General features: G+C 35.6%; 1 protein-coding gene across 8 annotated transcripts; it reads right to left on the bottom strand.

The window, feature by feature from the left end:
- Positions 1-24,369: 24,369 nt before the first annotated feature.
- ZNF644 (zinc finger protein 644) lies at positions 24,370-138,480 on the bottom strand. 8 transcript variants are annotated; one of them, XM_089919845.1, is made up of 8 exons: positions 138,174-138,309; positions 102,888-102,948; positions 62,371-62,456; positions 44,377-47,417; positions 43,592-44,197; positions 41,568-41,690; positions 26,670-26,772; positions 24,370-25,918 (listed from the first exon to the last, which is right to left on the bottom strand). In XM_089919845.1, the coding sequence occupies exons 3-8, from the start codon at positions 62,385-62,387 to the stop codon at positions 25,726-25,728; spliced, it is 4,083 nt and encodes a 1,360-aa protein (XP_089775971.1). In that variant the 5' UTR covers positions 62,388-62,456; positions 102,888-102,948; positions 138,174-138,309; the 3' UTR covers positions 24,370-25,725. The 8 variants fall into 8 exon arrangements, with proteins under 8 accessions (XP_089775971.1, XP_022409111.2, XP_022409110.2 ...); XM_022553403.2 differs by lacking the exons at positions 62,371-62,456; positions 138,174-138,309 and adding an exon at positions 138,343-138,480; XM_022553402.2 differs by lacking the exon at positions 62,371-62,456.
- Between the last annotated feature and the right edge of the window lie 5,699 nt (positions 138,481-144,179).

Raw genomic sequence — 144,179 nt, 5'->3', positions numbered from 1 at the left:
TGGGGCAATGACTTCTGTGTCTCCTGTTTTCACTTTTTGAATGGGAGGGTCTATAGCAGTTATCCTGCCCCAACAACTGTATGTTGACGGAAGTGGGAAAGATCACTTTTCAGTTCACAGGTCTTCAGATTAAGAACAGTACTTAAGGAGCTGTACTAAGGGAACCACATCCAAGGAGCCTCATCTGCCTCTGGCTCTGACGTAGGTCATGAAATCCTAACCCTGAACCTGATCCTGACATCGTAACAAGATGAAAGTCTTTGGGGGAGTCTGGGGAATGATGAAGGTGTTTTACAAGTCGTAGGAATGTAAATAATTTGTGATACACTGTGGTGACTTTAAACATGTTTGCAAATTCTTTGACACTTCTTTTCTCCCCTTGAATATGGACCATCTTTAGTGACTCACTTCTAATGCATAGAATAAGACAGAATGCTGATGTATGGCTTCAACTTCTGAGGCTAGGTTAGAAAAGATGATACAGTTTCTATTCTACTTGGTTCTCTCTTTTGGGATGCTTGCTCTTGGAATCTAGCCATATTGTAAGGAATCCCAGAGTATATGGAGAGGCCTTGTGCAAGCTTTTGGCCAGCAGACTTACCAATGATTCCAGCTGACACCGATTATCAACTTCCAGACAAGTTAGTGATAGACAGCTTATGGATATTTAATGGCTCCTGCCATTAATGAAGACACTGTAGCAAATATAAAAAGTAAATTGGTGGTGGTTGGGGGTAAGAGTAGACAGGAATATTGAACTGATCATATTAAGAAGGCCTCAATTTCTTTACCCGGAATGAAGGGCTTACACTCTATATTTGGGTTTTGTTAGTGTAACTGAAGAACAGACTCTTAAACTTTAATTTAAACTTCATTTGTCATATGTGGCTGGTGGCTATTACATTGGACTGCAGCATTACACAATCTTTCTTTTTCTGTGTCCAAAATACTATGGTTTCAAAATAGTTTGATTCTGTTATTAGCAGGTTTGTGATGTTAAGTTAGATTTCCTTCATTCACTTTATTAGTTTTGAAGCTTTACCAAGGAGAGAGAGTTGGCAGAATTTTGTACTCATATTAGTGGAATACCAAGAAAAGTAGTTGCCATTTTTGGAGTATCTACAATTATCTGTGCACTTTCCTATATATTGGGTTGGCCAAAAAGTTCGTTTGGGTTTTTATAACATTGTATGGAAAAACCCGAACGAACTTTTTGGCCAACCCAATATTATCTTTAATCTTCACAATGACTATCTAAAGGAGGGGTTACCATTAATTACCATTTTGCAGGTGATGAAATTGAAGGAGTTAATCTGAAAACAAGTTAAGAATTGAGGTAACAGTAAGAAACAGTACCCAGGTGTGTTTGATACCAAAGCACAGATCTTTTCCTTCCATCACGTACTAAACTTCAGCAAAACCTGGCTCTGAAACGTGCCTGTTTGGCACACTAATTATGACATTGGAGGAGTTATTAAACCTCTAGGAATATGCCTCTATTTCTTACTCTATAAAATTAGGAAAATGACTCCCATGTTGTAGGAGTACTATGAGAGTGGTTATGTATGAACGGGCATTGTAAACTGTCAAGTACCTTAAAAATACGTATCTTTAACAAAACTATTCTAAGGAATTGGTGTGTTTTCATAGTACTTTCTCATACTTTTGGAAAATTTGGGTGTTTTTTTTTTGCTTTTTACCGCATAAAAATGCCATCAAGATACCATCCTGCCTCTCCCTTCATCGTCAGATTATTCTTAAATTTAATATATGGAGAAAACTGTGTATTTGTATTCAGTATTCCTTTCAAGTACTAAGTGTACTTTCCTCCTATGTTTACAACCAAAAAGATCCTCTTCATTATTTTCTATGGCCTTTTAAGATGTTAGCAAACACAGAAAGCTGGTCTAAATGACCCAGAAGCCATGGATGAGAAATGACAGGACCCCACTCAAGAGTCCACATCCCACTTGTGCCCAGGGATGGGCCAGGGCAAGGCAGGCACAGCCAAGCCCAACATTTGGTTGCTTGCAGACGCCCATGGACTCTCCTGCTGTCAAGTGGCAGAGGACCTTGTGGATGGCATCAAAGGTTAAGGTTACATCGAGGGTGGACGACTCCACAGCTGAGGAGTTTCTGCACCATCAGTGTAGAAGGACTAATACTCACCATTGTAGAAGGACTAATGGTCACCACTCACCAGCATGTGACCATTCTTGATCTTTTCCATAGCTAGCTTCCTCTACATTCTCAAAAATGAAAAACACTGCTTGGTCTTATAGTTCTTTGGGGCTAATAGAAAATACTTGCTTAACTAGGCTTGCTTTCTCCCAAAAAAAAAAAAAAAAATCCTTGCAAACTTGCAGGTTTCTCAAATCATCTCTGGGCATATGGAGAGTACTTCGGATTAAAAATATTTGAAGTTAAGGAATTGACTACAGTGTTTTTAAAAAATTTATTTTGGATTGTTTTTCTAGCGCCCTACTATTTATTAGTAAGCCATGAGATAATTTAGTGTGCTTTTACATAGTTTCCAAGTTTACCCTGTTTCCAACAGTGTTTAGTTTTATTAAGTTGAACCACATGCCATGATCATTTTGTAGGTCAAAGATGCTGAATATCAGCAATTTTGTATGGCTCCACCCAATTACACTGTGAATAAGAAGTGCTGTTCTCTCCTTAGGTAAATGGGTTAGGTTAGTATTTGGTTGAAACACTCAATTTACTTATGTATTTCTACTTACCTTCTGATGCTTTTCCCCGGGTCCACCCTAATTTAATATTTAATTTTTATTAGGATCTCCCTGCCTCTTCACCTTCTTCACCCCATGTAATTGAACAATTATTTCAATCTCTCCTGGAAGTACAGTTTACAAATAAATGGGTTTCTGGTAGTTTCAGAAATGTCACCAAATCACAGCGCTACAAGTTTAAAAAGGCTATATCCACCACTGGAAGTAAGCAGTTGTTTTTCCTTTTCCTTCTTGATCACTGAGCTTAGATGTTTCAGAATGTCCTTTAAAAAACTAGGACGACTTAAACTAGCATCCATTTTCCAGAGGATATAAATGCTCTTTCATTCTCCACACAGTGCCATCTGGTGGTTTTACACACAAACCACGCCACTTGCTCTGGGTACAGAACAGCGGCTTCCGATTTGGCTCTCCTAGTGTTTGAAAGTCATGTATCTACATCTACACATCCTGGTAGAGACCCAGGCCTGACCACGCATTCCAGAATTTGGGCGAAAGGGTTTCTCTTGGAAAAACTCCAGTGAGGAGTTTTTGGGCTGTGAGGCCGTGACAACTGAGCAGATTTCTGTGTATATTTGATTCCTTTAAAGAGCTTTTCACTTTCTAACAACATCCTCTAAAGATCTGGAGGAGACAGATATCCCAGAGGAACACCTAAGCTGTCAATATATCCCTTGCCACCAAGGAGAGCCACTGCTTCATCGTGTATCAAATTCAAAGTTCGTTGGTAACACAGTGATTTGAATCAGGGAGCTCCATCATTGGCCCCAATAAGATTAAGAAGCAATAAGATTTCCACAATAACTTTTCATCCATATGTGGAGCTTACAACTCTAGATGTCAAAGGTACCTAAGCTATTTTCTACTACCACAGAATGGATTGAGCTGGAGGTCTGACTAAAAGATTTACAGAAAGCTTTACTGTGAAGCTTCAGAATAACATCATTCATGACTTCCTTTCTAATCAGAGGAGAAAAAAATACAACGTTATGGCAAATGACCAGGAGGAGCTCTGTATGTTTTTTCATTTGGTCCATCTTCCTTGGGCACAGACTGGGATGTTGCACTAGGGTGTCTTAGTGTGTTGACTGAAGTTTGCTTTCCTCCTCCTTCCTGTCCTCTTCTACACTGTCACCTTGTCAGTGACATGTGATGTCAGCTAGTCAGAACCAGACAATGAATCTAATTCATTAGCCAACAGCAACTCACAGCAATTAAGATGATTGGGTCACATTGTCATTAACTGTTACTGTCAGGGAAAAATTCAGTGAAGAAATAAATCTTGAGTATGACCTTAGACATGTGGTATATAAAATTTATTGACTTAGAGATGTGTTCATCAACTGGGATTGAGTTATTATATACACTAAAACAACCAGCCAAAAAGGAAAAAACAAGCAAACAAACCTAACAAGAAAAAATTTTATTAGGACCATGGTAATGACTTATTTGAGCTTAAATTGTCTCCCAGTGATAAAATGAGAGGAATTAAGAATTTAATAGAGTCTAAATATGTGTGAGCATTTCTAACTCCTGTCCATCTTGAGTCAAATAATAATGGATTAATCTTAATTCATCTTGACAGACTCCATAATGCCTCACTACAGAAAGCACCAATCACCTACTTATTGAATAAATACATATTAATTACTGGCAGAGGCTCTGAAACTGGACAATGACATTTTATATTACCAATGTTATTCAGTATTACGTAGTGGGAAGTACATACATGTGAAGAGTTCCCTGTAAATGGCAATGTGTTATTATGAGCATTATCACTAATTTAGAACGGATATTAACCATATCATGATTGGAACGACTATGTCCTAAGAATCCATCTGCTTTCCCCCCTAAGATTCAGGGGATGCTTCTGGCAGGTTGCCAAATGGTTTCCTCTTTTATATACAGAGAACAGGAATTCATAAGTAAATGTGAAAGCAACTAGATTTTTCAGTCCTCACCCGAGATATGTTTTATGGGCAGGAACCCAAGCCATTTGGGCATTTTGGCATTGGGGAAGTTAATGCCCTTTTGTTTGACAGAAAATCTTTTACAGAGAGACTGAAGATGTGAGATGCATGTATCCTGGAGTTACAAAGATATGCACAGGTCTGGGCATAAAGACAGGAGGTGGGCCATGAACTGATATGTCAACGTAATATAGTTCTACTGTTTCAAAAAATAAGCAAATGGAGACATTCTGGAACTGTTGTGAAATGTTCGTTTCCTGCCAGGCTTTTACTGAATGAGTGGTAAGCAGTGTTTCTTGTGTGTTATCAGTCTTTTTAATAACAAAAATACTAAAATCCAAAATAAAACATGCCTCCAAACTATTTTTCTATTCTGAAGGTTGTGCTTATTGCTCTAAGAATCAGTTCTGTTGACCTGTAAACATTTCATTTTCTGCTTATAGCAACCAGAACATATAAGGAACTGGGTAATATTACTACAAAGAGCAGTATCACGGGGGAAATCTTCTGTTAAATAGTAAAGTCTTTAGGATTTAAGTCACAGCTCTCAGATGGAGGAGAAGCCATGTGTTAGGTCTGCTTTTAGAGCATTTGTCACAAGGTGGAAGGGAGAAGTTCTGGTTGAATGACAATGGTGGCTGTTATTAAATGACACAGTCAGACTGATGCTCTGAACTTTGGCACTTTACGTGCACCTGATATAGGACCACGGGTGTGATGGAGCAATTGTGTACATCTCTTCCCAACTCTGCCTACAGTGGTATCAATTTGGCAGCTGGCAATCGGCCACGTGGGGGCATTTACACCAGAGAAACTGGCAAATGCTACAAATCAGACACCTGTGTACTCCCGCCGCCCCTGGCAACACACACACTCCTTGCGTGGAAAACCAGATGGTAAACATTTACTAGCACACCACTGCCTAGGACTAAAACTGCCTAAACACGTTATTCTTGCTTATGTTGAATCTGTGATTCTATAGGTACAAGAGGGTACATGGTTTTTAACGAGCTGTCTGAATGGAGTCTAAAAATTCTAATCTAAAATGCCACAAATATCTTCCTGTTATCTATATCAGCAGAAACAGTTCAATCTCAGTCAGGGACAGATTTTATGATCATACGTACTATTTTTATATCAATTGATTCCATTTATCATCAGCCAGTTTTCTCACAGTGTTTCTATGAGCTTCTGTTAAAATCCCCATTGTAAAACTTATTTCAACTATAAGGTATACTAACTCCGTTTAATGCATCTTGGTTGAAAGCAAATACACACAACTTCATATCTGTTACGTTTTTTCCTTGTCTCTTATTAGGGAGACGTTTTCTCTTATGCTCAGAAAGTAAACTTTGTTAACAATGGTACTCATCTTAAATTCACATGTTTTTTAATAAGATGTATAGGTTTCTGAAATCTATATGAATATAATACACATAGATTTCCCACACGTGTATTTGGAGTAAACCAGGACAATGTGAATGGGGGAGGGAGGCCCAAGAAACTGTTAGATAAGTTGTTTAATAAAATTGAATGATCCTTTTATTAAAAAAAAAAAAAAATCTCAGTCAGGGCATCCTAGTTCTCAGGATTCTATTTCCCCAGGATCCAAGCCCTCAGTGTCATTCACCTGGCATTGGTCTAATGCCCTAGGATTCTCAGAGTCTCTAAGACAGCCTGGATCTTCTAGAAGTCAAAGGCTGTACTACGAAAAACACTGACAGTTTGATGAAAAAATATTCCATTGATGCCAAATGTTTGTTTGAAAACTTTCTCCAGAAGAAGGCTGTTCCAGAAACTGTATACAGATCATAGATGCCAATGAGAATTTGACTCAATTCAAAATTGTGTTAACTGACAAAGCTAAAAACATGAACTCCTTTGCTATCCAAAAGCAGTTAGAATGTTCCCAGAGAGTGTAATTAGCTAAATGCTGTCCTTATGTTGGTCTATGTATGTCTCTATCTCTCATTTGTGTGGCTATGTATTTTCATGCTTCTATCTTACGTTATTTGGCGTTTGTGCTGATTATTCCCCAGCTCAGAGACTTTCTAATTCTTGTGTAATTCATCACACCTCTCACTTCAGGGCTACCTATGTCACAGACAGTAAATGTTCTGGGTGATAGTAGTAACATTTTAAAAGACTTCCACAGAATAAGATTCCCTCAGTAACCCACTTCAATTAATAATATTCTTTCTCATTCTTTCCCTAATACCTTCACACTGAAGCTGATGCCCATTTCTTATTGTTTGGAACTCAGGGGAGAAAGAGAACAGCTGGTCACCATCTTCCATATAATGGCCCTTAATATTCAGGTGTGGTTTACGTTCAAGACAGAAGCTTAGGGCCTACTATTAGACTGTCTGAATAGGTTTTATTCTTTAAAATTGTTAAAACTGCTATTACCCAGCCTACTGCTCTTTTAAATGAGCTTATGAATTACGGTGTTTTTTTTTGTTTTTTTTTTCCCCCTAGACTAATTTCAGTGTTTACAGGCTAGGGAGTCCAAGTGACTAGATATTTGAAATGTCAGCATTATGATGCTCTTCTGTAGTCTTCATTCACCTCCCTGCCTTTCAGGATAGTGGCTAAACAATAATTCAGGTCAATTTGTGAAACATGAAACATACTATCAATGCTGTAGCCCTGAAGAAGTCTAGCTTAAGTAGGCTTTCCCCAGGATTTTATATTATTTCTTATTAGTCACATGCTCGATTTCCACTGTAGTTTCTAATTAACAGTTTACATGAACTTGGCACTAATATTTCTTCTTTCTCATATCATTTTGAACTTTCTGCTTCTCATTTATAAGGAGATGCTTTTCCTTCTTCTTTGAATTTGCTGTGTTTAAAGAATGCTGTTTCTATTTCCTTTTACTTCTATTAATTGAAGCTCAGTTCTTACAAAAGGTTTTCTCATAGTTTTATATAACTTTGTGAAGAAAAATGGTTACTTTTAGTTTCAGTTATTCTAGTTTCAGTTCCAATTTCCCTGTAATTCTCTTGCTCTAGCATTTATCTTTATCAGACAGGGCACTGCAGACCATCAAAAAGTCTTGAGTATTAACTAGGGATCTGTAGATTTGGGATGCTTTTTAAATAGTAGAAGAGACTACCTTATAGCCTCCTCCCCTCCAACAGTCAACAAAATATTTAGCAGTCTGAGGAATGCCAAAGATGTACTTAAAGGAAAAGTACGTTCTGTAGGCAAATCATACTGTTCCTCTTGAAATGTAAAATATTTCCAAAGTAATATAGAATAAAAGAAGTCCAGTAAACTATCTCAGAGACTGAAGAAACAATGTGGTTGCCTTTATTCTGGAACATTCCTGAAATTATGGTTGAAGATATAAAAGTCCAAATCTTAGAGCAATTTTTCTTGAGTGGTGCTCATTTGGCGCAATTCCCGGGAGCTTATGACAGAGAATAGAAACTCTAACTTTTGGAACTTTCTGCTCAAACTCTTGTATTTGGAGGATCAGATTACCTAGTCACAAACAGTTTGGTTCTTTTTTACTTGTTATTTTACCACATAGAGAATGAATTTTAAAAGCACATCTGATTGGCTTCTCAATTTAAGCTGAAATTTATAATATTTTTTGAAATTGTGGCTTTGACAAAGGAAACAAAATCAGTAAATGTTTACAGGCCTATCTAGAAGACTTGTTTTAATAATTTCCACAACATAGTTTACAGAATACGAAATTAGGGTCATATTCAGCCTTTGTTATGAGAAGAGGATGTGCTCATGTTTAAGCAAATTTGGTGTATCCCACTGGGTTATGTGTCATTTAGTGAGATGTGCTCACTGAGTCAGGGGCCAGATGGTGGATGCAGAAGTCTTTTGCTAGAATACATCTCTATAGAGGATGATGTTGCATTGGACTTGGTGACCAGGCTGACACTGAATGCAACTCAGTCACGGTATTTAAATCACATTAAGACTCTCTTTTATTTATGGCTCTCCTTGTGATTTCTGTCTGGCTTTATGTTTAATTGCTAGCCTCCATGTGGCGATATGATATGTTATCAGTTCTGCCTTTTATCTTTGCCAGAATGAACTCTGCCAACCCTTTCTGATGTACAGAGGTTCCAGGAAAAAAACAGTGTTACATAAACCAATTATAGGTAAGCATAAAATTAATTAAACGGACACCTTACTCTATATGCTATTTTTCATACTCTCGATACCGTTCAGGCTATTTTATTAGTGTTACATGGGTACTATCTGTTATAATTACAGAATTTTAGAGGTAGAAGGACAAGAGATCACACAGTCCACTCTAGTGACTAAAAACAATAGGAATTCAGGGTCTTGTGTTTGGCTAAAGTAGGGAACAACCCAGGTCTAAAAATCAAGTTATAATACTTGCTTTAGTATTTTTTCCACCACTTCCAACTTCCTTCCCCTAACAAACACTTAGATTCAAATATGCCTTTCATCATTGTCATTGTCATCGTCATCATCACTTCACCATCATCAACTGACCACAGTGGGAAAAAATACCATCCATTTTCTTTTATTCAAACTATGGAAAAAGGTCCTCTGTCTGAACAGTACTGTTCTTCCTTATGGCAGGGGAAAATTGTATTTATTCAGTAAAAGAAAAAGTCAGCTGAAGTTGTATTTGTCATTTGGGTGTTTCTGATAGTGCTATAGTATCAGAGAATTGTGTGAAAATCAGTGGCAATACGGAGAAACAGAATCCTCTTCCTTCTTGCATCAGTTTTAACCATTTTTTCCCCCAGAATACCTCCCGTTCGCTTAGCTCTAGTCAATAAGGAAGCAAAGTTTGTGTTTGTTTTTTTTCTGGTTGGCTCTTCAAGCATATCCACTGGGTTGGGTCTGAAACTGCTCTAAACAAAGTCTCCTTCCTTATACTAACCTAGTGCTCGCTGATCTTCGCTTTCAGAAATTAGGCTCTTTGACCTGTTCAGCCTTGTCAAACCTCTTATCATTTTCTCTATGAATTCTACGCAATACATAATCCCTCTAGAGTATTTCTTAGTATAAATATGATTCTGCCCTCTTTCACAGTATTGGCATCAACCTGAAGGACCTGCTATAAGGATTACTATTTACATTTAACACACATAAAAAGCATTTTTTTTTTTTTTTTTTTGCGGTACTCAGGCCTCTCACTGTTGTGGCCTCTCCCGTTGCAGAGCACAAGCTCCGGACGCGCAGGCTCAGCGGCCATGGCTCACGGGCCTAGCCGCTCTTCAGCATGTGGGATCTTCCCAGACCGGGGCACGAACCCACGTCCCCTGCATCGGCAGACGGACTCTCAACCACTGCGCCACCAGGGAAGCCCAAAAGCCCTTTCTTGTACTAGGAAGTGTCAACATCCAGCACAGATACAACTGGAGTCATCACAGTCAAAGCTTGGGCCAAAATACTTTATTTACTAAAAGTGATTAGGCCAAAGCCCTAAGACAGATGTCTAGTAAAATAGATCACCCCAAAGCATATAGGATTTAAAACTGCTAAGTCAAATCTCTATCAAGTTATATATTTTCTTTAGAACTAAAGAGATAAATGTTTCATATATTATTCCTAAAGGACCAATGGAGTTCATTCATCAAGTTTAGGCCTGTTCGGCAAAATTATTCAGCTTTATGTTTTCTAAGAAATAAAGCTTCGACAGTGAAAAGTCATCACTTGGGAAATGGTTGGATTTTCCTCCCTGGGGATTGTGGTTGACTCCACAACCTCTTTCACCCAGGAAAGGGAAAAGCCAATCATAAGAATCCCTTCCCCTTGCCAGTAACTGTTTAGGAAGGGGCACATGACCTCTGCCATGTCTGCCAATGAGAACGAGGTTAGTCAGCCAGAGTGTTTCTCATGTTTCCTTGCTCCTAAAAACTTAACTGATCCTGAGGATTTACTATTTAAAATTTTCTAAATCAGTAGTTATTTACAATATTCATATTAAATGTTTAACTAAATTCCTCCCTCCCCAAAGATGACATAAGAAGTGACAAATAAATAACAGATTACAGGCAATTATCTGAGTACAAAGTCCTGCAGAGAGGGCAATTCAGACGAAGAAATCAGGATCAGAAAGTCTTTTCTACAACTCCTTTTCCCTGGACCCAGCTCTGGTTCCTGTTTGGCATACTATGAACTTTTACCAGAGAGAGGCAGCTTTGAGCCCCTTACCAATGAATTTAGGTGCAAGGTAAGAGAAATGCAAAGCAAAAAGAAACCAAAAATAGGGTTAAAGAGAGAAAGAGTCTTCAGCCTAGAAACAATTAATTTTTTTTTTTTTTGCGGCACGCGGGCCTCTCACTGTTGTGGCCTCTCCCATTGTGGAGCACGGACTGGGGCACGAACCCGTGTCCCCTGCATCGGCAGGCCGACTCTCAACCACTGCGCCACCAGGGAAGCCCCGAAACAATTAATTTTAAACTTCAGGTTACATGAAAAACTCCACCTTGTAATACCATGGCCCAGCAGCCAGAACCTGCTACCACCACCACTCGAGAGCAATGAGGGTTGGGGTAGGTTGAAGTCACTCTTGGAAACTGGAGTGTGCTGCTAATGTGAAATTTAGAATACACTTTGGTTTGGTCTCAATAGTTAGGAGCACAGGCTCTGATGCCAGACTGCCTGGAAATGAATTCCAGCTTCAGTATTTGCCAGTTGTTGGGAAAGTTAGCTCTTCATGCTTTTTTCTCATTGTAAAAGATTATATTTTCTACTTTGCTATGGCAATAAAATAAGATTATTATATATAAAATATTTGGAACAGTGCCTGGCACATAGCAAGTGCATGATAAATGTTACCTATTATTATAAATGTATGATTATTATATCTGGCTCTGACAGGGAGTTTTGCTTTAAAAGGAGGAGTAGAAATGGGCAGTAGCTGGAGAGGACAGTGGGGGACAAAAGAGGTTTTTTTTTTTAAAGATTGGAGAAAAAAACATAAGTGTGGAAAGTTGGTTTAACTAGGGTTGGGATTTCGCCAACAGTGCATACAAAGGGAGAGAGGAACAGGGATGAGTGATTACAATTGAGTGATCTTGATAAAGGACTGATGAATAAAATTTGGGTAAGCAGTAAGAGGTAACAAGGGGGACAGTAGATGGAGAGACTGAGAGTCAAATAAAAAGGTGGTAAAATCAATAGATTTTAGGCCCTGGTGGGGCTGAAGAATTACAGAGTCAGAGTATAAGATAATAGAATTGGAAGGAAAAGAAGTGGTAATTCAGAAAGTAGGAATATTACAACTGAGAAGAAAATAGGGCTGCAGTTATGGATACAAAGTTTAGGGTACGATCATGCAAGTGAGAGACTGAAATAGGAAAGGATAAGTTTGTTATAGAGGTCTTATGATCTTACATGCCTAACCATGGCATAGAGGGGCCCTATATGACCCAGATCTCCATTATTTCTCTAACATCGCCTCCTGCTCCCCACTTGCTTTTCTCCAGCCATAGGGGCCTTCCTGTGTACCTTCAGCACACCAAGCATGCTCTCATTTAGTCTTTGCACTTGTTCTTCCCACAGCCCAGTACACTTTCCCTACCTCCCTCACCATCTTCAGCAATTTGCTCTAATGTCACTTTCTCATGGACACTCGAGTTTTAGGACATGAGAGTGCAAAGACTGACCTGCAGCTAAACATCTTGCAGGCTGTGGCATACTGGGGGATTGGTAACTGCAACAAGGAGAAGGAGTGAGTAGTACAATTTGATAGCATGAGCTTCACAGCTGGGGATTTTTAGAGGAGAGGGGGAGAAAAGTCTGGAAGTAGCAATGAAGAACAAAGCGGATCAGACCTTTCTCTCCTCTGAAGAGTGAGATAAAATATGAAATTTACTGGAAGATCTTACGTACAGCGAGCCCTGACTGAATCTGTTCACTTCTATAGTAAGGGGTTGGCCAAAAAGTTCGTTCGGGTTTTTCCATAAGTTCGTACAGAAAACCCGAACAAACTTTCTGGCCAACCCAATACATACTGCATTTTGTTTGTGTTTTTAATCCAGTAGACCACCCAGAAAATGGGTCATGAGAACAAAACAAAACTTAACTGTTGTGCCAGTATTACCGTTTAGAACCATTTGACTGGTCTTCTGGGTAAGAAGTGGTCTCATGATCTATGGACCTCTAAAAGAGCTTGTAATATACTATATGAAACAATAGCAGAGGTCTTGAAAAAACCATGTCCACCTAATATTTTTCACCTTTGGTAAATGTTTTGGTTCTGAAATGGCCCCAACAGACATTTTAAATTAGCAGCTTGGTCACTTTGAGCAAAGAGAAAGGAGTAACAATAAATGTCACCTTCTAATAGTAACCAAATAAAAAATTAAAAAGCAGAATACAAAATGTAAATCAGAGGATAAAAAATTTACTCATTTTAATCATCTATGTTTTAAATTAACTTCCAAAAAAATAAAATACTTTCATTCCTTATCTATTTCTAAGCATCTTCATGAAATATATATCTGGTGACTGCCGTGAGTAGAAAGCACTGTTGTGCTATTCTAAAAGAACTGACTTATAAGTTATATGCAGAAGAGAAAGGTTTGAGGTAGCTGAAAAGAACACTTTTCTGAAGCAGAAGTACCATGTCTTATAATGTGATATCATAATGGTTTAGGGAAGTAACATTCCATTCCAATTTGCATGAACTAGTCTATCAATCAAAAAAAGCCTTTCATGTAAAACTCTCTCTTACAGACTGTGTGTTATACTGAAAAGTTTACCAGTGACTAAGAAATTACTGGGGGAGAGATCTAGGGGAATTAGGAAAGTTATATACTGACAATAACTTATAGATTAACTTCTGAAGTTTGGATTGAATATGCATTGCAGCATCCTCTATTCCCTAAAAACTGTCATAATGAAAAAATTTAAGTCTATAACAGTGTTGGGAAAGAAGAAAGTATATTTGATTAATCATAAATTATGCGTAATTCCTGAAAAAAAAAAAAGAGGGTAAATGGAATCTGACTGAAGGAGGAAAACTGAGGCCAAACTATGCATGGGAAGGTAGTTACAAAAGGTGGGAAGGATTCCAGATGTTGGGCTACTTTTATAATAGTTCAGCCATGGCAGAGGCATGATATTGCTCTACAATACCAAAAAAGAAACAAAGTCTACACTTCTAAAACACTTGATACTGGTTGCACTTTCCTTATAATCACCAGAAACAGGCCAAACTTAGAGAACATTTGCAGAAAGGCTAACAAGAAATCTGAAATGTAAGTGAGCAAACAAGCAAGAATTGCCAAATATTTGAGGGAACCAACACCATGAAAGGGCATCAAACTCAGCACACAGAACTAATTTCTGAGAAAACAGTTAATAGGACAAAAGGAGTCTTAAAAACATATACAATTAATATCCTCAGAAGGCCAAGAGAATATCACATCCATGAGACAAATAGGACCTTAAGAAGAACAATTAATTATTTTTATGCCTTTTTAAAATTAATTAGAAAGAAAAAATGAGTATAAAAATAAACACACCAAAATACCAAACCTCCAACCAACTCAACAGATAGGCTGATTAGCAGAATGAACACAGCTTTAGAGTCAATTAGTGTGTTGGAAGAAGGAACTAAGGAATTCTCCCAGGGCACAGTGCAAAAGACAAGGGAATGAAAAATGTCAAAAAAAAAAAAAAAGTAAGAGACATGGAAGACAGATGTAGGAGTTGTAATATCCACCCTAAAGAAGGTAAATCATGATAAAGATATATATATAAAAAATTCTGTACCCCAAAACCCAGAGATTACACACTATTTTTTTTTTTTTTTTGCAGTATGCAGGCCTCTCACTGTTGTGGCCTCTCCCGTTGCAGAGCACAGGCTCCAGATGCGCAGGCTCAGCGGCCATGGTTCATGGGCCCAGCTGATCCGCGGCATGTGGGATCTTCCTGGACTGGGGCACGAACCCGTGTCCCCTGCATCGGCAGGCGGACTCTCAACCACTGCGCCACCAGGGAAGCCCTACACACTATTTTTAAACACATGAGAAACTGGTTAAAAAGAAAATCAAAGTTTAAATGTAAGGTAATAAATAAACAACAATGATAATAGCTCTCTCTCTCTCTCTTTCTCTCTCTCTCTCTCTATACACACACATATATAGATAAAACCTTCAGTAAGTTTAATTAAGTAAAAAAGATAAAGTAGAAGTAAACATTGGGAATTCCCTGGTGGTCCAGTGGTTAGGACTCGATCCTTTCACTGCCATAAGTTCAATCCCTAGTCGGGGAACTAAGATCCCGCAAGCCTCACAGCAGGGCCAAAAAATAAATAAATAAACATTAGTTATGTAAGTAAACAATGACAGATATGGAGATTAAATAACTTGTAAGAAATATACTATGTACAAATTATCCCAAATTTTTAGAATATTTATAAGAAATGTATACTCCTCTAAGAAAATGTAACTAAAATTAGCTCAAAGGGAGGGAAAAAACCTAACAACCTATGATTATAAACAAAATAGTAAAAGTAGTCAACAAGATCTTTCTCTCCAAAGTTAACAGCTCATATGAGTTTATGAATCAGTACTATCAAATCCTTAAGAAAGCAATACTGTCTATGAAAACTCTTTCAAAGTATAGGCAAATTTAAACTTCTGAACTCATTTTATGAGGTTAATATAACTTGGATACCAAATCCAGACAAATATAGCAGAAAGTATACTAATAGTACACTAATAGATATACATGAAAAAATTCTTCAGTGACATAGAAGCAAATCAAGTTCCTAGTATTAAGCAACATATCATGACTAAGGAGAAATGTAAGGGTGGTCCAATGTTTAAAAGCCTATTAATAGGGCTTCCCTGGTGGCGCAGTGGTTGGGGGTCCACCTGCCGATGCAGGGGACGTGGGTTCGTGCCCCGGTCTGGGAAGATCCCACATGCTGCAGAGCGGCTGGGCCCGTAAGCCATGGCCGCTGAGCCTGCGCGTCCGGAGCCTGTGCTCTGCAATGGGAGAGGCCACAACAGTGAGAGGCCTGCGTACCGCCAAAAAAAAAAAAAAAAAAAAAAAAAGCCTATTAATAAATTTTATTAACATCAATATATTAAAGAAGAAGAAATCACATGACAATCTCAACAGAGGCAGAAGAAACATTTTGCTAAGATCGAGAGTCCACTTTCTATTAAAAATTAAAAAAAGACAAACGCATAGAATTCCCTGGCGGTCCAGTGGCTAGGACTCAGCACGTTCACTGCTGTGGCCTGGGTTCAATCCCTGGTTGGGGAAGTAAGATCCTGCAAACCGTGTGGCGTGACCAAAAAACAAAACAAAAACAGACGCAAACACATAAAAACTCTTAACCAATAAGAAACAAACTATTTTTAACTCAATAAATTGTGTCTACAAGAAACTTCCAGCAAAATTATATTTAATGATGAAATGAAGTATCCCAATTACAATCAGGAGCAAGAGAGGAATGCCAGCTATCACCACCGATGTTCAACATTGTACTGGAGATCCTTGACAATGTAAAAACACAAGAAAAGACTATGCATAAATAATTGAAAGTAAGAAATAAATGTCACAATGCACAGATGTTATAACTGGCTACTTAGAAATTTCAAAGAGAACTGATTGAAAAGATATTAGATATATATAACAGAGTTGAGCAATGTGAAAAGAGATGAATAAGAGTACCATACAGAGAACAGTTTCCCTTTACATCAGCAATTTCAATAAGAAATTTTGGGGAAAATTCATTTACAAAAGCAACAAAAACAAATATATAGAAATAAAAAATATAGATAAAAATATATAGAAGTATAGAAAAAAATAGAAATAAAAATTTTAATGTCCAATTCTTTATAAAGAAATGCTATAAGACATAAAAAATGATAAATGGAAAAACATACCATGTTCCTAAAAAGAAAGACTCATATTTTCCCATTCTCCACAAATTGCTTTCCTCCCCAAAGGGGGAGGGGTAAATTGGGAGATTGAGATTAACATACACACACTACTATATTTAAAATAGATAACTAATAAGTACCTACTGTATAGCACAGGGAACTCTACTCAATACTCTGTAATGACCTACATGAGAATAGAATCTAAAAGAGTAGATATATGTATATATGTAACTGATTCACTTTGCTGTATAGCAGAAACACAACTTTGTAAATCAACTATATTCCAATAAAAATTAATTAAAAAAATAAATTCAGTGCAGTTCTAGGTAAAATCTCAGGGTTCAAATGGAATTTGATGAACTAGTTCTAAAATACACCTGGAAGGGCTTCCCTGGTGGCTCAGTGGTTGAGAGTCCACCTGCCGATGCAGGGGGCATGGGTTTGTGCCCCGGTCTGGGAAGATCCCACATGCTGCAGAGCGGCTGGGCCCGTAAGCCGTGGCCGCTGAGCCTGTGCGTCCGGAGCCTGTGCTCCGCAACGGGAGAGGCCGCAACAGTGAGAGGCCCGCGTACCGCAAAAAAAAAAATAAATAAAATAAAATAAAATACACCTGGAAGAGAAAAATGCTTAAGAATAGCCAAATTTTAGTTTTAAGAAGAAAAAAAGGGGAATGTACCCCATAAGAGATTTAGATTTCCTTTAAAATAATAGCTTATTCACTTAAATCATTCAGTGAATATTGACTTGATGCATAATATATACCAGAACTCTTCTAAGAAAACAGAAGTGAACAAAACATACAAAATCCCTGCTCTCAGAAATTTATTTATATTCTGATTCTGATAACAGTAGACCAAATTAAATAATCTGGATAAATTCTCTCCCACCGGGGTCAACTAAAAAAGTTGGATTAATAAAAACAAAAACATCATATAAGCATTAAAGTAGTAACGAGATGGTAAGAGAATTACCAAGTCAAACTAAGAGAAGACTAGAAACTCAGGAGGGCCACCCAATAATGAAACCTTTTATTTTTGCCCTGAGGACACATCCTGTATGGAGGAAATAGTTCTGAGACTAAGTCACACATTCGATGGCCTTGGGCTAGGAAAAGAAAACTACATTCACAGGGTAGAAGGTGAAACCAGAGGTGTGCAAACCTTTCCATGACACAGTTCTTACAATCTGACTTTGGGTCATCGGGATAGTCCAGGAAAACGCAAACCTTGAACTTGGATTAAGGTGTTCAAAACTGGTAGTACCCCTAGGCACCTGACAGAAGTAAACAAAAATCCTACAGGGGACAATACTATCCTAAACTTCAACACAGTTTCCAAATACAATGTTCAGCATATTGTTAAACATATAGGCACATAGGAAAACAAGACACCATGAACAAGAAACAGAAAAAGCAACTATCAATAAACTCAGATCCACAATTACTTTAGATTCTGGAATTATCAGAGGCAGAATATAAAAGTAACTATGTAGACGATATTCAAAGAAATAATAGCCAAGTAAGATACTAGAAACAATAAAAAACGTATCTGGAAAGAACCAACAGAAATTCTAGATCTGAAAAATATCATAACCAGAATTAAGATCTCAGTGGAAGAGATTTAACAGTAAGTGAGAAAATTAGTAAACTAGAAGATAGGGCAAAATAAACTATCTAGAATGTAACACCAAAAGACAAAGATAGAAAACAGGGAAGAAAAAGTAAAAAACCCAGAGGATGCAGTGAGAAGGATTTAACACACATTAATTGGAGTCCCAAAAGAACCAGGGAGAGAGAAAATGAGGCAGAAAAAATAGTTTACAGACAAGGTCTAGAAAATTTCCAGATGCCCAGCAGAGTTCCCAAACTTGACAATAACAAAAGACATTCCCATCAAGCCATTTTATAGCAAAGCTTTAGAAAACTAAAGATAAAGACAAATATCTTGAAAGCAGCCAGAAAATATAGGACAGCTTATTTTAAAATGAGCAACAGCTGAACTTGCAAGAATGAGGCAGAAAACACTGGATAAAAATTTCAATATGCAGTGGGAAAATAACTGCCAATTTAGATAGCATTCCATACCTGATGAAAATATCCTTCAAGAATTCAGCGAATATAGGCATCTTTGGACAAACAAGAACATTTGAGAAATTCAAAAGGATGTACCTGATTACATTAAGAACTGTTCATCGACAGTCACTATAACTGCAAGTGGAAAAATAGAGTGCAAAGTAGAAGATATCTACAACACATATAACCTAAGAATTAGAGGAATTCCTAAGTGTCAATAAGAAACAAGACAGATACTCCAATATAAAAAAATGGGCAATTTGTCAAGGCATTTCTCAAAAGAGGAAATCTAAGTGGCCAATAAGCAAACATAAAAAAGGATAATCAATCTGATAGAAATCAGGGGAATGTAAATTAAATTCACAATGAAATATCATTAACACTCACCAACTGGCAAAAATTTAAGTCTGACAACAGTATTAGTGAAGGTAGGAACAAAAACTCTTATGAACTCCATGTGGGAGTACAAATGTGTACAATCATCTTGGAAAATAGTCTGTCCTTGTCTAAGAGGCATATATTCTATGACAAAAAATTCTACTCCTTGGCATGTACCCTAGAGAAACTTTCAGATGCTTAAAAGACAGACAAGAATGTTCATAGCTTCACAGCTCTTAAAAGCCAAAAAACAACCAAATGATGACAACCCAAATGTTTATCAACAATAAACATGAATAATTAAATGGTGTCATATATAGATATGCAATAATATACAACAATGAAAATGAATAAACTACAGCTATGGGAAGAATAGAGATGAAATGCAAAGATAACGTTAACCAAAGGGGGCAAGTCACGAAAGAATACTTGTGGTATAATTCCATTTCTGTAAAATACAAAAACAGGCAAAACTGAACTATATGCATTCCTAGGAAGTCAAACTTAAAAACAGCCAACAAACGATTATTAGAAAAGTCAGAATAATGGTAATGGGAGGGAGAGAATTTAACTGGGGTGGAGAACATGGAGGTTTCTGGGGGTGCTGGCAATGTTCTACATTCTGTTCTTGTAGTAATTACAATATTTCTTTAAATGGTAACATGTTTATGAACTTCACCTCAAAAAATAATCTGGCAAGAAGCAATCTGTGCAGGCTTTAAAAATTGGGGGTATTTATAATATTTAAGAAAATTTGGCCTATTAGACTAACAGTTCAGCTTTCCAAATTCAACTTAAAATGTGTAGTTGAGTAATCAACTTTGACTTGTGATTTTTAAGTAAAAATGTTACTAAGTTATACAAGGCATTGAAATATTCATGAGACTTTAAGGTTCTACACGTTTATTAAGAGTTTAATCTATTGTATTTATAAGAGATATTTATATACTTCAGAAGGTCTTAAATCAGGGTACTGAGATTCTCAAAATAGAAACAATATGTTGACTTTATAAATGAAGTTTAAATTTTTTCTGAAGTTTTCAGTTGTAAATGGGACTAAACATTATCGAAAAGCTCCTTAAAGTATTTGCTGAAATTTGCCAAACTCGTCAATAGAAAAATAAAATTCCAGAGGCTGACCTTAATAGCTTAAGAAAAAACCAACTCTCTAGGTTTATATCTTTAAAAAAACAAATAATAATCTTTTTTACCAATTTGTTCAGAAGAAGCAAAATAATTCACACTATCTCTTCTTCCAACCATATAAAAACAAGAAACCTGTGCCAGAAGATTTTTGGGAATTTGCCTAGAATTATAATAAAAAATATAAACCATCTGAGAGTTGATATGGCAACACATAATACTTTTAAAGTAGCTATTCTTTACTTTTTGGGGAGGAAGAGGTGTCACGGCCCATTCTGAGTATCTGAGAAGTGCTATGGAACTCACAGAAGAATGCATATTGATATACAAACAAACTTTTGGAATAAATAACAGTCAAAGATCTCTTGAAAGACTACAAAGTATAAAGGCACTTATACTCTCTATTATACCACTGGCGAATGACAAAATCAAAGTTGAAGTTATTTTAGACACATTATCTAGTAAAACATGTTCATATGTATTTTTATTATTTTAAATCAGAAAGTTAATGCCTTTGTGATAAAAAATTAACTTACTTTGTTTTCATTTGTCACTTAAAGATGAACAAGACACTACTTTTTACCTACTAAACAAGCAAAATTTTAAAAATACACTGGCAAGGACGAAAGGAATTGTAAGCCATTCTCATAAGCTGCAGGTAGGAGCATAAAGTTATAATGGCCTCCCTGTATAACAATTTGGAAATTCATATATAAAGCCTCAAATGTGTGAGCGATATCCAACTCTTTAATCTACCAATTCTACTACTAGAAGTTCATCCTAACAAAATAATTTTGGATGTGTACAATGTACTGCAAGAAATGTTCGTCAAAAGCATTCTTTATAATTCCAAAATCCTAGAGACAACATAAAATGATCAACAATGTAGGTGTAAATACTATGTGGTACAATGGAACATTATGCAAAAATTGAAAGTATATTTAAGAATAATATGTAGTGGTATGAAAATGCTTGTGGATCTACATCTAAGAGAATAAAGGGTTAATTTCTACACAGCATGATCTTGTGTTTTTTTAAAAAGGAAAAGTCTATAAAATAGAAGAACAAGACTAGAATAGAAATATGACAAATTTTTACTGTGGAGGAAGTCCATATATTTTTTCTTGTCTAAAACTTTAATAAAAAGGAAAAACCCTAGTGATTATTTATTAGATTATATCCCACTCTTTGTTCACCTTGACCTCTGACTTAATGTAAGAATGAGGTATCAATTCTGTAAGTTTTACTTGTTACTGTTGTTTACACCTAAGCAATTAAAAGTATTATTCAATTATTTGTAATCAAAGTAATCAAGAAAAATGAAGGTTGTACCTATGTCTATAATGTAGGCTAAAGAATCGAGAAATTAAAGTTACGAGCTATTGACTAAAGATCAATAACTGAACTTGACTGGCCCTCAGAATAAGAAAACAAGTTCCCATTTTTGCAATAAATTGGATAGCTACCTTCCATACCAGGGGTAAATGCTTAATTATAGTCCATGGTTTGAAATATCATTGATGCTGACTAGTTTTTGTCACACAGAGGCTTTACATCTAGCGTGATATAATAGAAAATAAATATTTGGTCTTTGTCCCTGGCTCCTGGCATACATCTCCTAAAACGCTTGCAATCTCCAGAGTGATGAGAGTGTCTTTCATAAGCTAATGACATGACTGGTGGCTGGGGGCCCCCAGATAGCTTCAGAATGGGAGTGGGTCACCAGAAAGACCAAGGCATGATTAGAGGGTTGGAGTTTTTTGTCCCGCTACCCTGCCGAAACCTCCAGGGAAAGGAAAGGAGCTAGGGATTGAGTTAATCACCAATGGCCAATTATTTAATTAATTATGCCTACATAATGAAACCTCCATAATAACCCCCTAAGGGATGGGCTTCTGGGTTGGCGAACACATCAAGGTGCTGGGAGGGTGGCGCACCAGAGAAAGCATGGAAGCTCCATGCCACCTCCTTCCCAGCATACCTTGCCCTATGCATCTCTTCCATTTCACTGTTCCTGAGTTATGTTCTTTATAATAAACTGTTAAAGTCAAGTATTTTTCTGAGTTCTCTGAGCCACTCTCGCAAATTATTGAACCTGAAGAGTGGGTTGTGGCAACCTTTGATTTATAGCCAGCTGATCACAAGTATGGGTGACCTGATACTTGTGAGTGGCATCTCAAGTGTGGGCAGTCTTGTGGGACTGAGCCCTTTAACCCATGGAGTCTGACACTAACTCCAGGTAGTTAATGTCAGAATTGACTTGAACTGTTGGACACCGAACTGGTGTCTGGAGAATCAGAGAACTGGTTGTTGTTGGTGGAAAATGCTCAAGATTGAGTATTCAAAGGTTAGTCTATACAATGCAGTACTTAAATTTCAAATAAACTTGGGAAAATGGGATACTGGGATAAATTACAATATTATTACATTCATAACTATATTGAAACAATATGAGAACCATAACAAGCTGTTAAAAGTAAATGTGTTTCAGAATGAAGGTCACAGACAGTCATATGTAATGATGCAGATAAACTGTATTCAGTACTCCATTGTGACAAATGTACCCGAAATAGGAATTGACAAAAACTACCAGAATGTAATAAAGATCATATACAGAAAGAAAGAAAAAAAAAAAAAGTAAATGTGTTTGAGTCATAATACCACAGGTGATTTTCCCCATTTTTTACTTTTTCATTTTCTTAGTATTTCTAAAATGAGCATATATTACAATCATTTAGTGAAGGAAAAAAAAAAATCAAAGCTATATTTTGGACCAGTATGTTTTAACTGTATAGCCCCTGAGAGGTTATGTGTATGTCCTTAAAAGAAACTTTGTCTAATTAAATTACTACTGAAAAACTATCATTCCCTCTAACCCGTAACTAAGCATGTGAAATTTAAAATAGAGATATTATAGCTATGCCATGGTTCTAATATATTCTAAAGAAGCATAGTGGAAAATACTACTTTTGAAGAAGTTAACTTTTTTTGTCTTGATGCTATTAAATAAATCAATGCTTTTAACAAGAAAAAGAAGCTCAAATACAAAAGAGGCTCAAACATCTTAGGCAATAATAAAGGAATTATAAAAGAAAATTCAGCAATACTGAATACTGAAATAGTGCATGTTTTAACATGAAACTCTATCATGTAACTTAAGACAATATTTTATAACTTTCTTTCAGTGGAAGCCAAATTAAAATATATCATTAACTTTCTAGTTGCCAAATAAAAGACAAACTTTGCTCCCTAAGAAGTTTTTAAAATTTTGAAACCCAAATATCTTTATTATGAAAAATGTTCTTTGTTTAATTAACTTTTCAGGAATCCCTCTAGCTTACTGTTTCCAATTTGAATTATTGTATTTTGATGATTTAATTCTTTTTATAGCCAGAAGGAGAAATATTGTTTTAGAAATAGTTTAACATAAAAAATGTAATCTAGGTTTGCTTATGAAATCTGTGGTCAAACTACCTACTTATATTCCTACATCTTGATAGTTGGCTTAATTAAATCAAAGAACTATAAACATTAGAGTTGAAAGGGCCTCTAGTGATTGCTAGTCTTCCCACCAGGAATCTTTTTTTTTCCCTTAATTTCTGAACTGTACTTGCTATGTAGTAGTATGGCTTCCAATGAAAAATATATATTCTATTTAAATATAGAATATATTCATACCAATGAAACTTATTCAGTAAGAGAATACTGGTATACACAGACTTGGTACATTTTCAGTCAAAAGTTAAGAAATTTGATGTTTTAGTTAGACTCACCATTATAGAGAAGCAAACAGTTTCTATGAGGCCTTTGGAAAAATGAGAATAACTTACAAGTACTTTTCCCCTTATCTAGTAACCCAGGGATCAGGAGACCATTGGTTGGGAATGATCCATTTTGTTCAATTTCCTAATTTTACATATAAAGTATGTGAATAAAGTAACCTGCTAAGTATAAACAACATAAATCAAATGAAACACAACTTCAAGTGGACCATTTCCACCAGTGATAAAAATAAGAAATGTTTCACACTATAGACATTATAATTTTCTTTAAGTCTTTTTTTATTTAGAGATTTTTCTGGTAAGGAGATATACCATAGGAAAGCAATTTCACTGGCAGTGAGGTATGTATATACTCTACCAAAATACTCCTTATTTTAACTGCTCTTAACTTTATTTACATACGAAGAAAAGTATCAATGCATATCCTTGTTTCAACTATAGTATTAGCCATACTACATGAAATAAAATGAAATGGTGCTTGCATACAAAAACTGTCATTTGTAAAGGAATTTAATTTCAGATTAAAATAATTAATTTGCTTTTGGGAAGAGTTTAAAAGGAGAATCACAATTTATCATGACCAAGACATCTGCACCATATTTTCCATTCCTCACAGCACATTTATTTCAGTAATTCCATTATGTCGGTTCTTAGCATGAGCATAGTGTTACACGATTTTCGTACATATAGTCACATCCAAAACAAGTTCTAAAATTTAAATTGTAAACATTCTCATCATATGTAGAAATATTTCAATTGGTGTATTAAGTTTTGCTAACTGATCAAATTTGGAGGAGAATATAAATGAGAAAGCCTATTCTAAACTGTGTAGTGAGCATTGTTTATTAATTACATTTCTACAATGTTAAATAAAGTAAGAGGCAAACCTGTCCTGTAAGCATGTCAAATTTTAGGTAAAACATTAAAAAGAAACAAATCTGTTAACAAAAGGATGTCTTGCAATAAAGAACATTAGATTTTTTAAATCTATTATGATACAAAAATGTAAAGGGTAAATAGCATCTTTGTTGACAAAGTAGGAGGTAGCATGGATGCACCACTTTATTGTCTGAGAAATGCAACTGGAGTAAAGAATATTTCCTTACCATGAATAATTTCCAGGACTATGTACATATTTCTTTTAGAAATACTTGTTTAAACAAATCTCCCTCCACTTTTTAGTATAAAAAAAACCGTTCCATGTGATTTTAAAAAAACACTTACACATCTAGATAGAATAGTACTCTGCCCTATTTGAGTGAACAGTCTCAAACTATGAAGTACATGATATTTAATGCCCTAAGTTGAGTAAATTTAGTTAGCGGTTCCTGGTATTATACAAAACACTAAATATATACAAACAAAATATAATATCTTAATTTTCAATGCAAGTCTTGTGGGGAATAAACAGAACCTTGATTCTGGTAACACTGCAGAAAACATAATTTTCCAATAAGTCTGTCTTTAAGTATCCATGTGCAACAGTTTATTAGTGACTGCTTACGTGTACTGATCTATCATTGAGTGAACACAGTTAACTGACAAAACGTAGTAAACCTCAGAAACACATCTCCCATCCTATACAAAATATAGAGACTACTTACTGTTTGAAGCACTCACTTTGCTCTGATGTCACTGTCATTCACTTTTCCCCATTTTCCTGCTTTAGTATTTATAAACGGATAATTTAATGTGGCTTTAAAAAAAAGACAAAGAATTTCAAATTTACATCCAATTCAAATTTGCTATTTAAAAGGTTTTCTTGTTCTATGAAGCTGCTTCTGCCATTAGTAGAGAAAATGAAGTTTCTGTAATGGAGGCAGGCTTTTTGAGTAGTGACGTGACTTCCACCATGCCAGCTCCAGTCCGTGGAAGATTAGCGTTTACAATGTGTCGTTGTAAGTGCTTAATCCAGTCTTCCTGAACAGACAATGGTCCACGAAAGACTAGGCCACAAAACCTAGAGAAGAAGTTGATAAGTTCTCTTAACATGACCAATTCCCTTTATTTAAAACCAATTCCCATAAAATCCATAAACACAGGAGCAACCTTTACTCTGTACTGGAGATAGTACTTGACAATAGTTTCTAAACACCTATAAAGTCAAAATGCTTTAATACAATATCAAAACTGCCAATTCATAATAACTCCACTAATATTTGTAGAGATGGGAACATTACTATTAGGTCAAAATTAATTAAAAGGTCTTAACATCTACACATCTTAATATATTTAAAACAACTCTTAATCCCAAAATGCACTATTCTTTTCAAAAGACCACTTTTGAAATTCAATTCAGAATTTCTTAAACTGCATGAAGATGAGTACGGAAGGTGTGAATGAGTTTGTATAGCTACACTTAGAAGTATGAGTGGAGAGAAAATATATTCCCAATAAGCAGGAACTCAAGACAACTAAAAAAATATCAAATTAAACCAAACAAAGCACACAAATAAAACACAACAAAAACAAAAGACACTTTTACAAATCACAGTATCCTAGCTAATGTAAAAACCTTGATTCATTAGTTGTTGAAGTATAGCATATTATGAGCCATATAAGATTTTAAGTCTGTCTCCAAAAGTTCATTTGTAACTTGATTTTTGAGAATGCACCTTCTGCCACAAACTAAAAATCCCGAATAAAATAGCTAATATGTCTCAAAGCAAAATCTGAAGAAACTGAGCCGATTTGGCAATATAGGCATGTACCTGCATCGGAGAATGTAAACCTCGTCAGCACCATGAGGTAATGTTAGCATTTTCTTCTTGCTTCCGGATCTTGACCTTGATTTCTTTTGCTTACAATCTAAAGCTAAAAAAGGGAAGAAAAAGACTTAACATTTCTCATATATTCCAAGTATATATACATACTATACTTCTAGGGAGGTCAGACCATCTAAATCAAGTTAGAAAAAGTCTGTACTCATTTGTATTCCCTAAAGCATGCACTAAGTTGCAGCTGGTTCTCTAACAGCAGTAATATTATCAGCATACACTCCTCCTGCACTCCTTTTTCAAATAATGCTTTACCATATCAAACTAGAACTGAGAAAATGTAACTAAAATAACTTGAAATGACTAAATTGGTCAATTATTACAGCAATGTAATCTTTTCTCTTATGATCATATATATACATTAACATCTGGTTAAATCTTATTTCCAGGAAAACTATAACCTTTTATGTGAGATCATTGAGTTTGCATTTGATTACTTCTCCATTAATCAGATCTCACATGCTTTGAAAATAGTAAAAAGTTCAATGAAAAATCAATTTTATATACCAATTCACTTTGAATTTTATAATAATAAATAGCTCTTAAAATTATATGCTAGCCCTACATCTGAAAGGGCAAACAATGCTCAACTTTCATTTTTAAACTCAATCTGTATTGCATAAACAAGCACATGTTTTATTTTCCTAGAAAACAAATACAGATCCAGATTACCTCACATAAGTTCATAAATGGACCAGAAGTTAACTGCTATTTGTTAGTTTTTTTCCTTTTATATTTTCTCCTATAGCTTATTTTAAAATTGTGATTAAAAAGGGGAAAACAAGATTTTTACATTAAAGTGGACCAAAATTCTAGTGCTAACTGTTCTTGAAATTTTTCTGTTACTTGACTTTTCCTTCAATCATTTATTACAAAAAAAACCTAATTTAATAAAGAAAAAAGGTATTTTTTATAGGTAGGAATAGACAGGACATAACATTTTATTCTTTGAATAAAACTACGCCATTCCTTTAGACAAAGGGATGATAGTATTCCAGGGTGCTGCTGGTCAATTAGCAGGAAGAGATGGTAAGAATTTATCTCTAGGGATCCAAGGGGGAGGGAAACAAATGTAACAGAAGAGTTGTCCAAATGGCTTTTCTTCTGTTAACCTGTCACATGAAATCCCCTGGAAAAATTCTAGGTAAGAGAGAATAGGAACTAGCTATTCAATGATTGCGTGAAATGAACTGTTCGAAGTCTGGGTTCCAAAAGAATAGATGCTACTATTATAAAACCAATAAACATAGTTTCTTACAGTAGTCAAGTGGCAATGCTAACAGAAATGTCATACAGAAAATTAAAAACCATGAGAAGCCTAAATCTCATTCAAGCCACTGTTTTTCGCTTCCTGTCACCTGCCTCTTTAAAAGTAAAATCTAGGTCTTACAGTCTTTCTCTGTTTATCCTCAGAAGAAGAATCTAATAAGTAAAGAACTATATAGGAAGTCAAGTTAAGTATTAAAGAATGGCTACTTCAAAGTTAAACAACCAAAATCTGGAACAGAAAAATCTTAAAAGGTTCTCATTAGTTAGCTCATTCAAGAGTCTGGCACATAGTAGGAACTCAACAAATACTTCTGGAGTGAAAAATAAAGAAAAACCCAGCAATTTAACCTTTGACATTTAGACAGCATATGAACAGAAATCTGTTCTACCACTATGTAATATACACTATAGTTCCTGTAGAACACTTCTGTATCATTTGTTTAAATGAATGTTGCTAGCAGTCACACTTAAATTCTTCACTGGCCAGTCTAGCTTCTATGTAGAAACTAGGTTCCTTCATAACCAGTAAGAAGAATGAGGTAACACATACTCTGTAGTCAGCACTTTCTTTTTCCTAGTTGCTTTGGTGAGCAATTTGAATTTAGGTGAATTTTAAAGAAATCCATACACTAGAAGTAAAGAGTTTAAGGAACTCAAAGGGCTAAGTGCTACTAGATGTCAGCTACTCTTTCCCTATCTATAAGGTAAACTACACACAATCCCTGTCACTGTTACGTGGAACAGAGCAAGCATTTGGTAGATCATGAGATTACAGATAGAATCTTACTTTGATGAGCTTGCTGGTTGTCAAAATTGCCACACTGTATTCAAATTTCCTTTTAAAATGTAAATAAATTACTGTAGGATACAAATAAAATACATTTTAACAATCCGTTAAATATTTGTTCACAGAATGCTAATGTTAGGTGTGTAAAGCAAATTGAGGGAGAAGGACAGAGGGTGATGGGGAAGTACGCAAAAGAATGTTTTATCAGTTACAAAGCATTTAAGTTACATTTAGATGCTGTGATACTTTAAAAAATGGAACTGGAGGGCTTCCCTGGTGGCGCAGTGGTTGAGAGTCCGCCTGCCGATGCAGGGAACACGGGTTCGTGCCCCGGTCCGGGAAGATCCCACATGCCGCGGAGCGGCTGGGCCCGTGAGCCATGGCCGCTGAGCCGGCGTGTCCGGAGCCTGTGCTCTGCAGCGGGAGAGGCCACAGCAGTGAGAGGCCAGCGTACAGCAGAAAAAAAAAAAAAAAAAAGGAACTGGAAATGTTTACTCGGGTATAGAAATGTTTTTGACTTTAATAGAGGGAAAACATTTTTTTTTCTGACTTTTGATGCTATATGAACTCTAGAAACTCTGAAGTTTATGGCTGTTTTTATGAATGATCAGATCTAAATTTTAAGTGAGAATACCATAGTTTTTGTAGTAATTAGTATTTGAAGGTATTATGACTTTGGAAAGTAGGACAACTCTGTCAGAATATGATTGAGAATCTCCAGTATCCTGAGTTCCACATAAGTTTAGGGAATCACATGAACTGGGAATCCTTGGAAACTTGTCCATAAAGTTAAGATATTAAAAACCAGGGGACTCTGGTAATTACACATAAGTATCTCCATATCTTAATATCTCCATCATCACTTTAAAATTTCTTACCCCTTGAAATGTCATTTATTTTAGGAAGTAAAATATGAATACATTTGACAGGAATAATTTTTTCTAATATCAACATCCAACCATCACCCCTACAATACTGCCCAAAATTTTAGAAAAATCTGTATTAAAAAAAAAGAATATTCCAAAATGTTCCACTAAATGAAAAAGATGATGTACAAACATGTCTATTATACAAATGTTCTCATTTAACAGATTTTATTGTCTCTAGAGGGAAAAGCAGTTTTATTCTGGACTGTACCAGGAATTGTTAGAACATTAAAAACAACATCACTAACACAGTCAGTTTTAGTATAATGCGGCTCATCAATATTTCTGACAAATAGCCTAAGGTTTATTGAAGTTGTTTATATGAATAATCTGTCAAATAGATAACTTTATACAAAGCCTTTCTTTACAATAGAATTTTATTTGCACTTACTTGGTACTGTCAAAAATCAAAACACACACATACCGTTTTTCTGTTCCAAAGTATTTTAAATCTAACATTGTTTCTATACTTGAAATTTACAAAAAATACTAGATTAGTTTTAGAAATTCTTAATTTTCTTTTTCTTGAGTATAAATACTTCTTTAGAAATGAATAAACCCAGTTACTCAGATCTTCCTATTTAGGGTGGCAGGAAATGTTTAAAGTGATCAGTTTTAACCGGAAGACTATAAAAAAAAAACCTTTGAAGTTATCTGATTTATAAAAGATCTACATTGCTACTGGTAGTAATATTTTACTTGTAAGAAGAATGAATTGAGCTGAGCTGTAGGGTCATATAAAAATTTTTTCAGAATATACCTTTCAGTAAAACAGCTGTTTTGATCAAATAGGAATGAGACAGAAATACAGCAGACTTATGAGCCCTCAAAAAGAACATCATACTGCTATGCTACAAAATACAACAACAAAACAACAATTGTGCCTGAAGAACTCAACTGGATCAGCAAAAAGCAAATCAATAAATAATACGACAGATACAAATTCAAATCTGCTTTCTGAGACATTAGTTTTATACATAGAAGAAAAGTAATTTACTTTGGGCTCTAACATAAGTCCTTTTGCCACTTCCACCTTTCTGCCCATTATATACAATAACTGCTTCAATGAATTTCATTTTCTTTTTAATTCACTACACAAATGACCTCAAAGAATGGAGATTTATTTCTTAAAAACATCTGAAGCCTCTATGGTAAAGAACTAACATCATAACTAAATTAACATTCACCACCAAAATACTGTTATTTGGAATCACCCTTCCCTGCCCGTTTAATCAAAAGCCCTATTTCTTCTGTTTTGTTCCTAACTGGTTGTTGGCATATTTAGGGTAAAGTCAAACTTAGTATAATGGCCAGATTATACACATCCAAAATAAGAGGCATGCTATAGCCCTACTAGAGGGAAGAAAATTTCTTCTCCATCTAGTTGGCCTGTATAAGGTGGGCATGCAATTGTAGCTATGAGCTCATTCAGGAAAGCAGTAGCGATAAAAATGACATAAACAGATAAGCCCAACATTCCTACCACCATTATTAACAAGCTGGTGATGGAGACGGTGGTCCCAGTGGCGAGGTAGGAAGAGGATGCATATGGCCCAAGGGGTGCAGAAGTATGAGATGGATAAACAAACTCAATTCTAGTTGCTGCCATTATCCTTCAAGGTTCATAAGCCAAAAGCATATAAAAGACCGTGCCAACAGCATTTTCTTTCCCTCAGCCCCAACTAAGGGGGTGAGGAGAAACGTGTTAGCCTGTATAAAGTAGGGATGTGGGTTTGGGAAAGTCATTTGTTGGGAAGCTAAATTCTTTGTTCTTCAGTGTATACTTTCCTCTTTGCAAAAAGCACCTGCAAGACAGACTTCGTGAGTGTTCAATCTGTGCGGTCTTATAGTGTCCCATACTTGGTCTAATGCTCTGCTGCTGCAGTCTTGATATTCCTAATAATTTTTGAACATGAGGCACTGTATTTTCATTTTGCACTGGATCCTGCAAATTATGTAGCCAGTTCTGGGTCCTGAGTAACAACTACCCTAAATGAGAAAGGCTGCCCTCAGTTCTACCTCTTAATCTCTTGGCCCATAAAAAAAAAAAACCTATTAAGAGAAAAATTGTTAAATCCCACTCTCTATATAGCCCATTAAAAATGGAAAGGACGTCCCTACTCCCAACACCAGCTCTTCATTCCTACCTACACTGCCATAATGAAACCAGTCATTTTTCCCAAGATGGACACATAAAGCAGTTTAAGTAGTTTATTGTTATGAAAGCAATGTTCCCCTTCCAATCAGAATTAAACATACAGATACACAATTAGCAACCTCAGAAGCATATTTTCATCATCATTTTCCCTTGATATTTTCACTCTAAAATTGGATTTTTTTTTAGTACCCTAAGTTACTTTCATTATTTTTGGAGTTTCCATTCTCAATAACTAAAAACAGTAACTAACCTAGAATCACAGGGCAATTATGGCAAAGTTAATTAGGTATAGCATGATTTAACATTCTACCTGGAAGAGAATGAAGTGAAAAATATTTGAAAAGCAGATTTCCTTTGCTGTAAATATTAAGTTGATGGCTTAATACTAGTCTAGAGGAGTCAGGTAGCTTGAGTTTGCCCTACAAAGTAGGAGGTTGTATTAAGGGTAGCAACAGCTTTATATGCTTGGTTCAAAGAAAGTTACCTACTTGGGACAAGAAAAAGTACATATCGATACATTCAATGTCTAGAAGCCTCTGCTATTTCAAAGTAGAGGGAATGATTAGTAAAATGATACTTTGAGCATTATCAATGTGAAGGGAAAAGCTAAACATAAATATGAAACTTTATCACACATCTTTATAAACAGAAATTGGAGGCAGACTAGTTTTTTTCAGGTTGCAAAAAGCTAAAAACTAACAATCCCCCAGGTATAAGCTGTTTATTGTTCAATTAAGAGTTAACAGGTACCTGTGGTAACAGGTAAGAAAAAAAACCTTAAAATTTCTCCCTAAGGTAGGTTGGATTTGCATGCTGTTTTACTAAACCCAATAGGCATTGAATATCAACCACTTTTCTAAGACAAAGACATATCTAAAATTGGAATAAACATTAAAATACACAATGGCAAATCTGTTCTAAATCACATTTGTTTAGAATCACCTGAATATAATCACACTCCCTGCCCTCTAAAAGTGTATTTCCAAATTACCACTTCATATTTAGTAGAAGTAACTAAATGATTGTTCCTGTTCAAAATTAGTTAAGTAAGGAAATGACCTTACCTAAAAATTTGTTAACTTATCTTTAATATAATCATGTTCAACTTAAATTAGATAGAGTTCATAATAATCCTGAGTAAATCTAAACATTACAAATCTATAATCCCAATAGATCTGATTTGGCTTTTTATAATTCTGAAGTATTTTTTTACATTCCAGCCAAAATCTGAACTATTAACAAACACAGTGTTGACTAGGTAATTTCTGGTTTAGCTAACTTCCAGCTAAGGCCACAATTTAATATATACTTTAAACACTGGACAGCAAGAATTAACCTTATTCCTCAAACTCCAGACACAACAAAAAAACAGTAAATCCTACTTTTCCACTTCTTACTTAAGTGAGGGACCACCAGTCTCCAGCAAGCCATCCTCTTGCCCTAACCTCCAAAAGAGAAAATCTGTGTATTATTTTATTATTTCCATAAAGTCACTTGAAGTAGATCTGCCTACAGTTTAGGTCTGGCCAGAACATACTTTTTTATTGTAAAATCTACTAAATTTTAATCCAGATTATAAACAGCATTCAAGAGATTCATGTCAGAACATAAATCATAACAAACACAACACTACAACTAAGGATGTAAAGATATTAGACAAGTTAAAAAAATTCAAACATAAATATCCAGATTAAGTCAATTGTTAAAAAAACAAAACAAAACTTGAAAATTGGTAAGTAACAGAACCAATAGGAACGCTAGGGGACTAGTTAACACTTTTATGAAAAACAAAATATTGGTCAAAAAAGATTATCAAATAGAATTCCTAAGTTGTATAACCGATGACCAGCAAAAGCAGGCATAATAAAATGTAAATATTTTATGCTACAATAGTACAAAACTCTTAGGCTCCATTCTCCCAAAAACAAACTTACTAATTGAGTAAGTGTGATTGTTTGCTTTGTTAACAGTACATACCTAGATGATGTTGTGTTGCTAGATAAATGACAGCCAGAGAAGTAATGAAGCCCACCGTTCTCTTACCAAACACCCTGGTAGCAGGCTCATTAACTCTATTGGTATAACCATCTTCCCAATAACAAGGTTTAAAACTTTGATCCATCTCCATCTCTTTCCTCTTATTCTTGTACCTCTAACTAATCTGCCAAGTTCTGCTTACTTAACTTCCATAATATTATCCAGACATTTCTATCCCTCCTTTACATTCCTATTGCCACTATCCTGGTTCAGGACTCCTAAAATGACCTCATCTACATTTCTCCACTTCCCCACCAACTCCTTTAACTTTTATTTAAAAAACAGTTTTAAAAGCTTCACACAAATTCTTAAAAAAAAAAAACCTTTACTGGCCCCTCCCTACAAAATTAATTCCAGCATCATGGGTTAGCATTCTAGCATTCTATGTCCTTTACCTGTCCAACTCTATTCCCTTATCTCCTACTTCCTAGTGTTTTCAATAAACTTTCCACACAGTCCCAAGTTGCTCCTTCCCAGGCATGCTCCTTCCCCACCCTTGACCCCCATTTCCATTTCAATTAACTATCTTTCAAGGTCCAAATCAGATTCTACTTCCAAAAACCTTGCTGGACCCTGGTCTAGCTGAAAATACCTTCCTCTTCATCCTAACTTCCACAGTATTTCATGCACACTTATAATTTGGCACTTAAAATTTGTTTTGTATTAGTTATGCATATATGCGCTTCTACCATATTGTAAGTTCCAATTTATCTCTGTAATACTTAGCATAATACATAAACCACCAAGAAGCTGAAAAAAATGCTTGTTGAATTAGTGAATGAATCAGCCAATCGCTTTTCAGTATTGTGGGCAAATAGCCCGATTTTTGCTGGCATAATACAACAATTAGCATCCGTAAGCGTGACTCTAAATACTCAAATAATTAAATTATATTCAGTCTACTGTTTCGCAAGGCAAAAACAAGAATAACGTTTTAGAAACACTACCATAAAAATGGTTAGGATGAAATCAACTTTGACACTAGTCTTCCATCAATTTACTCAACTTGAACCATTCACTACCTTGCTAATCCTGAATAAATCACACATTACTGGGCAGACAAATACATACAGACATACACTCTTAATGAAGAATAGTACCACATCAGTAAAAAAAAAAAAAAAAAAAAAGAAGAATAGTACCACAGAATAAGTTATAGCCAAGAAACTACAGAAACCCATCTTTCAGTGTTATGAGAAATAGCTTTTTCAAATACAAATCTGAACACGTCATTTCCTTATTTTAAAAAATTCTTCGATGACTTCTTAAATTTTTTAGCAAGGACTCAAAGCATCAACCCCACCTTTCTGGTGTTATCATCTTCCCAAACACCTACAACTGATTCTCCCAACACCTTTTGAACTCCAAATTCCATCCCTTTATCCCACGCTATGTTGTTCTCTCTACCTGGAATGTCCTACTTCCTCTCTTCTGTTTAAAACTACTCAACCTTCACGTTCAGGGTTTAGCTGAAACCTTACAAAGCTTTCTGCAACAGTACATTTGTCCTTGTCCTAACAGATCACCATCATTAAGTTTATGCAGCTGGAGTGCAGGGTCTTTATAGCCTCAGAGCTAGCACAGTCCTGGTACAACAATAAACAACTAAAACTTTTGTTGAATGAATGGAAATTTTATTTGACTACTGTTTTTATTTTTCCCTCCCACTTTAAACATTGTACGAAACATATCAGCATGAGCTATCTTTTCTTCCTTTTTCTTTCTTTTTGAGGCTCTACTTAACAAGGCGACAAACAGTAAAAAAACAGCAGGAAAAAACAAACTCAACTCAATTCCCAGCTCCCCTCGAAAGGAGGCCTAGACTAAACAAACAACTTGAACTCCTAGAGCACATACAGTCAATATACTATTAATGTGTATAGTATCTTGCATAGTTCTCTAACTTTGATAGTTTTGTGTGTATTGCCAATAATGCTTTCCTAAGTTCTTTAATACAGGGTCATTGTGTATCCCTCATACAGCCTACTCTGGAGGAATTATCCAGGTATTTGGTTTAATTAGAAGCTGGTTTGCTCCTTTAGAGTTTAATCATAATAAGATTGAAATTTTCTTATACTCTTTCAGGTTGAATGAATCACTATAAAAGGATGTGGTTTCTTGAAGATGCAATATTATAATATTTTAAAAGATACCACAGAAGACACTCATGAAAGGACAAGTAATACACCTTGAAAAGCTTTTACAATACTATTTTTTTCTTTCCCTCACAGCAGAATGAATTCTTACAGCACTTTCTACAATAAAAGAATTATTTTTCTAGTGCCTTTTATATACCCACTCAGCACCTGGCACTGTGTTATATGTTCATTAGCACTTGTTGTTGCAGGCCTCTATGGCCAATTATACCATTAAAGCTGAAAACAGGCAAAAGATCCCATTAAGTAACACATAATCTACTATTCTGCTTAAAAGTGGATGGTATGAAAAATAAAACAATGACTTCACTAAAAAAGAATGTAGGTATATTGCATTAGTGTTACCGACTGAAAAGGATCTAGTATCAATTTCTTTGAGTTATTTTTTTCTCACTGGAAAAGTCATTCTTTAATTATAATGACGAGTCTGTTGCTGTAGAACAGCAACCATCATGTTTTACTTCCAAAATATTATCATGGAAGTATTCTGAAGATAATTAAATGAAGCCCCCCCCCACATATTTGCATATGTAAAAATATATTTCCTACATTAATTTTAAGTAGCTAGAAATTTCCAATTTACTTTAAATACCAAAGGTGAGCAGTTGATTGAAAAATATGATCTATAGTTAAACATCTGAATACAATGTGTAAAGAAAATTCACTTGCTGCCACAGGAGTGTTATGATTTCTAAACTATTACTGTTGTTGATTCTAGTCAGTATCAGTTTCTAAAAGAGACACTTAAGGGGAGTGTTTTCAATCTGTGGGTAGTGACTTCTTAGTGGGTAGTAAATCAATTTACTGGGTCATGACCACTATTATTTTTAATTAAAAATAATAAAATAGAAAATGTCAGAGTGCATCATGCTCAATTCAGGTGAGTGAATGAGTGAACAAGTGAGTGTGTATATGTATGAATGTGAGTTTGTATACAAGGTCAAGATGTAAAATGGAATTCCAGTAAAAACGTTGAATACCACTGTTATTTTTTTTTCTTTTTAGGAGACGACAGATTGCTATGTTACCACAGAAAAGCACTGTGCAAACATGCATTCAACTTACTGATATAGTTACTTTCACAGCATTCTCTCTACTTGGACTTCAATTACTTCCCTTTCTTTACCTGTTAAAAATTCACTGCTAAAAAAAAAAAAAAAAAAAAAAAAAAAAAAAATTCACTGCTACTCTGACCGCAAAATATTTTTTGTTGTTCCTGATTGCAGATTAAGTTGATAGAATACACTTTGCCTTGAATAATTTTAAATATTAAAAAATTTTAATAACCAGGGTGACCCTATAATTTATTGTGCAATCCAGGACACTCGTGAGAGTGAAAGAGGCACTAGACTCCATCACTCTATTAATAACTTAGTAAATATACTGTGTTCTTAATACTGCCAGTATGAAAAATATATCATTTAATTAAAATATTATTAAACACAAAAAAGCCAGCAGTTAAAATAAAAAGTCTAAAAGCATTTAATATAAATTGTATGAAATTTCTAATTTTTAATGAAAATTAATAATGTTCTTATTAGACTGTATAAAGAATCAACCAGGAAAAAGAAATCTGTGTGGTCATGTAAAACAATCTAAAGAGAACAAAACCTGAAAAAGAAGTCTTCCAATAGTGCAGTCTATATTAACTAGAATAAATTCTTGAATAAGAAGTATGTCTTGAATTTGCAATGTAGGATATAAAGTAAACCCTTTGGAACTAGTCTCTTTAGATAAAAATCCACTAAAGAAAAAACCTCAGTAAAACAGCTTCATAAATGATTATCCACAACTGAAGGCACATGGAAATTATTAAACAATTCATTTGAACCTCCCTAAAGGATGATAAATAAACTAGGTCAGCGTTGGGCAAAATTTAAATACGTGAAGTTTATTCTTTCTTGACAACTGAACTCTGCTCCAAGTATGGCTACCTCTTCCATGTCTTTAATTCCAAAACTTTCCTACTTTCTTCATTATTTCCTTTTAGTTAAGTTAGGATTTATATCTGTGACCATATAAATTAGTTTGATGTTACACAGTTCTGGCATTTTAAGCATCTTCTAATTCTTAAAAAAAGAGAAAGATTTCTTAGGGCTCCAGAACCCAGTTTTGTGTTCTTTACACTTCATTTTTATTTGGCATCTCCTCTTTCTTAGTTTTCCACCAGAGGAAGGCCCCATGGATGATAAACTTAAAGGGATATGTAACGCCTACATATAATAAAAACTTTTTATCTGTGGATGATAAGTGCATGTTTCTGGGATGGGGCCCATAGCTTTCAAAATCTCAAAAGGGTCAATAACCGCCCCCCCCCAAAGATTGAGAACCATCACATTAGAAGTATTAGAGTTATCAGTAAATAAATATTAGAGAAACAGAGGGACATCCTTTTCCTTCTGTTCAGGCTGGCTGGAATATTTCTCTTTCTCAAAAAGCCACCAGTTCCCAGAGACGAGGCCAGGAGCTGGTGGTTTCTAAGAAGGCTTGGGAGTTTATTGAATCACAGGTAACCAAGCAGGCCTTTACCATTTCATCCAGGGATATCTAAGCTTTTTCTTCCGAAGTAGGCCACATAATTAACAATTCACATGAATCGAGTCTGCTTGAACCAGGAGCACAGAGGCTTTAGTTCTACTTATTTTCCCTTTATATTGTCTCAGTTTTGTGATATACTTAGATTAAGGTAAGTTTTTTAAAAAATGATTTTGTATTTTACTCATCAAAACAGTATCTACATATTCTTGAAAACTAATGCCTTTTACTCATATGAATTGATGAATCCCTTATAATAACCCAGTGGAAACCTCCTGGCTAACAGGTTGGGGCCATTGCTTTATACCAGTGAAACTGATATGGAAGAAGAGAACAGGCATCTGGAGTTTATAAACATAATACAGAATTCTACACTTGGGGGCTTCTCTGGCGGCGCAGTGGTTGGGAGTCCACCTGCCGATGCAGGGGACGCGGGTTCGTGCCCCGGTCCGGGAAGATCCCACATGCCGCGGAGCGGCTGGGCCCGTGAGCCATGGCCGCTGAGCCTGCGTGTCCAGAGCCTGTGCTCCGCAACGGGAGAGGCCACAACAGTGAGAGGCCCGCATACAGAAAAAAAAAAAAAAAAAAAGAATTCTACACTTGGAAAACAATAAAGTCCATAAAAACTTCTTACTGCCATGAATAACCAGCAAAACTATCCTTTATGTAGCTCTACTGGTCAAGAAGATTTTGAAAACAAGGGGAAAAGTTTCAGAATTTCCAAGAGAGCATGTGATTTTTATGTTTCTTAAAAGTGAGTAGGGGCTGTGGAAAATACCACCCTAGACTTTCTTCAGCTTTTCATTTCCCTTCTTTTTGCCCTAGGACTGCCTAACACACATTTCATATTTCCTAACACTTCTGATATTTTGTTAGTATTTAATAACATTTTAAACATAGCATCTCCTTTTCTGATGCCCATAAAAATGTATCCCCATTCATCTTATATTACTTTTTCCCCAACTAATGAAACTTTTTAGATGATAAAGAGTTCATGAGAATGCACCCCTGGTCAATGGAGGGTCATTATCTGTAGTTATAAGCAATTAATACTATGTTTTGAAGGATTTTCATATGAGATAAAGGCATTTTTTTTAATGGACTACAAAAACTGGACTGGAGAGATCTACCTTATTGAATATTTATGTAATGTGCCCAAATGGTCAGAATGGAACATTTTCTAAAGTCCTCTGAAATCTAATACAGCCCTAACCATTTCTTGGGTCCCTGCCCTTCCTTTTTTTTTCCTTTCTTTCTTATTTTTTTTGGCCGTGCCATACAGCTTGCGGGATCTCAGTTCCCCGACCAGGGATTGAACCTGGGCCACAGGAGTGAAAGCCTGGAATCCTAACCACCAGGCCACCAGAGAACTCTCCCCTCCTTGCTCTTTGAAATTAGACTCTGCACCACAATGATCCTCACCTTGAACCCGACTTCATCTTAGGATTTTCAATTGCTTTCATCCTGTATGTGGTAGGTAATAGTGACTAAAAACAAAGATCTAGGGGTAAGACAGCCCTGATTTGAATTTCAAGTTTGCTACTATTAACTGCATAAGTTTGGACAACTTGCTTAAGTTCTCTAAAGCTCTAGTTTCCTATAAAATGCAAAGAATTATAGTACTTACAACTGAAACGGTGGTCGTGAAGATTAAGTGTTATGCATATCAGCTGCACAGCATAGTGCCTGACGCATACAAGTGTTCAATACAAGTTAGTGGTTATGGTAACAATAATGATGATTTCCGGCTTCTACAGTCTTATTTTCACTGCCTCCCTGCCTCTAATGTCTGCAATTACCTTCCAAGACTGATGAAGGCAGGAGTAACTGAAATGTCACAGTAGGAGGACTAATCCAGTAAAGTAAAACTCACTCTATTCCCCTCCTTTTAATATAAATGGTCAGCAGTCATCCCTGGTTACTGATATATAAAGTCAAAGGATACAGCAAAGAAGCAGAAGAAAGAAAGACACTAGTGTGAATACAAGTGTTTCTTTGGTGGCAAGAACATATTGGATGTAAGCCATAGGAAGACATGAGGAAGAACAAAAAAGCTGGGTAAACAACAACTAGAAGAAAGCAGAAGGAAGTGATCTAAAAGAGCAAGAGAAATAAAAAGACTGGAAGGAGAATTTTAGGCAAAAGAATTTTATGTAGATCTATTTAGAAAAGAGAGAATATTTTAAGATGTGAGACATGGGATTTGCTAAAGCAGGGTAGCTTGAAAGGCTACAAACGAAAAGAGCAAGGCGTTCTGTAGGGTTTAAGAAGCAGTGTTACATATGAGTAAGCTAATAAAATTTTCACAAGCTAGCAGTATGAAGAGGTATCTGCAAGGTTGGGCTAACCAACCAAAAATAACACAGAAATGTGCATGCTAACATTTATGTGCACAGCTATATTTATTAATCCTAAATATTGCTTAGGGGCATTAAAAGAAAAATCTATTCAGTTGTCAACATGGGCCATTATTAAGGCCTGCCCCTTCAAAAAGTTGATCTATAGACTAATGAAGACTCATTAGTTTGCTTAGTTTTCTAATTTAGTTACATATTTGAAATTGCACTATAATTTCTTTGCCTAACAAAGCATTTCCCGAAGCTAGAACTACAATCTTTTTTACCAAAGAGAGGTGTCTTACTAGAATCTACTAACAAAAATAAATTTAAAAATCAAAAATGGTATAATATAAAAATCAATAAGAATAATGTAGACTCAAAAGTTCCACACCTCTATTAGGTTACCTTTTTCCTCAAATCAAGCCATAAGAGCTAAATGAAAAAGAATAACTTGCTTAAAATTATATCCAACAGTTTACAAGTTGCTGAAATTTAATGTTTATTCAGACTCAACTGCTGCTTACAAAAGAAAGCTATAAATATCATCTGAACTAGCACCAGTCTGGTGAGAAAAAAAAAGTGTATTGTATCAAACAGACTTGCTGTGTTATCTGTTCAAACATACCTGTACCAGTCAAAAGTCCAGCACTCTTCTTTCGTGCATAAGCGCGTAAGTGGTTGGACAGGCTAACAGCACTTGTAAACGTCGTATTGCAATGCACACATGTTCTAAGCTTCACAGGCATACCTATCATTCAAAAGAAAACTATAATCCAGTTCTCACTTCAAAAAGTGAAATTTTCTTAGGTAAAAGCGTGAAAAAAAGTACCACAATAAAGATGGTTTTAAAAAACGTTCATTGAATTAGCTTAAGATAAGGAGGGGAAATTAAGTTACCTATTATTAGTCTGTAGTTAGTATTTAGAGCCAACCCATGCTCTTTGGAAAGGTAGAAGGAGGAGTGTCTTGAACCCCTGAGCTCCTCTGGAGTTAATACCTATTATCACTTTCTTGCAGATTTCTGTGTTACGCAGATCATTTCCTAAACCTAAAATACAATCCTATGATTTGAATAGCACAGTTCTGTTGAGAAGTTTCAAAGTTTACAACATTACCAATAAAAAAAAAAAACTAAAAAGTCTAGTTGACAAAGTGGTAATTAAAGTGTTTTACCCACAAAACCTTAAAAGGCTCAATACTAAAAAAAGCCTTTCTGATGAAGGCTGGGAGAAAAGGTGGTAAAACACACCACTGAACAGCTGTTAGACACAACATTTTATTCAGGGCATTTTATGTTCATTACTCTGAATGCACAATCAATAATGAAAGTTAATGATCTGAAGTATTTTGCTAAAATCTTTGTGCTAAATAAATGATCAACAAGCTAACATCTTAGTCATCACAGTAAACATGCTGAAACAATAAGAAACTCCTAACTTCTCAGACAACCCTCACGCCCCCAACATGTTTCAATTGGTTTCTTCAACATTACTGTTATAGCCACAAATATGCTTTCCCTCTCTGAAGTGTACTATATCCTGGCCAACACAGCTGACACATCTTCCTGTCTCTCTGAAAAATGCTGAAAAGTTATCTTTGAAAGACTCTCTTCGTACAAAAGAAAGAGCCCTATTAACCAGAAGCCCATACAAGATAAATTGTTTTTCAGACCACTTAAAATACAAGGCAGTCTTTCCTCAAATCAACACTGCATTACAAATATTTGGAATATCCCAGTGTCTGCCCAAAGTAAACAAACCAGCATTACAGTAATTTTATTCATTATTAATCCATTGACCAGTTATTTTTACCTTAGATACATTCAACCCACTGCTAAAATTATGAGATCATCTAAATTTATCTTCAACATTCTTAACCTCCAAAAGAAACCTATACAGACACAACCTTTCTCTAGTCTAAAAGTATAAACCAGACTTAGCAATACCAAATAAAGTATGGCAACTTTTTATCTGCCACATCACTTGCCAATACATACAAAATATTCCTTTGAAAAGGAAAAACTATGAGTGCATAACCACTAAGCTAAACCATCTGTTTTGTTCTACTAGAACACTATAGTAAAATCTAAAACCCCAAACAAATGTTTTCTACTCACAACAGTCCTCCAAAACCAAACTATCCCACAATACAATGAGGAATTGGAGAGGGAGAAGTTTCTTTGGGTTAATCACAACACACAACAGACACCAATCCATTCAGTTTAAAGAGTCTGTTTCGTTTTACCCAAGCAGTAGGAAAACCGACAACTAAAATCTTGAAAATAGTATCACTTTGGAGCACTGGCAAAAATATGACAGGCTTTTTAGTAACACTATGCTTCTAAACAACATCAACCTCCCATCCAAAGAACCATCCCCCGTCCGTGACAAATTTTATTTTTACAGATCAGCTTTTTGTTTTTGCTTTTGTTCTCACCTTGCATTGTGACCAGAGATGAGGCACAGAGAATTCAGTGCTGATGAACATCAACTGATGATTTATACAGAAATAACAGTATAACCAACCTCTGCTCTGCAAAAAAGCAGCTTAAATAAAAGGATTCTGAAAAAGTATTTTTGACACATATTCCACTAAGGTAAACATTAACTGTGTTTAAATTATGTAAGATAGTCATAAATGTCCTCTTACCTGAGTGCATAGTGAAGTCCATTTTTTGTGGTTGATACATCAATGGACTATCTTCATTTAGTGGAAGAACACATTTCTGAACAAATCTCTTTCTTGCAGTTTGATTATGGATCTTTTGAGGAGAAATAGAAGAATTCTTTTCTTCTCCCATCCTTTTATTTTTAAGCAGTTCTATCAGTGTAAGAGACTGATTCTTTTTTCCACTAGGCAGTTCTGGCTTTGTTTCATCATATTCATTTAAGAAACTCAGCCCTTCTTCCTCTGATGCAGACACTGATAAAGCTTCAGTCTTTAGGCCATTACGGTATGCTTCAAGAGGTATAACATTTTGAGATAGAAAGTCATCACTTGATGCAAGTTTTTGAGCTACAAATGGTCTAGGAATAATACGACGACTGTTCAATGCCTTTAAGATTTTTTCATATTTTTCTTCATTTTGCATCATCTCATTCAGAACACAGATTGGAGATTTGTGAGCATCCCACTTGGTCTTTCCAAGTCTTTTCAGGTGGCCTCTAACGTGATTTGATAATCCAATTTTAGTATCAAACCAACCACCACAGAGCTGACAAGTGTGTTCAGAAGTGGTTTCAGACTTCTCTATCGCTAAAAGAAAAATTTAAGAGTAATATCAGAATTTTTAATAAATTGACCACCTTAAAACAAATTAACTCTGAAATATGAAATTATGTGTTTCTAATAAAGGCCAAATTTGAGCAAAACCTTCAAATCCTTTGAATTCGAATATGGACATATTAGCCCAAATTATATGCAAGAAAACTTACCTTTTCTAACTCGCTTAACAGGTGTTCCTGTGCCAGCTCTTTTGAAATGTTGCATTTTGTCACTTGTGGCTATTTGTTCTGGTGATACAACATGACGGGCTTCATAGCTTAATCCTGCTCTGTGAAGATGTCCCCGGACATGATTTGACAACCCAACGCCTGTTTCAAATGTTGCTGGGCAGTAAGGACACGATTTCTTCTCAAGAGACAAATCAGTCCAGTGAAAAACAGAACTATGCTTTGACAATGAAGTTTCTGCATTTTCTAAATGCTGAGGATCATGTATCTCATGCAAAAAGTTATTAGTTCCAGCATCTTCATAATATTCAAAATAAAAGCCATCGTTTTGATCATAACTAAGTGTAGCATTTTCTCCAGGCTCTTGACCTTCCACCTTGCTTTTAAATAGAGGGAATAGGTTTACATGTTCTTGATTAATATCATTATAGGTTTCATCTTCTATAGTCTGTGTAGTGTAGTCACCTAGCTCAACATTGTCCCAGGAACTTTCATCTTCTGTTTCATAGCTATCTTTCTTTTCAGCAGAATTAAGTTTTTGCAGAACAACAACGGTCATTTTATGCAAGAAATCTGGATAGCTATCCAAGTCTTCTCCTCCAACAGAACTTTGCTTCTTAGATTCCTTAACTACTCTCTTTACAGCTACACGCCTGTGGTCTCTGAAGCTTTCTGGCCTTTTGGTATCAGAGTTATGAGGGTCTGAAATAAAACTATTGTTGTGAGAATTACTTGATGATGAAAACAGATGTAAAGAATTTAACGAACTAGCTTCCTCTTTTTTGAAATGCAGAGGATATGATTCACCTGATTTTTTGATCATCCTGTAGTTTTCATATTTATGTCTATATAAATAGTTGCTATTTGCCTTGGCATTAGATTTTTCTTTTGCTGCCTGATGGAAATACTTAGGTTTTTGGTCAATGCTGCTTTTAATCATAACAGTCTTGTGAGGAGAATTGTTTTGATTGCACACATTTACACCTGACTGGGCAATGCTTTTCCGAGCTTTTTGTATTCTGTGTGGCCGCTTATGGAATTTTGAAAAATTACTTGATTGTGAGGATGATCCAAACGTTCGCTTTACATCTTGTTTTAAAGCAGAGTTCTTTGGAAATGTTGTTGACTGTTGTTTAGTTAATGGTTTAGGACTATCAGTATCTACAGGTTCTTCGATTATGTCGCTTTTTCTTTTATCAAGTCCAAGAGGACTGCCAAATGAATCAATGCATGATGATGAATGCAAGTACTCCATGTGTTTTTTTAAAATACTCCTGGCTGAAGTAGTAAAAGGACACATCTTACATATATAGGTAGCTGATTTTTTTGATGATCCTATAACGGGGTCCTTCATGAAAGTCTTTTTTTGCGTTTTTCTCTGGGCTACATCAGAACTGACAATAGGGCATTTTACCACTGCTCCATGGGCAATTCCTCGATGGCATTCCAATTCATTTTCTGTCACTGCCATAAAGTTACACTCTTCACAGCAGTAGTACCTTTTATCTTTTTCATGGGTTTTAGCATGTTGCACAAATGTTTTAGGGCAATTGGTACCAAACACACACTGAGGGCATTGTAATCGTGCACTTCTTCCTTCATCCTGAAGTTCTTTCAATTCACGAATTTCCTCCATCAATTTCTGTCTTCTTTCTTGGTGAATAATCATATGCTTTAGTAGCGAGTTCCGATCTCGAAATGTCCGTCCACATTCTCTACAAGCATATGGCCTTGGGACGTTAAGATGTCGAAAGTGACTATTCCCATCTAAATGATACATCATATGCCTGTGGAGATGCTTTTTCTCCCTAAAATTCACATTGCACTTTGTACAGGGGTAAAATGATGGCTCTTCGGTGCTGAAAGTAGCAGGTGACTCGGAATCACTTTCTTCACATTTCTTTTTTAAGGTATTTGAAAGAAAAGTGCCAGTATGAACAGGTGAACTGTCTTCTCCGCACTTATCTGGATTATAAATTAGATGTTGAAAAGTATCCACAGATTCCAAGTCTTCATCGGTTGATTCAGGTTTCACTTTTGATAATGTATATTTCTGTGAGTCTACTGCTTGCAGTTCTTCATTCTGTTCCATAAAGTCTACTTCTAGCATTTTTGATTTATTGGGTACACAGTTAGAATCATTAAAGCAACCCTCAGTATAACGAGTTATCTTGCTTACATCCATTTTTCGCTTTCTCTTTTTTTCTAGACCTACTTTAGAGTGAACTGGAGCTTTATCCACTGTGTCTTCATTCGTCATAAGAAACTGAATGAACTCTTTTTGGGGGTCCCAGTTTGTATCATTTTCTGACCTAAATTCATCTGTACCTGAGGAAATTCCTGTTAATGTACTGACACAATCATCTTTTACCAATAAATCTTCATTATCCTCACCCACCTCTACTTGATTTATTAAAGTGCTATCTGACTTTATATTACTCCCTACTGAATTCTGAATGTCACAACCAATTGAAGCAGAGGTAGGTAGTTTTTTAATGGAATGGGTTGGATTCTTAGCATGTGCTACATCTGATAACAAAAATAAAACTTGGTGTTGACTTGCTTTCTGTGGTGTAGAGAGCTGAAGATCAGCTGCCACCTTCAAAGTTGAACAAGATTCTGTCGTTGGCTGATCCACAGGCTGTCCAGTGGTTAATGAAACACTGCCTTTATTCATATTGGAAGTCTTAGTTAAGGAGGAGTGTGAAACTGGTCCATTAACAGCAGCTCCTTTAGGCAAGATAAAGTTTTCACTAGAAACAGTAGGAGCACCAGCATGTATAAATAGAGTAGACTGGCCTCCACTTAAGGCTTTTTCAGATTTGTCCTTTGACAGTTCTTCAGGCAGAGTGAATGTATTGTTTTTCTGAAATGATGTTTGACAATCTTTTGGTTTATGAACTCCACTCTCTTTGTCTGATATAAAACTGTTGTCATCTAGGAGTTCTTCTTTAGCACCAGTAATATCGGTGTTTATCTTCAAGTCATCCATATTGTTGGCAAGCCCATTTAACACATTTAGTCTAGAAAATGGAAAAAAAAATTTAGATTTGCATGAAAGAAAGAATATTATTAGAACGTATGGAGAGTTAAAAGTACACATTTTTAGTAGCTTAATTCTACTTTTTATACTAAGATCCCAGTAATTTTTCAAGGATGAAGAAACACTTTAAAAAAACTGAAAGATTTTTAAAGGGCTGCAGCGGTTAATCTTTCCTTTGTGCTAAGTAACAACCCAAAACTGCATATATACAAAATGTAGGGCAAAGTAACATAAACAAACACACACAGACACACACAATATAAATGAATATGCTACAGACTGAAAAAAATCTAAAATCTCATATACAGATTGCTAATAAGAAAATGATCTCACTTAAGTAGATTTATTAAGGGACATTCTACACTAGAGAATAATGTAAATTGTTAAATATTGCAGAAAAGTAAAAGTTTTGTCACTTAAAAGTCCATTCCCAGAGGAAGGTAACAAAATACCAGTCAGTAGAGAAGCTTACTTGAATGTACAATGTGCTATCAACATCAGTGGCTAACGTATGAAACAGCATTTTTTATTTAAAATAAGACTGCTTTGCTCTCAGTGTTTCACATTCTCCTAAAATTCGGCTAATTTAAGAAATGTCTCATTCACTGGGTTTCATTCATTGCTTATATAAAATATCCTTCATTCTAAATTAGTAAAGTTAAAATTAATGAAGTTCCATGTTTCTTTAAACTTTCATAATCTTGAACCCCAAATTCTAGGCATTCCCTACAGGCAGTTATCCTATTTATGATCTGACAGTCTACTGCAATAACCTAAAAATTTTTACTCTACTCTGAAACATCATAAATGTCTGTTAAGTTTTTAGTTTATTTCATATAAAATGTGGACAATATTTTTCTAGGCATTTTTTATAATATATTTAATCATTATGAGAAGACAGCAGGATATTTTAAAAGGAAAGGACACTTCTGAAAGTTTGGAAGACATACATACCATGGCTATAATTATTGCCCCTACTATGAAGAGTTTCCTTGTACCCTGTTCTTAGTTTGCTCTTAGAAATGGCCACATTATACAGGAGTTGCCTATCTTCTTGGAAGAATGTAAGCTCTTTGAGGGCAGGGATAGTGACCTAGTCACCTTCATACCTCTAAACCTAACAGGATGCTTGGCATAAGTGCTCAGGCAACATTTGTTGAATAAAGGACTAATGCGGTGAATGAATAAAAACACAAACACAACTGCAAAATCAAAACAAAAGTTCCTAAAGTATAAGAAGAAAAACAGTTTTCTTCCTGTGAAATTCGGATATCTCATTCAAATAATGCAAATTCCATCATGGTTCTGATTTCTTAACTCAGCAGTTTTAGCAACGCCTTCAAAATATCCAATAATCCTCGAGTGTGATTTAAAGAACCCGCTATTTGGCAACCCCATGTATTTAATTATTCGAAGTACTGACAGAAAATTCCATATTTCTTTTCCTTTCGTACATAGTATCAAGTACAGTTTATTCATTCTCCAAATGTTTACTGAGCCCATTCTATGTGCCAGGCACTGCTCTAGTAGCAGGGATTCAGTAGGGAACATGACAGACATAGTTCCTGCTCTCAGATAAAGAATAAGGTCTTCCATTTTTCTTTTACAGTATTTTAAATTTGTATAACAAGTAACATCATTTTAGAACAGCAGGAATTTACAATTGCTATTTAGAAATTAAAACATTTGCAATAAAGTTCATTATTTCTAGTATCTTTTATGGTACCAAGTACATACTTTGTAAAACATTAAATCCAGTTAAAGAATAAAAGAATTGCTTCTAATTATTTTCTTCTTATTTCACAACTCAGAGCAGCACTTTTAAATATGATCTTATTCTTTCCACAAGTGTGTTCCTTGATACAACAAATATTACAAGTAAATATTATAAATATCCTTCTTTGGCATTATTATTTATACCAACAATTATTTTTCTGCCCGTCATAGGTCTTAGAATTCTGTTTTGAGATTGGCAAATTTCTACAGAAATAAAAATAGACTTCAAATAACATCATATTCAATGATATCACTCCAAAATGGTGCTAATGCAGCACCCAGCAGGAGTCTCTACATCACATACAGAGAAGTTAAAAATGGGCATCACATAAACATGTGTTAGGAAGGAGTGTGCAAACGTCAATGAAAAGAAAAGCAAACCTTGATGCTATACTATTACCCGTTCCTGACATTTCTAATTAAGTTAGGTAGAAAAAGTAAAATGCCCAAATAGGAACAACCTCATAAATCAGAAATGAATGACAGATTTTTTAAAAAAAGCTAGCCTGAAAGACATTTACTTTCTTTTCCTACTTATATTCACAGAGGTAGACAAATATACGCTCAATCTGAAAGCCTATATTAGCTTTTCTCAACAGGAAGCAACGTTGCTAACGAAGTGGTAAATTCAGTGTTAATGAGTGGCTTCACTGTTACCACCTCAGAGGTAAAACCTTCCATGTTCCATGTTCCACCCATCTGTTCTGGTGTTAGAGGTTCAGAGATGGAACAGACGCTTCCCATTTAAAGCAACTTCATTGGTACCCCCTGAACAGCAGGGTGACAAACTATGAGAATATCATGTCAGCTTGGAGATTGCATCCTCATTACCAGAATGGCTTTATAAGAGCCTTCCATAAGTTCAAAGTTTGAAGATATCAAAGGGTTTTGCTCAAAAACATAGAAAGAATAACAGATTTTTAAATATACAAAGCACATGTAGTAAAAAGAAAAACAGAAGATCAAATTAAATATTGTGAAAATATAAAATGAGGTCTTTAACAGTCAAAGTTTTCCTTTACATCTACATAGTGAAATACACCTTACTTGCCTCCAAATTGACTATCTCTGCTCAAAAATAGAGGAGTTATTCTTTTTCAGAAAAATTTTTTATTAGCACATTAATATTAAAAATATACTGCATCAGTTTAAAAATATGCTACAAGAGGCTGAATCAGTAAGCTAGTATTTTAGCAACAATAAAAAATTCTCCTGGCTTAATTTTCAGAATATATTTCTGTAAATGAAAGTGTTCAAGATACATTTTTTCTTAACAGTATTCAAGACTCAGAGCTATTGCACTGAGATACAATATAGAACAATGGATCATCAAAATGTGTTGCACTGACCCAGAATTTTGACATCAAAAATTATTTCCCTACATTCAGGACGCTTATGGAGTATCCAGGCAAGAAAGCATTTGACCTATAAGTTAATTTCACACTGTCTCAAACAGTTTTTCAACCACCTATATAGTTAAATATATATAAAAGAGTCATAAATACTAGGTTACGTTAATATAACAAAGGAAGGGGCATATTTGAAGGTAGGCATTATTCATTAAGTTTAAAAAGGAGAAACTAATGAATTAAAATAAACAAATTAATGTCATATTGTTTGGCCTCTCTAAATTTCAATGAAATTGCTGTATCACTTAGGATCTTTTTATTAAATGTTTAGATACTATCACTGTGTCCTCCTCCATGTAATCGTATAACCACAATTTTTCTATTAACTGAATTTTAAAATGTTCTTTAAAAAAATTCACATACTTTATAAAAAGCTGCAAATGGAATTTTAAATCTACATAAAACATATTTCAGGTTCTGGAAAATCATAATGAGTTCTACAGCTATAACTGCCTGTAGTTATATACTGTGAGCATTAAAAAAAAGTACAAAGGTCAGATCTGTCTTCAAGATGACATCATCACTTATATGCCTCAAGCTAGACTTATTGTCTCAGAAATCTCAAACATCAGTATTTTTGCAAACTATCAGCACTTGCTATAACACCCTCACCACACTACATCTTGAGGTTACTACAGAAGAAATGAGGTGATAATTGCATATTAACATAATTATTCTGTAATCCCTGTGAGCAAGCTTCCTAGGTCACTCAGTAATTCAGATTAGATACAACCTTCCTGTCATCAAATCTATGCTGTCCACTTCCTGTTCATGAATAATTCTGTTCTGATAGAAAATTAGCTTAATTCCATTCTTTTATGTACATTATTAATTGTATTTATTGCAAGTAGGTTAATATTTTGTGGGTACTTATTACATAATACCAACCTCTGTCATGTAGTATAATTTCACAAAAAATATAGTACAATTTGCCCTCACTCTACATTAGTTCATTAATAACTACACTGCATAGCTATAAATAAATTATAATGTTGCCCACTAGCTGAGTTAGAGTTAGGATCTGTCAGATTTTCACAAACCCCATGTTCATTTAAATTATCCTTGAAAACACACGACAACTTCAGTTAGTCATATTCTGAGATTGGTTCAAGAAGAGAAAACCATTCACAACTGTCATTCTAATTGCAAAAAAAACCTTAATTAACTGAAATATTACATCTAAAATTACTTCAGTATTTAAGCATATATATACTATACACAATGTACAAATATATATACCTGTCTCACCTAGCATACAATGCTAGTGAAGACAGAGTATACCATATATAATGATATCATCCAGGTAGTATCCTAAGCTGTATGTCACATTGACAGGAAACTCTAAAAAAATACTGAACATTTGTAAGGGTACCCAGCATATAACATGAAGAATGAAGGGAAAACCTGGCAAGTTTAATCCAACAATTAGCCAATGCAATTAGCAATCTTCAAATGTTTGAAGGTTTGGCATACAGAAGAAAAAACATATAATCAATATGTTTGAATCATAAAGATGTGGATTTTATCTCAAGATTAAGAAAAACTAGAAACAGGAACCATTCAACATTTCAATGGGTTGTCTTACAAAAGAGTGAACTGAATGGCTCAGCAGGTTGGACTATTTGTCAGAACACTGTAGAAGGAAATATGGCACTGGAGATTGGATAAGATGATTTCTAAGGTCCTTTCTCATATGTACTATGTATGTTTAATGTTTGGTTATTACACTATTAACATTATTTGAAATAATGAGCTAAAAACAAGTTAAATTTATACTATTGAACTTTAAAAGTATTCTCTAAATTCAAAATTACCTGAAATAATCCTTTAGTTGTAATATTTGATAAGCTGATTCTTGAACAATGAAATATGGCACTAAATGACTAACACACTGAGGTCACAGAGCTATATGCATCCCGAAAACTCGATGTACAGAGGTTTTTTCTATCGGCAACACCAAAAATAAAAAATAGCGGGAACATAATGCTTTCTTGCCAGCAGCATGTGGCACTGCCATGACAAACTAATGATCTAATTGTACCACCTACCACCAAATTACATTGAATTTGTTGAATAGTTTTGTCCCTGATGCCATGTATTATCCTCATTATTTAATAGAAAGATGTTACAAACAGTAAGGCACTAGCTCATAAATAACGTAATAACACAAAGCGATTCTTGTTGAAAAATACACTAAATACTACACATAGTTTGACACATCTCAAGAAGCTGCTATACGGCAAACTGAAGCAGGTAATGCAAGGAGGATAAAAGAAAGGGGCCCACAAAGGCATAACTTTCACAACCTGGCAAAATCATGTAATAATGAGAAGCAACAGTAGTAGAAAAACAAATGGACATTTATTAATAAAAGGTTAATTTCCTAATGAAGAACTTTGCAATTGGAAGAGGCAAGGTAATAAACTGCAGCTGCAACCAAAGGAAAGTGCTAAGTCATATTCAGCACGGAATGACTGACTGTTGTGTTGTTTATGCTTCCATATAGTCAGAACAAGATAAGTGACCATCTCAGTTTTGATAGGGTAAATGACACACATATGCACACAGCTCCAACAAGAACAATTCATGTCTTTAAAAATTAAAATGCGTGATAACTTCCTTCATATGACTTTCAAACCAATCAAACTTTTGACCACAATTTTATAATTAACATGAGTCAAAAATGTGTCAATTCCACACTACAGAGGTACTGTGTCAACTCTGCCCTCCACCAAAAGAGTATAAATTATTATTTTACTTTGGATCTTTGTGTTCTTCAGTTTATGATGAGTTTGCTGTTTCTGCTTAATTTTGAGATATTTATTAACCCACCACGTCCAATAAGTGCAAAAGAAGTACAAGTGTCAGAAGTCCTAGGAAGACAAAACATATAATTATATTAGAAGTGAAAATAGAGATAATAATACCCAAAGTGGTAAGATAAATATTATATATGCATATGGAATGAACTGCTTCAGAGAAGAAATAATTCTTACGGGCAAAGAGAAATTCACCATTAAAACACTACTGTGCCTATACACTTGACAATAATCAGCAAGAAACAAGGAATACGAGAAAGGAAATTTTTGAGTACAGAATCAGTATCAATGTCAGATGTCTTTTTGCCTAGTGGTTATTCAGGGAAGGCCAGGAATTTGTTCAAGAACTCAAAAATTTACAATGTTCTAAGTGCTGCTGATGTAACTTCTGCCCCAGACATATGCAATTCCATAGGATCAAGGTCCATTAGAATAAGCACATCAAAGTTAGTGACATGACTGCAAATGCAAACAATCGTGGCTTTGAAAGAATTCCTTACAACAGTTGAAGAGATAATTTGTGCCTTAATATATAGCCTGGAACATAAGAAATGTTATGCTGGTTTCTTTCTACACTCAAACAATTTTGATAACTCTTTCAAATTCAGAGCTTCAAATATTCAACTGTATGTATTTAAAAAAAAAAACTTTTGTAGATCTCAATGGTTACGGTAAAATTCTCATTATAAAAGTTCCATTAATTCATTTGCCAATCATATATTAATTAATCATATTTAGGAAACACAAAATCGTTTATGGTCTAATGGGAAGTAAACAAGAACCTTCTCACATCTGGAGAATAAATTATTTCCCTAAATTACAATTTCATTTTATTGAAAGGGGGGTTCAGATCACATACAAAAAATTCTGTAATTCTGTAATTAACCTTTCACCTATATTATACATTTAAACTCTATTAAGTAAATTCAAATTTATATATATTTAGATGGGAAAGTGGGGCACTTTCATTGAGAACTAGAAAAACAAAAAAAACACAGAAGTTTTATTTTCTACAAAATAATATATTTATGAAACATGAATTCTCTTACTGATATTACCATTTACTCAACTTTTCTTCTTTCCTTTCTCTAAAATCAGCCTACAAAATTCCAATTATCTTCTGAGAAACATATTCCAAGGTAATCACTACTCTATAATTATCTTCATTTAGGATGGTAAAAAATTCAAATATAAGAAATTTGCTTTCCTTAAAACAAAGTATGCACCTCTCTCATATCACTGTCCTTAAAAAAAAAAGAAAGAATTATTTTTGTAAAGGCAAATCACAAACCAGCCACTGCTTTTTTTCTGATTTTACATTTGACCTAACAAGTTTTTACTTACTGCATGTTCAATTCTGGAGTTTTAATTATAAAACCAGAAGCATTTATTTATTATGAATTTAAGTAATTACAAAATTTCACCAAAACGTTACAGAAAACACTACATTATATTTAGAAAATGCAAGTACTTATTGATAGTCAAATGTGGAGTTCCCTGGTGGTTTACTGGTTGGGATTCCGTGCTCTTACTGCCACGGCCTGGGTTCAATCCCTGGTGGGGGAACTGAGATCCTGGAAGCCGCAGAATTTCCTTCAGGTTTACTCATATGGAGAGAGACTGAGGTCATGGTCAAGAGTAGCAATTTTGAACCATGAGAGACAGAATGTTTGGTTTCCATATTACCAAATTCATAAAACCAAAATGTTATCAATAGCATATTACTGTTTTATAAAAGAAGACTGAAGCATATTTAATAATTATTCGTAACCCTAACTATCCAAATGGTATTGTTGGTAGTTTTTTTTTTTTTTTAACTGTACTGCTATCTGAGGAAGACTATATAGGACACATAAGTATAAAAAACTGCTATCAATAAAAAGCAATACATTATTTCCCCAGTGAGTAATATGAATTATTTAATAATAATATTAGTCTACAGTTCAGAGGAAGTAGAAGGTCCTATAAAATACCATGGCTAAGAAAAGCCTCACAGAAAAGAGAGAGTTTTAGATAAATTTTATAGTGCAGTGCCAAGACAATCACTCTTTGGAGGCAGACCTGCCTGGGTTTGAGAAATAGCTCCACAACGTCTAGCGTATTAGGACAAAGTTACTCCACTTTCCTTCAACTTCAAGTTGCTTCATCAATAAAATAAGAGTGGAACCGTCTTATAGGATTGTAAGGATTAAATAAGACAATGTACATAAAACATGTAGCAAAGGGCCTGTTATTTAGTAATTACTCATTAAGTGTTCATTCCCCATGATCCTTGCCATTAACTTGCTTCATGTACAGAATGATGACACTGAATTTGTGTACTGCTCCTAATGATAATGGAGACCCTCCCTTACAAGCAGAAATGTATTCTGGGAGGAGATACCTGAGAACTTACACTACTCCCAGGGTATAATAAACAGGATAAATAAGCAGAAGATAAAGAGCCATAGGAAGAAGCATATCTTAAGAGTTGCTGGTGCTAGAACAATACCACTCTTGTGGGATAAGGCAGGGCTTTACTGTTCAATAAGCAATAAAGAGGGGAATTACAGTGCATGACCCAGTGCCCTAAGGAAAAAAGATGTGAAGTGGCCACTCAGGATTCAAGAGTTTCTAAGAGTTCCTGATCCCTTTCAGAATATCAAGGACATGAATTTATCTTTCTCTCTTGTAAAATGCCAACGAAATGAAAGTAGAAGGACTAGAAGAGAGAGACATATGTAGACAAATAAAACCATAAACTTGAACAGTTATAGACAAGGGCTCTGGAAAGAAAGGAGACCACAATCTCAAATAAACAAAAGAACTAAAAACAGGTTTCATACAAAAGAATAGGAATCAGAATAGCATCAGACTTTTCACCGTCAAGACTATTACATCAATGGAGCAATAATTTCAAAGTTTGGAGTTAAAATTACTTTGACTATATTGATACAATCCTATTCAAAGACAAATTATACAACATTCAGGTTGAGGGCACACAGTGTGTAAGTTTACCACTTACCTGTCATTTCAGAAAAATTTTCCCAAAAGGTTGTGTGTGTGAAGGGATCTGAAATTCGTGTGCTAAGTGTTTTTTACAACAACAAGGTTATGAATACTTATTAATAGTGATTGAAATACAAATTTAAATGTCTGTTAAAATTAGAAGGTTAACCACTGGAAGAATAAAAAGAGAAAGTAAATATGTAAATATACTTAATATCCTCAGATTCTATAAACTATTGTATTTTAAAGAAAGAAGTACAGTAGCAGTAGGCTGACAACTTTGAAATAAAAAACTACTAAAAAAAAAAACCCCCAAAACAAAAACAACTCTCAACAGGAAGAACAGAGTGAATAAAGCTGATGAAATGAGGTATTCTTCCAATAGAAATATTTTTTTACAAGGGAGTAGGAAGAGCATTAAAAAAAATAACAGAAAAAGAGACACAAAGTCTAGACCCCACAAATTATAATGAGTAGAAATTATAGAAGAAACCAGGGGAACAGGGAAGAGGACACAATAGAAAAAAATTTCAGAACTCAAGAAGCACAATCTTCAGAATAATAGCATTCAATGAGTGCTCAGCAGGATGAAGAAAAAGACATGTCACTTGAGAAGTCCTGGGGGAAATTTCAGAACTCTAAGAATAAAAGGAAGAATTCTACTCATTTCCAGAAAAAACAAAAACAAAAACAAAAACAAGACTATCTACAAAGAAACAAGGATACACAATTCATCACCAGTAGTGTCATCAGGCTTTTGAGGAAACATTTTTAAAAATCAAATTTATTGGAAAAAATTACATAAGTAGAACATATTTGTTGCAATCTCCTCTACCTTTCCCACTCTATCCCACTTCAGTTACCAATGTAATAGTCTGGTGTATCCTACTACTCCTTTTTCTTACTCATACAAACATATATACATATGTATTTGCTTTGTGCTTACCTTCACAGAAATGGTATTATATTATATACATGCTACAATAAATATCCCTGTATAGACAGCCCTATAGTCATGTTTTTATTTTGATAATGTAGATCCTTTAAAATTGCACGTGAATTTTTTTAGTTTAATATACATTTTCAAATCATTTCCCTAAATCTCTATCAATATGCACGTCTACCTCCAATGTATAAGAATGTCTGTTTCCCCATATTCTTACAATTTTTGCCAGTATCATGGTGAAAGATGTGAAAATACTTTTTAACCCAGAATTCTATAACTAGCTAAACTAGCATTCAAGTATAACAACAAAATATAGACATCATTGGACAAACAAGGATTCCAAATGTTTATCACCTACAGATGAGAGAATTACTCAAGGAGATATTCAGGCATAGATAGAAAAGAATATGTGAAGAAGAATCAATAAACATTAGTGAGCAATTAAACTAGTAAAACATGCAACTAAATCTAATAACTGTTGACAGTTGTTCAAAAAGGATTCCTATGAAATGAGAAGCATGTATTCTTTTTTGTTCAGGATAATCATGCTGGATCAGAGTAACTTGTCAGACTGACTGGAAGTGGACCATAGATAGACTCCTGGCCTGCACCTGAGTGCCCTCCTAGTTAATAATATGGGAAATAAGATCCCCAAAAGATTTCAACATGGGAGTTTTGACTACTGGAAAATGATCAAAAGAAAATCTTTTAAAAGTATGTTAAAATGTTAAGGATAACCAACTGAAATAGTGAAATAAGATATATAATTTCAAATCTATAGAATTAAAAAATGGAAAAAAATTGATCCAATATAAAAAGTAACAACAATGGAACAAAGCAAAGAGAAAAAAAGCAGAAAAAAGTCCAAACATACCGGTAATTCAGAATAAATTTATTCAGAATAAATGTGAAACGTTCATATATTAAGAAAAAGGCATTCATATTTTTGTTTTGTTTTTAAGTATAGAATTAACATATAGAAACAACATAAGTATTCTATATGTTGTTTATAAAAAGAAAGATGAGGTGATGAAAAGATAAGCTAGGCAAATGTTAATGAAAAGAAAATAGATGTCTCTACTACCAGAAAAGTCAAATGGAATTTAAGGCAAAAGCACTAGACCTGCTAGAAATGAATATTATATATTAATAAAGTACATGATCCACCAAGAAGATATATTATTCATGAACCCCTATGCATACAACAAAATACCTACAAAATATATAAATTATAAACTTACAAGTATTAGGAGAAACTGACAAATAGACAGTCACAAAGGGAAGCTTTAAACACTTCTCCCCAAAAGTCAAAAGATCAAGGAGAATATTCTAGTTTTCCTCTTCCGAGATCACCTTTCTCTCACTTTATGAAAGAAAGATTCCCAAACACAAATCTGCAACTTTCTCCATCTCCATCAGTTGTTCAGGCCAATAACCTTCAAGTAATCTTCCTTATTCTCTTTAATTCACACTTCATATCCAAACCATCAGGAAATCCTATTGCCATCATCTTCAAATTACATCCAGAATTCAATTGCCTCTCACTACTGCTACACCCAGGTCCACTATTATCTCTCCCCTGTATTATTTCAAGGCTTCCTAATCTGGTCTTAGTGCATCTACTCTTGCCCACCCACCATCTATTCTCAACACTGCAACGAGAGGTATCATTTTAAAACCTAAGACAGATCAAGTTCCTCAAAACCCTTCAATAGCTCCCTGTTTTTCCCTCAAAGAAAAAAAACCCAACATCCTTATAATACCCTGTAAAAGGTGCTATGAAGATCCTTCCCAGTAACTCTTTTTTTTTCTCTTTGACCTCATTTCTTACTCCTCTCCCTAACTCGCTCACCCAGTTCCAGCCATGCTGGCTTTCTTACTATTCTTTGAACATTCTCTCCCACATTAAGGCCTTAGCACTGACAATTCCTCAAGCTGAAATGCTCTACTTCCCAGGTACTCTCATGGCAAACTTCCTCATTTAATTTGCTTTTGCTCAACTATTTTCTCTTGAATAATGCCTGCCTGGACCACTTTGGTTAACATTACATACAAAACTCACTCACTTCCCTATTGCTGACATTCTTAAATACACTTACACTAGTTTACCCTTTTTCCTCCCGTAACATTTATCACCTTCTTACATACTATGTAATATACTTACTAATTACAGTTATTGTTTGTGCATCATTCCCATAAAACTAAGTTTCAAGGGCACAGATCTTTGTCTTGTTAGCTGAATATTTCATGGATCTAGAAGGGTACCACCACCCAGAGCCTTGATATTGTACATTGCTCTGATGTGTAAAAACTTCTGGGGAACCAAATAAAAGGTTTGAGAATACCAGATTTTCTTAGGGAGAATGCCATGGCAGCAAAGCAAACGATACAGAAAGGCCACATAGTCTCAATTCACTGAAAAACAACTCAAGGCAAGATTCCAGTGCCTGTCTCTCACTCTAACTTCTTCCTCTCCATACCTACTTTCCCTTCCCTCCCCAATCCCCAGTCTTACAATAAAAATTCAGAAATGGGAAGGTTGTCAACAATGACACGTATGATACGTGAACTGAATTTAAAAAGGGAAGCTGTTCCCTGGTGGCGCAGTGGTTCAGAGCCCGCCTGCCGATGCAGGGGACACGGGTTTGTGCCCCGGTCCGGGAGGATCCCACATGCCGCAGAGCGGCTGAGCCCGTGAGCCATGGCCGCTGAGTCTGCACATCCGGAGCCTGTGATCCACAACGGGAGAGGCCGTGGCAGACATTTTCTGTAAGCTGAATTAATTAAAACTACAGTGCAAAGATTTTGAAGAAATTAGATTTAAAGCATGTATACAACATATAAGCATTGATAAATACTTTCACTTTGTGACACAAATTACAAATGCAACTTAAAAATGCCACAGTTTGTCAAAATTCTTTTAGAGGACATTTCAAAGAAAAATTTTGAAGACCACTGATCAAATATATAGAGAACTCTACACAACAATAAACAGACATTTTTATTTCAAAACACATATTTGTAAAACACAGATTTGTATAATCTGACTATATATTATAATGACCACAGAGAAATTTCCAACAGAGATGGAAGTCACATAGAGCACATTCTCTGGCCACCATGCAACAAAACTAAAAATTAGATACAACTAAGAGTTAATTAGTGAACTAGAAAAAGGTCAGAATAAAGTACCCAGAATGAAGCAATGAGAGATAAAAGGATGGAAAATGAAGACAGGAACCTGAAAAAGGATACAATGAAAAGATCTAGCACACATTTAATGGGAATCCTAGAAATAAAGGAGAGAGAAAATAGGGCAGAAGCAATGCTTGAAGAGATAGTGGCTGAGAGTCTTCTAAAACTGACAAGAGACATCAAGCTGTAGTTTCTGGAAGCACCAGGAACTCTAAGATACATAAACAGAAAGAAAACTACACCTAGATACATCACAGTAAAACTGATGACAATAAAAGACAGTTAGAACATCTTAAAAGTAGACACAGAAAAAAAGAATAACTACACAAAGAGACAATAATTAGAGTGAGAAAGAAAAAAAGCAGCTCCTAATGTCCGAGAACTAATCTGATGCTTTCAGCTAAATCATATTGTTCTCCTGTTGAACATAAAAATATCTCACAGAATATCGACTTAAGACAAGGTAACTGTGTAACACAAACTACCAAATAGCGCCTTCCCTTGCTAAATGAGTTGATTAGCTACCTTCTTTACCAACTATGTTTATCTCAGCTTCAGCCTGCCTTCCCTACAGATGAGATTTATTAAGAGGGCAATCTCAAGATGAATGAAAACAAAACACAACATACCAAAACTCATGGAATGTCGCAAAAGCAGTATTTGGAGGGAAATTTATAGCTGTAAATACCTACATTAAAAGAGAAGAAAGATCTCAAATCTATTACCTAACTTTATGCCTTCAGGAACTGGAAAAAGAGCAAACTAAACCCAAGCCAGAAGAAGGAAGGAAATAATAAATATTAGAGCATAGATAAGAAAATATAAAAATAGAATCAAATAAAAAGTTAATTCTTTTAAAAGATCAAAAAAATTAACAAAGAAATTTACTAAGAAAAAAAGGAGGGAAGATGCAAATAACTAAAATCAGAAACGAAAATAGGGACATTACTACAGACTTTACAGAAATTAAAAGGATTATAACAAAATATTAGAACTGAATACTAACAAATTAAATAATTTAGATGAAATGGACAAATTCCTAGAAACACAAATTACCAAGCCTGACTCAAGAAGAAACAGAAAATCTGAACAGATTTATAATTAGGTAATGAGACTGAATCAGTAGTCAAAAACCTCCCAAAACCCCCCAAAAGGAAAAGTCCAAGACTAAATGCTTTCACTGGTAAATTTTACCATTTAGAGAATTAACATCAATCCTTCACAAGCTTTTCCAAAAACAGAAGAGGGACTACTTCCTAACACATTCTATGAGGCCAGCTTTACCCTAAAACCAAAGCCAGACAAAGATACCAAAAGAAAATGACAGACTGTTATGAAGACACGCAGAAATCCTCAACAAAATGCTACCAAGCTGAATCCAACAGCGTATTAAAAGGATTATAATCATAACTGAGTGGGATTACTCCAGGAAAGCAAAGGTGGTTCAATATAAGAAAAGCAATGTATTATATTAATAGAACAAAGGAATAAAACTACACAATCATCTCAATAGACGCAGAAAGACCATTTGACAAAATACAACACTATTTCATGATTAAAAACTCAGCAAACTCAGCAAACTCGAATTAGAAGGGAATTTCCTTAACATGATAGAAGGTACCCATGAAAAACCCACAGCTAACATCATACTCATCAATGGTTAAAGACAAAGTTTTCCTCCCAAGACAAGGCTGCCTGCTTTTACCACTGCTATTCAACATTGTACTGGAAGTCCTAGGCACAGCACTTACGCAAGTAAAACAAGTAAAAGGCATCCAAATTGGAAAGAAGTAAAACTACCTATTTGCAGATGACATGATTCTATACACAGGCACGCCTTGGAGATACCGGGTGTTTGGTTCCAGACCACTGCAATAAAGGGAATACTGCAACAAAGAGAGACAAGACAAATTTTTTGGTTTCTCAGTGAATATAAAAGTTATGATTACACTACACAGTTGACCCTTGAACAACACGGGTTTGAACTGCACAGATCCACTTATAAGCGAATCTTTTTCAACAGTAAATACTACAGCGCTACATAATTTGAGGTGGGTTGAATCCGTGGATCCGGAACGTTGGGTACGGAGGGCTGACCGTAAGTTATACTTGGATTTTCGACTGTGCAGATGATGGGGACCCCAGTCCCCTGGCTTTTCCAGAGTCTATTACAGTCGATTAAGTGTGCCATGACATTAGGTCTAAAAAAAAAAACAATGCACATACCTTAATTAAAAATACTGTATTGCTAAAAAATGCTAACCATCATCCAAGCCTTCAGCAAGTTGTAATCTTTTTGCTGGTGGAGGGTCTTGCCTCAGTGTTGACGACTGCTGACTGATCAGAGTGGTGGTTGCTGAAGATTGGGGTGACTGTGACAATTTCTTAAAATAAGACAACAATGAAGATTGCTGCATCGATTGACTCTTTCTTTCATGAACAATTTCTCTGTAGCATGCAATGCTATTTGATAGTTTGAAATATTCCAATAATTACCAAAATGTAACAGAGATATCAAGTGAGCAAATGTTGTTGGAAAACTGGTGCCAACAGACTTGTTCAACACATGGTTGCCACAAACCTTCAATTTGTAAAAAATGGAGTATCTGCAACACAATAAAGTGAAGTGCAATAAAACGAGGTATGCCTGTATAGAAAAGCCCACAGATTCCACACAAAAAACTTACTAGAGCTAACATAATAAACAACTTCAGCAAACTTGCACGTATAAGATAAACAAACATAAATCAATCGTGTTTCTCTATGTTAGCAATGAATGATCCAAAAAGGAAATTAAGAAAATTCTATTTACAAAAGCATTCAAAATAAAATACCTAGAAATAAATGCAACCAAGAAGGTGAAAGACTTATACACTGAAAAATTACAAAACACTGCTGAAAGAAATTAAAGAAGGCCTAAATAAATGGAAAGGCATCCCATGTTCATGGATTAGAAAACAAGATATTGTTAAGATGACAATACTTCCCAAAGTGATCTACAGATTCAATGCAATCCCTATCAAAGTTCTAATGGCCTTTTTAAATAGAAACGGATAAGCTGATCCTAAAATTCATACGGAACTGTAAGGGGGCCTTAAGAGCAAAAACAATGAAAAAGAAATAAAGTAGGGGGACTCATAATAACTTTAAAATTTACTACAAAGCTATAGTAATCAGTGTGGTACTGGAATAAGGGTAGATATATAGACCAATGGAATACATTTGAGAATCCAGAAATAAGTCCAAACATCTATGGCCAACTGATTTTTTTTTTTTTTATGCGGTACACGGGCCTCTCACTGTTGTGGCCTCTCCCGTTGCGGAGCACAAGGTCCGGATGCACAGGCTCAGTGGTCATGGCTCACGGGACCGGCATTTGGGATCTTCCCGTACCAGGGCATGAACCCGTGTCCCATGCATCGGCAGGCGGACTCTCAACCACTGCGCCGCCAGGGGAGCCCTGGCCAACTGATTTTTAAAAAGGTGCCAAGACCATTCGATGGGGAAAGAACAGTCTTTCAACAAATGGTGCTGGGACAACTGAACAATCACATGTAAAAGAATGAAGCTGAACCCCTGCCTCATTTCATCTACAGAAATTAAATCAAAATGGACCAACAACATAAACATAAGAACTAAAACTGCTATTGCTCTTAGAATAAGGCTTAGGGATGGATCTTTATGATGTTGGATTTGACAATGAATTCTTAGAATTGACACCAAAAACATGATGAACAAATGAAAAAAATAGATAATTTGGACTTCACCAAAACTTCTGTGCAAAGGACATTATCAAGATATATTTGGTAAGGGTTTAGTATCCAGAATATATAAACAGCTCAACAACAAAAAGAAAAAAAACCCAATTTTTAAAATAGGCAAAGGACTTAAATCGACATTTCTCAAATGAAGATACACAAATGGCTAACAAGCCCATGAAAAGATGTTCACCCTCTTGGTCATTAAGAAAACTCAAATGAAAACCACAATAAGGTACCACTTCACACCCATTAGAATAGCTTTAATTAAAAAAAACCAAAAAAAAACCTGGAAAATAACAAGTGTTGATGAGAATGTGGAGAAATAGAGACCCCATACATTGCTGGTGAGAAACTGAAACAATGTACCCACTGTGGAAAACCGTTGGGCGTTCTTAAAAAAGGTAACAAAGAATTACCACGTAACCCAGCTATTCAACTCCTAGATATATATCCAGGAGAAATGAAAACTTACGTACACACAGAAAATTGTGCATGAATGTTTACAGCATCATTATTCATAATAGCCAAAAAAAGGAACGAAGTACATACTACAACTTGGATGAACCTTGAAAATATGCTAAGTGAAAGAAGTCAGACATAAAGAATCATTGTACGATTCCTTTCATTTGAAATAGCAAAAATAGGTAAATCCATAGAGACAGAAAGTAAAGGGTACCAGGTGATAGTAGAAGGGGGGAATTGGAAATGATTACCTAACGTTTACAGGGTGCTGAAACACCTTTGAAATGAGAAAGGAAAGTATATTGTGAATATACTAAATACCACTGAATTGTACACTTAATATGATTAACTGCATGTTATGTAAATTTCACCTCAATTAAAAAAAAAAAAGATGGCAGTCAAATGTGCCCATGTTCTGACAACATCTAATTTAGAGCAAACTTCTACTTCGTTAGCTCCTCTCTAAAATTACCCAACCAAAGTCCAATCCTATAATAGGCTCTAATACCCTCTTAAAAAGATACCCCCAAATTCCCTATACTATGAAGAATCTTTCACTTCAACAAGTAAAAACCATGTTCAACTATAGGTGTTCTTTGCTGGTCTTTTTGGTTGGAAGATGTTGACAGGAGTAGCACCTAATTTCTCAACAGAAACAACAGAAGCCAGAACACAAAGGGATAATGGCCTAATTAAAAGAAAATGATGGCCAAGCCAGCATTCTAACCAGTAAAAAACTGTCATTCAAAAGTGAAGGTGAGGGCTTCCCTGGTGGCGCAGTGGTTGAGAGTCGGCCTGCCAACGCATGGGACACGGGTTCGTGCCCCGGTCCGGGAAGGTCCCACATGCCGCGGAGCGGCTAGGCCCGTGAGCCATGACCGCTGAGCCTGCGCGTCCGGAGCCTGTGCTCTGCAACGGGAGAGGCCACAACAGTGAGAAGCCCGCGTACCGCAAAAAAAAAAAGTGAAGGTGAAATACAGAACATGACCAGAAAAAAAAAACTGAGGGGAATTTCTCAGCACAAGTCTATACCAAAGTATATACTAAAGGGTATTCTTCAAAAAAGGGAAATGACTGAAGGTGGAGAACTGAAGATGCAGGCAGAAATAAAAAGCGCTAAAAATGTTAACTTGGGTAAATCTAAAATACTGACATAAAATAATGATGATGTCTCATGGCGATTAAAATATATATGGAGGGGCTTTCCTGGTGGCGCAGTGGTTGAGAGTCCGCCTGCCGATGCAGGGAACGTGGGTTCGTGCCCTGGTCCGGGAGGATCCCACATGCTGCGGAGCGTCTGGGCCCGTGAGCCATGGCCGCTGAGCCTGCGCGTCTGGAGCCTGTGCTCCACGGCGGGAGAGGCCGCAGCAGTGAGAGGCCCGCGTACCACACAAAAAAATAAATAATAAAAAATTTAAAAATAACATATATATGGAGTTAAAAACAGGTGAGTATTATAGCAAATAAACCGAGCAAAGGGTGAGGGGGGTGATTAATGGAATTAAAGTGTTTTAGGCTCCTCACATTGTCTGGAAAGATATAAGGTAAATTAATTAGACTCTTACTGGTCAAGGATGCATGTTGCAATCTCTAGGGCAACAGCTCCCAAAAGTGTGGTCTGTGGACCCCTGGGGGTCCCTGAAACCCTATCAGGGGATTCTCAAAATCACAACTGTTTTCATAATATTACTAATAAGACCTTATTTGCCTTTTTCACTCTCATTCTCTCACAGTGTACAACAGAGTTTTCCAGTCTATACGACTTGTGCTATCTCAACGGATTAAAGCAGAGCAGGTATGAGAATCCAGCTGTCTTCCATTAAACTAGACATAAAAGAGATTTGCAAAAATGTAACACTATTCTCACTAAATTTTGTTTTGGAAAGTATATTTTTCACAAAATTATATTATTTATGTTAACATTTAATAGGATATTCTTGTTCCCCAAAACAAAAGTATGTTATTTATGTAAATATTTGATAGGATATTCTTGCTCCCCAAAACCAGATTAAAAAAAGGTTTTTTTAGAGTTTAAATGGATCTTGAGAACACAGAGTTTGAGACTCAGTGACCTAAATAAATGAAAGGATATGACATTCATGGATTGGAAGATTTAATAACATAAAGATGTCAACTCCTTCTCAATTCAATTTTTGTAAAACTGACAATGTGACAGTAAAAATTTATATGGAACTGCAAAGAGCCAAGAAGAACAAGGTAGGAAAACTTGCCTCATTGAACATGAAGACTTGTTATAATGCCATGTTAATTAAAACAGCATAGTTTTGGTGCAAGGGTAGATAAAGTAGACCAATGGAAAAAAATAGAGCCCAGAAACAGATTCATACATATATGGTCCCTTGATTTATTACAAAGTTAATACTGCAGAGCAGCTGGGAAACAATCTTTTCAACAAATGATGTTGCATAAAATGTACATCCATAAAAAAAAAAAAAAGGTGACCTCTATATGTCATATAATATCTAGAATAAGTTCTAGGTAGAAGGTAAATCTAAATGCATCATAAACAACATACAAAGTAATATACAATAACCAATTCTAGATAGAAAGTAGAAAGCAAAATAATAAAGCCTCTAGGACAGTGTCTCTAAACCTCATCAGCACTAGTGAAACTTTAGGCTAAATTAACTTTTTTGTGCACTGTAGAATACTTAGCATTCTGTGCACTGCAGAATGTCTAGTAGCATCCCTAGCCAACCCACTAGATGCCAGGAGTACTCCACCCACCCAGTTGTGAAAACTAACAATGTCTCTGAACACTGCCAAATGTCCTACCCATGGGGTGGAAGGTGTGGCATGAGGGCAGGGTGAAGTGCCCCTAGTTGAGAACCACTAGAGGATACATAGTAGAAGGTAACATAAGAGAATATCTTCATTCATGTTCTTGGAGCAGAGAAAGACTTCTTAGACAGGACACAAGCAGCATTGACTATAAGGGAAAACAATGATAAATCAGACTACACTAAAATTAAGACCTTCCTTTCATCAAAAGGTAACATTAAGAGGGTGAAAATCAAGACAAAATGGATATATTTTTTTAACATATGTAACTAACAGAAGATTTGTATCTAGCATATATAAAAACTCCTAAAAACAGAAGGAAAAGAACTGTTCTTTCCTACTGTTCCTTTCCAGCAGGAAAAAAAGGGCTCATCCATAAAATATGTAACTCCTATAAATCAGTAATATAGAAAGCTAAATAGTAATAATAGTAAATAGTAATAATAATAGTAAATACTACTAATAAAATAGTATTATTTTATTAAATATTAAATAGTAATTAAATAGTAATAATAATAAAAAAGAGGATATCCAAACGGCCAATAAATTCAAGAAAAAGTACTCAATTTCATTTGGAATCACGGAAATGTATCCTTCAGAAGGGCTAAAATTAAAGAGGCTATTAATACCAAGTGTTGGTGAGAATACAGAGCAATAGGAATCCTCATATTCTGTTGATGGGATAGGTACAATGACTCTGAAAACAATTCTTGCATTATCTTCTAAATTTGAACATACACACACCAATGACCCAGTTATTCTACTTCTGGTATATATCCCACATAAATGTTGCACATGTACCCCATGAAACATTTACAGGAATGTTCATGACAGTATTACTCAGTCCAAATGTCCAACAGTAAAAAGATAAATGGTGATAAAATAGTACAAGGGAGCTACAGTTATATTGGTAGCTGATAACATACATGAATCTCCCAAACATGACAGAGACAAAATGCTACTACTATATAATTCTATTTTTATAAAAGTCCAAAAACAGGTTTAAAAAAAAGCTACCGTCTTTGAAGCCAGGTAATCGTTACTCCAGGAAATGGGAAAGGGAGAGTGCTTGGGAAAGGAAGCATAGGAGGCTTCTGGTTGCTGGCAGTATTCTATTTCTTGATTTATGGTGGTCATGGAGTGTTTACTTTGTGACGATTCACTCAGCTGTATACTTAGTACAGTTTCCTGTATGTATTATATTTCAATTTTGAAAAAGACATGGGTGGGGAATTCCTGGCGGTCCATTCCCTGGCGGTCCAGTGGTTAGGACCTGGCACTTTCACTGTGGGGGGGGCCAGGTTCGATACCTGGTTGGGGAATTAAGCTCTGCAAGCCGTGTGGCACGGCCCGGAAAGAGGAAAAAAAAAAAAAAAAAGACATGGGGCATTACCTTTTATATGCTGTATATGCAACCCAGAAAACAATAACTACACAAATACTTTAGCTTTATGGTATTATATATCAATTGTTTAGAAGTAAAAATCATGTCTGGGGACATCATAACTTTCCACATCTTACACTTCAAGATCCTTTGCCTAATTAAATAAAACAAATAAAATATATTAAAAATGACTGCCTGAGTTTTTAGTATGTTGCAGGAAGACATAATAAAATATACTTTAAATTTGTTTTCCTACATGTGTCATTTATTTTGATCACCTAAAAAAATCTAATATCTTAGTTTTATATAAGACAAAATAAAATACACGTCTTAGAAAATATTAATATTAAAGGAAAGTTGAAGATGTTTGCTTCTAATATTAAAAATATATTTTTCTAAAATTTAGACACATAGAGGTTTAAGGCAGAATATAAATAATGCCTGGACTAAATAAAGGAGGTTTCTATCAAAAATCTGTAGGCTTTCCCTCCCCATCAAACTAAGGATTGGTTTGTTTTTATATTCCATATGACATTTTAATAAAATGCAGTTTTACAACACCAATTATTATTTTATTTACAAAATAAGGACCAAACATTTATAATATTAAGTTGCTTAATATCAAATAGATCCCCTCTGAATTTAGTCATTTAAGTGGAACGGCGTACAGTTAACGGCAGACAATCTGATTCATTTTTAAGCCAAGTAGTGCCACCAAGTGGTAGCAAATTCTTTTTCCAAAATACCATGCAGAAGCAATAGAAAAGGTTATAATGGAATATAATACTGGAATGGAAAAATCAATCTTAATAAAGTAATAAATTAAAGGAAATAAGATTGTGAAGTATCTTGGTATAAAAGTTTAAAAACAAAACAAAATAGGTCAATCTTTTAAGAAAAAAGTTGTATGTATTACTGAGATGGTCTTACAGTTTCAAAGTTAAATTTTTCATAGAAAGTAAGTAACTATGAATATAGTGCTGTAGACTTTACTTTTTGCTGCTCTTTTTAAAAAAATTTTTATTGGACTATAGTTGATTTACAATGTTGTGTTAGTTTCAGGTGTATGTTGCTTGTTTTTTAATTCCATATTTTCTTAAAAGACTTAAGTTGCTCTAGAAATTAATAAAACACATACAGTAAAAGACCCGAAGGTTTCATAACAATCTGCTACCCTTGTAAGTGTTGGGAGAGAGTGAGGAGAGTCAGAATAGAGAAAAAAAGAAACTTCTGCTTTTCAGTTAATACCTGTATTAGTTTGCTAGCAGTCCTGTAACAAAGAACTACAGACTGGGTGACTTAAGGCTAGAACTCCAAAATTAAGGTGACAGTAGGGCTGATCCCTTCTCGGGGTTGTGAGGAAAGGATCTATTTCAGGTCTCTCCTTGGCTCATACGTAGATCATCTTCCTATTTTGTTTCAAACTGTCTTCCCTCTATACCTGTCTCTGTGTCCAAATTTCCCCTTTTTATAAGGACACCAGTCATAACTGGATTAGGATCCACCCTAAGGACCTAACTTTAACTTGATTACCTCTGTAAAAGACCCTATCTCCAAATAAGGTACTACTCTTAGGTACTGGGGATTAGGACTTCAACATGTGAATTTGGGGTTTGTATAGGGGGTAGGAAATTCAAGCAGCAACACTACTCTTCTGTATTTGTGTATTTTTGATAAGACTATATTTTTATTTAAAAAGAAGACAGAAATAGCTCTTAAAAGTTGTTAAATGACAGAATATTTGTGATATTGTGACTTATAGTAAGGAACATGTATTTGGTCTTCCCGTTTCTGGCACAGAGTTCCTAAAATCCTTCATTTCCTGTCAGGAGAGCTACAAAGGTGTCTTTTGTTATGTTAATGGGGACTTCTGGCAAGCACCTAAGAATGGGGACTGATTGCCAGAGGAGCCAACTGTGTGATTTTGTACTTTCAGCCCAACTCCCCTGACCTCCAGGTAAGGGAGAGGGGCTGAAGGTTGGATCAATCACCAATGGTGAATGATTTAATCAATCATGCCTATGTGACGCAGCCTCCATAAATACCCAAAAGGATGAGGTACAGAGAGCTTCTGGGTTGGTGAACACATGGAGGTACTGGGAGAGGGGCTTACCTGAAGACGGCATAGAAGTTCTGAGCCCCTTTCCCACATACTTACCCCTATGCATCGTTTCCATCTGGCTGTTCCTGAATTATATCCTTTTATAATAAAGTGGTAATCTAGTGAGCAAATGGATTTCCTGAAGGTCTGTGAGCCACACTAGCAAATTAACTGAACCCAATGAGGGGGTCATGGGAAGCTCTGATTTAGAGCCAGTTGGCCAGAAGAACAGGTAAAAACCTGGCCTTGAAACTGGCATCTGAAGTCCAAGGACAGGGTCGTGACAACCTCCAAACTGTAGCCAATTAGTCAGAAGCATAGGTGACAACCTGGGCTTGCAAATGGCATCGGAAGTGTGTGTGTGTGATTGGGCGGAGGGGGAGTGTAGTCTTCTGGACTAAACCCTTATTGTGGAATCTGATGCTGTCTCTGGGTAGATAGTGTCAGGACTGAGTTGAATAGTAGGACACCAACTGGTATCTGGAGAAATGCTTGGTGGTGTGGGGGAACCCCCCTCCCCCCTCCAATCACTGGAATTAAGTCCAGAAGTTTAATAATACTATTTTAATTTCATGAACAATTACCAGCAAAAGAAATTACTAAATTTTAGTATAAAGCTATATATATAAAATATCAAAGTGATAAGTGTTATATAGTTCACATCCAACCCAACTATAATGCACTTAGTCCTAGACCTCATCTCCTAACACTCTCCCTCTTCTCACTGTACCTCAGCTACACCGGCCTCCTTGCTCTTCCTTGACCAGGCCCCACATACTCTGTACTTAGTACTTAGTGTTCTCTGCCTGGAACTCTTCCTCCAAATATATGGGATATGCAGATCTGTTCCTTCAGTTCCAGTTATCTCCTCCTCAGTTCTTCTTAGACCATCCTTAATAACACAGCACTCTCAGTCTCTCTTTATCTCCCCATCTGGTTTTACCTTTCTTACTAATAGTAAGTACTAATACAGTACTTACTAACACCTGAAAGATGATATAGTTATTTGATTATCTGTTTTCTCTTCCCAACTACAAAGTAAGCTCTTTGAGGGCAGAGACTTATGTTTTGTTCACTGATACACCCCTGTTATCTAAAACAGTACCTGGAGTGACTACTTTTTTGTGTGTACTATCATAAGCAGAAAGAATTTTACAGAATTAATGCATCTGCGCTTTCTCAATGGATCTATTTGTTCCTTTCTAACCAATTCTTCACACATATCGGCAGGGTGATCTCTTCAAGTTCATTACTCCTCTGTGGAACACAATGTTTTCCTCTGTCTCAAGACAGAGGAAACCCCAAATCTTTTAACATAGCTGAAATGGCTTTGCTGGACCCTGCCTACCTTTCTAGTCTTGTCACACACTTTCCTCCTAACAGTTTTCAGGGATTCAACTACATTGGCCCTCTCAAATTTCCCAGCATATTCCTTCTCATCACAAAGCCTCTGCAGATGGAGTTTCTTTGGTCTGGACTCCTCTGCTCTCCTCTCCCCAGCCCTCTATCACATAAATTCAGTTAACCTTAGCTCATAATTTTCCTTCAGATCAAAGCTTAAACATCCCTTACTCTAGAAAGGTTTCCTCAAACACTCTGTCAAGTTCCTTTATCATATGCTTTTGAAGAACTGCTCCTTTCAGAGCACTAATATCTTTCAAATATTCAATTGATATTATCATTGTTTAATGTATCTCTCCCACTGAACTGAAGTTCGAAGAGAACATGCACCATGTCTTTTGTTATATACACTGTGTTTTTAAGCAACTAGAATGTGCTTGAATACTAATGAAGAGATACAGATAAAGTAGACTAACTATAAGTGAATAATAAAGCCTGCAATCAGTCAATTTTGGTAATTAAACAAAGCAAACTTTCTTTTTATTAACTTCAATTGTCTTATCTAGACATACTGCATGTTTCTGAGTAGCCTTTCCCTAGCCATCATTGTGTACACAAAAGATAAAAGCTTATTTAATATTTCTACTAATTTCTATTAGTAATTCTACTATTTCTACTACATATGAATAATATAAATCTCTACAACATTAACTGTTCTATCATTCACTTTCAGGTGCCTAAACAGTAACTATCTCCAGATTGACTTGTATAAATCTGGCATATACTACAAACATTTACTGTTTCTTTATGACAACATCATAATGATAATTAAAATGGGTCAAAATGAATTTTTAAAACAAATTTGTATCATAAATGATATAAAACAAGGCTATAACTGCCTCCCAGATTTACGACTTTTGTTCTAAGTACTTTAATATACCTCTCAGATGACACAGATGCATACCTACTTGCCACAGCAAACTGAAACTTACATATCTGACTTGATGCCTCACACCTTGTTATTACACTCTAAGAGAATGGTTTAAAATGGTTAGAAAAAAACAATTCCAAATAATTTCATTTAACTCTTTAATTCAGTTACATAGGAGAACACTTGAAACTTACTGTTATAGACTGAATTACGTCTCCACCCCACCTCTCCCGCAAATCATATATTGAAGCCTTAAGCCCCAGTACCTCAGAATGTAGTCATATTTGAGACAAGGCCTTTAAAGAGGTAACTAAGTTAAACAGAGGTAACTAGGGTGGGCACTAATCCAGTCTGGCTGGTGTCTTTATAAAGAGAGATTAGGACATACAGAGAGACATCAAAAATGCATTGCACACAGAACAAAAAGGGAACCCTTAAAAAACTGTTTAAGTAACCCATCATAAGGCAAGAAAAGAGTAACAACAACCAGAGAAAACATCAAAAATTACCTTAAATGTAAATAATCTAAATATATCAAAAGAAAGAAAATGACAGAGTAGATTAAAAAAAACACAACCTTACTATATACAGCTTACAAGAAACTTATTTCAAATTCAGTGACATAAGTAGGCTGAAAATAAAAGAATGGAAAAAGATATGCCATGCAAACACTAATATCTGGTAAAACAAACTTAAAAACAAAGAAAATTACTAGTGATCAACAGGGACATTAAATAATGATAAAATCAACCCACCAGGAAGACAATGATCCTAAATGTGTTATACCAAACAACACAACCTCAAAATACACTAAACAAAAACTGATAAAACTAAAAAGAAACAGACAAATCCACAATTGCTGTTGGAGACTTTAACACTCTTCTCTCAGCAACTGATTCAACTACTAAAGAAAATCAGCAAGAATATAAAAAAATCTGAAAACGATCAACCAACAGGCTCTAACTGAAATACTTAAAACATTCCAACCAGCAACAGAGAAATAGATATTTTATCCAAGTGCCTATGAAACATTTATGAAGATAGACAATACCCTCAGCAATAAAACAAACCTGAACAAATTTAAAAGAATGGTAATCAAACTAGAAACTGGTAATGAAAAAATAAAAGGAAAATCTCTGTCAACTGAAAATTGAACAACATACTTCTAAATAATCCATGGCTCAAATATTCTCAAAGAAAATTTAAAAAATGAGAACCTAGAGCTTCCCTGGTGGCACAGTGGTTGAGAATCTGCCTGCCGATGCAGGGGACACGGGTTTGTGCCCCCGTCCGGGAAGATCCCACATGCCGCAGAGTGGCTGGGCCCGTGAGCCATGGCTGCTGAGCCTGCGCATCCGGAGTCTGTGCTCCGCAACGGGAGAGGCCACAACAGTGAGAGGCCCGCGTACCACAAAAACAAACAAACAAAAAAAAACGAGAACTTAATGAAAATGAAAATACAACTTATCAAAATATAAGAGATGCAGCTAAAGCAATGCTGACAGGGAAACTTAAATTTATACCATTAAATGTTACATTTGAAAAGAAAAAGAAGAGCAGAATAAATCCAAAGCAAGCAAAAAGAAGGAAATAATAAGTATAACAGCAGAAATAAATGAAATTGAAAACAGAAAAATCACTGAAACAAAAAGCTAGTTATACGAAAAAAATCAATAAAATTAATAAACTTCCAGCAAGAATGATAAAGATTAAAAAAAAATTTGTCAATTTAATAATGAAATGAGATATCACCATAGACCCTTTAAACATTGTAAGGATAATTAAGGGCATACTATGAACAACTTACAAACATAACTTTAACAATTTGATTAAATGGCCCAGGGAGAGGAACCAAAATGGCAGAGTAGAAGGACGTGCTCTCACTCCCTCTTGAGAGAACACCAGAATCACAACTAGCTGCTGGACAATCATCGACAGGAAGACACTGGAAATTACCAAAAAAGATACCCCACATCCAAAGACAAAGGAGAAGCCACAATGAGATAGTAGGAGGGGTGCAATCACAATAAAATCAAATCCCATAACTGGTGGGTGGGTGACTCACAGACTGGAGAACACTTATACCACAGAAGTCCACCCACTGCAGTGAAGGTTCTGAGCTTCCCAACCTGGGAGTCTGGCAATGGGAGGAGGAATTCCTAAAGAATCAGACTTTGAAGCCTAGTGGGAATTGATTGCAGGACTTCGACAGGACTGGGGGAAACAGAGACTCCACTCTTGGAGGGCACACACAAAGTACCGTGTGCATCGGGACCCAGGGGAAGGAGCAGTGACCCCGGGGGAGACTGAACCAGACCTACCTGCTAGTGTTGGAGGGTCTCCTGCAGAGGCGGGGGGTGGCTTTGTTTCATGGTGGGGACAAGGACACCGGCAGCAGAAGTTCTGGGAAGTACTCCTTGGTGTGAGCCCTCCCAGAGTCTGTCATTAGCCCCACCAAAGAGCCCAGGTAGGCTCCAGTGTTGGGTTGCCTCAGACCAAACAACCAACAGGGAGAGAACCCAGCCACACCCATCAATAGTCAAGTGGATTAAAGTTTTACCGAGCTCTGCCCACCAGAGCAACAGTCAGCTCTACCCACCACCAGTCCCTCCCATCAAGCCTCTTAGACAGCCTCATCCACCAGATGGCAGAGAGCAGAAGCAAGAACTACAATCCTGCAGCCTGTGGAACAAAAATCACATTCACAGAAAGATAGACAAGATGAAAAGGCAGAGGGCTATGTACCACATGAAGGAACAAGATAAAACCCCAGAAAAACCAAATGAAGTGGAGATAGGCAACGTTCCAGAAAAAGAATTCAGAATAATGATAGTGAAGATGATCCAGGACCTCGGAAAAACAATGGAGGCAAAGATCGAGAAGATGCAAGAAATATTTAACAAAGATCTAGAAGAATTAAAGAACAAACAAACAGAGGTGAACAATACAATAACTGAAATGAAAACTACACTAGAAGGAATCAATAGCAGAATAACTGAGGCAGAAGAACAGATAAGTGACCTGGAAGACAGAATGGTGGAATTCACTGCTGCGGAACAGAATAAAGAAAAATGAATGAAAAGAAATGAAGACAGACTAAGAGACCTCTGGGACAACATTAAACGCAAAAACATTCGCATTATAGGGGTCCCAGAAGGAGAAGAGAGAGAGAAAGGACCAGAGAAAATATCTGAAGAGATCATAGTCGAAAACTTGCCTAACATGGGAAAGGAAATAGCCACCAAAGACCGGGAAGCGCAGTGAGTCCCATAAAGGATAAACCCAAGGAGAAACATGCCAATACACACAGTAATCAAATTGACAAAAATTAAAGACAAAGAAAAATTATTGAAAGCAGCAAGGGAAAAATGACAAACAACACACAAGGGAACTCCCATAAGGTTAACATCTGATTTCTCAGCAGAAACTCTAGAAGCCGGAAGGGGGTGGCATGATATACTTAAAGTGATGAAAGGGAAGAACCTACAACCAAGATTACTCTACCCAGTAAGGATCTCATTCAGATTCGATGAAGAAATTGAACACTTTACAGAGAAGCAAAGGCTAAGAGAATTCAGCACCACCAAACCAGCTCTACAACAAATGCTAAAAGAACTTCTCTAAGTGGGAAACACAAGAGAAGAAAAGGATCTACAAAAACAAACCCAAAACAATTAAGAAAATGGTCATAGGAACATACATATCGATAATTACCTTAAACGTGAATGCATTAAATACTCCAACAAAAACACACAGGCTTGCTGAATGGATACAAAAACAAGATCCACATATATGCTGTGTACAAGAGACCCACTTCAGACGTAGAGACACATACAGACTGAAAGTGAGTGGATGGAAAAAGATATTCCATGCAAATGGAAATCAAAAGAAAGCTAGAGTAGCTATACTCATATCAGACAAAATAGACTTTAAAATAAAGAATGTTACAAGAGACAAGGAAGGACACTACATAATGATCAAGGGATCAATCCAAGATGAAGATATAACAATTATAAATATATATGCACCCAACACAGGAGCACCTCAATACATAAGGCAACTGCTAACAGCTATAAAAGAGGAAATCGACAGTAACACAAAAATAGTGGGGGACTTTAACACCTCACTTACACCAATGGACAGATCATCCAAAATGAAAATAAATAAGAAAACAGAAGCTTTAAATGACACAACAGACCAAATAGACTTAATTGATATTTACAGGACATTCCATCCAAAAACTGTAGATTACACTTAATTCTCAAGAGCGCACGGAACATTCTCCAGGATAGATCACACCTTGGATCACAAATCAAGCCTCAGTAAATTTAAGAAAATTGAAATCATATCAAGCATCTTTTCTAACCACAACGCTATGAGTTCAGAAATGAATTACAGGGAAAGAAACGTAAAAAACAGAAACACATGGAGGCTAAAAAATATGTTACTAAATAACCAAGAGATCACTGAAGAAATCAAAGAGGAAATCAAAAAATACCTAGAGACAAATGACAATGAAAACACGATGATCCAAAACCTATGGAATGCAGCAAAAGCAGTTCTAAGAGGGAAGTTATACAAGCCTACCTCAAGAAACAAGAAAAATCTCAAGTAAACAATCTAATCTTACACCTAAATGAACTAGAGAAAGAAGAACAAACAAAACCCAAAGCTAGCAGAAGGAAAGAAATCATAAAGAACAGTGCAGAAAAAAATGAAAAAGAAACAAAGAAAATAATAGGAAAGATCAATAAAACTAAAAGCTGGTTCTTTGAGAAGATAAACAAAATTGATAAACCATTAGCCAGACTCATCAAGAAAAAGAGGGCGAGGACTCAAATCAATAAAATTAGAAATGAAAAAGGAGAAGTTACAACAGACATCGCAGAAATACAAAGCATCCTAAGACACTACTACTAGAAACTCTATGCCAATAAAATGGACAACCTGGAAGAAATGGACAAATTCTTAGAAAGGTATAACCTTCCAAGACTGAACCAGGAAGAAACAGAAAATGTGAACAGACCAAATCACAAGTAATGAAATTGAAACTGTAATTTAAAATCTTCCAACAAACAAAAGTCCAGGACCAGATGGCTTCAAAGGTGAATTCTATCAAACATTTAGAGAAGAGCTAACACCCAACCTTCTCAAACTCTTCCAAAAAACTGCAGAGAAAGGAACACTCCCAAACTCATTCTATGAGGCCACCATCACCTTAATACCAAAACCAGACAAAGATACTACCAAAAAAGAAAACTACAGACCAATATCACTGATGAATATAGATGCAAATATCCTCAACAAAATACTAGCAAACAGAATCCAACAACACATTAAAAGGATCATACACCATGATCAAGTGGGATTTATCCCAGGGATGCAAGGATTCTTCAATATACACAAATCAATCAATGTGATACACCATATTAACAAATTGAAGAAGAAAAACCATATGATCATCTCAATAGATGCAGAAAAGGCTTTTGACAAAATTCAACACCGATTTATGATAAAAACTCTCCAGAAAGTGGGCATAGAGGGAACCTACCTCAACATAATAAAGGCCATATACGACAAACCCACAGCAAACATCATTCCCAATGGTGAAAAACTGAAACCATTTCCTCTAAGATCAGGAACAAGACAAGGATGTCCACTCTCACCACTATTATTCAACATAGTTGTGGAAGTCCTAGCCATGGCAATCAGAGAAGAAAAAGAAATAAAAGGAGTACAAATTGGAAAAGAAGAAGTAAAACTGTCACTGTTTGCAGATAACATGATATTATACATAGAGAATCCTAAACATGCCACCAGAAAACTACTAGAGGTACTCAATGAATTTGGTAAAGTTGCAGGATACAAAATTAATGCAGAGAAATCTCTTGCATTCCTATACACTAATGATGAAAGATCTGAAAGAGAAATTATGGAAACACTCCCATTTACCATTGCAACAAAAAAACAATAAAATACCTACAAATAAACCTACCTAGGGAAAAAAAAGACCTGCATGCAGAAAACTGTAAGACACTGATAAAAGAAATTAAAGATGATACCAACAGATGGAGAGATATACCATGTTCTTGGATTGGAAGAATCAATATTGTGAAAATGACTATACTACCCAAAGCAATCTACAGATTCAATGCAATCCCTATCAAATTACCAATGGCATTTTTTACGGAACTAGAACAAATCATTTCAAAATTTGTATGGAGACACAAAAGACCCCGAATAGCCCAAGCAGTCCTGAGGGAAAAAAACGGAGCTGGAGGAATCAGACTCCCTGACTTCAGACTATACTACAAAGCTACAGTAATTAAGACAATATGGTACTGGCACAAAAACAGAAACATAGATCAATGGAACAAGATAGAAAGCCCAGAGATAAACCCACACACTTCTGGTCAACTAATCTATGACAAAGGAGGCAAAGATATACAATGGAGAAAAGACAGTCTCTTCAATAAGTGGTACTGGGAAAACTGGACACCTACATGTAAAAGAATGAAATTAGAATACTCCCTAACACCATACACAAAAATAAACTCAAAATGGATTCGAGATCTAAATGTAAGAGCGGACACTATAAAACTCTTAGAAGAAAACATAGGAAGAACACTCTTTACATAAATCACAGCAAGATCTTTTTTGATCCACCTGCTAGAGTAATGGAAATAAAAACACAAATAAACAAATGGGACCTAATGAAACTTCAAAGCTTTTTCACAGCAAAGGAAACCATAACAAGAGGAAAAGACAGCCCTCAGAATGGGAGAAAATATTTGCAAACGAATCAACAGACAAAGGATTAATCTCCAAAACATATAAACAGCTCATGCAGCTCAATATTAAAGAAACAAACAACCCAATCCAAAAATGGGCAGATGACCTAAATAGACATTTCTCCAAAGAAGACATACAGATGGCCAAGAAGCACATGAAAAGCTGCTCAACATCACTAATTATTAGAGAAATGCAAATCAAAACTACAATGAGGTATCACCTCACACCACTTAGAATGGGCATCATCAGAAAATCTACAAACAACAAATGCTGGAGAGGGTGTGGAGAAAAGGGAACCCTCTTGCACTGTTGGTGGGAATGTAAATTGATACAGCCACTATGGAGAACAGTATGAAGGTTCTTTAAAAAACTAAAAATAGAATTACCGTATGACCCAGCAAAATCCCACTACTGGGCATATTCCCAGAGAAAACCATAATTCAAAAAGACACATGCACCCCCAATGTTCATTGCAGCACTATTTGCAATAGCCAGGTCATGGAAGCAACCTAAGTACCCATCGACAGACGAATGGATAAAGAAGTTGTGGTACATATATACAAAGGAATAATACTCAGCCATAAAAAGGAACGAAACTGAGTCATTTGTTGAGATGTGGATGGATCTAGAGACTGTCATACAGAGTGAAGTAAGTTAGAAAGAGAAAAACAAATACCGTATATTAACACATGTATGTGGAACCTAGAAAAATGGTACAGATGAACCGGTTTGCAGGGCAGAAGTTGAGACACTGATGTGGAGAACAAACATATGGACACCAAGGGGGGAAAACCATGGTGGGGTGGGGATGGTGCTGTGCTGAATTGGGCGATTGGGATTGACATGTATACACTGATGTGTATAAAATTGATGACTAATAAGAACCTGCAGTATAAAAAATCAAACAAAACAACTAATACTAAACTTTCTTTGAGTTATTTGTATGGAAACATGTTAATATAAACGTTTCAGACATTACATGAAATTTCTAAAAATCTTATATGTTCTGGTATAATGTTATAAGTCATAATTCTAGTTATTACTTTAAAATGTATATCTCAGAAATAACCAAATTTCCTTGTCAAGTGTATTATGAACTTTCATCAAATCTTTAACCGTGGTCATTTCTAAGTCTTTTGTCATCTACAGACAGTTCTGGGTGTACTCTTATGCTTTTGCAAAAATGTTCCTATAAAAGGGTTTCATCTTCAAGGAATTCATGGAAAGGACTCTGACAAGTACAGGTTTCTGGTAACTGACTATACTGCTGAACTGAATGAATAAGCATTTTCCAAACTCTAGTGGAAAACTGATGAATTCATAAAAGTGCTAACAAAAGATCAAGATGAAAAAATAATTAATTGCATGGGACTGAGTGAACTGATGAGGATGATTATAATGTTTCTGACTTTCTGTTTGAATAAAGAAAAATCCCACAAGGACTCAGAGGCAAAAAATATACAAATCAATTTTCAGTGCAAAGTAAAGGAGCTGTTACAGTGGAGGATTAATGGACTAAATGTCAATATTATGACATAGTATGAGTGTGTTTCATGTTTGGTAATTGCAATCACTGTTGCTTTTGTTGTGGTCAAAAAAAAAAATGGCCCAACATCTTGAAAAGCACAACCAACCACAACTCACTAAATATGAAATTAAATTTTAATACCCCAATAACTCTTAAGGGCACTGAATTTAAATTGTAAAACTCCCCAAAAAGAAATCTCTAGGCCAAGATAGTTTCACTGGAGAATTACAAATTGGAAAATTATTTAAAATAACATGAGCATATCAATTGAAAACCCAACACTCATTCATGATAAAAACTCTCAACAAGTGGAATAAAGGTAAACTACTTCAACTTGAAAAAGAGCATCTAAAAACACCTATTGCTAACATTATATTTAATGGTACAAAGACTGAATGCTTTCCTCCTAAAATAAAATCTTCTAAAGGCAAGAATGTCCAGCCTCACCACACTAATCCACAATAATTAAATTGAAAAATTCACTAGTGGGCTTCAAAAGTAGATTTGAGCAAGCAGAAGAAACAATTACTGAATGTGAAAATCAGTCAAATGAAATTATGCAGTCTGAGTAGAAAAAACAATAAAGAGAAATGAACAGAGGTTAAGAGACCTGTGGACACCACCAAGTGTACCAACACATTTATAATGACAGACAAAGAAGTAGAGGAGTGAAGAGGTAGAAAGAATATTTCAAAAATTAATGGCCATAAACATCTAAAACCTGAAAAGGAATGAATCTAATCAAACAAGGAACACAACAAACTCCAAGTAGGATAAATAGAAAGAGATCCGGACTAAGTCACATTAATATAAAATTGTCAAAATTCAAAGACAAAGAATGAATAATAAAAGCAGCAATGGAGAAGCAAGTGATCATAGACAAGAGGTCCTTATTAAAAGGTACTTTCTCATCAGAAACTATGGAGGCCAGAAAGCACTGACATGATATTTATAAAGTGCTGAAAGAAAACACCTGTGAACCAAGAATTCTATACCTAGCAAAATTATACTTCAAAAATGAAAGAGGAATTAAGACAATTCCAGATAAACAAAAGCTGAGAACGTTTATCATTGGTAGGCCTGCCCTACAAGAAATGTTAAAGAGAGTCCTTCAGACTGCAATGAAAGGATACTTTATGGCAACTCAAAGTCATAAAAAGAAAGAATAATGAAAGGCAACTCCACAGGTAAACATAAAAGCCAGTATTAATATATACAGATGTAACATGGGACAGTAACAACAAAACAGAGGACCAATGGAACGGAATAGAAACAGAGTTTTTACACTATTGAAACAAAGTTAGTATTAATTTAAACTAGATTATTATAAGTATATGATATTAATTGTAATTGTCAAGGTAAATACAAGAAAATAACTGAAAAATACACATAAAAGGAAATGAGAAGTCAAAATGATACACAACAAAAAGATAAACACAAAAGAAAGCAGTAATGGATAGAACAACAACATAGATTATCAATAAGGAAATAGAGAACAACATTATAGACCAGTAGGTCCTAACAGACATACACAGAATAATCTACCCAAGAACAACAAACATATTCTTCTCAAGTGCACATGGAACATGCTCCAGGATAGACCACATGTTAGGCTATAAAACAAATCATAACAAATTCAAAAAGATGCAAATGACACAAATACCTTTTCTGATGAAATGGAATCAAACTAGAAATCAACAACACAAAGAAAACTGGAAAATCCACAAATCTGTGTAAATTAAACAACACATTCTTAAACAGCCAATGAGTCAAGAGAAAAGGAAAAGGGGAAATTAAAAAATACCTTAAGACAAATGAAAGCAGTACTAAAAGGTAAGTATACAGATTTAAGTACTTCCATTAAAAAAGAAGATCTTAAATCAACAACCTGACTTTACACCTCTAGAAATTAGAAAAGAAAAACACTAGCAGAAGAAAATTAATAAAGATTAGAGCAAAGATAAGTGAAACAGAGAACAGAAAAACAAGGGGAAAAAAAAGGATTGACTTTTTGAAGGGATCAGCAAAATTCACAAGTCCTTAGCTAGATTAACTAAGGAATAAAAGAAGACCCAAATAACTAAATAAGAAATGAAAGGGGACTTAAAATACCACAGAAATAAAGAGAATTATAAGAGAATGCCAGGATCAACTGTACACCAAAAAACTGGATAACCAAAAAGAGATAAATTCCTAAAAACAATCAACCTCTGAAAATGGAAACATGAAGCAATAAAAAATTTAAACAGATCCATAACTAGTAAGGAGATTAAAGCAGTAATCAAAACCTTCCCAAGATAGAAAAGCCCAGGACAGGATGGCTTCACTGGGAAGTTCTACCAAATGTTTATAGGAGAATTAACACCAATTATCTTGAAACTCTCCCCCAAAACTGAAAAGGAAGCCAGCATTACCCTGATACCTAAGCCAGACAAAGACACAAAAAAACTACAGCTCAATATCCCTGATGAATACTGATGTTAAAATCCTCAATAAAATACTAGCAAACTGACTTCAACAGCACATTAAAAGAATTATTATACAACCAAGTGAGATTTACTCCTGAAACACAAAGATGGTTCAACATGTAAAAATCAATCAATGTAAATGATAAACTAAATTATCAATGTACTATGATATAATACACTACATTAACAGAACAGACAAAAACATGATCATCTCGATTGATGCAGAAAAAAACATTAGACAAAACTTGATACCATGTAGAAGGAAACTACCTCAACATAATAAAGTCCATTTCTGAAAAGCATACAGATAATATCATGCTAAATGTGAAAGACTGAAAGCTTTTCCTCTAACATTAGGAACAAGACAAAGCCGTATGCTCTTGCTACTTCTATTCAACATAGTACTGGAAGACTCAGCAAGAGGTATTAAGCAAGAAGAAGAAATAAAAGACATTCAAATTGGAAAGGAAACCAAAATATTGTCTCTATTCACAGACAACAAAATCTTATGTAAAAAACCTGAAATATACCACAAAAAACTTTCAAAACTAATAAGCAAATTCAGCAATGTTATAAGATATAAAATCATCACACAAAAATCAGGTGTGCTTCTATACGCTAACAATGAACAATCTGAAAAAAAAGTAAGAAGACAATCTCATTTATGATAGCATCAAAAAGAGTAAAATACTTAGGAATAAACTTAACCAACGAGATGAAAGACTTGTACAATGAAAACTACAAATACTGCTGAAAGGAATGAAAGAGAACAATAAACTGAAAGATATCCAGTGTTCATGGATTGGGATACTTATTTAAGATATCCAAACTGTCCAAAGCAATCAACAGATTCAATTCGATCACCATCAAATTCCCAGTAGCATTTAATTTTTTGCAGAAGTAGATAAATTCATCCTAAAATTTACATTAAATTTCAGGAGATCCCAAATAGCCAAAGTAATTCTGAAAAAGAAGAACCAAGTTGCAGGTCTCATACGTCCTGATTTCAAAATATATCACAAAGCTGCAGTAAATAAAATATTCTGGTACTGGCATAAAAACAGACAAATAGACCAAAGGAATAGAGGAGAGAGTCCAGAAACACACCCATATATATGGTCAAATGATCTTCAATAAGGATGCCAAGACCACTCACTGGAGAATGGATAGTATCTTCAACAACTAGTGCTGGGAAAACTGGATAAACACAAACAAAATGATGAAGCTGGACTCATCTCATACCATATACAAAATTAACTCAGAATGGATCAAAGACCTAAATGTAAGACCTAAATCTATAAAACTCCTGGAAGAAAACATAGGGGAAAAGCTTCATGATATTGGACTTGGCAATGATTTCTTGGATATGACACCAGAAGCAGAGAAAACGAAAGCAGAAACAGGCAAATGGAAGTACATCAAACTTAAAAACTTCTGTGCGTGAAAGGATACAATCAACAGAAAAAAAAAAAGGGCAATCTCCAGAAAGGGAGAAAATACTAGCAAGTTTTATATCTGATAAAGAGTTAATATCTAGAATATGTAAAGAACTCATATAACTCAATAGCAACAAAAAACAAACAATCCAATTACAAAACTGGACAAAGGACTTGAATAAACATTTCTCCAAACATGATCTACAAATAGCCAACAAGTATATGAAGATGCTTAATGTCACTAATTATCAGAGAAATGCAAATCAAAATCATAATGAGGTATCACCTCATATCTAGTAGGATGGTTCTATCAAAATAATATATGTTGATGAAGATGTGGACAAAATGGAAACGGTGTGCACTGTTGGGATTATAAAGTGGTGCAAACACAGTATGGAGGTTCCTCAAAAACTTAAAAATATAACTATCATATGATCCAGCAATCCCACTTCTAGGTATATATCCAGAAGAAATTTTAAAAGAGCCTTGAAGAGGTATTTGTGCACCCATGTTCATAACAGCACTATTCACAATAGCCAAGGCATGGAAGCAACCCAAATGTCAGTTGACAAATGAATGCATAAAGGAAATGCGGTATGTACACTGAATGGAATATTATATAGCCTTAAAAAGGAAGAAAATGTTGTCACATGCTACAACATGGATGAATGTTAAGGACATTATGCTAAGTGAAATAAGCTAGTCTCAAAAGACAAATATTGGTGATTCCACTTGTATGAGGTATCTAAAGTAGTCAAATTCACAGAAACAGAAAGTAGAATATAGTTACCAGGGACTGAAAGGAGGGGAAAAAAAGGGAGTTGTTGTTCAATGGGTATAGAGTTTCAGATTTCCGAGATGAAAAAGTTCTGTATTTGTTTCATAACAATGTGAATACACTTAATACTCTGGAACTGTACACTTAAAATGGTGAAGATGGTAAATTTTATGTTATATAGGGTTTTTTTAAACTACAATTTTTAAAAGGGCAGTAATAGAGGAAATAAGGAATAAAAGTTGTAAGATATGTATACAAAAAACAGCAAAATAGCAAAAGTCCTCACTTATCAGTAAGTACTCTAAACAAAACTCACCAATGATAAGGCAGCAATTGGCATGATTTAAAAAAATGATCCAACTATATCTGTTCACAAGATTCACACTTAATGAAATACACAGGATGGAAAGTGAAAGGATGGAAAAAGATATTCCGCGCAAGTATCAACCAAACAAGAGCCACAGTTGCAATACTAATATCAGACAAAATAGAATTCAAAACAAAAACTGTTACAAAAAACAAAGGACATTATATATTGATGAAAGGGTTAATTCATTATGAAAATCAACAAGTATAAACATATATGTGCCTAACAATCAAGACCTAAAATATATGAAGAAAAACTGACAGAAATGAAAAAAGACAGTTCTACAATAACAGGTGCTGGATACATCAATACCCCAGTTTCATAATTACGGATAGAAAAATCCAACAGAAGATCAATAAAGAAATAAATGGCTTCGACAACAATATAAGTCAGCTAGACCTGACAGATATATACAAAACATTCCACTCAAAAAGAGTAGAATACATATCTTCTCAAGTGTACATGGAACACTTTCTAAGACAGACCATATGTTAGTCCATAAAATAAGTCTCCATGTATTAAAAAGAGAGCGCTCATATGAAGTATCTTTTTCGACTACATGGAGTAAAACTGGAAATTAGTAATAGAAGGAAACCTAAAAAATTCACAAACATGTGGAAATAAAAAACACCTTCTTAAACAAGCAATGGACCAGAGAAGATCTCATGAGGGAATAAGAAAATACTTTGAGATAAATGAAAACACAATGTATTGAAACTTATGGGACGCAGCAAAAGCAGTATTCAGGGGAAAATTTATAACTATAAAAGCCTACATTAAAAAAGATACATGTCATACCAATAACCTAACTTTACACATCAAAGAACAACAACAAAACTAAACTGCAAACTAGCAAAATGATAGAAATAATAATGATTAGAGTGGAAATAAACAAAATGGAGATCTGAAAAATAACAGAATCAGTGAAACCAAAAATTCGTTCTTTGATCAATAAAACGGAAAAAGCTTTAGCTAGACTGACCAAGAAAAAAAAAAGAAAACTCAAGTTACTAAAATTAGAAATGCAAGAGGGACACTACTACCAACCTTATGGAAGTAAGAGGGGTACAAGAGTATACTACAATCAATTGTATACTAACAAGTTAATAACCTAGGTGAGATGGACAAATTCCTAGAAACACATGAACTACCAAAAATAACTCAAGAAGAAACAGAAAATCTGAAAAGACCTATAATAAGTAAAGAGATCGATTCAGTAATCAAAAATCTCCCTAAAAGAAAAAGCCCAAGACCAGATGGTTTCACTAGTGAACTGTTCCAATCATTTCAAGTGGAATTAATAATCAATCCTTCTCAAATTCTACCAAAAATAGAACAGGAAACACTTTCCAACAACTCTATAAGGCCAGCATTAAACTGATTTCAAAGACATCATGAGAAAAGAAAACTAGTGACCAAGATTCCCTATTAATATGGATGCAAAGATCCTAAACAAAATACTAGCAAAATAAATCTATAACCTACTAAAATGATTATGTATCATGACCATTTGAGATTTATCCCAGAATTGAATGGTAGTTTAATATAAGAAAATCAACCAATGTAACATACCACATTAACAGATTGAAAAACAAAAACCAATAGAGCATCTCAATAAAAGCAGAAAAAGCATCTGACAAAATTATACACGCTTTCATAACAAAAACGCTTAATAAAGTATGAATATAAGGGAAGTTCCTCAACCTGATAAAGACTATCTATGAAAAACCCACAGCCAACATCACACTTTATAGTGAAAGACTGAAAAGACTTTCCCACTAAGATCAGGAACAAGACAAGGAAGTCTGTTCTTCCCACTTCTATTCAACATTGTATAACAGGTTGTAGTTAGGGCAAACAAGAAAGAAAAAGGAATAAAAGGCATCCAGATCGGAAAGAAATAAACTATCTCTACTTGCAGCCTACATGATCTTATATAAAGAAAACCCTAAATAATACACACACTTACAAAAAACCTATTAGAGCTAATAAACAAGTTCAGAAAAAACTGCAATATACGACATGAATACAGAAAAATCAGCTGCAATGAAAAATCTGAAAATGAAATTTTTAAATTCCATTTACAATAGCTTCAAAAAGAATAAAACACTTGCGAAAAATTTAAATAAAGAAGCAAATTAATACAAAAAACTAAAAAACATAGTTAAAGGAAATTAAAGAAGACATAAATAAATGAAAACACATCCTGTATCCTGTGTTCATGGTCTGGAAGACTTTATATTGTTAAGATGGCAATACTACCACCTAAAAGCCATCTACAGATTCAGTGCAATCCTCATCAGTATTCCAACAGTGTTTTTGTCAGAAATAGAAATGCTGATCCTGGGGCTTCCCTGGTGGCGCAGTGGTTGAGAGTCTGCCTGCCGATGCGGGGGACACGGTTCGTGCCCCGGTCTGAGAAGATCCCACATGCCGCGGAGCGGCTGGGCCTGTGAGCCATGGCCGCTGAGCTTGCGCGTCCGCAGCCTGTGCTCCGCAACGGGAGAGGCCACAACGAGAGGCCCGCATACTGCAAAAAAAAAAGAAATGCTGATCCTAAAGTTCATATGAATTTGCAAGGGATCCCAAATAGCCAGTACAACAATCTTAAAAAAGAAGAACAAAGAGGACTCAATCTCCGAAATCAAATCTTACTACATAGCTACAGTAATAAATGTGGTACTGACATAAGGATATACCAATGGAATAGAATTGAAAGTATAGAAATAAACCCATTCATCAATAGCCAACTGATTTTCAATAAGGGCACTAAGACCACTGAATGGGAAAAGTCTTGTCTCTTCAACAAATGATTCTGGGATAACTGGATATCCACATCCAAAGTAATAAAGTTGGACTCCTACCTCATACCGTATGTAAAAATTAATTCAAAATAGATCAAAGACCTAAATATAAGAGCTAAAATTATAAAACTCTTAGAAGAAAGCATAGGAATAAGTCTTCGTGACCTTGGATTTCACAATGGATTCCTAGATATGACAAAAGCAACAAAAAACAAAACAATAAATTGGACTTCATCAAAATTGAAAACTTTTGTGCATCAAAGCACATTAAGAAATGAAAAGACACTCTACAGAGTGGGAGAAAATATTTGCAAATTATTTTTCTGATAAGTGTCTAGTCTCCAGAATATAAAAAGAATCCCTACAACTCAACAACAAAAAGATGAACAATCCAATTTTTTAAATGGGCAAAGGACTTAAATAGACATTTCTCCAAAGACAATCTATAAACGGTCAAGAAGCACATGAAAAGATGATCAACCTCATTAGTCATTTAAGAAATGCAAACCAAAATCACCATAAGACACCACTTCATACCCACTAGGATGCCTATAACCCAAAAATTGAAAAATAATAAGTGTTAGCAAGGATACAGAGTAATAGGAATCTTTGTACATTCCTCGTGGGAATACAAAATGGTGCAGTCACCATGGAAAAGTGTGGCGGTTCCTCAAGAAGTTAAAACACAGAATTATCACATGACCCATTAATTCCACTTCTACGTATATATAGAAAAGAATTAAAAACAGATATTCAAACAAAGGCACACAAATGTGCACAGCAGCACTATTTACAATAGCCTAAAAGTGTAAGCAACCCAAACGCCCATCCACAGACCAGACGAATGGATAAAGAAATTAGCATAGTCATACAATAGAATGTTTCTCAGGCATAAACAGGAATAAAGTACTCATCTGCTACAAAGTGGATGAGCCTAAAAAACATTATGTGAAATAAACATGACACAAAAGGTTACATACTGTATGATCTTATTTACATGAAATATATAGAATAGGGAAAATCACAGAGATAGAAAGCAGGTTCATGGTTGCCAGGGGCTGGGAGGAGGGAGGAATGAAGAGTGACTGCTTAATGGGTACAGGATCTCCTCCTTGGGAGTGTCGAAGTATCTTGGAACTAGTTAGAGGTCATGGTTGCACAATATTGCAAATTCACTAAAAGGTCACTGAATTTTATACTTTAAAATTAATAATGTATTTTAGGTGAATTTTCCCTCAAAGGAAAAAAAGCAATTGCATTTCTATATACTAACAATGAACATACAGAATCTGAAATTAAAATCACACCACTAACAATCAATCCAAATAAAATGAAACACTCAGGTACAAACTTAACAAAACATGTAAAATATCTGTATGTTGAAATTACAAATGCTGATGAAAAAAATCAACCTAAATAAATGGAAGATAGATTGAAGACTCAATATAGTAAAGATTTCAATTTCATTCTTCCCAAATCAATCTATAGGTTTAATGCAAATCCTATCAAATCCCAGGAAAGATTTTGGTAGATACATGTAAGCTTATTTTAAACTTTATATGAAAAGATACAGGCCTTAGAATAGCTAAAACAATCTGTAAGAATAAAGTGGGATGAATCATTCTACCCTAAATTAAGGCCTACTATACAGCTACAGTAGTCAAAACAGCATGCTATTGGATAGACATATAGATCAAAGGAACAGAACTGAGAACCCAGAAATAGATCCACACCAGTATATGCCCAACTGATTTTCGACAAAGATCCAAAAACAGGTCAACAGAGGAAAGGTAGCCTTTGCAACAAAATGGTCCTAGAGCAATTAGATGCTCATAGGCAAAGAAAAAAAAAACCTTGAATTAAGTCTTACAACTTGTAAAAAATTAATTTAGAATGGATCACTATGAACTTGGATGTAAAATGCAAGTCTATAAAACTTTTAGAAAACAAAACAAAACAAAAAGCATCTTTGGGATCTAGGGTAAAGAGTTCTTAGACTTGACACCAAATGCACAATTCAAAAAGAAAAAATTGATGGGCCTCTCAAAATTTAAAACTTCTACTCTGCAAAGGACCGTGTTAAGAAGATAACACAAGCTACAGAACAGGAGAAAGCATTTACAAGCCCCGTATCTGACAAAGGACTAGTGGGTAGAGTATATAACTCTCAAGACTCAATACAAAAAAAACAAAAAAACCCAATAAGAAAATGGGTGAAAGACATGAACGGATATTTTGCCTAAGAGAATATAAAAATGCAAATGAGCACAGGAAAAGATGTTGAGCATCATTAGCCATTAGGGAAATGCAAATTAAAAGCACAGTGAGGGCTTCCCTGGTGGCGCAGTGGTTGAGAGTCCTCCTGCTGATGCAGGGGACACAGGTTCGTGTCCCAGTCCGGAAAGACCCCACATGCCGCGGAGTGGCTGGGCCCGTGAGCCATGGCCGCTGAGCCTGAGCGTCCGGAGCCTGTGCTCCGCAGCGGGAGAGGCCACAACAGTGAGAGGCCCACGTACCATAAAAAAGAAATAAATAAAATAAATTTAAAAATAAATTTTAAAAAAAAGCACACTGAGATATCACTACGCACCTTTCAAAATGGCTAAAAAAAAAAAAAAGTGACATCTACCACCTAATGTTGGCAAAGATGTGGAGAAACTGGATCATTTATACACTGCTGGAAAACAATTTGGCCATTTCTGATAAAACTAAACATGCAACTAGCATGCAACCCAGCAATCGCACTCTTGGGCATTTATTCTACAGAAATGAAAACTGATGTTTACATACAAACCTATACAGAAATGTTCATATTAGCTTTATTCATAATATCCCCAACCTGGAATTGACCCAGACATCCTTCAATAGGTGAATAAACTGTGGTACACTGACACTGTGGAATACTACTCAGAATAAAAAGGAATGAACGAATCGATGTACACAGTAGCTTGTATGAATCTTGAGGGAATTGTGCCGATTGAAAAAAGCCAATACCGAAAGATTATATACTGTATGATTCCATTTGTACAACATTCTTGGAATGACAAAATTATAAAAATGGCAAACAGATTACTAGTTACAAGGGATTAGGGGACCAGGGGAAGGGAAGCAAGTTGGCTATAAAAAGGCATCCCTCGGGGTTCTTGTGAGGGAAGTGTTCCATAACTTGACTATATCAAAGTCAGTATCCTGGGTATGATATTGTATTGCGGTTTTTGCAAGATGTTACCATTAAGTAAAGGGTACAGGGATCTCTGTATTATTTCTTTTAACTGCATGTGAAGCTACAGTTACATCAAAATTAAACTGCCCTCTTCAAAAATGCCAAGATCATTAAAGAGAAATAAAAGATGATATAAAGGACGTTACTGAAACAACTGGTAAAGTTTTAACATGAGCTATGGGTTAGATAGGACAATAATACTGCACCAATGGTACATTTCCTGACAGAGTCCTTATTTTTAGGAAATAGATACTGAAGTATTCACAGATAAGTGGACATGATGTCTGCAAATTCGTCTCAAATAGTTTAGGAGAAAAATGACAACAAATAAATACGTGTATAGATACAGATAAAGAAAACACAAATAAAGCAAATGTCGCAAAATGTTAACTGGTGAATCTGGGTATGAGTACAGAGGAGGAGCACTTTATACTATCTAGTAACTTTTCTAAGTGTGAAAGTGTATCAACATTAATGTTTTTAAAATTATCAATGAAAAAAATAAAAAAGAAATAAAATTACCAATGAGAGTAGTTGGGCAACAATACTGTATTATTGCTCCAAAATAATACCTTCTCCTGAGGGTGAAGGAGAAATGAGTGAGAGTCTAAATGAGATAAGACTACATATTTGATTACACCTTTTTACGCATGGTTTCTTTTCTTCATAGCAAAATTATTCCACAGCTCTTATGAGAGGCAGTATAAAAAGCCTTTAAGAGCACAAACTCTGAAGCTAGACTACCTGATTCAATTCTCAGCCCTTCCACTGCTAAGTCAATTAAACTCATTGTATCCCAGTTTCTTTACCTGGAAACTGAGGATTGAGTTGATATTTTATAAAGTACTTATAACAATGCCTGGCATATAGTAAGCACTATATAATGTTAAAAAAAAGAAATCTGGGCTTATCATGGTTTTGGTTTTAATCAATCAGATTTTAAAAATCTGCTTGTTTGTCAACTGTGGAGACAGTAAACACTATATAAACTTTTGTTTATGAAATAAATCTAAGGTTATCATAGTTTAAGTTTTAATCAGTCAAAAAATATAAGAACCTATCACCTGCTAAGGGTACTGTAGGAGATGTTATTATTTAGTATCTTATTTATTATCTTGTCATGCTTTTAACTCATTGAATCAATAGGTTGTTCAGTTTACAATCATCACAGATACACAGAGAAAGTAACTTCCTAGGGACTTTGTCCTCAAGACAGAGCCAAGATTTAAGGTGAACTTTCTTGGATGAGTTAAATTTCAAGGGTACAGATGAACTGAGGATGAGAGTGGTGATATGAGTAACTGTGAAAGTGTCAGGATTTTCCAAGAACAATGATAATCAATTAGGCTACAGCAAAATGTTTATTTAAAAAAACAGTAGGAGATGAAACATTAAAGTTGACTGGAACATGAATTTGAAAGCTCTTGAATGTAAGATCTATAAATTAAAATTTGGGGCTTCCCTGGTGGCGCAGTGGTTGAGAGTCTGCCTGCCGATGCAGGGGACGCGGGTTCGTGCCCCGGTCCAGGAAGATCCCACATGCTGCGGAGCGGCTGGGCCCGTGAGCCATGGCCGCTAAGCCTGCGCATCCGGAGCCTGTGCTCCCCAACACAAGAGGCCACAGCAGTTAGGGGCCCGCGTACCGCCAAAAAACATAAATAAATAAAAATTAACATTTATCCTTAAGGAGTTGTTAAATTTTTTTTTTGAGCAAATAATGTAATTAGGGTAACTTCCTAAAACACTGAATCAAATGATCTTACAGAAATAAAATGAAGTGAGCAAAGACATATCATTCTCAGATGAATACAATAGAGAGGATAAACAAAACAGCAATGGGAATGGAAAGATACACATTACACTGACAAGGTAAAAGCAAAAAGACCTAGTAACTGACCAAATCTTTAAGACAGAAAGTAAGCAATGTAAATATTCAGAGGGATTTTGGTCTCAATGACAAGAGAATGGGGCGCTAGCAAGAACAGGTTTTGAGAGTAAAGGTGACTAATTCAGTTTAAATATGGTGATGTTAGAATACAAAAATGAAAGTATCCAAACTGATTGTGATTTTAGTAGAAGACATGTTTCAATAATGTCATTAAAAATATTTCTGATTAGGGCTTCCCTGGTGGCGCAGTGGTTAAGAATCCACCTGCCAATGGAAGGGACATGGGTTCAAGCCCTGGTCCGGGAAGATCCCACATGCCGTGGAGCAACTAAAGCCCGTACGCCACAGTTACTGAGCCTGCAATCTAGAACCCGCAAGCCACAACTACTGAGCCTGGGCATCACAACTACTGAAGCCTGCGCGCCTAGAGCCCGTGCTCCACAACAAGAGAAGCCACCGCAGTGAGAAGTCCGCGTACTGCAACGAAGAGTGGCCCCTGCTCGCCACAACTAGAGAAAGCCCATGCACGGCAACGAAGACCCAACACAGCCAAAAATAAATAAATAAAATAAATAAATTTATTAAAAAAAATATTTCTGATTAGAAAGTGAAATATGTTTGTTGGAATGGAAGGAAGGCAGTATAAATATGAATGGTTACAGGGTAATTTAAGGGGGGAAATATTACTCAAGTAAAAGAATAATCTTTTAAGTTGGAAGAACTAACTTGTCTGCCACGCCTGTCATTTGACTAAAAATAAAATTTGATTAGATATTAAACGTTATATGTAAACATTGACTGATTATTCAGCAAATGTTTATTGAGTTCCTCTGTGCCAAGAACAGCTCTAGATGGTGATACACAATGGTGAACAAAGTAGGCGAAGTCCTACTGTCACATATACCTTTTTTCCTAATGATTTGCTGAATCACAATTAACCTAAAGACTTCATGACCAGGACCTTCCCTGGTGGTCCACTGGTAAAGAATCCGCCTGCCAATGCAGGGAACACGGGTTTGATCCCTGGTGGGGGAACTAAGATCCCACATGCCGCGGGGCAACTAAGCCCGCACACCACAACTACTGAGCTCGCGTGCCTCAATGAGAGAGCCTGCGTGCCACAAACTACAGAGCCCACGCACTCTGGAGCCCGCGCACCACAACTAGAGAGAGAAAACCCACATACCACAACTAGAGAGAAGCCAGCGCACCACAACAAAGAGCCCATGTGCGCTGCAATGACAGATCCCGCATGCCTCAACGAAGCTGCTGCGTGCCACAACTAAGACCAGACGCAGCCAAAAGAAAGAAAATAAATAAATAAATACTAAAAAAAAAAAAGACTTCATGACCATTTTAACCTAAACTTTGTTACACAGGCAGGAAAATATCTAAATTATCAAATATCAGAGTTCATATTTAGCTAATATGTATTAGACACTATTAATGGAAATCCAAGATTTAACACATTTAATATATCCTTAGGCTATTCAAGTATCTTTAGTAAGACTATTGCCATCAATAGTATGATTAATTGTTCATTAATGGTATTAAATCTTGTTTAATTAAGAGTAAGCAGAGACTAGAATCTAATAAAAACAGCAGCTCATAAATTTATATGGAGCAACTCATTTTCAACAATCTTTAGGTCAACTGAATAGCTCATATATAAAGATGCTTTGTAATATCTTGCAGAGAGAGATCAAAACAAAAAATAAATTTGTGAGATATTATGAAGATTTAATGCTGATGACTCTCAGATCTCTTTAAGTTACAGGTCTCCTGCATCTAACTGCCACCTGACATTTCCACTCAGATGTCTTGAGCTACTTCAAGCTCACTATAGCTAAAATTTAGCTCTTGTTCTCTATAAACCTGCTTCTTCTCCACCATTCCTATCTGTGAATATCGCACGACTGCCAGGCCAGAAACATGGATATCATCCTCAACTCCTTCCTTACTCTCCTACCACCAATTCCTTTACAATTCATCACCAAAGCTGATCTATTTTCTTGTCTAAATCTCTCCCAAATCCAACTACAGCTTTTCCATTACAACCACTCTAAAGTCAGGCCAGCAGCCTCCCCCTACAAATGGGTCAATCTGATTCCAACCTAGCTTCTCCACTAATTTGTTCTCCATTTTAATTCTCCACATTTCTAAAACCCTGATCTGATCACATCACGTCCTCACACTTAAACTCCTTGAATGGCATCTCATTACTCTGTTAATCCAACTTCCTTAAAGTGACTTATAAGACCCTCAATAAAATAGCTCAAGCCTTACTCTGTCTTATCTCTTGACACTAGCCACCCCTCTCAGCCTTACTGCATGTAGAACACTACACTCAAGACATACCATATTTCTTTCAGTTCCACCAATCTTCCCTTTCTCTTACCTCTCATCCTTTCCACGTGCCACTTCCTCTACTAACAACAGTCTTTCCCCAACTTTTTATCTAGACAAATCACCAAAAGTTCCTCCAAGTTTTAGTTTAAGTGTCACTTCTTCTGGGAGGCCTTTCCATATTTCCATTTAGTCATTCAATAAAACTTTATCATTTAATAAACATACTGTCCTAAGTGCTTATATATCAATAAATAAAACAGACATGGTCTTTGTAATCCAGGACACAGACTATCACAACATTAATCACATTTGATTGTAATTACATATTTAGTCATCTTTCCTCCTCAGACTAGTAACTAGTATCAAGTATGAGCTACAACCAATTTAACTATAGCAACCAGTGCATAAAACACTGAATGAATCAACAAAACATTAAACAGATATTTACCATAGCGTGACAGGCCCACAGTCCTCAGCCTAGCTAGAAGACTCTAAAAGGTTTCAAATGTCTGCTTTAATGGTCATCTCAAAAGAACAGTAGATCAGAGGTCAGAAGACAGGTTCTAATTCCATCTTTGCAACTATCTACCTGACCTCAAGCCAGTTGTTTTTCTTTTCTTATTATGAACCTCATACCCTTAAATGTAATATTATAATATTTAAATTAATGATCAGTATGGAGCCTTTTACAGTATAATTTATTTCTTGGTGGGTTCAAAATCAGACTTGGTAAAAAAAAGTTTGAAAAAGCCAAACAAGGAAGTAGTTCAAGCAATGAATTCCTAGGCTGTAGTAAATTGTAAACTTGAGTACACTTAAGAAAATATCAGTAACTCTGACAATATGGACATCCAGTTAAATGAAACTGTTATACAAAATAATTTCTGGAAACTAAAATAAGAGCTTCAGTTTATACCCTCTCTGTCCATATTTTCCCAAGGTCATCCTACAATCAAAATTCTATTCTTTCCTTCAGGGTACAATTCAAATATCACCTCTTCTATAAAGCCTTTCTCATTATCTTCCTTCAAAATTCCCTCCTTAGTCCCACTATACTCCCCTATACATACCAGTCAGTATTCTGTTCATGACATAATTAATTATACAGAACTGAGATTCTAATTACCAATGCATACTTAACATATAGCATAGTGCCTAGAACGTTAGGTTTCAATAAAGGCTTACTGAATGCCTTGTTTTATTTAGCACCTTTATTTACAGTTTAGACCTACTATAGAAGACTAAACTACAGCAATTCCAAAATTGTTTGGTCTGACAGGACAGCTTTATGGTTTACTGTTTACATATTTGAATGACGTTTGCCACTTTTTTTTTTTTACTGCTGAAGGCAGCAAAAAAATGATGACAAACAAGGAAAGTTTTCAAATGCCTGAGTTCCAAGAGACAACAGATTTTGGCAGCATGCTATTAATCTAGACTTAATTTACCTAATACTTAGTAATGGCTTTTATTTTCTTTCTACAGACTATGCTAACATTAGTTTGTAGCAAACTATAAAGAAATTCATCATAAGAAAATAGTTATCCTAAATAAATAGCTTTATGAAGGGAACAAAGAAGACAATCTGGTTATTCAATATTAAGTAACTGAAGGCAGTACATAAAACATGAAGGTATGTTAATTGATGGATTTAACAATAAAAAAAAACCTTTTGCAAATTATATGTTCTCAATGGATTAAGCTATGATGAAGGTGATATTTCAAGCCTTTGAGAATCTCACAAAGAAATGCACAGTCAAATAAATACCACTTTTCAATGATCAGACTAGCAAAGATTAAAACACTGGTTAATATTTATCAGGGTCTGGGAAAACAAATATTCTCAAAAACTGCTAATAGAATATTAAGTGGTACAATCTCATTTGCAGTATATATATCAGAAATTAAAGTGTACACACCCATTGACCCAGTAATCCATTGCTACAAGTTATCCTATAGACATTCTCACACAATCACAATGATATAGTTAAGAATATTTACTGCAGCACTGCTCTAGCAGCAAAAAACCCCCTGAGATTTACCCAAGTGTTTATTAAGAAGGAAACAGTTATATTACATGTAATGCATATATGAAAAAAATGTCCAAGACATATTGGAAAACAGTGACAAAACAAGGCAGAATACATACCAGCCATTTTGGACAACTTATGGGGAGTACAGGGCTGAGCGAGAGGAGAGTTTTACTTCTTATTTTAAATATTTCTGTACTGTCTGCTTATACATATAAGCATATGTGGCTTTTATATAAAAAGATAAAGCTTTGAAAATACTAAATGTTACTTGGCAATATATTTGGAAAAGGCTGAATGTACATTGTGCAATCTTATCTAGAATTAGAAACAAACAATTTCATTAATTAAAAAGTTTTCTTTTTCACAGTACAACAAAGGGAAGCACATCTACAGTACCACTAAAGAATGGAAGCACGGAAAGGTTAATTTGGAAATTAATGAAATTAAACTAATATAAGACATTCATAAAGAACTTTAAATTCCTGGATTCAGGAATTCTGCAAAATAAAAAAGCTTAGCAGCATCTGACTGTTAAATATTGAAGTACAAAATGAAGAGGAAGTGTCTGAAACCGAGGTATACCTGTCAGCCTCTGAGAAGAAAAACTAATCTAAAATCTCTTAGAGACACATAAGTCAAGCAATCTCAAGGGTAAACTTCTCTCAATACTCAAATTTTATCAAAAAGAGAACTAAACACACTTTACATCCAGGATGAGATAAAAGAAATAACCAAGGTTCTACATTTGATAAGAGTCTGTGTCTAAGAAAAATCCTTGCAGGGAGACAGAAGGAACAGCATGAGATGGGGTCAATGCCCAACTCTGTGTTCAAGCTTTATGGTAGAAGCTGCAGAGAGGGAAAGCAACAAATTGATCCCAGTGGGGAAGAACCTCTCCTTGCTTTGGACTTGCTAGATGGCAATAAAGCTTCAGGCATAAAAACCACCCAAGTGACTAGGATAGCCAACCCAACTAGCCCAATTCCAAACCTCAAAGAAGAAAACTAGCGCAAAATGCTTTAAAATTTTTTTAAAGTTTCATTTCTTAAGAAAGCATATTGTTTATATAAATTACAGATCTATAATGATAAAACATAATCTTTAAAAATACTTCTCAGCAAACAGCAAGCTTCCTAAGCTATAGGAATCAAAAATGTTACCATTCCAGACTATGATTCAATTTTTTCTTCCACTCCAACAGTTTTTTACCCCCAGGAAAATGAGGAAAAGTTTTCTTCACTTCTTAAAGATGTGACCAGTCTTCTTAATCTTCTACTTGTATTAGTCTAACACATCTTTTAAAATCTTTAAATGAAAGAAATAACCAGTAGGAACTCACAAAGAGAATACTTCTAGTAGCAAATACTCCAATTTCCATAGCATGGATTAATGCCTTTATTTGGAAAGAGTAATCAAAATCAACAACACTCAATCTTCCTTAAGGTCTGGACTAAGAACATTATTAGCCATTTTATTCCAACCGGACTGAAAGAAGACTAGGAGGATATTTTATTTCTCTTTCCAAAATGCCTATAATGTTACTTTTGGATTGCCTTCACTGGCTCCTTCCTATAGTCCAACAGCAACTGAAGTGCCAATGCTCTCATCCCATTCCAGCCAGTACTCTGAGCCCCTAGTGTTAGAGAGAGAATTCTGTTGGCTGTTCTATGTTTAACAAATCACTGAGTATACACAGTACTCTGGCACTGTGCTACTAAGATAAATAAGACATGGATGGTATCTACCTTCAAAGAGCTCACAGTCTAGTAAGGAAAACAGACTACTGCAGTATGGCAGGTCTGGCTCTAAGGACAAGATGATGCTTGAGGTAGACTATTTCAGGAGATTAGCTGACAACCAGGAGAAAATATATTAGCAGTTGGGGAGGCAAGGGGGTAGGCAAGAGTGACAACATATACACAGAACTAAAACTAACACTATGAACATCATATTTGGTTTATTCAGATAATTCTAGGCATTCTGGAATAGCTGCAGTGAGATCATTATATACCATGTTATGAGTTTACATTTTATTGTGCAGGTGATGGGGGACAATGAAGGAGACAACTAGACGAAGGAAAGCAGTGTAGAAAGTTGGCAAGTGAGGTCAGAGTCATGGAGAATACAATAAACAAAATTATAGAGAAAATACATAAAAATTTGTATTATGTTCATACAATGGAATGTTACTCAGCAATAAAAAATAATAAACTACTGGTACTCATAACAACATGGAGGAAACTCAGAAACATTATGTTGAATGAAAAAAGCCAGATACAAAAGAGTACATATTATATAACTCTAGGTACATAAAGTTCAAGAACAGGTAAAACTAAGCTATCCTGACAGAACTCAGAAAGATGCTTACCTTGGGGGAAAGGCTATTGGATTGGAAAGGAAAGAGCACTAGGAACTTTCTGGGACAATGACAGTGTTCTACATCTTAAATTACATGGTGGTTATACATGTGAACATATACATAAAAACTCATTCAGCTCTATACTTTAAATTTTGTACATTTTACCATACATAACTTAATAAAAATGTAAATTATACCTTAACCAAAAAAGAAAAGTGATATATAATTGTGCTGGAATAAAATCAGAATAAGTTAAACCAGTGTCACCCCATGAGCAATATCTAACTTGTAAGAAATCAGAACAAACATTCTAATAGACACCATATTCAACTAGCAAACAAAAATCACTAGAAGACTTTAAGTACAAAAATCTAGCTTCTTCTCCCCTTCAGAAAGATATACAGGCAAGTGTTCCTTATAATAAATGCTGTGAAAATAAAGTTTCTAAAGAAAAAGAAATAGCTCACTATTAACCAAAAAATAAAAATTTTCTAGACAGCAGTACCTGCCTTATAGGAGGTACCATAAAGATTAATAAGGCGCGAGAAGCACTTAATACTATAAGTATTCTCCACACTACCACTACTATTATTACTACATAATACCAATAAAATGGAAACTTTCCTTCAGATTATGCCTAAACCACTAATTGAGAATACACTATTTAACTGCACATTATTCAACTACAGCACTTCTCATCCTAGGCCTTTTTTTTTTTTTTTTTTTAACCATTGGGATCAGCAAGTTCTTGACAGTTGAAACATCTAGTTAGATTTAGAAAGACCCAACTTAACTGCAATGTAATCAAAGTATTCTTTTTTAATCTGTTTATATCCTGAAGCCACGTTCACTTACCAACAGATAGTAAATGCACCTTTTTAACATTTCAAAAACTTATATTATTAAAAAAGCAATCTTTCACATATCAGACCAAAAGTACATGATCACAATCCAATTTTCTGAAGTCAACAGTCTTAGAAAATGAAAATAAATCAGAATGCTAAATTAGAAAAGTCATTCAGTAGAGATACAAAAAAATTAAAACAATCATTTATAACTCTGAACATTATATTAACATAAAGAAGTCATAATTTGGCAAATATAAACAACTGTAGAAGTGCTTTCTTTGTTAATGGAAATAAGAAAGTAAAACTTACAAAAGCAAAGACTACTCAAGTACTATAACCCACTAAGAAGGGAACACTGAAGCAACCTAGCAAATCTCTTACTGAACTGGTTTCCGAGTGGCTAAACCAAACATCAACTTGATTTCTGAACATGTTTAGTAGTCACTGGAAACTACATACTTTAGTTTCACAATTTGACAGCTGTATTTTCACTTCCATCAAATCAACTGGACCAAGTGCATCAAAAAGTTGGTTCTTTGTATTTCAAAATTTAATTTAAAAACTCATTGATTTTGGATTTGGAGGCACGCTTTTTAAACATAAATTTTTTGTATTATTCCTACTTTGATATGTAATATTTAACAAAGTTGTCTTCTACTTACCTTGATTTTGTCTTATTAACATCTCGTTGCAAGAACAATCTCATTCGAAATTAAATCAAACCTGAAAGAATACATGTAAAGGCAATCATTTAGTTTTTTTCCTTCGGGTATGAATAAATACATCTGATACACTATTCTTTTAAATTAAAAACTATAAATTGAATTATTACAGTAATCTTCAGGAAACTATTGCTAAGTACCATTTTTTGAGGAACAGTCATCTATTCAAATGAGAAACAAACTTTTTAGTTCTCTTGTTTTCATTAATACTAATAGTATGGCAATAGCATAATTAAAATTATTACTTGTTAATAAAACACACACTTCTATCTATATCAATGCTTATCTAATATTATTACATACATACCAAAAAATACAACAAAAAGTTGAAGAAAAAAAAAAATGAGATGGCATAAAAGTGTATGCTAATAGCCATAATAATGGCTAACACTGATTAAATACTTACTAAATGCCAGGAAAGATTATTCTAGAGAATAGTGTATATTGATACTCTCCTGCTTCCTCAATTTAGCCTTCAATCTAGTATAAGGTGACCTCCACCCCAACACTCCACTGAAAATTTACTTGTCAAAAATCTACCCACCCCTAATTTTATCACACTTCACAAATGATGAAACTCAATATATCTTACCCGGAACTCTACACATCACCTTTCCCCCATTCCTAAAACCAGGTTGCTCCTCTTCTGAATTTTTATTCTCAAAAAATGGCACCACCATAGCTACTACTATTCTCACCTAGATTACTGTAACTGTTCTATTTCTAGACTCACTATCCTCTCAAATTCATCCTTCCCAAAACGATGTAAGTGATCATTTTGCAATGGCTACCCTGGAGACATCACATCTATGCCTCAAGGCCTTCAACAGTGCTCATCAATGACCTAAGCCTCATCTATTTATCCCCAATCTTTACTCTCCCCTTCACTCCACGTTTCTACTATACTAAACCCCTTCAACTCCCAGAAGAGCCCATATGCTCTCTCAGCTTTCCTGCCTTTTCACATGGTGAACTCTACCTACTTTCTATCTCTCCTTAACCTTGCTAACACCTCTCTACTAGTTTTTCGATATTTAGCTCAGTCATCCTGGCAGATGCTTCTTTAACTTCTTCAACTATGTAAAGCTGTGTTTCTCAATTGTGATAGCAACTAGTGATAGCTCTATATCAATTCTGTTTACCTGTGTGTTTTCTGAGCTACAATGTGGACACACTGAGGAAAAGAATTCATTTATCTCACTTCAGCACTTCCACTGGATAGCACATAATAAAAGCCTAACAATGTAGGCAGAATGAAAGATTACAAATTTTGTATTGTATCCCCAAATGTACACAGGGATACAGAAGATAAAGTAAAATTCAGGCTAATGAGTTTATCCACATTTTCAAGGACTAGAGAAAAAATTCATATCACTTCTGGATCCCAGTAACATTACTTTATAAAATGACTACATCTAAATAAAATACAACTGACAAAATTAGCCCAGTGCAAACTTTTATTGAGTAAATGAATTAATTTCACTGATTATCAGTACCAAGATTTGGTACTAAATGTTTGTATCTCTACAGAAAACAAAGTTTGTGGACAATAAATCCTAGACTAATTTAAGTATTAGCATTAAGCAGAAAAACTTTGGAGAGGATAGGGAATATGGTTTTAATACTGATAATGTCAATAATCTAGAAAAGTGTTTCTCAAACTTCAGGGTGCACTGGAATGACCCAGAGGGCTTGTTATGCAGAGATGGCTAGGCCCTACCTTCAGAGTTCCTGATTTGGCAGGTCTAAGACTGAAGCCTGATCATTTGTATTTCTAAGTTCCTAAAGTGATGCTGATGCTGACACTTCTGGGACCACCCACTGAGAACACAGGCCTAGAATTTTTTGCATAATGTCTAGAAGAGATGAGAATATTCTGCCACCCACTGCCACCAGCCTTTACCCACCCAGAACTAGATACTGAGGCCTATTACAAACTATAAATCAAAGTGGGAACATCAGAAGTCTACTATGAGTTGCTCAGTATGATAGGTTAAAAAATGGTCCTACAAAAGATATCCACATCCTACTCCCTCGAACCTGTAAATTTTACTTTATATGGCAAAAGAAAAAAAAGTGCCTCTACAGATGTGACTAAGTGAAAGATTTTGAGATGGAGAGATTATCCTGGATCATCTGGATGGGCCCTAAATACAATCACATGTATCCTTATAAAGAAGGGGACATGGAGACATCTGGCTATACACAGCGAAGGTAAAGACAGCAGAAAGAGATTTGAAAACACTGGCCTTAAAGACTGCAGCCAAAGCCAGGAATGCCAGCAGCTACCAGAATTGAGACAAGGCGAGGAACAGATTCTCCTATAGAGTCTGGAGAGAGATCATCACTGCTGACACCTTGATTTCTGCCCAGTGATAGACTTCAGACTTCTGGCTTCCAGAACTGTGATAGAATTAAGTTTCCATTATTTTAAGCAACCTAGTTTTTGATAATTTGTGAGAGCAGACTAGGAAACTAATATATTGATGATGATGGCAGGTTTTCTGGGAGATAAATTAGAAGCACTACATAAAAGATGTTATGGACTGAACTGTGTCCCCATTAAATTCCTATGTTGAAGCTCTAACTCCCAATGTAACTGTATTTGGAGATAGGGCCTGTAAGGAGATAATTAAGGTTAAATAGGGTCATAAGGGTAGGGCCCTAATCCAATATGACTGGTGTCCTTATAAGAAGAGACAGAGACACCAGGGATGCAGGCTCAGAGGAAAGGCCGTGAGAAAACAGCCATCTGCAAGGAGACAGGAATCAGTGGAAACCAAACCTAACTCTCAAATCTTGGACTTCTAGCCTCCAGACCTGTGAGACAATAAATTTCTGTTGTTTAAGCCACCTCGTCTGTGTTTTTTTTATTATAGCAGCCCTAGCCGACTAATACAAAAGGATATACATGTTTGCACAACAAAGTGAACGTACTTAATGCCACTGAGCTATACACTTCAAAATGTTTAAAATGTTAAATTTCATTATATGTACATTTATCACAATAAATAAAACAAAAGCATACACAAATACTACACACAATAACTAACTTGGACTTTAGCTGTTTCATTTTTTTATCTTGTTTTGCTCACAGTTATATTTCAAAGTCTGGGGGGAAAAAACCCACTTTTAATTGTATCTGTTCCCCAAAGAGACAAACCAGGCCATTTTAAACACTATATTTTTTTAAAAGGTGGATTTTATAAGGAAGTTTGATAGAAAGTTCCTTTTAAATCCATAACTTAAAAGTATAATATAATTAGGATATTCTTTAGGTGAATACTGGAAGGGGGATACAGAAAAGAGAAAACAAAGTAACTGATATAACTGGTTTTACCTCAAAAGGTACATTTTAAAACTGCAGACTAAAATGTCAAATATATCTTCCCCAAAACCCATAATCCCAGTCTAATCATGAGAAAAACATCAGACAAATTCCAGTAGAGGAAAATCCTACGATATGCCTAACCAATACTCCTCAAAACTGTCAAGGTCATCAAAAACAAAGCCTTAAAGAGCCTAAAGAGAAATGACAACTAAATGTAATGCAGTATCCTAGATGGGATCCTGGAAGAGAAAAAGAACATCAGGTAAAAACTAAGGAAATCTGAATAAACTATGTTCTTTAGTTAATAACAATGTAACAATATTGGTTTATTAACTGTAACAATTGTACCAGACTAAAGTAAGTTGTTAATAATAGAGAAAACAAAGTGTGCATGGGGGAAGAAGGACAGTGTGGGAAGTCTTTGTATTATCCTTTTCAAATTTTCTATAAATCTAAAATTTCTAAAAAGTAATATTGGGACTTCCCTGGTGGTGCAGTGGTTAAGAAACCGCCTGCCAGTGCAGGGGACGCAGGTTCGAGCCCTTGTCTGGGAAGATCCCACATGCTGCAGAGTAACTAAGCCCATGTGCCACAACTACTGAAGCCCACACACCTAGAGCCCGTGCTCCGCAACAAGAGAAGCCACTGCAATGAGAAGTCCGTGCACTGCAATGATGAGTAGCCCCTGCTCGCTGCAACTAGAGAAAGCCCGTGCACAGCAACAAAGACCCAACACAACCAAAAATAAATAAATAAATTTATTTTAAAAAACAAATAAAAAGTAATGTCTTAATTTTTCAAGTATTTTAAGTATATTGAAAAGGCATGAACATATTTCAGAAAATTAAACACTGACAAATTAGAAAAGGCTTCAGAATTAAACCCTGAAGTAAACATAGCACATCAAAAATACGTATAAGGTAGGCCACAAAACAAGTCTTACCAAATTTAAGACTGAAATCATGCAAACTATCTTCTCTCACCACAATGAAATGAAACTAGAAATCAAAAGCAAAAGGAAAACAGAAAGATCCACAAATACAAGAACTAAACTAATTCTTAAACAACCAATGGGTCAAAGAAGAAATCTCAAGGGAATTTAGACGATATTAGGAGACAAATAAATATGAAAACACAACATACCAAAACTAATGGGATTCAGTGACAGCAGTACTAAGAGGGAAGTTTATATGCTTACGTTAAGAAAGGAAGATCTTAAATCATCAACTTAACTTTATACTTAAATAAGAACAAGCTAAACCAAAAGTTAGCAAAAGGAAGGAAATGATAAAGAATAACGCAGAGATAAAATAAAGAACAGAAATAGGGGGGAAAATCAACAAAATCAAGAGTTTGTTTTTTAAAAGATCAACAAAATTGACAAATTCTTAGCTAGACTAAGAAAATAAGAGAGAAGATTCAAATAAAATTACAAATGAAAGAGGGGACATTATAACAAATGCCAAAAGGATTATAAAACATTACTCTGAACAATTAGCTGCCAACAAATTGGACAACCTAGAAGAAACAGATAAATTCCTAGAAACACATGACCATGATGACTGAATCAGGAAGCACTAAAATATCTGATCAAACCTGAAACTAGGTAAGGAGATTGAAGCAGTAATCAAAACCCTCTCAATGAAAAAAAGAAGAACCAGATGACTCCACTGGATAATTCTACCAAACATTTAAAGAAGAATTCTCCTCAAACTCTTCTAAAGAACTGAAGATAAAAGAACATGCACAAACTCATTCTCATTCAGCGTAATGAGGTCAGCATTACCCTGATAGCAAAGCCAAAGACACAACAAGAAAAGAAAACTACAGACAAATATCCCTGATGAATATCAGCAAATATCCTCAACAAAATACCAGCAAACTGAATTCATTAGCACATCAAAAGAATGATACTCACCATGACCAAACTGGATTTATTCCTGGAATGCAAGGATGGTTCAACAAATAAAAATCAATTGATGCAATACATCATATTAACAGAAGGAAGGATAGAAACCACGTGACCACCTCAATTGATGCAGAAAAAGCATTTGACAAAACTCAATACCATTTTATGATAGGAACATGCAATAAACTAGAAATAGAAGGAAACCACTTCAACATAGTAAAAGCCACATGAGAAAAGCCCACAGTTAATTAACATCATACCCTACAGTGAAAGACTGAAAGTTTTCTCTCTAAGAGCAAAAAGAAAGTAAAGATGCCCACACTTGCTACTTCTACTCAACACAATACTGGAAGTACAAACCAGAGCAATTAGACAGGAAGACAAAATAAAAGGCACACAAATTGGAAAAGTAGAAGTAAAATTACCTGTTTGCTGATGACATGCTCTTATACATAGAAAGTCCTAAAGATTCTTTAAAAAATGTTAAAAATTCTTTAAAAAATGTTAAAACTTCTTTAAAAAATGTTAAAACTAATAAATGGTTTCAGCAAAACGGCAGGATACAAAACCAATACACAAATATCAGTTGTGCTTCTACATATTAACAATGAACAATATGAAAAACAAAATTATGAAACAATCCCATTTATAATAGTGCTGGGAAATAAACAGTGCTGGGAAAACTGGATCAAAACATGCGAAAGAATGAAGTTGGATCTCTACCTAATACAACATTAAAAAATTAACTCAAAATAGATCAAAGACATAAACATGAGAGCTAAAACTTTGAAAAAAAGGCAAAAAGCTTCATGAGATTGAGTTTGGGATATGACACCAAAAGCAGAGACAACACAAGCAAAAACAGACAAAGTGGACTACCACAAACTTAAAAAACTCCTCTTCTTCAAAGGAATCAATAGATAGAGTGAACAGGTAATCTACAGAATGGGAGAAAATTTTTACAAATCATATATCTGATAAGGGGTTAAATATCCAAAATATGTAAGTAACATTTACAACTCAACAAAAAAAAAAAACCCCAAAACAACCTGATTAAAAAATGGGCAAAAGATCTGAATAGACAAATATCAAAAAAAAATATACAAATGTTCAAAGAGTATATGAAGAGATGTTCAAGAAAAATACAAATCAAAACCACAGTGAGATATCATTTCACATCTCAACAGAATGGCCACTACCGAAAAGAAAATAATAAGTTTTGGAAAGGATACAGAGAATTGGAACTCTTGTGCAGTGTAGGTGGGAATGTAAAATGGTGTAACAATTACAGAAAATAGTATGGCAGTTCCTCAAAAAATTAAAAAAGAATTAGCATATGATCCAGTAATCTCAGTTCTGGGTATATATACCAAAATAATTCAAAGTAGGATCTCAAAGAGATATTTACATACCCATATTCCTTGTAGCATTATTCAAGAGGTGGAAACAAACTGAATGTTCATCAGCAGATAAATGGATAAAGGAAATGCAGTATATACATACAATGGAATATTATGTAGTCTTTAAAAAACGAAGAAAATCCTGTTACATGCTACATCATGGATGAACTTGAGGACATTATGCTAAGTGAAATGAGCCAATTACAAAATAACAAATATTGTATGATTCCACTTGTATGAATTATCTAACATAGTCAAGATAACAGAAAAAACAGGTAGAAAGGTAGGTGCCAAGGGTTAAGGATAGGGCAGGGGGGGATAAAATTAGTGTTTAATGGTAGAGTTTCAGTTTCACAAAATAAAAAGTTCTAGAGATCTGGCTGCACAGTACAAATATTCTTAACACTACTGAACTGTACAACTAAAAATGGTTAAGATTGTAAATTTAATGTTGTGTATTTTACAACTTAAAAAAACAAAGAAATATCAAGAAAAAATTACATACAAGGGCCAAGATGGAATAGCAAGGATTGAAGTTGCCCTCCACCTGAAAAGCCTAAGAAACCAAAAAATATATATGAAATGAAAGTTTTCAGGTATTAGGCAGTCACTGATGGTGAACCCTAAAAGAAGAGAAACAAATGCGGTGAGCCTTCCAACATTCCCAACTTACCACCTGAAGAAAATACAGCCCCCCAGGGAAGAGCTACCCAGGTAGAATATGATGGTCTCCCTGAACTGAGGAGACTCAGCTGGAAGTCCAACGAAGCCATGACAGCTAGAGATTGCAGGGCAGAATACTGGAGAGAAGACAACTGCATAGAGCTACCACACCCTTAAGTATTCAGCTGCATAACGATTAGAACAAGCCTGTGTGGAAACTACCCAAGGTGAAGGAAAAAGCCACTCAAAAGGATGAGAGGGATTATTGCCCTAGTCTCACACAAAGTCAGAAATAATGCCTGTTCCCTTTAGAAAGAGTATAAAACCTCTTAAGTCAGGCAGCACTAACTATAGCAACCCTAGATTAAATGCTTTTGAAAGACAGACCCAAAAGGGGAATGCAGCTGAAGAGGGAAGAATTACAAAGTGGCAAGAGGAAACTTTCAGGGGTGATAAATATATTCATTATCCTGTTTTGTGGTGATGACTTCCTGAGTGTATATATATGTATCTCAAAACTTATCATACTGTACACTTTAAATATGTGTATTTCACTGCATGTCAATTATATCCCAATAAATCTGTTTTTAAAACTTCAATTACAACAAAACAAACAACCCAATTATAAAATGGGCAGAAGATTTGAAGCAGCACTTCACCAAAGATACATGAATGACAAGTAAGTACATGAAAACATGCTCAGTATCATCTGTCAATAGGGAAATGCAAATTAAATCCACAACAAGTTATCACTACACAACTACAAGAATGGCTAAAGTTAGTAAGGCTGACCATACCAAGTGAACATGTGAAGGAACTGAAACTCTAACTCACACATACAGGAAGATAAAATGGTACAATCACTTTGTAAAAACAGTTTCAATGTCTTTTTTTTTTTTTTAGTATTGTTTTTTAAATCTTTATTGAATTTGTTACAATATTGCTTCTGTTTTATGTTTTGGTTTTTTGGCTACGAGGCATGTGGGATCTTAGCTCCCTGACCAGGGATCGAACCCACACCCCCTGCATTGGAAAGAGAAGTCTTAACCACTGGACCGCCAAGGAAGGCCCAGTTTCACCATTTCTTAAAATGTCAAACATACACCTACTCCTAGGTATTTACCCAAAGAAATGAAAGCATATGTTCACACAAAGGCTTACACACAAATAATCACCTTCATTTGTAATAGCCAAAAGCTGAGGGAAAAAATGTCCAGCAACACACTAATCCTTAAATCATATCTGTAAAATGGAATAAGTAGAATTTAACTAATGACACATGCAACATAGATGAATCTGAAAATAATCATGCTGAGTGAAAAAAAAATGCAGACAAAAAGATTTCACACTGCATAGCTTCATCTGCATAAAATTCTAGAAAACTCAAACTACTCCATAAATGACAGAAAGCAGATCGGTCACTGTCTGGGCATTAGGGGAGGAGCAATAAATAGGAAAGGATTACAAAGGGGCACAAGGAAACCTTTGAGGATAAAGGATATGTTTATTATCTTGTAGTGATGATTTCATGGGTGTATATAGATATCAAATCCGTTCAAACTGCACACTTTAAACGTGTGATTTATTATATGTCAAAGGTACTTCAATAAATCTATTTAAAATATCAGAATATGCAAAGAATAATAAGCAGGGAAAAAATAAAGTCAAATCTCAAATTAAGAAGGTTAGAATGATAATAATAAACACAAAAAACCATTGTCATTTATAACTAAAAGAGTAAAGATACAAATTAATCATCTATTAACACCTACAACTCGTAAGACAACTGGCACTACAATTACCCTATATTTGGTAACTCAGTACACGAACAATGCTTCCAAAATCTCATCAGACACATCCCATGAACCAAGTAAAACAAGTCATCTGGACTACTGGACAGATCAATGTATTTAATTTACACTTGTCACAACTTCTATACTTAAACTCAATTCCTACTGAAATATAATGGGGCTTGACCTAGAACAAAATAACATCAAAAATTAATTCTACAACATGAGTCAAAAAGTCTGTCTGCAAAAATAACCCCAATTCTGTACCATCCCATTACTCATGCAATTGGCAATAAGGCTTTGCAGTTTCTCCTACCAAGAGGTAGAATCTTTCCCCAGTCCTTTTAATTCTGGGCTTGACCTTATAAGGAAGATCAATAGAATGTAACAAATGTCACAGTCGGCCAGTTCTGAGCTAGACTTCAAGAGACTGTGTATGCCTCTGCTCTCCTGGAATCCTGCCACTACCATGAGAACAAGCCCACTCTAATCCGCTGGAGGACAAGAGGATAGCCCAGATGTCCCACCCCAGGCCATCCCAGAGAAGCCAGCCAAGAGCAGCAGAATCATCCTCCTGAGCTGCTTCTGAATGCAGACTTAAACGAGCCCTGCCAAGACCAGAAATACTGCCTGACTCATAGACTTGTTCTAATAATACATGTTTGTTTTAAACCAAGTTTTAGAGTAATTTATTACACAGCAATAGCTAACTGATATAGCAACTCTATCTTAAAGATACCATATTATTCTTATCCCTAGAAAGAGTTATTTTAGATTAACGATTGATCTAGGTCTCTTAACTTTTGAAGGCAAGGGAAAAGGAGACATAAAAATCTTTTATTATTTTACTAACAGTGACTCTAGAAAACATGCCACAGTTTGTCAATCTCAGAGATATATAAACTGAGCAAAATCATTTTAACAACTAATGTTATCAGTCAACTACAATCTTTCATGAAATTTTGTTGCTAGATAGTTTTACTGGATTCAAGAATACAATGAAATCTTTCAGGATATGCCACAAATCTATATAAACTGTTGCAGAGCAATCTGCAACCTTGCCTAACATTCTTTTTCCTATTTACGCTAATGGTATTTTCCTTTAAGGAAACACTCTTACTCAACTATTAAAGTTGCACCAATCTTAGGCCCACCCCTGGATCAAGGGATGAACAAGTGATACCCAGGCTGATCAGAGTACCTTGTTCTCCTAGCCATCATAATTTTATTATGGATGGGAATGTAGTCCAGAATGGGAAATCTGGAATCCTTCTCATGATGTTTGCAAGGACTACTGGGAAAGGTATACTCTCCAGTGGAAATAACAGCTATGACAATGATGTACATCATAGCAGACAGTGGCCATCTTTTCCACCTCATGGAGATTAACATATTCAGGAATAAAGTCACCACAGAAAAAAATCAAAGCCAAGAGACAGAGACATTATCCTAATGCTATCATTTGCACTCATTGATTCAAACATGTCAATTCAAATAACTGCAATAATAGCAGAAGAGGTAATATTTATCAACCCACCCACTGAGACCTACTAGAAAAACTGAGCAAGATATTAAAAACCATCAATTTGATGGCATCAAAAAGTTAACACAACAGAGAAGAATGACCAGGCCAAGATCCAAGACACGATGGAGACCTACAGATAGAAACCCAGCACCTGAGGATGCTTTTACCTTTGGGTTATTTGCCAATCCACCTGATTCAGCTGAGAAACTGATCATTATTTCTGACACTGTTGTAGAGCTAGGGGGATCAAATGGAGATTGCAAGGTTCAGAACTGTTGAGTACTATACTAACTGTTACCCAGTATTTGAGTTGAGAACCTAAAGGATTAAACTGTAGTGAACCAGAAGTAAAAAAAAAAAAAAGTTCTTACATGCACTGCAGCCCCACCTGAACACATCTAGGTGGCCAAATAAACATCTCAATCCTTAAAATTTAATTAAGGTAAACCCAGACTGCTGGAGACCTCAGGTGTGGCACGAACTAACAAAAATTATCTCTGGAGAAAGATAACATCACCAAAGGGCTCAGAACTGAGGCATGGAAAAGCAGTTGTAAATTTAAATGGAGAAAGCATGGCAGTGAGAGAACCAAAAAAGGAATATAACAAAAATTCTCAGGGTAAACTTTGCCCAAAACACTGGATGACTGATAAACTATGTATGCACAGAGGAAAACTGAAGGAGTTGAGGGGGAAAAGTTGACAGAGGCCAAAGGGAAAGCTACACTTGAAAAACAGAGCTTTACTGTGAGTTTGATGCTTTTTCAACAGGGTACATTCAACTGTGTACAGTTTAGGCAGCAGGAAGCTGAAGCCCTACAAGGTTGAAGTGTCAGAGGACAGAATCCAAGCCCAGCAGAACAGCTGGGAATTAGTGGAATCTCTAGAAACATGTAAACCACAATCAAGCTTCAAAATCTGACTATAAACTTCACACAAGAATTCTCAGAAGAACATTAAAAGAGTCCAGTCACTAAAATTTATTCATAATGCCCAGTTTTCAAGCAAAAACTTCATGATATGCAAAGAAACAGGAAACAGTGATCCATACTCAGGAAAAAAGGGGTGTCAGTAGATATAATTCTGAGTACCCTGAATATAGGAGTTAGCATATAAAGAATTCCAAGCAACTATGTTAAAGTATGTTATGAGAATTAAAAGAAAATACATTCAAAGAGTTGACAGAAACTATAACAAAGAAAAAGCTGATAAATAAAATAAATGACATAAAAATTCACCCAAAGGAGGTGATTAGAGATGGCAGAAGAAAGAGCTCATGAGCTTGAAGATAGGGCAATAAAACTGTCCAATCCAAAAAAAAGGAGGTAAAATGACTGAAGAAAAATTAAGAGTCTCAGAGACCAGTAGGACAATATCAGGCAGTCCAAAATAGATGACACCCAACTCAACACATATGTACAACAAGATGTAACGGAATGCGAGAAGAGTAAAGAGGGTGCAAAATAATTTTTGCTGAAGAAATAATGGAAAAAAACCCCTCAAATGTGGTAGAAAACATTAACTTATAGATACAAAAATCTCAACAAACCCGAACAGGATAAACACAAAGAATCATTTCTACATATACATCATAGTCAAGCTACTAAAGGCCAACGAGAAAACCCTGAGTACAGCCAGACAAAAGTGACTGGTTATATATGGGAAATGACAATACAAGTAATGGTTGACTTATCACCAGAAAAAAGTGGATACTGGAACATCTTCTATATCCAGTGATACTATTCTTCAAAAATGAAAAAAAGATATTTTCAAATAAACAAAAAGATACTTGTGGCTAGCAGACAAAACCAACAGTTAAAAAAAAAAGACGGGGGGCTTCCCTGGTGGCGCAGTGGTTGAGAGTCCGCCTGCCGATGCAGGAGACACGGGTTCGTGCCCTGGTCCGGGAGGATCCCACATGCCGCGGAGCGGCTGGGCTCGTGAGCCATGGCCGCTAGGCCTGCGCGTCCGGAGCCTGTGCTCCGCAACGGGAGAGGCCACAGCAGTGAGAGGCCTGCGTACCGCAAAAAAAAAAAAAAAAAAAGACAGGGGAAGGGGAGAAGTAATAAAAATAGTTAATCCAAAAGACGGCAAGAAAAGTGAGGAAAAGAATACAACAGTCCTAATAAATAGAAAGCACATAATAAGATCACTCACTTAAGTCCCAATAACCAGTAATATTATGAAATCTAAATAAATTTTATGTTATAATTAAAAGACTAAGAGTGTTAGATGGGACTGAAAGTAAAACAACAATGATATGGTGTATACATGAAATACTTCTAAAACATAAAGGCACAGGAAAATTTAAAATAAATGGTTGGGGGGAGAAAATGAACCACACAAACACTAACAATAAGAAGGCTTGTGTTATTATCAATAAACGTAGATTTCAAAGCAAAAAAGCATTACCAAAGATAAAAAGAATCAATAATGATAAGCGGTTCAACTCATCAGAAACATGAAACCATTCTAAATTTGTGTGCCCCTAGTAATATGGATTCCAATATGTAAACCAAAAATCGACAGCAACACAAGAAAGACAAATCCATAATGGCAGCAGCAGATTTTAACATACCTCCCTAATTGAACAAGCATGCAGAAGTTAAGCTGGTGAGGATGCAGAAGTTTTGAACAACATGATTAACAAAACTGACTTAACACAGCGGTCCGCAACCTTTTTGGCACCAGGGACCAGTTTCATGGAAGACAATTTTTCCACGGACCGGGGGGCAGGGGTGGCAGTGGGTGGGGGGAGGAAGGGTTCAGGTGGTAATGTGAGCCATGGGGAGCCGCAGATGAAGCTTCCCTCACTCGCTGGCCACTCACCTCCTGCTGGTCAGCCTGGTTCCTAACAGGCTGTGGACCAGTACTGGTCCACAGCCTGGGGATTGGGGACCCCTGACTTAACAGACACATGTAAATACTGCACCCCAAAACTGCAGAATACATATTCTTTTTCAAATACACAAAATATTTACAAAACCTGCTCAATAAACATAATAAAAGGTATTCAACCACATTTGCAATCAGGGAAATGGAAAATAAAACCACTATGAGACAGCACTACACACCCTCTAGTATGGCTAAAATTAAAGATTAACAATATAAAGTGTTGGAGAAGATGAAGTGCAAAAGGAACTCTGTTGAGGACTATAAATTGCTACAAACACTTTGGGAAACAAATGTTGAATGTCTTCTGAAATTAAACATAAATACACTCTAAAACCAAGCTATTAAACTCTTAGGTATTTACTAAATATACACATGTTCATGTGTGTACTATGAGACACGTACAAGTTAATGCATAGCATTATTTACAGAAGCCTAAAAATGGAAATAACTCAAATTTCCATCAAAAATAGAATGAATAAACCGTGGACTATTCACATACTGTACAGCAATGGAAGTGAATGAATTACAGTTATATGCAATAGAACTAAAGCTCATAAACAAAACTGGAAAAGCCAGGACCCATTTACATAAATTTCATTAACAGAAAACATTTCAAAAATGTGTTTTTTAATAGTAAAAATATAAAGCAAAAAAGTTAGTACCAGAAAACGTAGGATGGTAATACCCTAACACAGAAGAAGAGGTTTGGGAAGAAGCAGAGTGGAGGATCTGGCAATGTTTTCATTTTTGACAGTGGGTGACTAAGCAGGTATGTACTTTTGAATACTTAAGTTGGACATTTTTTTCCATGCATTATTCTGAGCATTTTTTCCACAGTAAAAATGTTTCAAAACTAAAAGCACAGACATTTAAGGCTTTGAATTTTTCCGTAAATAAGGCACTAGCATTATCCTATAGTATTTTGTTTTTATTTTAATCAAAGTTATACAAATACATATTTTAAAAATCAAATAAAGCATGTTATGAAAAACAGCAGTAAGTCCCCCCCCACCAATTTCTAAACAATACAGTTATATCTTGATTTTTCATTTTGCATCTGATTATTTCCAGTGTAAGAAAATGACTTACCCTCTTATATCCCTCTGTAACCTCCCCAAATTATTCCATAGCCCTACAGGAAGATGGCTAATTGATTTTTTGACAAAAGTGCAAAAGCAATTCAATGGAGAAAAAAAGTATTTTCAACAAATTGTACAAGAGCAACTGGATATATGTGGAGAGAAAAAACAAAACACTGACTTAAATCTGACATTCTATACCAATGTTAATTCAAAGTGGATTATAGGTATACATGAAAAATGTAATATTATTAATCTGGTAGAAAATAGAAAAAAATCATCAGGCTCTAAAGACAGAAAAGTATTCTTAGAAATAACAAATGCATGATCCTTAGAAGAAAAAATCTGATGAACTGGACTTGATCAAAATGAAAATTTTCTACTCTGTGAGAGATCCTGTGAAGAGGATTAAAAAGCAAGTGACAAATTTGGAGAAAATGTGTGCAAACTACATACCTGACAAAAGACTCATATCTAAAACATGAAATAACTTTGGGGACTTCCCTGGTGGTCCAGTGGTTAAGAACCCGCCTTTCCAATGAAGGGGACATGGGTTTGACCCGTGGTTGGGGAACTAAGACCCCACATGCCTCAGTGCAACTAAGCCCACGTGTCGCAACTACTGAGCATGTGGGCCACAACTAGAGAGGCTGAGTGCCACAACTACTAAGTCTATGTACCACAAATGGAGAGAAGCCCACACACTGCAACAAGGAGCCCGCATGCTGCAGCAGAGGATCCCACATGCTGCAACAAAGAGCCCGCATACCGCAACTAAGACCTGACGCAGCTAAAAATAAATATTTTTTAAAATGACTAGTGTGTTAAAATAAAATTATATATATATAATAATTTGGAAAACTCAATGGTAAGACACCAGCAAAAATACCAAAATAAAGAGATTCAAAAATCATCTCCATAAAACCAACAAGAACACTGACAAAAACAGAGTCAACATTTTCCAAACTCTAGAAATTAACCAAAGACTTGCAGCAATCTGGGGAGAGTTTATTCAAGAAAGATGGCTGAATCTTGATGAGACCAGCAAACTCTGTGGCATTTATTTTGCCCTATTCCCATCCTCCCACCCTAGTGCCACAGTAGACTTGAAAGCCAACAGTCCACAGGCCTGGTGAAAACCAGCAGCCTGGCAGTTAACTGAGGGGGGCAGAAGAGGGTGAGAGCTCCTTCACTACTGCATTCTCAGAGGGCTGTCATTATTTGACATGTCCGGTGGTTTCCTGGAAGACACCACTCCCAAAGCTATCTTAAATTTGACCTAAGAGGGCACTCAGTGCAAAAAAAAGCCTTTCCCCAAGGGCATTTGTCAAAAACGACTGGAAAAAACTGTATCATGTTACAGCTGACTGAGGCAGTGGATAACAGATAAGACCAACAATAGACTAACCAAAAAGCTTAAAAAGAAAAACTGGGGGCTTCCCTGGTGGTGCAGTGGTTGAGAGTCCGCCTGCCAATGCAGGGGACACGGGTTTGTGCCCCGGTCCGGGAGGATCCCACATGCCACAGAGCGGCTGGGCCTGTGAGCCATGGCCGCTGAGCCTGTGCGTCCGGAGCCTGTGCTCCGCGACGGGAGAGGCCATGACAGTGAGAGGCCTGCATACCACAAAAAAAAAAGAAAGAAAAAGAAAAAAAAAAAAGAAAAATTGGGGCTTAGAAAAGCTCCAATATATTCCTGAGAATCTAGATGGTCAAATGTGTGCCCAGAGCTGCACACATGCTCTAGGTTGTACACATACTCAGGAAAGGCCTGAGAAGGCCCTAAGTGCTCACCTCCGGCTAACCTGGAAGTTCTGCACAAACAGGAAATGAAGGGTAAGGCAAAGTTACAAATTTACTGGCTGAGTGCTGAAGGTGTTCCCCAACACACACACACAGAGCCTCTCAACAAATACTGGGAGACTTACTGGTCCCAGGCGTTTAAGGAAATCACTGTCCAATTATTGGCTGACCACTAAGCTAACTGAGTAGAGAGACTTCAGTGGCCATACATAGCAAAGAATACATATTTTACAGAATTAGTTCTGAAAAATCACTAAACTAACAACAACAAACAATAACAACAACAAATGCTGGGGAGGGGAGAATATCTAACCATCAGAGCTGCCACATTATTTAAAATGCAGTTTTCAACAAAAAAATGACAAAGCAATAAAAAAAAAAGTATGGCTCATACACATTAAAAAAAAAAAGGCAGTCAAAAGAAACTGTCTCTGAAGAAACTCAGACATTGGACTTAGTGAACAAAGTTATAAATCAGCTTTAATATGTTCTAAGACCTAAAGGAAATCCATGTCAAAAGAACTAAAGGAAAGTATGGATGTCTCACAAGCAGAAAATATCAACACAAGAAGATTTTTGAGGTGACAGAAAAACTCTGCATCTTTATAGGAATGTAGGCTATAAATGTGTATACATTTGTTAAAAATATACAGATAGAGTTTGTGCATGTAAATGTGTGTAAATTTAACTTTAAAAAGTCAAATTCAGGTCTGTAGAAAATAAAATGTGTATAGTTCTTGAAATTGGTAAAAAAAAAAGAGATAGAGAAATCATGAAGGACAAAACTGAAATTCTGAAGCTGAAAAGTACAAGAATGAAAATGAAAAAATCACTACAAGGTTTTAGTAGCAGATGTGAGCAGACAGAAGAAAGAATCAGTGAATCTGAAGATACACCAATTGAGATTATCCACTCTGAGGAGCAGAAAGAAAAGGAAAAAACAAAACAGTGTGCCTAATATTCCTGAAGGACATCATTAAGAACACCAATACAGAATGGGAGTCCCAAAAGAGAGGAGAAAGAGGGGAAGAAGTAATATCTGAATAAATAATGGCTGAAATTACTCCATATTTAATGAAAAACATTAATCTAAACACCCCAAAAGCTCAAGGAATCACAAGTAGGACAAACTCAAAAAGATTCACACCTAGATACTTCATAATCAATCTCTCAAAAAACAAGGAGAGAATCCTGAAAGAAGCCAAGAGATAAGCAACTTGTCATATAGAAATCCTCAATAAAATTAACAGTTAATTTCATGTCAGAAACCATGAAAGCTAGAAGACAATGGGAAGACATATTCAAAGTACTGAAAAAAATAAGACTGTCAACCAATAATTCTGTAACTACTTTCCCAAAATGAAAGAGAAATTAAGACATTGAACAGATAAACAAAAAATGAGAGAACTGGCTGCTAGCAGACCTGCTGTACAAGAAATATTAAAGGGTGTCCTTCAGGCTGAAATCAAAGGACAGTAGTCAGTAACTTGAGTATGCCTGAAGAATTAAAGGGCACGTAAAGGTAACCCGATAAGTAAACATAAAAGACACTGTAGGGCTTCCCTGGTGGCACAGTGGTTGAGAGTCCGCCTGCCGATGCAGGGGACACGGGTTCGTGCCCCGGTCCGGGAAGATCCCACGTGCCGCGGAGCGGCTAGGCACGTGAGCCATGGCCGCTGAGCCTGCGCGTCCGGAGCCTGTGCTCCGCAACAGGAGCGGCCACAACAGTGAGAGGCCCGCGTACCGCAAAAAAAAAAAAAAAAAAAAAAAAAAGACACTGTCATTTAAAAATTTTTGACTCTTTTTTTCTCCTATTGGATTTAAGACATAGAAAGACAATGTGCATGACAATAAGAGCACAAAGGAAGACAATAATAGAGGAATAAAGGAACAACAACAGAAAAAAAATCTTAAGACATATAGGGAACAGCAAAAGGGAAGACATAAAATCTACCTTATCAGTAATTATATTAAATGCAAATTAATTGGGCATCCCAGTCAAAAAGCAGAGATTTGGCAGAATGGGTAAAAGAACACAATCCAACTATATGCCGCTTACAAGAGACATACTTCAGATTCAAAGACACTTTAGAGTCAAGTAAATTTAAAGTGAAAGGATCGAAAAAGATGTACAATGCAAACAATAACCAAAAGACAGCTAGAGTGGCTATATTCTTATCAGATATAAGATATTAAGAAAAAAATCATTACTAGAAACAAAGAAGGACATTTTATAATAAAAGGGTCAATTCATTAAAAATTATGGATGAACTATATAAACATATATATCCCTAACAACAATGCCTCGAAATATATGAAGCAGAAACTTACAGAATTGAAAGGAGAAACAGACAAAAACAAACATAGTTGGAGACTTACATGCCTCACTTTCAATAACGGATAGAACCAGACAGAAGACCAACAAGAAAATAAAAGACTTGAACACTACAAACTAACTAGAGCTAACAGATAGCTACAGAATACTCGAGGAGAGCAGAACACACTTTCTTCTCAAGTGCACATGGATAATTCTCCAATATAGACCATACGTTAAGCCATAAAACAAGTCTCAACACATTTAAAAGAAATCAAATCATATGAAGTATGTTCTCCAACCATAATGGAATGAAACTTGACATTAAAAACAGAAGAAAATTTGGAAAAGTAACAAATATGTGGAAATTAAGCAATAAACTCCTAAATATTCATTAGATCAAAGAAGAAATCACATGAGAAATTATATAATATGTTGAGATGAAAACAAAAACACAACACAGTAAAACTGGTGGGATGAAGTGGAAGCAGTGTTTAAAGGGAAATTTACAGCTATATATGCCTACTTTAAAAGATATCAAATCAATAACCTAACCATCCATCCTAAGGAAGCAGAAAAAGAGCAAATTAAACCCAAAGCAGACAGAAGGAAGGAAATAATAAAGATTACAGCAGAAATGAAACAGAATTTTTTTAAAAAATAAAGAAAAATCAATGAAACCAAAAATTGGTTCTTTGAAAATATCAACAAAATTGACAAACCTTCAGCTAGCTACTGACCAAAACAAAAAAAGACAAATTACAAGCATACCTTGTTTTATTGAGCTTCGCAGTTACCTTTTTTTTTTAACAAACTGAAGGTTTGTGTGACCCTGCATCAAGCAAGTCTATCAGCACCATTTTTTAATAGCATTTACTCACTTTGTGTCTGTGTGTCACATTTTGGTAATTCTTACAACATTTCAAACTTTTTCATCATTATTACATTTGTTATGGTGATCAGTGATCAGTCATCTTTGATGTTACTATTGTAACTGTTTGGGGGCACCACAAACCATGCTCACATAAGATGGTGAACTTAATAAATATTGTGTGTTCTGACAGCTCCACTGACTGATTGTTCTCCCGCCTCTCTCCCTCTTCTCAGGTCTCCCTATTCCCTAAGACACAACAATATTGAAATTAGGCCAATTAATAACCCTACAGTGGCCTCTAAGTGTTCAAGTGAGCGGGAGAGTAAATCGATGCGGCAAGCTTCACCGTTGGCTTGTTTTAAGAGTTGTCACAGTCACCCCAGCCTTCAGCATCCACCACCCTGATCAGTCAGCAGTCGTCCACACTGAGGCAAGACCCTCCACCAGCAAAAAGATTACAACTTGATGAAGCCTCAGATGATGGTCAGCATTTTTTAATAATAGAGTTTTTTTAACTAAAGTATGGACACTGTTTTTAAGACACAATGCTGTTGCACTTAATGGACTTCAGAATAGTGTAAACATAACTTTTATATGCACAGGGAAACCAAAAAGTTCATGTGACTCACTTTATTGTGGTGGTCTGGAACCAAACCTAAAATATCTCAAGGTGTATTACAATCATGAATGAAAACGGTTTTAATACTGGCTTTATAATAGGAAACAAAAAATTATAAGGGAAGCGTACAACTGAATGGCAACGAATTAAGAAATCTAAAAGAAATGGACAAACTCCTAGGAAAAAAACCAAACTACCAGAACTGATTCAAGAAGACACAGGAGGGCTTCCCTGGTGGCGCAGTGGTTGAGAGTCCGCCTGCCGATGCAGGGGACACAGGTTCGTGCCGCTGTCCGGGAAGATCCCACGTGCCGCGTAGCGGCTGGGCCCCTGAGCCACGGCCGCTGAGCCTGCGCGTCCGGAGCCTGTGCTCCGCAACGGGAGAGGCCATGACAGTGAGAGGCCCTCGTACCGCAAAAAAAAAAAAAAAAAAGACACAGAAAATCTTGAATAGATCGATAACAACAGATTAAGTAATGAAAAAACTCCCCACAAGGAAAGCCAGGACTAGATGGCTTCTCTGGTAAAATCTACCTTTAAACCAAACGTTTAAAGAATTGACACCAATCCTTCTCATACACACGAAAATAAAACTACAGATAAATATCCCTTACGAATAAAGTCACAAAAATCCTTTCTATATCTTGTGTGTGTATTTTCAGAAGACATACCATCTAGATCCCTTTGTCCTCCTCAGGAACTGATTATTCTTCAGACCTGCTGCACAGCCACATTCCTTGCATCTCCCTGCACAATCATCATTTTCTCCTGTGCTAAATCCTGTTTCCTGGATCCCTCCTTTTTTTGATTTACCCAATCGTTCCGATAGAGCCCATGTACTCTACTAACTTCCTGAGATACAGTACATTTGAAGTAAATATTCTAACAACCTCATGTTTCATACTTTTAGCCTACTCCCACATTTGACAGCTTGGGAAGGTACAGAATTAGTAGTTTGGAAATAACTTTCCTTCAGGATTCTGAGGCATTATTTCATTATTGATTGAAATAATATTAATAACATTAATATTAATATTAATAATAATCCAATGTTACTGATTCCTAATCTTTTATATGCTCCATAACCAAAAGCTTTTAGGATTTTCCCTTTATTTCTGGTGTCTGAAATTCCATCATGATGTACTTTGTTATGGTTCCTTTTTTTTTCCAGTCACCATGCTGTGCATGCTATGAGTCCTTTTCATGTGGAAACTCAAGATTTTTGTTCAATTATTTAAAAATAATTGCTTCCATCCATTTCCTCCCATTCTGTAATTCTGAGTTTTCACATGTTGAACTTGCCAAGAGTGATCCTCTAATTTTATCTTCTCCTACTTTACATCTCTTTTGTCTTACTTTGTGGAAGATATTCTCAATTTTATCTTCTAACCTTCAACTAGAAATTTAACATCCTAAATTTCTAACTCTTCTATTAAGTATTCCATATTCTAAATGTCTAAGAAAGAGATTGTCTTTTTTTTCTGAGGACTGCTTTTTTATAGCATCCTTTCTTATTTCAAAGATACAATTATCCCCTTACTTGCAAAGATATCAGTAACTTTTTAAAGTTTTCTTTTAAACCTTAAATAGAAAGTTTTAAAACTTAATAGAAAGTTTCTGTTTCCTTCTTCTCTTTCTTATTGTGGTTATCCTAAAATGTTTAATGATCCTTAATCTCATATTTTAAAATGAAACACCTAAAAGTTGTCTAGTTGATGAACCTAGAGATTATCATGCTAAGTGAAGTAAATCAGAGAAGGACAAATACCATATGACATCACTTATATGGGGAATCTAAAATATGATACAAATGAACTTATTTACAAAATACAAACAGTCCCATAAACACAGAAAACAAACTTATGGGTTGCGGCTGGTGTCAGGGGAGGGATAGACTGGGAGTTTGGGATTGGCAGAGGCAGGCTGCTGTGTATGGCGTGGATAAACAACAGGGTCTTACTGTGTAGCATGGGGAACTATATCCAGTATCTTGTGATAAACTATAATGGTAAAGAATCTTTTTTTTAAAAAGTTGCCTTGAAGTTCTGTGTTAATGGGTAGGTGTCAGTGTGAGATGATCAGCCTGATGATTTCCCTAGTGGATCCTTATCTATTATTATCTGTTGGTCTTTTTTCCTGATAATCAGTTTGCTACAGCAGGATGAATCTTCCAATCTCACATCTGGGGGAAGAAGTCTGATACCTAGTATTCTCAGAACTAGGAGGAGAAAAGAGACTGTGGATGATTCCCAGTTCAACATGTAAATTTCTACTCAATTCTCTGTTTTTGAGTATGACAGACACCCTTAACCTGAGCTTGCCTACTGTTCAAGAACAGAGATTTTCCCTTTGAATATCAGAAAAGAAACTTCGATAAAGTTTCTTGGCACCATGAGTGTTGTTAACTTGTTATTAACTCTTACACAATTCTTTCAAGGAACCTGTAGCCACTAAATTCCTGAAGTGCCCCAGGGTTCAACAGCATAATTGTAGACCATTCTAGGCCTTCCCCACTGAAAGTAGAAAGTTGAGTAGAAAGTAGAGCTACGAAGTTGTTGCTTTCCAGCTTCCAAAGTTTTACTTCTGTGATCAAATTTCCAGTTTTCTTTGTCCTTGACAGCCTATGATTAAAAAAAAAATTACTATAATTCTAGTAGGGGGTTGATATCAAAGTAAATGGTTATTTAATCCACCATGTTTAAAAAGATATTCATCTCATCAGTTTTGATGTGTCATGTCTTCACTGTTGTTCCTTTTTAAATAGTATGAAATTTAGGCTCAAGTTCCAGTAGGATACAGAGTTTTAATCGTCCAAGTAGTTACGATCATTTTGGCTTTAACATCTAGCTTTTCTATACTGTAGTCAAAAAATATTGACCTATATAATTTCTCTTATTAAAATTTCAAATTCTCAAGCCCAAGACATTTAAAAAAATTTTTTAATTCACATAAATTGGAAAAAAAATGTGTATTTCTTTATTGGGAACAAAGTTTGACATACACCTATTAAATAAAGCATACTGTTATTCAAATCTTTATAGCCTTTTTGTTTACTTGATCTATTAAAATCTGAGAGTTAGTCTCCTGAAAAGACTGATGTTACCAATTTCTCTAAAGAAACTCTACTTCATATGTTTCAGTGCTCTGAGTTCATCACACAAAAGCTCAAGCCTAATATTGCTTAGTGGTCCTAATTTTTTATTAATTAAAAAATTCCTTTTTCTCATTCAAAGGTTTTGGCCTAGAAAAGTTTTAGCCTTTGCTTGATATGAATGAAACTTGCAAGTTTTAGTATCATTTTTGCCATTTCTTTATTTCAAACATTTGTTATTTTTACTTAGAACTTTTATAAAACCACATATCAAGAATTTTTAATTCAATTTGTAAAACGGGAGGAGAGTGGGAAAGAAATCAATTCCAATTAATTTAAGAAAAAGCTGTTAGAAGGGTACTGGGTAATCAAATTTGACAGGAAAGTTGGTGAATAAGGCTCGGAAAATGAGATAAACCAGGAGATGATTAGGCGAGCAACGTCACACCAAAGGACACCTACTTAGGAAGCCATTTGTATCACTGTTAATGGCAATGCCACCATTAAGACATTCAGTTTCATTGCATAAGACTTTTGTTTCCACCACAGCCGCTGACGGTTACCTCTATCTCCTCCTTTACTGTATGAGCTGTTTCAGTTGGATCAATATATATGGAATAGTCAATTTGGTTTCTTAGTTTCCAACCCATTTAAACTGTTGCCTCTCCTTATTTATGCAGTGATTTTTCATGGCTTTTCAGCGTGCAGAGACCCATGGCAGCGAACACAGGTGAGGATAGGTCTATTTCCAGTATTGCAGCCACAAAAAAGTATAAATAGGGAACTATTTAAGAAAGAGGTTAGGGCAGGGCTTTCAAGCAAGCTTCCTATTCCCAAACCACCAGTTCATCCAATAATCAAGGAACAGTAGATTGTTCTGCTGTCATCTATTCTCACCCACTCTATCTACATAGAAACCCCAAATTTCAGAGAGGTGGATGAAATCTTTTTCCCACCCATGGTAGGGGACAACCTATTCTCTTTTGCTTTAGCTGATTTGCCTCCACAGGTAACTTGGATGGAGTCAAATGTACCTCCCTATTTTACCATGGTGCCAGAAACCACACTAACTTCTTTACTAACCAAAGTTAAGTCTATACTAACTGTGAGAGTGGTTAAAATATAAGCTTGTTATAAGACTAACATACTGTCTTAAAACTCCAAGACTCTATTAACTCCTAAACTCTGTTCTATTTACTAACTCTAAAAAAGGCAGAAAAATACTTTTAAAATTATATTACTTTTATAATTTTTTCATATTTTCTAATTCCATTTTAAGAATAATGGTATTCATTGTAAGATAACAGTATATATACATTCAATTTAAGAACTCTTAAAAACTCCAGTAAAGACAAACATATTACATCTTAAATATCCCAGAGGGAACTACATTTTAGGGATCCCCCTCATAAAAGCAGTGTGTTCTCAACTGTCCCCAGTTTTTAAAACAATATCTATTTTTTTACAATTTAAACACTGGTAGTCCAGGTATTAATTTTTGTTATCTTTTGTTTTCATACCAACTCCCATACCAATTAGAATGTCTCTTAAACCGTGGCTTAAATGTACTATTGTAAGTCCAAATACAGCAATACAATTACAAGCTCTTCTTACTATTCATCTCAAATAGTTTTTTAGTTGAAAGTACTAGCAATTCAGAAAATACTACTATAGCAAAACTTTCTTGGGTTTTACTTAGTTTTCAAATCAAAGGTTTTTTAAAAAGCTCGCAAGTTTTTTTTTATAGGATAAGGCAAATGTACAATAATACCTCAATTGGTATTAATAACTTACTTGCAAACTGTGTCTCCAAGTAAGTTTATTTTCAATACCAGAAGATAATAAGATGGTTCCATTCTTATTTTAACTTTGCACTACAAACTTAGGAGCCACATATTTCGCCCGTTTTATTTTAAAACTACCCGTTATTATTCCTAATATACCCTCCCCACCATTCACCAAGCTGATAACCTCTAACTGACCTTACTCACTTCAATCGCTTCCCTAATCATGTTATATCTGGCTGCTGATCTTTCTCATTTTCCTTCATGTATTTCGGTTCAATGGCCTTTAGTAGAATTCCTTATTTCTAATCCAAACTTTTTTAGATTCCTCCAGCTCAGGCCACAACTTTATAAGCTTTATTTTTCATTACATTCATTTAAAATAGATGCTACTTCAAACAAGGAAAATGCTTGTATTCCACAAGATCCATCTCTGTACTTTTTAACATACCCTCCCCCCTAGCTGATACTCCCTACCCTCTCCACCAATCTTTACATAACACTTCTTCAAAATCTAGATTAAAAAGTATTTTTCCCAAGAATCTTTTCCAGTCTTACTGTATACTGTTCATATGATTTTGTGTCAGTCCAGTAATTCAAATATTTCATTATTAAGCACTCTTTAAGTTAAGTTGTATCTTAGATAATGACCTCTTTGGAGCAGGAACCACATCATTTGCTCTATGTATCTGCAGTCTTACCCTAGTGTGGTACTAAATGATTTGTGTATAATAATTAACCCAGTTAAAACAAGTGAAGGTTGGGAGAAATACAACCACGGAAACAAGGTTTTTCTGAATACAAAAAAATTAAATCTCCCAAAACAAAATTCAAATATAACATTCATTTTTTCAAAACAACACAAAAACATAGAACATACCCTTAAATATTTTTTTTTCTACACACAGAAGTCAGGTCTTAAAGCTATAATAACATGCTAATTGTTTTGTTTGTAATATTCTAACTCTAGCCCAAAAAAGCTATTATATAAAGTCTTAATATTTTATAGATAATAAACTTTTTCAATGTCTAATCTAATCAATTTTACTTTGGCCTTCTATACTTCACAAATACAAAACCTACATAATAAAAGTTCACAGATGAGGTTTTATTTCTTCAAGACAACAATTAAAATTCTTGGAGCAAGAGTATATTAAGCAAACTTGGTACAAATTCCAAAAAACAAAACTTCATATAAATACTTTCATTCATAAGCTCAGAAACATTCACAATTCAAACATTAATTAGAAAGTATTTTCATGTCCACTTCTGCACAGTTTACAAAACATATTCCTCAAAACTTGGCATACTGGAATGTGATGATACATATTTTCATTGTTATGTACTTTTAACAACTTTATTGTAAGTGATACATATTTCAGAAAAAAATCTTTCTCCCAAAAGCACCAATTGTTACACTACAATAAGGCTTCCAGTGCTCAATAGTTATGAAAAACAAAGCTGTAACCATTAATCCCATTTGGAAAAAAATGACTCAAGCACTACAAGAAAAAAATCATGATCAATAATTCCATTGCAGATCCATTTACAAAGTGTCCTTCATGGATTTTAACCATTCAAACTTTTGTGCAACTGTCCTTAAGGGAGCATTCTCATTCTTTACACATAAATGGCAAAATCTTTCTGGTTGAGAGTGGATACTTACCTGTAAACAAAAGTGCACCAATTTATTCCTCCCCCTACAATCACAATCAGAAATACTCAAATACCTTATTAAGTAATCTGAAATGCCTGAAAGCTAACTTACATAATGCCTAGAAGCTACTTAATAAAGACGTTCCAAAAAGCAGCTATATAAGGAGGCAATCCAAGATCTCTTCTACCTACTTCTTGGCTATATGCCTAGAGAATACTGTAATGAAAGCAAGCCAGACAACTATGGTATCTATGGAAGCAATTCAAACCCCTGCATTCTAAACAAATTTTCTGGTCATTAAAACTGACCTCTAAAAAGTTACTATTAATGAAAACTAAGAAATATCTCTCTGATGTTGGTATATATCACACTGGAAAAAAAAAGCAGGGCCACAGTACCAACTACTTATCATCTGATTTACCTCCAAATTCATCCAACAATGCCAATGATAGAAAAGAAAGAGACAAATTCAGGCATCAACTCTCACTACCCTTGGAAAGGGCAAATATGCCATAAGCAAGTTCAAGAATAAGCCAAAACTATTTAAGATGATGGAGATCAGAATATGCTTACTTCTTTGAGAAAGAATTAATAAGAAGGGGCACAAGGCACCTTTTTCAGTGAAGAAAATGTTATGTATCTTGATCTGGGTTGAAGTTACCCGGGTATATTTATTTGTGGCATTTCACTGAGTTGTACTCATATAAACATTGTGCACTTCAATATATGTAAATTATATATAAATAAAACATTTAGCAACAAGTCACCAATAATGGTAAAATCTAAAAAGCTTTTCTCAATTCTCATCCTTTTTCATCATTCTCTATCATATTTCTAATCACAGAACACCAATATTCCCTAAACGCAACTCTTTCCCCTTATAAGACCCACAAGGCTTTGTTAGTATTCTGCCAGCATTTTTCTTATTCTGCCTCATATTAATTCACTTAAATGTTAATTCAATATTCATCAAGTGCTCATGTGCAAGACATGGATTAGGCACCCTCCAGCATTTATCCAACACACACACACACACACACACACACACACGTAGAAACCAAATTCCCTAAGCTGGATTCAAGCCACTATTATCTGGTTTCTAATAATGTCTCCTACTTTAATTCCCATCACTTCTTTCTGGGAATGTTCTTCCCCAGCATACTCTTTTCTCAACTATCCTTTAAGATTCAGTTCAATTTCTACTTTACCCTTTCTCCATACTTGTATAGAACTTACTGTCTATATCTGCACTGTCCAATCTGTGATTAATGAGCACTTGAAGTCTGGCTAGTCTGAACTGAGATATGCTTTAAGTATGTAATACACACTGGATTTTGAAGACTTGGTGTGAAAAAAAAGAATGGCAAGTATCTCAATGCGTACATGTTGAAATGATAATATTTTGGATATACCAGGTTAAATAAAATGAAGTTAATATTAATTTTACTTATTTCTTTTTATTTTTTAATGTGGCTATGAAAATATTTAAATCACATTGTGGCTCAACATATTTCTACTCGGCAGTGCTGACCTATACAAGCGATTTATAAATGTCCCACAAATTATCTTTTAATATATGGCCTCCACCCAATACGAGTGTAAGAAATTCAATATTAAGCTTTTCTCTTTTTATATATTAAAGATTACATTAAGAATTATTAATAATAACTAAACAGTTGATTTAAGTACCTATTTAATTTTAATATCAACTTTAAAGGTTTTTAACAAGGAAGCTTAAGACATTTCAAAGCATAAAAATATTTTAAAACTTCTGTTTTCATATGGCTATAAACTGAAAATGTCACCTACATTTTACATATATCCATTTTGAGTTAAATGTCTCAGCAGAAAGGATAGATAGTAGTATTAAACTCGTAGAATTTCTAATCCCAGAGAGTATTAGTTCTTATTAATACTTTTATTATTAAAATATGAGTATTTTAATACTCTAAAATATTAGAGTATTTTTTCTAATTAATTATTTTTCATCTTAGTCACTGAGTAAAGAAATAAGCAGCTTCTATTTTGACCAATATCACTGTATCAATGTCCAGCAGCCAAGACAAAGAACCTTTATATGGTGGTATGAATAAACAATGCAGGCAATAAGACACCACTTGAAATAAGGGTATGCAGAAAAACGCTTCTATAATGTTACGTTTCATAAGGAGGAGACAAAACTTACAACTGTATAAGGTAAAAACGTAGATATACAGAAAGAAAGGCTAGGAAGGCAGAATAGAAAGGTCTCATCTGTAGAATCAAGATATGCCTAGGTTGAAACTTGGCTGCTCTACTATTTACTATCTACGTGACCCAAGTCTGAGTTTGTTTTCCTGCATATGAAATGGGAATATATATATATATCACAGCATAATTATAAGGAATACATACTAGATGCTTAATTAATGTCAGTCTCTTCTCCCTTTCCTTTAATACTAATGATTATATAATGGTGAAAACATTATCGGTGACTTCCCCCCACTTCCTTTTCCAAACCATTGAAAATATTTTTTCAACAAATATTAAACTTCTGATATTTCATACTCACACCCCCTCCTCATGTGAACTTAAAAGAACTTTTACTAACTGCCTTTTACAGTTTCTTTTAAAGTTTACAATTTGTGTTTGTGGTGGGGAAGGTAGGTGGTACAAGAAAAACTTAAAGTGGGAAATAAGTTTAAGACTATACCAGCAGAGATATATACAAAACAAAGAGAAGTGTAGAGAGGAAAACAGCAAAAGGAAATGCTGTTTGAGGAAATTCCCCTGACTCAGACTAAGTAATGAAAAGATAACATTCTTCTCCTCAATCTAGCTTCTGCTGAAGCCACTCCTCACTCTCATCTGGGGCTTCTGTGTACTTTATATACAAATACACATAGCCACTCACCCGCTTCTCTCTACTAATGGTCACCACCATCCTCATGGTCAAGAATTTAAAGGGGAGTGAAGAAACTGAGGATGTTGTAATGAAGCAAACCAACCCACGGGTTGGGAAAGCCCTTCACTCAAATGCACTCACTCCCAAATGTATTATTATCATCATCATCATTAGCTGACAGCCATAAAAGAGAATGTGTTCCCGAAATATTGACCCTGGTTATAGCTTTAGCTGCTAGAACTGGAGATGCCACACTTTGATGACTGTCTCTTACTTCCTTTGTAGATATGGGCCTCAAAATGGAACGTTAGAAAAAGTATACAACTTCAGATCACTCACAGGTGAAAACTTCACGTTACTGTAGGAAACAAAATTAAACAATGATGATAATAATAATAACTATTATTCTAACAGCTAACATTTACTCAGCATTCATCACATATCAGAAAGCTAAGGACTTTACTACATGAATTATGTAATATAAACCTAAATCTCTATGAAGATTTCTTATTGTTAAATCTACTTGCCTAGTGCTCACACAGCTAGATCTTAACCACACCAGTTTTACTTCAAGGCTTACACTTTTTAAACCTTATCCTCCCATCCTGCACAAACTATTCAACAATAATTAGGAACCATCCCCCTCCCCGGTAATTGGTGTTTTGAAAATACTAGTTATGTTTGACATCTTCCTCAAGAAACTGATGAAAAGATATTATGCTTTCAAGTAAAAGGATAAATACTCTGGAAGAAAGGATAAAAATGTTCAACCTTCATAAATATTAGATAAATAACTGATATAATACAGGTAAATATGGTTTGCAAACTGAACTTTAATCCCAACACTTTATTAGGTGCTTTTTAATTTGAAATTGTCCTTTTGACTCACAACATATTTAGTTTCCTGACTTTGTACAAAGTCTCTTAAAAGCTGTATTTTCCCATAGATACAGAGAACAAACAGGGTGGTTGCCAGAATGGGGAGGGGCATGGGCAAAATAGGTGAAAGGAATTAAGAGGTACAGACTTCCAATTTTAAAATAAGTAAGTCATGGGGAGGTAATATAATATACAGCATAAGAAATATGGTCAATAATATTATAATAACTCTGTATGGGGTCTGATGGTTACTAGGCTTATCCTGGTGATCATTCCATATGTATTTAAATGTTGATCACTAAGTTGTACACCTGAAACTAAAATAATATTGTATATCAACTATATTTCAATTAAACAAAATAAAACTGTATTTTCAATTTCAATGAATGATATACATTCTAAAAAGCTTAATACCTAAAACATTGTTTATCACTCTAACCAACTTCACTTCTATCACAGTTTAGACTAACAGAATCATATTTCAAGGAACAAATCACTCATCCATACTTTAAACAAAGCTACCTACAAAATCACAGTTCCAAGAATCCCAAATGAAATGGGAAGGCTACAGCTTACAGACAGAAGAGGAGTTAGGGCAACCGTTAGTAGAGGTACAAGGGAAATCTCTTAGAAACGCTAATCTTAATACAGTCTCGCTTTCCTTCATCCAAGAGAAGTATGCACTGCTGTTGCTGCTACCCTAGCATTTTTCTCCTCTTCCTCCTCTTGAAATCCTCGACTTTTCTCCTCCTGGAAAGTTTATCTCACAGGACTGCTAACATCTCTCAGTAGTCAAAGGATCTTTTATCTTGAATTTAAAGGAACAAAAACATACTAACTCCTCCTAATCACTAAGAGTTCCCAGTAAATTCAGAGAGGATAGTAACTTCACAGTTCAGCTTCAGCAGATCTAAGAAAAAATTAAACAGTACAGCAACTGAGGCCCTAGAGAGAATAATAATACACCTTTTTCATGGAGATTCCAGCTATCTGAAGAAAGACCACGAATTGAACTTGGTGTTCTACCTTCTAGGTCTCAAGTGATCTTTATGTTTGGTGTTTTAGTTTAGTTTAGTTTAGTTTTAAGAGGGGAAAGAAGAGAAATACTTTAGCCAACCAGCAGGGTGAGCTAGTGCTAGTATCAGTTTGATTATTCTCAGTTTTCTCAAAATTCAATGATATAAATGGGTTGCACTATTAAAAGCAGCTATTCCTTCCTAATAAACCTGAATTAAAAGACAACACTTCTAAAACTGCTTCAGTCAGTGCTACACAATTCTGTTCAATATTTACAGATTCTCTATCTACAAAGCAGACATTCTCTATACCAGATGGATTAATAACAAATAAATGTAAAAAAATTAGAGCTTATTTGAATAGCCAAAACATTATAGTATCCATCCTTTATTCTCATGTTTTATTTTACAGACTATCAATTTAAAAAATTTTTAAACATTAAAAAAGAACTGCTAAAACTAGTGTTCTTTAAAAATTAGGGCTGGATAATTCAACATTCCAATTTCTGCATTCGGTGCAAGCTATAGTTGCCTTAATATATGTCTGAAAAAGCAGCCATGAGAAAAGCATTCCCACAAGAGTAAGATCCCCCGCTTTCCTTTAGAATCACATTCTGAGAAGAGTCTAAATAAGTAACCCTAAACACTAGTAATATATTTGGGGTGAGAGAAAGATGAACCTGATCTTTTCTAACAATCGATTTCTTTAAATTTTTTAAATTGCAGGTAACCCCACCACTTTAAGTAACTGTCCTTGAGTCTTTCTTTTCTCCTCCTGTTACCCAATACAGTCTCAATTCAACCACAACAAACTTCTCCCTCTTTTATAACTTGAATGACAAATTAAACCTGCAAAAAGTTTAAGGTCTGCAGGTGACAGACTCACTTCATAATTATTGATACAGAGAATCCAGGAGTAATCTCAATTATCACAAAACCAAAGTATAATTAAATCCACTCACATAGTGTTGAAAATTAAGAAATATATCAACTTTCCTAGAAAAATCAATAATTTAAGTGCACCTTAAAAGACCCATAAAAACGTTAAAACCTAAAGACAATTTACCTGTTTTTTTTTAAACGTGATATCTAAAGTTAAAGATAACTGCGGGACCCCATCATAAATGATTTTACTACTTGTTGAATTTCCTAACAGATGTTACAGATTTACTACTCAGCAGTAGTACTAGTTAGTCTTAACAAGTTGTTTTTAACAGGAGGCAAAGCGGTATGTCCATTTTTCCAACTAAAACACTATTACAAAATGAAATGCACTAGCATCACTGTTTCAAGCCTCTATCTCATTTCTTATCTAATAACTAGTAGAAATGGCAATTACTTCAAACTTTCCAAGAAGTTTATCAAGCTACCTGTTCTGTTTTTCAAATCTCTGAGTCGACTGTTTTGGAAACCTCAGAATTCAAAAGCAATATTGCTTTGAAATTATCTGAAATGTCTGGATTTTGTAACTGATTTTGTTTCACTTTGGAAGTCACTTTAAAAACTAAGTTACCATATCAAGTTAAATAAAAGTTTTATTGTCACAGAATTTCTCATTAATATAATAGTATCTGAATAACAAGTACTCTCAAGCATACTCCCTTGTTTTGTTTTATAACCATTATTAGTTGCAGATAGTCACCTCCTTATCCCAGCAATGTGACCAATGAAAAGACCAATGGGGTATAAGTTGAGAGACAATTTTCCATCATGCCATTAACTTAATCATCTCTGGCCCTTAATATATTGAAAAAGAGAGAGTAATACTACTTGTTCTCTAAGGTTCCTTCTACACTAAAACTGTATGATTCAATAACAATTTTGCTGATATTAATATATCTCCTATTCATTAACACAAGAGTGTTCTCTATTAGAAGGAGAAACCTAAAAGGGGGGAAACATAAATCTGGGAAAAAACAAGGAAAATGAAAGTTTTAAGTAATGTTGAAAAGTTCAAATTCGATTTGAACAGGGATCTAAAGCTAGTTATATAAATGTGCTTAAATACCCCTCAAGTAATTTAATTTGTTAATGTGACCTAGCCAAAACATTAGTTGTTTCCAAATTTTGTACTTTAAGTATTACAAATATACCAAGTACGATGCAGATGTAAGTGCAGTATAAGTTTAAACTGTTAGAAATTCTAAAACTTACACCACCATGATTTTAACAGCAATATACACATCACTGCATTAACACTAGTCAAGCCTTCGTGTTTCACCTATTAAAATGTCTATACTAAGCTGTAACTTCTTTATAATTTTTTCTTACAAAAACCTATCGATGTAATATTGCTGCCATCTAGTTCCCTGGATACTTACACATATGGCTGAAGGCAAACAGCAGGTTTCCTTGCTTTGAGCAATTTGAGTTGTCTATTTTTTGAAATGCTCTTTTTCTTGTGGGACCAAAACTATGTAACTAAACTACTGCAGAGAGGCAATATATTATTAAGGCAAATCTAATCTATCATCCAGATGCAACAAGCCTGGCATTAGTTAGGACTGGCCAGAATAGATGATGGTGTTTTGGTTATTTCTGTTGAATTTATTAACTTGTATACAAAACAGGACCATCATTCAGGCTCTCAATTGTGTTTCTCTCCTCGTTGAGTACTTCTTAATGACCACACAAAATATGAAGTCTAAACATAAAAGTTTTATAACAACTAAATTTATGTCAATATTACTTAAAACAGTTCAAGAAAAGTTTTCCACTAATGTTGCTAAACCATGGATGGATCCCAACACGAGAGTCGTCTGTGGAAGTCTCGTAACAAGAAACCGTTAGTTCCACCACCTAAGTTTCCAATCACTGAGAAGGGTCTGGGACAACTCATCTTCAGGTTCACGGGAGGAGTGGAGCACACCTGCTTTCCTCTGGCAGAGATTAAGCTCCCAGGGACACAAAGGCCAGGGAATCAGACCTGGAGAAGCAAAAAGCTTTAGCTGGACACCCACCAAGCCCCTGGCAACCCAAACACTTTGAGCGATTTACCTCTTGCTGTTACTTCCCAGGCACCTATCGGCATAAGATCTTGCAAAACAGGGGGAGGGGAGGGCTCTGCGGTCCTGGTCCCACGTTAGGGGAGGGGTGTGTACAGTTAACGCCAGAGCCTACGCTTCTGGCCGAGGCAGAGCAGCCCCAAAGAGAGGGGTTGGTGGCTGCTCTCGGACCGCCCCGTTACTCAGTGCATTGCAATGGCGACCGCAAGGCTCCCCAAGCCGCCTGATCTCGGCCCCTTCCCCCTACTGCTCACTGGCTGCTCAGCTTCATGTGACTAAACAAAACCCCCAAGTCTAGTGCCCAGCTCAGCCCCTTTGTGTCCGCTACCGGATCCTCCGACGCCGCCGTGGAAAAGTCCCCCCCTCCCCACCTCCGCCGAGTCCCGCCCCGCGGCGGCGGCCGCCGCTCACCTCAAGCACCGCCGCCCCCCGCGGCCGCCGCGGCCGCCGCCTCCCCGAACCCGGGTCCCGGACTCCTTGTGTAGCACCAACTCCGCCTCCTCGGCCGCCGCCGCCATCTTAGCCTGTGCGGCAAAATGCGTCCTTTTGGATGGTTGGGACCCAGCCTAGGGCGTAGCTCCCCGGGCCCGAGCGCCGAAGGCCAGGTCCCCCAAGTTCCTCCGCCACCCTCAGTCCCGCAGCCGCCACAACCCAGAGGCCCGAAACCCACACAGGCCCCGGCGAATCCGACCAAATAACCCCTGAAACTCACAGTTTGGTGCCGTGTGCGTCAAACCGGGGCGACGTTGGGAGCGCGCGGCGTCCCCGCGTCACACGCCGCTCTGTACGCTACTCGGCTCCAACGGCCCCCCTCCGCTCCCCGCTTTTCGCCTTCGGCCCCGGTTCCCACGGCGCAGGCGCGCTGCTTTCCCGCCTCTTACCGAGCTGCGGGCCGCGGGGGCGGCCAGCGAGGAGCTCTCCGGCGGCTTCGCGCTGGTGGAGCGTCTGGGCCAATTACACCAAAGGGTGCAGCAGAAACAGTGCACCACTGTTCTCGGGTGCCAGAAACCCAACAAGGTCACCTCCCCCAGCGCTGACCTAATCACTCTCAAGGAGGTTCCCGCCCCAAAGTAGGCACGCTCCAAATATGGTGGTGCCCAAACTCTGCAAGACCCAAACACTTAGGCAAGTCTAGGCCCTTTAAGGTGGAACAGACCCATATTTGATTTCCACAATCACGAGAGGGCCACAGTTCCTTTTCTTTCTACTGTTGAGGAAAACAGCTAAAGGACTCGACATTGCCGGTCACAACTGTAGAGTAATGGCAGAAGAAGGTTTCTGGATCTTAAGGGGACCAATTGTTGGGAGATGCTTGATGGACAAGCAGAGCATCAAGTGTAGCATCTCAGTTAACGGAAAAGCCTACCCTAAAAGGTTCCCTGGGTTTGGTCCAATTTGATTCTGTGAACATACTTTCTCCCTGCATTACTGAATGTGTTGTGGGTCTCCGAATTAAAGTTATGTAAGAAGCACCCGGTATGCTGGTTACCCTTCAAAGAATTAGTAGGTCCCGAGAGACTTCTAGAAAACTTTTTAAACAAGTATCCACCTCAGAGTCTGAGGACAGAGTTTCACAGACCACACTTTGAGAAACATTGATTAGGAGCTATTCTCGTTGCTTTTGAACTGAGCAAACATAAAAGTTGCTAACATGTCTGACATGAATCAAAATTTCCTGAGGAATCTACTAGTCCTGCCTTAATAAGTTCTTTGGCTGTTCTGAGTCTCTGGGTTCTCAAAAAAAAAAAAAAAAGTTTTCATTAGTTAGTTTAGCTGCTATCGTAAAACTCTGCTTTTCCAAACCCTCAAGATGTCATTGGCATTCAGAGGAATACACTGTAATTGCACGTATTTGACAAGAATGAGAAACACTCCCTTTACTATAGGATGGTTACTTCATCATCATTATCAGCAAACATAGATTCCAAACAACAGGTATTTATACTTGCTGAATTAGTTAATAATAATAGCTAACACTTTTGAGTGCTTACTATTTACCAAGCATTGTTCTAATTCATTCAATTTCATTAAAACCTAAAACCTAATGAGGCAAAGAGAGGTTAGGTAATCTTCTCAACGTCACACAGCTCTTTGGACTCTTTCAAAATACAAAATTTTCTTCTTTATTTACACAAATGGGTAAACAATCAAATGTATATAAATTTTCAGCTAATTTGGGGGGGTTGTCTTTTGGGTTATTTCATCTGTAGAATCCATTAAAATTGGACATTCTCAGTTTACTATTGGACTTACAATAAATAAAATTATAATGTTCTTATAACATATCACTACAAAAGCAGTTACCAACAAAAACAAAAACTCTGTTGTGAGTGTACACCACTGACTGACTGATGTGCATCAGATCACACCACCAGCAAATAGAACTCAACCATGATCAGGAACTTGTCTCACTAATGAAATTGTTTGTTTATACAGGAATTAAGCAACTAAACTGTAATACTATAGAAATAGTAGTATAAATAATGGTAGTAATTGGAATAGTAAAAGTAGTAATTGTTGATGAAATTCTTTATAAACAAAATAGATGTCAAAAAACCTTCTATGAGGGAGAAACCTTGAAAAGGGCAGAAATCTTGAATAAGGTAATGCAAAAAAAAAAAAAATGCAGGCAACTAGAAAAATCCAAAGACAGATTATGTGGCTCAAGGCCAAAATATTTAAAGACATTAAAAGGAAAATGCAGTTGAGAATGAAAATCAAGATGTGGAAAACAGTTTGACCCCTGGAGAAAATTCACAAAGCACATCTACTCACTGTAATAAAAGAATGCTCTGACCTGGGGAAGAATCTTTGAAAACAAAAAGGAAAGAAAGGAAAAGCCAGACTGGCTATTGTTAAAGCGTTAAAACTTGACATTATTAGCAAAGTATATGAATCTATTAGTTTTTCCAGTGAATGGGGTTGCCCAATAAAAGATACAAAGTAAGCTGTGGTCTCAAATGACCTAATCAAAAAGAAAATGCAATTTCATGTTGGATAAAAATGGTTAATTCTCCACATTCCAATACTTCTGAATTGCAGGCAAAAAGAAGAAAAAGAAACATTGATTAATCTACTATCCTAGTTACAGCAGAAATTAACACAGCATCGTAAATCAACTATACTTCAATTAAAATAAAAACCTACTATCCTAGTAATGAAGTCAAGTCCAAGTTTGGATTTATCTTAGGGCCTCACCCGAAGAGGACCCACCTCTGAGTACCAAAATTGTTAAGACAGTCTCATTTGTGGAATTTCAAATATTATGACGTGTGTTAATTAGGGTGGAGGTCAGAGGATGTTTGGCATAGAGAGAGGTGAAGAGAGTAAACAGAGATCAAGCCTTATATTTATTTTTGTCTCACAGTAACCCCAGCACAGAGACTTTTACATGTAAAGTATGCAGTAAATAATTTTGTTCAATTCAACCAACATTCACCAATTGCCTATACCTTGCAAGGCACTGTACTAGGCACTGTCAGCAAAAAAAAAAAAAAAAGAATAAGACAGTTCCTTGCACATATTCAATAAGTACTAGTTGAGTATATGAGGAGCTTTTATAGTCCAATAAAAGAACTACACAAAAGGATATAATCAACTCTCAATTTACCAGGGAATGGGGGAGATGAGGAAATAGATAATAACGATTTCAAAATCATTGAAACAAAATTTCATAAAACATGATACAAAATAAGTTTCATATCCACATATTTAGTAAAAAATATATCCAATATTTAGGAACACATTTACTACTCTAACTCATCAGCATATCAGAAGTAGACCATGAGTATGGACTTGTTCACAGAACATATGTAAAGAAAGAAAACGGTGGGCTAGGGAAACAGATTAAAAAAAAATATTTAAGGAATGAGTAGAGCAGGCCAAGAAAATTAAAAAATGGAGGGACAGAGGGATATGAGGAGATTTAGGCAAGAGTGCAGCCTCACAGAAGCCAAGGAAGTATCGGTAACAGCTTAACTACTATGACAAATAACTTCAAATATCAATGGATTAACACAGTAAAATTTCACTTCTTATTCACATCACACTCCACTGAAGTTAGTGGGAAGGGGAAGGGAAGCCTCAAAGCAGTTACTCAAGTACCTAGGGTCCTTCTGTCATCTGGCTTTGCCATCCCCTAAGGTCTTAGTGTCTTCTATTGGATCCCCTGGAAAGAAAGACAGCACACATGGAGAATCGTGAGTGCAGTAAGTGGAAGTGGCCAAGCCCAGAAGTGGCACACATCACTTCTCACTTTCTATTAGTCAGCATCTAGTCACGTGGCTCCACTTAACTGCAGGCAAAGGCTGGGAAATGTAGTTGGGCTGTAGGCCCTGGAGGAAAAGGAAATGGGACTGGTGAGCACAAAGCAGGGTCTCTGCACATCCTGAGTAAATGCAGCAGAGAGGTTATATAAGTAAGCGGAGTGCACTGGGTGTGCAAGATCATTGGTGACCTTGGTAAGAGCAAGGTCAGAGGAGTGGCTCAGCCCACTGCAGTGAGTTCAGGAAAAAATGAAAAGAAGGGGAAATAGCAACAGCCTGAGCAACCGTGGAAACCTGACAAGATCAATTGACTAGACTTACAAGGCTGAGAGACTAATCTCACACTATAGGTAGATGCCACTGCTTAAGGATTCTTGGCAACTAACTAGCCAGCCTTCTCCTGCTTAGAAGAAAGCCCTCTCTAGGCCTTCATCAAACTTTCACCCACATTAAACTTGAGAAATGTCTTTATTGTTTATTTTTTTTAGAGTGAAAGATTCCAGATGTTCCAGAATATTTGCTTGAGATCCATCCAAGGAAAAAAGGCATCTGTAATTTCAGCCATCCCATGTGTTTTACTAAAGAAAATGAACATAAAATAGTAAGCCAAAGTATTGCATTGTATGCATTGATTTCCTTTGTAATCAATAACTGGGAGATGTAATTGTACAAATGTGTTCCTTTAGCCACATGGCAATAATTAGAAATTGAACTTTGATATTTCTAGTTTAATTGTAAATGAAATTAAATGTCTTCAAAATGAACATTAAAATCTCTATCATGTATCATTTACTTAAATTTTCTAAATATGTTGTAAGAAGGGAAAGAATGGTGGTTGCAACCTGTAAAAAATAGATTTAGGAAACATTTAGTTCAAAGTAGAAATACAGGTCTAAAAATATAACATGATAGTATCTTTATTTTTCTTATCCATTTCTCTGTTTATTGCAAGGCATTAAAATCTCTCTTACAAATTCTCGTTCAGATTCGTTCCTGAGTGCCATACTTCACCCTCAGCATAGAATGGCTGTGGTCTCCAGGCATACCTGAAAGATGCCCTGAGATGTAGAGCCATCCTCTCTTCTAATATTCATGTGGTACCTACAGTATTCCAAGCATTATACTGGGCCCTGTGGAAGGTGTGAATATAAATAGAACACACTCAGCTCTCAAATATTTTATGGTTAAATAGATCAAAAGTCACATGCTCAAAATGCTATTTGTATTTTAAAGTTGACAAAGAAAGAGGTCAGTTTATTGTTCAACTAATGCCTCACGAGGTGATAATGCTGTGGAGTCATTTCCTCTAGAGTTTAGCTCTTAGCTTTGCAGGTTGAGAATCAGACTAGAATTGATCAAGCTCGGATGCATGAAACATATAAAAGACTAATGTGTAAATCACATGGTGATATATTAATTTACAGTAAAAGTTGTGACTGCCAAGCATAATGGAATACTCAGGCAGATTGGTCAACATATTCTTTCCCCTGTAGAGAAGGGTTCCAGGAACACCAATTACTTGTTCAATGAGCATGGAATTATATGAAAATGAGCTTAACAGATGGTGTTATGAAACTTCGATAGCAAACTGTCCTCTGCCATGAAGATGTACCTGTCAAGGGAACTTGAACCATTAGTTTGCTCTCACAGGGAAATAACTGGTATTTTCCTTAAAGGTATATAGCAATATATTAGAAGCACAAAAATATGAAACATTTTATAATCTATATTTCATCAACTCTGTAACACTTTTAAAAAAATGATTGTAACATCTCTGAAATCGAGGTGTGTTTTAAAAATTATAGTTTGTAACTGGCATTTTTTTCTTGCTGAGGGGTACATGTAACAATGGCACGCCTTTCAATGAGTGATATCTTAGAATAACTGCCTGACACTTTTAGAAATTCCCCTAACTCTGTTTTGGTAAATCGACTTTCACAAACTTAGTTGTTGCCCCAGTATATCATAGCTCACAGTCTAAGTTCAAAAACTATGTCAAAGTTTAATCTCTTCAGTTCATACTCTGATCAGGCTGAAGCTCCCAAGGGATACAGGACACTGGAGGATATAGTTCATACACAAGTGCATTCTTTTCTCCTAAAGTAACCCGGAAGTAACCTTCACTGGGCCCGTCACCACTTTTTACTGCAGGACCCTTAAAACCCCTGCAAAGTTCCTTGAAAGAGTCTCATGTATACTCAGAAACAGGTCCTACCAGCTACCTCATTACTCCTCTGATATGACGAAGGGTCTTCAGCAGCTACTGGTGAGCCTTCTGCTGGAAATGACTGCCTTCCACATGGCACCACCATTTTTGGCCAGGCACCTCCATAGTCATAGCTGATAATGTGCATCTGGAATACACATTGGTTGGTACTAAGGCAGTACTGAGGGCCCTAGTCTTGTATTTGTGGGCCTGCATCAGCCTATGTCTGACTCTTCTGCACAGAGTA

Source organism: Delphinapterus leucas, chromosome 1 (assembly GCF_059928025.1).
Source record: "Delphinapterus leucas isolate spDelLeu-1000000601 "Yukka" chromosome 1, BTC_Dleu_Yukka2, whole genome shotgun sequence".
Lineage (NCBI taxonomy): Eukaryota > Metazoa > Chordata > Mammalia > Artiodactyla > Monodontidae > Delphinapterus > Delphinapterus leucas.
This window is presented reverse-complemented; position numbering and strand designations above follow the sequence as displayed.

Coding starts and splice junctions, on each gene's coding strand:
- ZNF644 (XM_022553403.2), bottom strand. CDS start 102,931: ATGAGATTGTTCTTGCAACGAGATGTTAATAAGACAAAATCAAG. Junction 44,198..44,376: donor TGTTAAGCGAGTTAGAAAAG/GTAAGTTTTCTT, acceptor TTTTTCTTTTAG/CGATAGAGAAGTCTGAAACC. Junction 41,691..43,591: donor GGACTTCACTATGCACTCAG/GTAAGAGGACAT, acceptor TTTGAATGATAG/GTATGCCTGTGAAGCTTAGA.